At 40.6% G+C, this 138,166-nt stretch overlaps 5 protein-coding genes across 5 annotated transcripts; 2 read left to right on the forward strand and 3 right to left on the reverse strand.

The window, feature by feature from the left end:
• Nucleotides 1-10,239: 10,239 nt before the first annotated feature.
• On the reverse strand, nt 10,240-28,017 carry ANAPC4 (anaphase promoting complex subunit 4). The gene is given in 29 exon segments (XM_032187384.1): nt 10,240-10,625; nt 11,014-11,137; nt 12,350-12,520; nt 13,347-13,424; nt 14,535-14,636; nt 14,731-14,769; nt 14,853-14,914; nt 15,455-15,552; nt 16,703-16,796; nt 17,121-17,177; nt 17,344-17,400; nt 18,351-18,397; nt 19,611-19,666; nt 19,880-19,931; nt 20,011-20,111; nt 20,542-20,618; nt 20,730-20,772; nt 20,868-20,932; nt 21,664-21,750; nt 22,009-22,092; nt 22,660-22,770; nt 23,174-23,258; nt 23,917-23,939; nt 23,941-23,962; nt 24,059-24,085; nt 24,224-24,298; nt 25,735-25,867; nt 26,452-26,557; nt 27,845-28,017. Coding segments are annotated over 29 exon segments (2,400 nt in total). The 5' UTR covers nt 27,953-28,017; the 3' UTR covers nt 10,240-10,409.
• A 470-nt stretch (nt 28,018-28,487) lies between these two features.
• ZCCHC4 (zinc finger CCHC-type containing 4) lies at nt 28,488-39,210 on the reverse strand. The gene is made up of 13 exons (XM_032186358.1): nt 39,087-39,210; nt 38,838-38,956; nt 37,449-37,531; nt 36,535-36,810; nt 35,931-36,011; nt 35,558-35,630; nt 34,433-34,583; nt 33,842-33,942; nt 32,461-32,582; nt 31,765-31,840; nt 31,211-31,262; nt 30,346-30,490; nt 28,488-28,649 (listed from the first exon to the last, which is right to left on the reverse strand). The coding sequence occupies exons 1-13, from the start codon at nt 39,208-39,210 to the stop codon at nt 28,526-28,528; spliced, it is 1,527 nt and encodes a 508-aa protein (XP_032042249.1). The 3' UTR covers nt 28,488-28,525.
• Nucleotides 39,211-41,438: 2,228 nt separating this feature from the next.
• Nucleotides 41,439-57,750, reverse strand: PI4K2B (phosphatidylinositol 4-kinase type 2 beta). Its single transcript, XM_032186359.1, has 10 exons — nt 57,519-57,750; nt 54,916-55,073; nt 50,405-50,605; nt 49,695-49,826; nt 48,213-48,366; nt 47,177-47,244; nt 46,735-46,834; nt 45,388-45,521; nt 44,224-44,283; nt 41,439-42,008 (listed from the first exon to the last, which is right to left on the reverse strand). The coding sequence occupies exons 1-10, from the start codon at nt 57,748-57,750 to the stop codon at nt 41,835-41,837; spliced, it is 1,413 nt and encodes a 470-aa protein (XP_032042250.1). The 3' UTR covers nt 41,439-41,834.
• A 2,980-nt stretch (nt 57,751-60,730) lies between these two features.
• SEPSECS (Sep (O-phosphoserine) tRNA:Sec (selenocysteine) tRNA synthase) lies at nt 60,731-85,883 on the forward strand. The gene is made up of 11 exons (XM_032186749.1): nt 60,731-60,894; nt 62,001-62,155; nt 64,373-64,491; nt 64,576-64,734; nt 65,650-65,803; nt 69,867-69,969; nt 71,485-71,614; nt 71,743-71,834; nt 80,424-80,517; nt 81,177-81,267; nt 82,957-85,883. Exons 1-11 carry the CDS (start codon nt 60,781-60,783, stop codon nt 83,204-83,206), a joined length of 1,461 nt encoding a protein of 486 aa, XP_032042640.1. The 5' UTR covers nt 60,731-60,780; the 3' UTR covers nt 83,207-85,883.
• A 19,059-nt stretch (nt 85,884-104,942) lies between these two features.
• Nucleotides 104,943-124,052, forward strand: LGI2 (leucine rich repeat LGI family member 2). The gene is made up of 8 exons (XM_032186361.1): nt 104,943-105,148; nt 105,347-105,418; nt 108,732-108,803; nt 112,164-112,235; nt 112,797-112,868; nt 113,991-114,160; nt 118,028-118,192; nt 120,015-124,052. Exons 1-8 carry the CDS (start codon nt 104,943-104,945, stop codon nt 120,830-120,832), a joined length of 1,647 nt encoding a protein of 548 aa, XP_032042252.1. The 3' UTR covers nt 120,833-124,052.
• The last annotated feature ends 14,114 nt before the right edge of the window (nt 124,053-138,166 follow it).

Below are 138,166 nucleotides of genomic sequence, written 5' to 3' on the forward strand. Positions count from 1 at the left end.
AATAAATTACTATAGAGTTGCAAGTGCTTAAAATTGAGCATTAAATTAAGAGCTTTGTCAAAGATATGGTTATAACAAGTTACATGTTATGATATGGTTATAACAAGATATGGTTACTACTATACAGGTTAAAACTGGAGAGCAGAAGCATGTGGACAAAGTTGGAGTTTTACCAGTAATCTAAACTTTAATTTAACTGTGGAAAATACTAGATTACAAAAATACTATTTACTTGTGTTTTTTTTTTTTTGCTGTATGATATTTTCTCTGAACTAGTGAACAAAGGTGAAACCAGAGTATCATCTAACCAGTTTATGCAGTCATCTGCAACACAGTGAACATTTTTTTCTAAGCCAGTGCCTGAAATTTTTGCTGGCTACCCATGGCTAATACATTCCCTCACCTCTCCAAACAAACCTTTACTATTATGGAGCTACAGCACCTTGCATCTGCCCCACATTTTCAAAGGGCTTCTAGATATGTAGGAGGAGGGCTGAGATTTTTAAATTTCAGTTTTCAAAGAACGCAATGTCTTTCTCTCCTAAAACAAAACAAAAGAATCAGAGGCTAAGAACCTAAAGTGTTAACAATAATTATGTATGTTATTAAGGAACATTCCTGAAAATTACTACAAAGCTTGCCTTGGGGTCAAATAGTTATGATAGAAGAAGTGTAAAGTCTCCAAAAACTAGACCAACAAACAGGAACCCAATGCTCTGATTGCAGGACCCAGCAGAAATTTCCACTAGAGCTGTTTCTCTGTAGGCTGCTCACCTCTAGCAAATCACCTCTTATGAAGAGCTGGCTTGAGGAGCAGACTTTCACTGCGGAAGTCTGCTATACCAAACCAGCAGCTGGAAGAATAGAAGACAAGGAAAGTTGTGGCATGGCAGGATCCATGTCCAACCACAGTTGCTTCTCAACCTGAAAAACAAATAATAACAATACTTTCTAACCTCAAGGTGTCGCAAAGTGATGGCATTTTCAGATACTGCCAAAGCACTGAAACACAGCACTGGTAAGTCAAACTGTGCTTGGCAAGGACACTGACTTTAAAACAAATCTCTGTCCTGGGAGAGGGAGCTTTAGGAAAGTCTCAACTGGCATCACTTGGCAGCGCTGATACCTTAGTAACATAATATTTTACTGCCAAGTCTGGCATCCTCTTGTGAACCTAAACAGAGCAAAGAGGTCATCATCCCTGCCTGTTTACTACCACTATACAAGCACAGGCAGCAGCAAAGTTCCTATAAGCAAAGTCATCTGGGTCAGCCTGTGATGCACAGAAAGTGATATAAGCACTATTTGCAACAGATTGGGTAAGGAAAAATAGATCAAAGTCCATTCCGTAAGCGATGATAATGAAGAAGGCAGCAATAACGAAGAGCTTGGACAGATGATATAGATGCCAAAACAATCATGTCAATCATAAGACACTCAGGAAAAATTCCTATACCCCCGTAAAACACCAGTGCAATTCCACACAGCACCTAAGTTTCTCTTGTTCAGCTCCTGCCTCCATCCACTCATACTTTATTTGTGAGATATGAGATAGTCACAGCAGTTTGCTATAAATTAGCAAAATTATATTTGAAAATGAAGCCATGAAATTATGTGATAAAATATGTGCTAAATCCTTAGAATTAGATCACAAACGAAATTATAATGGGTAACAAACTGATTTGAGAAAAATAAAACCCCAAAAAGACAATATTCACAGAACAGCTCCATAAGGTTGCTCTCATTCTGTTCTCTGAGCATCCTAAGATGTTCCAAATCACAAGACATCCAAAGGCAAAATAAAATATCGTCATAATATTTTATGACTCTCCATCTCCATCGCCAGGGGAGTTTTAGGTTAGATGTTAGGAAGAACTTCTTTACTGAAAGGGTTGTGAGGCATTGGAACAGGCTGCCCAGGGAAGTGGTGGAGTCACCATCCCTGGAAGTCTTCAAAAGACGTTTAGATGTAGAGCTTAGGGATATGGTTTAGTGGGGACTGTTAGCGTTAGGTCAGAGGTTGGACTCGATGATCTTGAGGTCTTTTCCAACCTAGAAATTCTGTGATTCTGTGATCTGTGATTCTGTGATAACTGGAAACACTCAAATGAGGGTGTGAGGTGCTGATTTTGGAAAGTCAACCTGATTCTGTCTGAATTGCTTGTTCTCCTTGAAGCCTTGTGGAAGAAGGCAGGTTTTATACTGGAAATTATACTTTTCTCTGAACTCAACTCAACAACTTGTTTTAAAATATCATCACTTGAATATAAACTTGAGCTATCTCCCCAAGGCTCAAAGGGTGCAGAAACAGAAGCGTGTGTGTGGTGTCAAGCCATGGGAGAAGACTTACTCTGCCACTTCTAGGAGTGATGTTCAGGACTCCCTCCTGAGAGAAATACGAGTAGTGAAGACAGGCTTCTGTTAAAAGCATTTGCAGAAGCGTGCAGCAGGTTACTTCATTCACTAGCAGTAACCTGCAGCTTCTCAGATGATCAAAGTCCAACATTCAGGAATAGTCTGAAGTTCCCTTGTGAGCACGGGCTGTCCGCTATCACAGATTCGAAGCTATGGGGCTGAGGGCAGCAACTTAGCCATAGCTACAAAGTGCCATCCAAGACCCAGAGTTTAGGACCATCCTGTGTGCTGTGAACAAAAGCTGAATTTCACCATATTTTCTGCCCCTGTCCTTCTGAGAAAGGGGGGCTGAGACCAGCATGGTGGAGCTTAGCTGCCCATCAGTTGTTAATCCACCATGGGAACAGAAAATCTCTTCACTCTCCTCCAGCTGCAATGTGTTTAAAATTGCTTACTCTTTGGTCATCACGGTCTCTCTTTTCCCTGAAAACCAGCTCAAACCAACTCTCTTAAGAATATCATTCTTCCCAAGTGAGCCACCAGATCCCTCGACTTAAATTAGATCCTACTTTCTCTCAACCATCAGTAACTTCTCCAAAATACAGACTGCATCTTTGTAAGACAGTTATCTCATCCATTATCAGACAAGTGATCATTTTGATACCTCTGCCATCTACAATGATCCTTTATGTGGAAAAATACTCATTCTATTTTTAAAGTTATGTAAGAACTCAATAGATAGGAGAAGGGGTAAAATCAAAATGTGGTATCATTAGCCTTGTTCTTGTGGAACACTGGCAAAAGTCCCTGAATATAAATCCTGAGAAATTAATGATTTCTCAGCATCAGGCAACTGATTTTTTTTCAGTTCCTAGGTTTCGGGATGAGACAGCCAGTCTCTCATTCCACATGCAGTGGAACATGCTCCCGGCAATAGAAGCAATGCATCAGATGAACCAGGAGTGATTCACAGTTCATTAGCAAGACAACCATTTTCTCTACATATCAGAACAGTTTTCTGCTCCAAGCTGTTTCACAAGAGGGTTATCCACAGCTGTTGCAGGTGCCAAAGCAACCAAATGCATCAGGTGCCAGTACGTAACAATAACTAATCAATTCTGAATGTCTAGGAAAAATACTACAGAAAAGATACTGCTGGTTTAGGCAAGCATTTTTAAGACATAGGTGTATACAGTATCTGGGCTCTGGCCTGGGTGTATTTTGCAGAGGGACACAGACCTTTCCCTGCTCTTCCCTTCTGCAGCTCCCCAAAGGTAGAAGGCTGTTCTTTCGGTGCAGGGTTGTGCCCGTGAAGTAGCTTTTAGCAAATTCATACTGTCACTAGATTTTTAGAGAATCCCTCAAGGGCTTGTACCTAATTAGAAATTAACGAGGCAGTATACAAAAGGAATGCAGTTAAAAGGTAAGCGCAGTAAATGTAGACCTTACACATCAGGTGAGGTAAAAATGTTTTAAGAACTCCTCAAGGGATAAGCCTCCACATCCAGATAAGAGTAAGTCTTAGACATTTTTAAGATCAGATAGGGGATCAAAGGCAAACCAAAGGATAAATAAATAAATAAATAAAAATTGAAAAATCATAAAGGAAGGGGTAGAAAAATAGAATTATTTCCCCCACTTTGGGGAGGCTGACGACTATATCCATGGTACATTCCAATTAGATTTGTTGCTTTGGTCTCACATTTGCTAGCCTATCACCTCTAAAATGTGGTTTCCTCTAATTAGACTCTTAATAGAACGATGTCCTGTGAGAACAAATGAAGCTGAACAGGGTTATTTTGAATCAGAGCAAGAAAATGGCCTAGAAATTCTATATTGTGCACTGATCACCCTTGATTGCCGTCAGTTCAATCCTAGAAACCTCCGCACAATACACCAATCTCACAAACACGATCTGCATCCATTGACTAAAATGCAAGCAAATTCTCCAGTGAATTTACTTACCTGCTCTGGTGAGAACACAATGGGAGCCTTGCCTGTGTTCTGTATTCTTTATCTCTTGCTAGACTGATATCTCCCAGGTACAAACTGTCTTGGGAGCACAGCACACCTAGTATGTTGTAGATTTGCCTGCAGTTCAAATAATACTCAATTATTTATTTTTTCTTTTTTTAAGGAAGAAAATTACCTGGCTGTGAAGTAACTGACAAATAAGAGCCCAGTGATAAAGTCACTTCTGATTTCATATTAGCAGCTGCTGTTAGAAGGCAGAGACCAACCCTGAACTTCATCTACTAAGCAGAGATTCACCTCAGAAGATAGGTAGAAGTGAAAAAGCAGATAGGAATCTGAACATCTTGGTCACTTGTTACTTGGAGGCACCATTTTAGGAGCATCAGTATTTTTTTAATTTCAAGTGAAGCAGTTAGAGCTGCCTTTTTTTTTTTTTTTTCCGTTTGTTTTGTTTTGTTTGTTTGGCTTTGTTTTACTGTAGTCCGGATATTGATTCCAAGTGTGAGGAACTCTCTTTATCTGCTTATTTTAAGTCTTGATATCATTGACTCTGCGTGACCACAGTTTCCAGAATCTGTGATAAACTCTGGTGAGACACCAGACCAAGAAGTAGGTCAGATCTAGAAAACAAAACAATTTGCTAACCCTTGTGATAAAGATAGTAGGAATTTAAGGACAACACCCGCTTTCAGTTCTATCCATGAACCTCCAGTCACCTTTTACAGGGATAATCAAATGTGGAACTTGGCCCAGAGCTACCTGCTTTTAAATTACATTCAGACATCAAGGTGATGAACAGATACCACAGAAAAATCTAAATATCCCTGAACTGGTATACTGACTGGTATGTTGATTTATTCTTCCAAAAAGATCTCAACAGATGCATTGCTAAAAAAGCTTTACACCCAGTTCTTGCTCTCCACTTTCATTCGCCTTAGACTGGGTCCATCCTTTCAGTCTTTGAAAACCACCTGGCTACATCCATCCTCCTTGCCATTATTTAAGTAATCAGCACCGTAGCAGCCACACAGCAAACCTTAAAGTCATGCAGTGTAAGAAGGGAAGCTGGTTTCATTTTAAAACAGAGCTGATTTCGTTCATCCACACTCACACCCTCATATTCACGTGCTCACAAGTACCTGGCTGGATTCATGTATCCACGAAGTCTGTTCGACATTCAGGCACCAAGACTCCTGAATCCAGGTCTGTCTAGGACTCCTTGTGACCACACAGGGGGCAGGGAACACCGGCTATTCAGTTCTTTTGACTTGGGGCTCTTCTCAGACTGGCAGCTCGGTGCTGACTTTGGATAGGCCTTTTTATATCCTTCAGGAGTTCCCAATAATCACTCTGTAATCACTGTCCATTCTGTCCTGCCTCTGAGAGTCATCAGGATTGGCTCATCTGCTCAGGTCCTTTGCCTCCTGACCACCTGCAGGTAGATGCATGCAAGGACTTTGAAGACAGCTAATCTGAGCGACATCAGCACATACCATTCTTATAGCCCTGCTGTTTGTTCTTTCTGGCACCTCCACGCCCAGGCATTCCCATTCATACCTACCCTAGCACTACAATTCTCCAAAATTTCAGTGTCCGCCAACCATGGAAGAGAAGGGCAGAAATGGTAATCCTTTGTGGAACGAAGCACAGAAACTGGCTTACTGCACAGCAGAACTACACAGTATTTTAAGGTAAGGACTGAACTACCCATGATTTGACCATAGGTTATGAACAGGTGGCCATCTCCTGTTAGTTTCTTTATTAGCCTTTAAACAAGATCACATGCATGCTGTGTTCTCTCTCAAAACATTACTCTACATTGAAAAATGATCTAGAAAATAAACTAATTCAGAAGATATTTATTTCTAGGCATGACAAGGGAAGCATTAAAAAGATCTACCATTCTTATCTGCTTTACTGACCAGTACTCTCCTGGCCTAATACTTTTTTAAAAAATAAAGTGACTAGAAATTAGGGCAAACAGTATGTTGATTTTCATGCTACTGACCAAAATAACATCATCTCAAAATTAATCTACACTGTCAGGAAATCACAGTGCCTGCTGATACCTTCCATCTTCCTCTTGCATTTCAGTATCCTGAAGACAAGCTAAGTAGTTGCAGCACCGAGCACAATACAGACCAGGTGCAGGAGAGGGAACATAACAAATACAACTCATTTCTAAAAGACAAAGCATAGGGTATTGTCCATTTGCTTCTAGCCTACTAGGATTCCACCATAAAGGGAATATTGTTAATTCAACAAACAGAAAGACAAACTTTATTTTCTTCAGATGATCACGTTTGAAAGCACCTGCCTTTTGCTATCCTCAGGAAACCGTAGGTTACTTCAACAGTCTAAAATAAATATGTGACCAGATGAACAAATTCCTTACCTTTGCCCTGCGATTCTTATCTGCAGTGGTTGTTTAAGAGAATGATTTTCAGTGCACCTTAGGGTAAGCCTTCATCTTCATTACAGAATTTATATATGAATTTTCTTGAGAATGATAAGGAGCAAAATCAGTCTCTATTTGAGTAACTCGTTTAATAAAGAAGGGCACAGAGAAAATGGATATGCCTCTAACATGAATAAGAATCACTCGAGTGAGAAAGATGTTGTGGAGATGTTTGTTTGCTTTGTTTTGTTTTGTCTTTTTTTTTCTTTCTTTTCCCAGTTCCTTTGTACTGGCCAGTTTGGAAGGTCTTCCAAACCAACCTCACTTTCTCAAGTGGCTAGCAAGTGCCTCGATATCCAGGTTGCAGAACATCAAAGATTTTTCAGCCAAGCAAATTACCGAGAGAACTCCAACACCAGATCCAACATGCACGAGCTCTGCTGGGGTGGGACTGAATTCCCTTTACATGACAGTAATCCATATAACAGTATGGATTTAAAAACTGAGTCTTTTACTTCCTATACTAGGTCCTAAGTAGTTTTTTCATTTCTTTTTTTTTTTTTTTTTTTTTTTTTCCAATGTTAGACTCACTCTAGGAGGTAGGGCTCCTGGGGAGATCTGTAAGAACAAAACCTGATAGGATTCTTTACTTTATCTATGAGGTTAAGGTGTGGGAATTGGAGGGGAAAAAAAAACACCACCCAAGGTCTTCTGATTCACAGTAGTAGGCATGATTACATCATTTGCACTGAGCTGTAAAACAGCCAGACAGGAGCAGCAGCCGTACAATACCCCCTGGGGGAAGAATGCCAGAACACCGACACAACGTTTATATCCCATTATAACCTACTTCAGCACTGGGCTTTGCTGGCACCAGTCGCCTCCTGATTTGCTAGCAGCTCTATTACTCAACCAAAAGGTACAGCTAAATGCATTTTATTCACCTACAAGTGGCATTTCTTCTATTCTACTTCCAGAGTTTTGTTTTCTTTTTTTCTTAGAATTCTTCCACAGTGGTATTCTCCACAGAGATCCTTATGCCATTTTGCATCTCTTCTCATGAAACTCGCCCTATGACAACCCCTTTCATCCTCTCTCCTCATTCCTATGCACCTCCTTATGAAGGAATTCATGCTGAAGTCTTCATTTCCCTCTCCAGAATGTCCTTCTTAGGCTGCTACCATTGCTCCATGGCGCGAGCTAAGCTGGCACTGCTGCCACAGCAGCTTGTGAAGCAAAAAATTGGATTAAACTGCAAAAGCAAGAGATCTCAGATATCACTGCAGTTTCTGATGACACATGGGCCAACTCTGGCTACAGGTATTAACTCAGGCCACAGAAACTTCCTAAAGAACTTAAGTACTCACCTAGATGGCTTTCCCTTTTTGTTGAGGCTTACATAGGGGCTTAAACAAATGCAAAACAGCTTGCAGTGAGTTTTTCAAAGCAAGAAGCATCAGGACCAACTGCAGGTTTGTTAGAGAAATACACATCTCTTTTCCACTCTGCAAAAAGGAACAGTTAACTAGAGCAAGCCTACATTCACTATTTCTCGCTATTTACTTCCTGTCTTTGAGAGCAGCTCAGGTGCCTATTTATAAAGACAGATGTGAGTGGGCAATCAAATCCTCAGAAGCGGGAGGCAACGGTACCACAGACAGATCACGGCATGCCCAGACCATGAAGCAAAGTAGCACTAACTGCGGAGAGACTGAAGCAGAAACTTGGCAATGTGCTAAATTTGCGTGTCATGGAGACCAGGCAGAAAAGCCATGGACAAGAAGTCTGAAAAAGGGACTACACGAGATGATTGGCTGAAAAATAAAAGCTAACAAAGATTTAAAAAAAAAAAAAAAAAAAGAAATACCACATGCAAACCAGGCAGACTTTAGAAAAAAGGCAGTAGTTGACTGTTAGAAACCTAAAGATTAGTATTATAAAGAGCAAAATGGGGCCATACTTGCTGAAAAATATACATATTTTTTTACTATACTACCAAGAATGAGAAATCATTAACAGCAAAAAAAGGCTGAATGAGCCTTCGGTTAGCATTAAAAAAGGAGGATGAAGAAGAGATCTATGTGGAAAGTAAATTCACCAGGTTCAGACACCACCAAAATCCTCAAAAACTTCAAGATCAATTGCTTCCCTTTGAAAAAAAAGATGCATAAGCACATTACCAACACACATTACCAATATTTACTGTCACAGAAATCAGGTAGAAAAATTAAGACAAAGTTTGACAGAAGGAACTGGCAATATATTCAGTAGCACTGACTGCTGCTTTTGTACTGTGTCACTGGGAAATGCAGCAAGTACATATGTACTTATTCAAGCCAGAAACAAAACTCCCATTGACTCAAGTACATCCAAGACCGGACTAGAAAGGTGCACAGAATAACCCCAGGGAGATTGCTAAAGAGCATGCCCCTGTGAAATGGGACACGGCTATTATTAACACAAATTTAGAAACAATTACGGGCAGGGCAGATCACATTTTCATATGTGGGCAGACTAAAGATACTCAGCAGAAAATATAGCAAAATAATTGTTTCCAAGCACTCCAGCGTGCCAATTCTTAAAGAAAGAACAGAGGCAAAAGTTTCCTGGAAGAACAAAAGGGCAAGCTTGAGCTGGGTTGGTTCTGTAGTTGCATTTCTCACAGAACACCTGAATGGACATTCCTGCTCCTGCTGGCCTACAGCTTCCTTGTGCCTTCAACCATTGTTAGATGAGAACACTGAACAACCAGCAGCTTTCAAGGAGGCTGCTGAGGAAAATTAAAAATAAGAAGTTGCTTTCTAAGTTAAACAGCTTATTTAGAAAGGCGTCCCCAAACAATCAGTCCAAAACATCAGAAAGTTCACTTAAAAAAAAAAAAAAACACAACAGTGACCCACAGCACCACATCAGAATAATAAAAACAAACAAAAACAACCTCTGTTGTAACTTTTCATTACAAAAATACCGGGTGGAGGAGAAAGACTGGAGCAATCTCATACAAACCAGGGGACTGAGACATCTGACAAAACATAAACACACACACGTACACAGAAAACGTTGTACTGAAAACCAAGGAACTGCAAACTGAACAAATACTGTGTTACTGAGGAGAGATTTTTATCAGAATAATTTTTAAAAGTATTTAAGTAAGAGTTGCTAACTTTTGGTAGCCCACTATTTTTATACTGATCTGGAAGCCTGTTGCTGGCCATACACACACTTAAATTTTATCTTTACAAGTAGCCTCTGTACCCATTAGTAGAACATGAAGTCTGACAGGGAAATATTTTGGTCCTTAAAACTTGGGGTTTTGTTGTTTTCACACACATGTTCATTTTATCTTCAGTATTCAGGACTGATCAGGTTAACTATAAAAACTTTAGTTGGCATTTCTCTTTCTCCCCACCTATAAAAAGCTTCACATGGAAGACTCAAAGAAATGTAGTTCCTACCAAGCCAATGTGTCAGGTAAAAAAAAAAAAAAAAAAAACACACAAAACAACAACAAAAAAAAGTAAGTATACTCTTGAACTCAAATGGTCTTAGCTGAGAAGTGAGAGAACTGATACAGAATTGACACCCAGCAACATGTTAATGCTGCAGAGCGTGTAGGAGACATCATCTCAGCAGCCTAAAGGCAGATTTCAGTCTTGTCCCTTTATCAGTATCAGAGTCTCTATCAAGGCTCCAGGTTTGTTTCATGTTCTTCTGTTTCATCAGGTAGTTCTTCAGCAGATGCACCACAGACACTTTCTTGGTTATCTGCAGACTGATTCAGCTCTTCAGGTTCCCCAGCTGCAGTCTGAGTTATTTCTTCTTCCTCCTCTTCCTCAACTTCCCCATCATCCTCTACATCCATCTCAAACACCCTCACGTGACGGAGATTTGAACTTAGCTATGGAAACATGAAGAAGTTTCAATTAAAAAATGAAAGCACCAATACCAATTTAAGTGTTGCCCAACGGGCCTGAAAATAGCCTTTATCTCTGAAATGGAGGTATCAAGGAAATTGGCAACTGTTTTATTGCTCTGCAGGCTGAAAAGTAAAACTAGTTCATCTATTAACTTCCGTTAAAGGTTTTTCCTGGTTGTTTTATGAGACAGGTACGATTGTATCCTGACATATTCATAACAGACTAACAGAATAATCAATATGTAAATAGTGATAAAAATCAGCATCTTGATAAGCCTCAATAAACTACCAAAAACAGGTTATCACCCTCTCTAGCCACAGTATGTTTCCTTTAATTTTTTACAGACTTGTTCACAGATACTGTACTTACCACACAGGAAACTTTTCTAATGCCATTTACAGCAACATACTGAGCTTTCATATTCTCCAGCACTCTCCACTGGTTCTCCAAGAAGACGGTGCGTGTGGGTATCTCACCACTCTGCTCCTCCAGTCTGCAAGAAGAGAAGCACAAAACTAGTACAAAGAAAATTCCAGTAAAAAAAAAAAAAAAAAAAGTAATAATAAAAAAAATTCTCTGTGAATCCCTTTTTTTTTTTTTTTGGCTTTGGTCTAATTTTTATTATACCATATGCAGCAAACAGATAAACCCATGACTCTAGATACTCCAGATACTCTGCAGAAGAGGATCCAACAGAAGAGACACTGCATGTTTCAACTGAGGCAAAAGATTACAACACAACAAGAGGGAGTTGTAGAGTCCCATCTTGCCACAGATAACAGCTATAGCAAGAAACTGAGCTTGGGCTTCCTTCAAACCCCTCCTCAGCAAGAAGAGTTTCCAAACGAAGTCCTGGAGGCAATATTCCACTTATACAGAAGTTTGGCCTCCATGACCTTAGCCAAACTATCTGTTCACTCCCACTCATAAGGACTGTATGAAGGAACTCCCTATTACAGTGGCCACGATTAGTTCATACTGGTTTTTAATACTGTCTGTTTGTTCTTTTATATAAATTTCTTTGTGGCATAAAAAAAGAATCTACAGAGCAGTAGAGCTCTTTGTTTTGAGCCATTAATATATCTTAATCCATCCACCAGAAAGGCACGTGGAACAACAAGAAAAAGCAAATGAGGCACAACAATTAAAAGCTTGGATTCACCACTCAAACTACGATGGCTTTTTTTCTGTGTGCAGTTCCCCCAGATGCTCTCTCCCTCCTGTACCAACACAGGGAGAAGAACCATCAACTCATGTTTCAATGATAAGCTGACAACAGCTCTAAGTGTGACTACCAGGGGAAAGACGAAAAAAAATAAAATGTGTCTGTTACAAGGCAGAGGCAGATAACCAAATACACTGAAAACATCCTCAACTCAATATTCTGACCAGCAAAGTTAGCATCCACTTCAGAAAACAAGTAAGGTTTCTGCTTCTACGAGATGCCTTGAATCGTTCCTCTGATTTTGTCAAAGTAGAACCAAGTGCACAGGTAGTATTCTGTCCAAAAAAAACAAACAAAACTAAAACAAAACAAAGCCCATGAAACAAACTGTTTATGAAACTTCAGTCCTTCACCACACTTTCTCTAGCACATAAAGAGTTTTTCCCTTTAAAATATTTACATACATAGAGTACACAATTAGAATATTTGCTTTATCTGCTTTTCAGTTCTGCATTTTTAGGCTTCAAAGTTTTTCAGTACCTTTTAGTAGAATCCCAGATGAATTCCCCTTCTTGGTCCTCATCTGTGTATACTGAAGATAAAGGCAGCTGAGCCAAGATTCTCTCCTTCCCCTCTTGTTCCACACTCTCCTTCAGAACTACAGTTACAGTTTCATCATCATAGAAATGTGCATCTAAACAACTGTAGCATCTGTAGAAATAAAACAGTGCTTATATTTTAGAAAGCATCAAGGAATAAAAGCGAGTGCAAAGCACTCACATCAACTATTCAGTAGTTAACAGTTACTGTAAATAAAAAAGTCAGACTTACAGCTAAGACACTGAAAGACTGCTAAAAACTCCTGTAAGATACAGGACAAATGCCACTGAAGGACATTACTAGCAATCTTATTTCTTCCCATTTCAGTTGAAACGTAAGAAACAGTTAACACAAACACCAAGGATAACTCCAAAACACAGCTGAAGGTACTGAGAGCCACCACATTTGGCCGTTCTACATTAAAAGCATTAACTTAGCCTGCCATGCCGTCTGAGGTGCCTCCCATTCTATCTTACTTTAAGAAGATTGCAGATATAAGCAAGAGCTGTTTCCAATTAGCTTTGTTTTCAGCACGTGCTAAAGCTCTAGTTTTCAACCAGAAAACTAAAAAGCTTCTTGACCTTGAGATTAAGTACAAAATAACTCAATGATCTCAAGATGCACCGGGGGGGGTTAAACTGGACATTAGGAAGACTTTCTTCACAGAGAAGGTGGTTAAGCATTGGGACAGGCTGCCGAGGGAAGTGGTGGAGACCCCATCTCTAGAGGTATTAAGAGACATGTGGGCATGGCACCTGTCTTATGGCCTGACTCACTCAGGAACTACAAGCTAGTCTGGCATCCCAAATGCTAATCTGCAGGATAAAAGCCAAATTATAACTTGTAAGGTAACCTCATGTAAATTAAACACCGGAACACATGAGCTTTAATTCAGCAGTGTGCAACTTGGGAAGAAAAATCAACCAAATATACTGACCTGGAGTCCGAGTTCTCATTTATACTGTTGTTCAGGAAGTTTCCAAACTCTACTGCTAGAATTCCGTTACTGACAGACCTAAAAGGACAGAGATCATTATCTTGGTGACACTCCTTTTCCACTTGTAGAAAATACAAAATCTCTAATGGCAGCTGTAGTAAGAGAGGGTGTAAGCCTGTCTAAGCCTAGCACAACACATGGCTAAATCCCAAAATGATATAACTGTGGACGCGAACCTTTTGATTTCTTCTGCCCCTCAGCAAAATGTGACTAATGGAGTCAAATGGGAAACTGCAGTTGGCCTGTGGGATACAGTTTGTGTCTGAAGTCTTGGCTCAACTGTTTCAGTCCCAGGTCCATTAAGTTACTTGTTTCTCAAATCTATAGAAAATGAGTTCAGGCTGTCCAAGATACCAATGAGGGAGGAAATAGGATGGAAACTACTCCACAAGGCTATAATTTTGTCATCAGAAGCTCTCAACTGGAAACACTGAGGATAGCTTCATCATGTGTTTTCTTCAGCTGTAGAAATGTTTTTAGAAATTCTCACCCTGTCATCTCCTCAAATTAAATGACATGGATTATAAAAGTCAGTATTTTATGGAGAGAAAGTTTTTGTTGTTTTCTAAACCCTGGTCATTTCAGTGGTTCCACTGACAGAATGCACCTTAAACAACTACACCAGCACCACTAGGCAGTGACAAACTATATCTTGGGTACAGAAACTCCTGAAGGTGCCCAAAACTACACCCCAAAGAGATGTATTCTATAAGTTGAAGCTATGAATCCAATGCCCCTATTTTTCCCTAGTGTATTAAATCGCATGCTATAAAGAGTTAACTAAAGAATAATATTTATGGTAAGACAGAACAAAACAGAAAGCCTCATCATTCCTTGTAAGCTTTCTTAGTTAACAAGCAAGTAATTTTGTGAAGAGCAAAACAAATGGAGTCATAGTTCATACAATCACAGAATGGTTTGGGTTGGAAGGGACCTTAAAGATCTCCCAGTTCCAACACCCCTGCCATGGGCAGGGACACTTCGCACTACACCAGGTTGCTCAAAGCTCCATCCAGCCTGTTTCTGAGCACTTCCAGGAATGGGGCAACTTCCAGTGTTGGGGCAAGTTGTAACTGTCTCTATACACATGCTAAATCTCACAAAACATTTTTCCTCTATTTTTCTTACCTGGAAGTATCTGTATGTCTCCTCAAAATGTATATTTTAGAAATAGAACTTTCTAATATGGTGAAGAGCACATAATGTATATTGGATGCTTTGTCATTCCACCTATAACAGTGGGGGAGAAAATGGGAAACAAAAAGTCAGATCACATTTTAATAACTGTTAAATGACATATAACAAGAAATAGCAGCATACTTACAAAAACGGTAGTTTAAATAATTGAGGTGCGGAATCTTCACTGAAAAGGAAAAACAAAACTAGCATGTAAAATACTATTATAATTTTGTGCAACTGAACTTTACAAAAAATGTAGAAAAATACCTTTGAGAAGTTTTGTAAAGAGACATGCAGAATGCCTGATGCACTGACTTTCCAATCACATCCTAACAAATATAATGAAAACAGACCAAAAAATACAGACAATTATTCACAATCATATTCCTTCTTAAGACCATTAAATAAATAAATACATAAATAAGAATAAAACCCTAGTATATTTGAAAGAAAAATCCACCGATACTTATATTGGAATACAGATTAATGTATTGCCAACTAATCAGCTATCTAATCTACAGTGCATACATTGAGTTAATTAATATTAAAACAGCTTAATTAATAGTTAAATAAATAAATAATAATTAAAGTTAAATAATTACATAATAATTTAATTAATATTAAAACAGTTAATTAATGCACATGGCACACAGAATGCACAGAAAACACAAAACAAGAAATCCCCCATTATGCTCTTCCCAGCCAAAGGTTTAAGACACCCAGCAGTGAAACTGGAATGCATGCTGCCACCTAGGTTATAGCCACTTAAAGGCAAAGATTAAAACTTCAGGCCTTGCTAAGGCTGGCTACTATCTTCAGTTGGCTGCTACCCCTAAGAGAAAGTTACCATTTATGTAAATCGAACTTACAGCTGGCTTTTGTAAACACTGATCAATGACTCCTTCCATTTGCTTTTTGACAAAATGCAGTGATTTCTCAGGATAGTAGGGAAACAAAAGTGGACTTTCTGCAAACAGAGAATCAAGGTTCATTTAAAAAAATGCTTCTCTTTCTATCAAAATATATTACATTGCTACTAAAGTGACAAATTGGAGTGAGTCCAGTGGTGGGCAAATGAGATATTCCTAGAGCTACAGCACAAATTGAAGGGGCTGGGTTTGTTCAGCCTAGAAACAAGAGGGCAAGTGAGAAGGAACCTATTGCTCGCTTCAGCTACCTAAAGGAGCAGTTACAGAAGGCAGAGCATCATCATTCACAAAGTTGCACACAGCGAGAAGAGACAGAGCAATCAAGCTCTAGCAAGGAAAATTCTAGTCAGATACAGAGAAGTTTTCACAAGGACTGGGGCTGGGCACCTAGAGAGGCTATGTGGTTTCTATCCTTGCAGATATTCGTAACTCATACAAAGTCTTGAGCTGTCCAACTTTGAAGTCAGCTCTCCTTTGAACGGAAGGCTGGATTAAGTGATCTCCTAAATTATTCCCTCATTATAAATTCTAACTCCAGTTAGACAGCTTTTTAGATAGCTTAGATAGCATTTTCTAGATTCTGCTTTGCCAAACAGAAAATGCTATCACGTCCCCTCTTTTTATCGAATTAGTTGGTGATGACAGGAAAAGGCAGCTGTAGCAAATTATGTTACAAGACAGTTTACGCTGTAAAAGTTTTTACAGTTTACAAGTTCTGTGGTTAAACAAGAATCATTCTCAGCCTCAGTTTGCTATAGTCTCTTACTTCCTTTTCACTACTAATTAACAAAATACTCTAGGAACATTGCAGAGGTTTATAAAATTCAGTAAAAGAGAATAAGCAAGAACACTTTCCCAGGATATGAACAAATGGTACTTATTACTTCTTTACACTGGAATTAACATCTCTTAAAACAGACACTTTCCTGCAATTCCTTCCAAACCAACACTTCTGAGACTGGTACATAAAATGTAGAAAACTCCAAATAACCAGAAAATTGTAGACAACTAAGTAAGCAGCTGCATAAAAACTCTGTGAAATAGCAAGGCCCATTTATTTTATTCTGCTCAGATGTCATAACTAACACTACAGAAATAACTCATAGGCATGAAAAAACTGATTATTCTTCTACATTTGTTAAGTTCTCTGTATACTTTTCATTCAATGTGTTGTGAACCATATATTACCTTTAAGATGAGTGCTGTTTTTAAGAAAATTAAACCACTGATTTCCCTCTGTATTAGGTGGTGATACAAGGTCATCATCTTCATCTTTCAAGTACTAGAAAATAAAGAGACATTTGTAAGACTGCAAATTAAGAGTAAGTGTCATTAGAATTCACTTTAACACAGCCTCTCATGAATCCATGAAACATCCCTTCTAAATACAACACCTCTGCTTTTAAAATTAAATATTCTACCACTTCGAGGAATGAATAAGAAAATGAACTATCATCTAAGATCATATGCTGCCACTTCCATATGGAACTGATTTTTAAATGATGTTTAGGGACAGAGAAGAAGAGTGGGCATAGCTTTTAGAATTTTCTCCATCGAAGGATTATCTTTTTTATTCTCTTTTTCCATTTATTCCCTCGTTCTTTACCTGGCCAACTCTCTCCACATTAAAGTATTTTCCTTTACGATTGTAAAGTTCTGGTGCCTGAAAAAGAAATAACGCAAAGAAAACAAAAATTTAAATACAAAGGTAATAAGTAGGGTACAAAAAGATGACTGAAGTATTTATTTTTTTTTCAGATTCAATTACCAGCAGCAAAAATACAGTTGTTAACTACAACTGCTGTATTCAGCACACCAATATAACTTACCTCATTGAAGTGTTCAGTAAGAAAATCAGCAACAAACGTGATATCTTTCTGAGTCATCTAAAACAAAACCAAAAAAAAGGGCGGGGGGGTCAAGAAGGGAGCAAAGGTTGAGAAATACAACTCGGTGAACACAGAATACCTGTTCTGTAGGCTGAATAAGACCAGCTCCCTCAGCTGTGAGGACAGGGTAAGTACTCCAGTGTCTCACCAGCCTGTGGGCCCTCTGCTGAACTCACTCCAGTTTATTCATGCCTGTCTTGTACGGGAGGGCCCCAAACTGGAGAAAGCATTCTAAATGTGATCCGACTAGCCCTAAATAGCGACCATAATCACCTCCCTTCAGCTTCTGACCATGCTTCTGTTAGTATAGCCCTTGTTACTCCACGCTGTCTTTGCTGCGAGGGCCCACTGCTGGCTCGTGACCAGCTTGCATCCACCAACATCTCCAGGTCCATCTCAACAGAGCTGCTCCCCAGCTAGCTAAGGCTGTGCCATTGCAAATTCTTCCCCAGGAAGAATTTTGCATCCACTCTTGTTGAACCTCAGGAGGTCCCTACGGGTCCATTCCTGCAGCATATTTCCTCCTGGATGTCTCCCTCTGCCCTCAAGTGTACCAATTAGTTCATCCAGTGTGGCAGTGTCTGCAAATCTGATGCAGGTGTAGTCTAGTCTATTTCCTCTTTCAGGGCATTGATAAAGATGTTAAAATCCCACTCCTGCTAGCTTTGTCTTTTAGGGCATCTAAAGAGCTGCTATATACATATTTCACAGAGGTCTTGTGTCATATACAGTGTACTAAAAAGAATAGTATTAAAGAAAATAGGAAAATTAGTATATGCAAGACAGCACCTTAGTGTATAAGTGTGGATGTGCAGACATCAGCTTTCTCAAAGAAATTGTACAGACACCATTTTGGTTTTAGAACAAAAAATAAACCTTTAATTCTGCCCTCTAAGTCAAGCAGAATACAAAATACACCTCCATTTATTAGAAAATGTTATTACTACCTTATTCAACTCTGGAAGCACATGATCTTCTGACATTCTCAACATGGCTAAGGGGGAAAAAAAAAAGCTATTCTTAATGCATTAGTATTAATATTTTTCCTAATATTCTTAATTTTCCATTGCTGTATAATAAGACAAGTCTGAAAATAGAAGAAAGATTGATTTTTAAAAGTGAGCAATTATGAATTGGGTCTGAAATTAAACTTCACTTGTCCCACTAACTTGCAACAGAAATCTTGGATAATTTTTATCTTTTATCCTTTCCAACTGCATTATATCCTCCAAAAGACTGAGATAAAATTTTTATAAACAGTTCATACAAATTTATTCATGTCCATAGTAAGAGTAGTAAAATGTGCATATAAGTGTGTGTATATATAATACACTTATTTGGGCCATGACAGTACTCATGTGTTAAGAGAATTGCAAAGAATTGATTTCAAATCAGAAAGGATTATAAGAAGTTCTCTGTTTAGTTCCAAAAAACCAACCAAACAAAAAAACACCACAGAGAATATTTAATTATTTAAAGTGCTAATAATGTTATGACAGAACTCTAATAGTTCTACTTTCTGCAATTTTTAAAATTCATGTAATTATATTCCTGTTTGTAACTTCACAAACACTGCATTTCTGGTGCTTTTACAGTACCAAGTTAGACTGTTTAGGTTTTTATAAAAAAAAAAAGTTCTGAAACAATAGAAAATATAAACCTACTCATAACCACTTTATGAAAACAAGCTGTCTAAAACAAAGAGTTCTGATCTTTCTTCTAGTGTTTCACCTGCAGCTACCCTATGTTCTGTTCCCTGCATCAGAACATGCAGAGACTGCTAACAGGAAAGTTACACATCAATGTAAGCTAGGTCTCCATAGGAGAAAACAGTGAGTGACAGAGTTAAAGAGTTACACTGTACTTCAAATTTGGTGTAAACTGAAAACAATCCTTTCATTTCTCCAAGTCAAGACCAGCAAACTGCTCAATGAAGCACACAACAGTCTGGGGTAATACTACAGGTTACAAATACAGAATACCCACTCTAAACACACACAAATTGAATTGAGATCTATCAATATAAAACAGGTAATAAATTTATAATTATTCTTGCCTCATCAACTGTAAACTTACAGATGTCCAGAAAATTTCTATGATAATAATAAATAGATAGTTATAACTAAAATTGTTTTAATTACTTATTAACATTTCAGTGCTTACCATACAAAACAGATACTGAATGTTTACTAAGTCATCAAGCTTACCAACATACAGCCATCGAAAAAACGCTTTGAAGTTTTTCATACTACTGTCAATAACCCTGCACAAGAAACAAACAACAAAAAATTACCAGACCTAAATGTCATAAGCTGTTCTGGGTTTAAGTTTCCATCTTTACTACAGAAAGGTCTGTAAATGTATTGATTTATTAAAAAATGCTGACAGCATCCCTCCCAGTAAGTGTCTTCTTGGCATATAGATCTATGAGATGCAGTAAGACAAGATTTAAAAATTCTCCAGACTTTATACTTACTGAAGCAGCTCATTTGCTTTCAGGATGAAAGAACCAACAGCAGTAATAGCCTCTGCAAAGAGAGCAAGCCATTGTTATTAAGCTTTCAAAAGAAAAATGAGAGTGGGTAAGTACCATACAGACTACTGTACCTTCAATTCCAGATGCATCTAATCCCAGAGACTCATATTTTTGTTTCCACAAAGCCATCCCCTTCAATTCACTCAAGTGGTATAACAGTGCCTCTGAGCCACTAGGAAAGCAGAGCAAAGAAGTATAATCTTTTATACTTCTTTTATACTCTTTGTTTCATTACACACCACATTTTTATCTTTTAATGGGTAAAGCAGAGAGCTTTATAAGGTCATCTGGCATATAACAGTTAACAAACTATCACTTCACAGAAAAGCAAATATTGTCCTAATGATTTTAACTATCACACAAAGTTGATGTGAATATTTTGCATATAACCTATAAAAACACCAAGCAGTAATACACAGCTGATAGACCATGGAGACTGCTTGAATTATTTCAATAGCTCTCCATCACCCAAGAAGAAAAGAGTGCAATTTTCATTACCATGGTCTCTACACCAGCACACCTATATACAAAGAACGACTGATTTTACCAAACTATATAATATGCCATTTAATCTAAAATACACTGGAAGTTTCTTGACTTACCTCTGCAAATGACTTATGATCAACTTTTGTATACTGGAATAGGAGGACTCTATAGACTGACCGAGTTTTTTTAAACCCTGTAAAAAAAAGAAATACAGACATACAACAACGTTCTATTAATGTAACAGAGTAGTGATTGAAAGATCCCGAAATAGATCACTTTAAAATATTAAATAATATTAACGTACCTTTACTGTGAGTTGGTTCATTAACAATGCCTGAAGTTCCAGACTAAAGGGGGTGAGGGAGAGAAAACCAAATATGTTTTCATTTTGTATTTCAATATCAAATGCAAACACGTACTCAGATAAAACAACAGTAACTACCTTGCTTTGCCCCATAACAACAGCTGCATAAACTCATCCTGAACAGAAGTGGTTGTATTCTTTTCCTGTCAGTCAAAATGATTGAAATAGATTGGTCAAGAGTTTAAATCCAGCCCCAAATAATCTCACAAATGCCTCAGTTAAAGTACATCATAAAACCCATCCATACCCTTGAATGCTGAAATCAGACTACTGATCACTGGAAATTCATTTCAATTCAATGATTCAAGTCCAGTATTTTAAGTTATTTTCAGTTGTGTTACTCAGTAAAAATTCTAAAAATTTCAGTTTCCCACCATCAAGAATCTACGTTAAAAATAAATAAATGAATTATTTGATTCAATTAACTTCCAGCCATGCACACAAAATACAAGCAAATTCATGAGCATCCCAATCCTAGCTGTTACATGTGCTCTGTTGAACCAGGCTGCAAATGCTGGTGGGCTGCCACTCAGCAGTTATAGCAGTCAGTTCATCAGTGACTGAAGTACAAAGAACACAACCTTAAATAAAAAGCAACTGTTCAATAGCTGTGCAAGCTGAAAACTGTAACTTAAAAAAAAAAAAAAAGAATAAATGAAGTAAATGAGGATCACAATACAATGGCACTTGACTGTACTCAGGTATATTCAGTGCTAGAGCGACTGATACAGAATAGCAACGAGGTTGTCTCTGAACTTAGAAATTTTTATCTGGAAGCATTACACAAACATCAAGATACACAGTTTGTTAGCACGAACAGCAGAACTACTGCAAAAGAATGTTCTTTCCAAAAGAACAGTTAATACTACGATACCTGTACAAACTTTGTTAACCGTGAGTCCATCTGCATCAGTATTTCTTCCCATGCTTCACACATGCACGTCAATGACAACTTTATATACTGCAAGAAAGAAACAAACACTAGCATTACTCCCTTTTTTTTTCCCTTCAATACACATTAAAGAACTGGCTGTTACAATGCAAAGGAAAAATATACTGCAGATAACAAATGAAATTTATTATCAATTTTTCAAGTCAGAGCTTTAGGTTTACTTAAAACCAACTTACGTTTCCTACTAGGAAAAAAAATTACTTGATTTAAGAATATTGAAGCGTGTAAGAACTGCAATATTAAAAAGATGTCATAACAAAACTGTACCTGTAACAGAGTTGAAATGTGAGTAAACTTCCGGGCCATGCGAGTTACCTCAGGTAAATAACTTGATAATAGACTGGTGTCCAGCTATAACAAACAAAATGAGCAACATTAGCAGATGATTTGTCTTTGAAACAGCATTAGATAACAAAAATGAAAAGACAGACGGGGAGAACCCAGAAAAAAAAGCTGTCATTTCTCATTTCCAAGTTGATTTTCAGAGGGAAATGAAGTTAATTCATAGAAGTAAGGAATTTTAATACATGCAAAAAATTCTTGAAAAAAGTCCTAATTCTGGACTTCTAACAGTAGCTATTTGAAGGATGACTGGTCTGGATAGACTGGATAATCAACAGCATTGCTACCGTGCCTTTGTGTGCAGACTAAAGAAATTTTGAATAACTAGCTGAATAAATTCACATAATATTTAAAGTAATATTTTAAAAGAATGCCTCAGAGCATCACCATCAGTCTCATCTGTGAAACTGCATGTCAACGTGATAGATCCAAAAGCTAGATCAGGGTGAATTTCAAAGAGACTAAAAATAATAGTTGCGTTTTTCTGCAAATAATGGGAAAGCAATAATGTTACCTGAAAGTAATTAAAGCAAGCAGTTTTACCTTTAAAGAACAGTTTAAAATTACTTTACTTGCCTGAAAATATGTTATCTCTGCTTCATTGTCCGAAGAGTCTTGTATTTCTGTAATAACTGACAGCGATTTCAAATCACTAGACAAACATAGTCCACGACAAGAACCTGCCACCTGAAGGATTGCAGTTTAAATGTTAATGAAATATTGCAATTTCTTATGATGCATTTACTGCTCTACCACATTCACATACAAAGAAGACTGCATTCAATTACATCTAAAAACAACATGGAATTTTCAGCTACAGTTCAAGAACAAAAGCACCCTTTTTAATGTGGATTAGTGTTGAGCTTAGTTTCATTTAAAAATGAAAATACATTAAAATAATCAGTTAGAGCTGAAATGTCTTTCCAGCAAAAACCACACAACCCAACCCAGAGAAACAAGTACTCCTTTCTTTGAAATCTGAACAATCCAATTTCACTTATGTTTAAGCACACATGTTATTATTTCATTCAATGCAGTTATAGTTTGGTATGTTCTGAAGAAAAAATACATGGAAGGGAAAGAAACATACCCCAGTTACTGTAGCAATCTTGAACATTCCATAGGCATAAATTTCAATAAACCCTGAGCTGCCTCCAAGGACGAGAGCATTAAGCCTATCAAAACAGAAGAGTATGTGTTGATGAGCATATCAAAAGAAATAAACAGTTTTTTTCCTAGACTATCACAAGTCATATCTGTCAGCTTCTAATGCATACAAATACAATCTTTGCTAAATTCGAACCTTCTAGAAGAAAAAAGTAGCAGCTTACAACAACAGCCCGCCTACCAATACAGGCTGCAATGGATTCTGATAAGGCTATGCTTCCATTCCCCTGCATTTATCCTAACCACACACACATAGTAAGTCTGTTGCAGTTGCTCACTGTTTTTCCTCAGGAAAATCTCAGCAGCAATAAATGTGTAACACAGACCCAGCTGCAAAGACAGGGTCTTTGCAGGACAGCCTTCAATTGTGCTCCAAGAAATCTTCTAATGAAAAGAAGATGTGGCACCAACAGCAGTTGTTCATAAGGTGTCTGACAAACCCTCTAAATTGAGGAGGAAAAATGTAAACTGATGGAGATTTAAAAAAAGTATATTCCTTGAACTTCATCTTTGTACGTGAAAAAGGAAACATTCCATACCCTTTCTCCAGGACCCTTAAAGACAGATTATGAATACCGTAAAAGTAAGCCCCTCCGTTATTTTAAAGCCCACAAATAAATGAATAAATAAATGTTAGAGGAAGAACAACACACAAACAGAATTTACCTTACGTCACCCAGAAGCTTCATAAATCTCATCTGACTTTTCTTCACTGAAAATACAAAATACATGATTGGTTTTTTTGTAGCTTGTCTCAATACCAGAAAAACAAACGAACACAAAAACTAAAACAGATATCACAGTTTACCTGAAAATTTTTGCCGTTGTACTATAACTGAAAAAGAAAACAGTATTTTCAATTATAATCAGCTGACATCTAATCCAAAGCATCTGTAGAGCAGTATAGTTAATAAACAAAACAATGACAACAAACACAAATGTCATGTTCCTGGATTGCTAGTATAACACTTACTTTTTTGGTAGTGCTGGTAATTTAGGCAAAAGGAGATTTGACTCATCTTCAGCATTATAAAAGGAAGTAAGAACACTGAAAAACAAATAAGATTATCTTTACTAACCAAACTGTAAAAATGGAAGGGGAAAGAGAATTTCTAATGTTGAAGTTACAGCACATACTCAACATGTCACTTATATTAAAAAGATACAAATATCAGAGAGTAATCCCTTATGGGGCCTTTAATAACTAAATTTATCTAATAACCAGATTAATAAATCAGGCCTGATTTATTTATTTTTAATTCCTTCAAAGGAGAACATTTGGAGAGTTTGTAATTGCTGGCTCAGTACCTTACCACTGAATCCCCCATCATCTGTAATGCAGTTACTGAGTGGGGCTTCCTGTTTAAAACCCGTACAGTCCTGCAGCTAACCTACTAGCAGCTCAACAAAGCTTCACTCTAAAAGACACATACTGTGGTATGAAGACTAAAACACAGTCCTTATACCACACTTTAGATGTGTCTGAATGATTAGGTTCTCTACAAGTCTATCCCTATCTATCCTTCACTCAGTGGTGAGGCACAGGCACAGGGATGCCAGAGAAGCTGTGGATGCCCCATGCCACCTCTGGAGGTGTTCAAGGGCCAGGCTGGATGGGCCCTGGACAACCTGATCTAGTGGTGGCATCTGAGCCCATGGCAGCGGGGTTGGAACTGGGTGATCCTTCAAGTCCCTTCCAACCCATTCCATTATTCTATAATTCTACAATCAGAAGAACACTAGAACGACTTGTGATATATCTGTTTTCTTGCTATCTTAAGGTTTCCATTCTCAGGAGGCAGGGTGGGAAATCAGTCAGACTTACCGTACCTCTCTTTTTCAAATAAATGTTTTATTAATTGTTATCCTAGCATACAATAAAGTGAACGTTAGAGGTTTTTGTAAGACCACAGAAATGGGGACAATGATATCTCCCAGCTCACAGGTGCTACTGAGAATTATTTAATGCCACAGAGTTCACAGTCACTACAAGCAACATTCTGACTTCCTGAGCAAGCACACCCATGGCAGAACCGCCAGCAGGTTTGGATGTCATATCAAAGATGCACTGCTAAAAGATGTAAACACCAAACTAAAGGTCTTGAAAGCACAAGTGAAGAAAGATTTAAATATAATAGCTTTTCTAGCGAAACAAAATAACCTTATAACATTATTATAATTATTTTAATAAATTAATTGGTATCGAAATAAACTGGATCAGGAGACGTGCTGTGAAAGTTAACAGTTTTATGCTGAAATATTTGCATATAACCTAAAGAATCACAAGACTAAGGTGTCAGCACTGAAAATAAGCATATGAAAGCTACCTGTTAAAATTTTCCCTCTGGTTAGAATAAAGCAGTAAGAAGATGACATCTGCGATGACATATTTTCTGATTTGACTGTTTGTAACATACACAGTATAAATTATTAGTAAGGTAGTGCTACATAGCCCATAATGTACTTGTAGGTTCTCAGACCCACCTGCTTTCCTCAGTTACTTCCATCCAGTGCATGTAGGTAATAGATGAGTCCACTGAGAAGGAGTGCAAGCTTTCAGGTTTCTCTACATCGCACAGAATAATCCGCTTGGTATCAGTAAGGCCAAAAGCCAAAACTAGAAAAGGACAAGTAAAATGTATAAATAACCAACATGCAAAACTTTGTACTTTACACTGAAACAACACATCTTCAAAGTCCAACTCTGAGCATAATTTTCTCTCTGTCCACTTACAGTGCTTCCAAATTCTCACTTGAAACCTAATTAGAATGAGGGTTTGAACTCCCATCATATTTTAAGTTATGTATTTGTCAAAAGCCTGATCCCACAATTATTTATTTACATGTTGAACATGTTTACATGCTTCTAACACAGTCCTGATCAGATAGCTTTTCACTATTTTCCCAATAAATTTAGTAGTTCACATAAAAAAACATCTGCTGTGTTAGGAAATGGATGCTTTGCTACACCTTGAAAAGCAGTATTTTGGACATAAATTCATCTTGGAAATCTTTTTTTGTGATTGCTTTCAACTTTTGCTATCACTTTCAATAAACCTACATAAAATTAAGCTACCCTTTTCTTCAAATACAGTTTACTTCAAAGTTTCTTTTGCAGATAAAATGTATCAACACCACAACCTTCAGCGATTCCCAGTGGGATTTTTATTGCAGCATGTCACCTCATATACATTACATTACTTTTGCCATCGGGCCTCCAAGCAAGAGCAGTCACTTCTTTTCCTGTATTTTCATTTGGTGGCAAACTCCAAACTCGCTGAAAGTTTGCGAGCCGATGAAGCAAAACCTACAAAGCAAACACATTTAAGACAGAAAAATAAAATACTAATTTAAATAAAACATTAATTTAAATAAAACCATTAATATAATTTGTAAATCAATTGAAGATGCATTTTTTTTTACTATTCTTTAATAACTTCCACATCCTCAATAACACCTTTTCCTGGAGTAGATGCTTCGTTCCTGTGTGATTTAGAGACCAGCATGCTGCTTACTGTACAGCAATACATAGGAATAGACGGTGCCTTGTAGAATTTAGCAGCCTGTACCCTTTCAGGGTTACTCATGCTTCTCTGCCGACGACAGTCCAAAAGCATAATCAGTCTGCATGCATGACCACACAGCAGTTTCAGGAAGAAGAAAAGCTTGAAAACAGATTTAATTTAAATAGGAAATGCTTTAAAATCCCACAGTATAGGCACCCAGAGTTTCATCAGCACATTCTACAAGACCAAGCGCAAGGTCCCACACCTGGATCAGAGCAATCCCAAACATGAATAGGGTGGGTGAGGAGTGGATGGAGAGCAACCCTGTGGAGAGAAAGGCCTGGGGTACTGGTGGATGAAAAACTCCACATGAGCTGGCAATGCACGCTTGCAGCCCAGAAAGCCAGCTGCATCCCAGGCAGCATCAAAAGAAGCGTGGCAGCAGGGCAAGGGAGGGGATTCTCCCTCTCTGCTTTACTTGTGAGACCCCACCTGGAGCGCTGCGTTCAGCTCTGGGGCCCACACCACAAGGATGTGGACATATTAGAGTGAGTCCAGAGGAGGGCCACAAGGATGATCAAGAGGCTGTGAGGAGCTGGGGGCGTTCAGCCTGGGGAAAGGCAGCACTGGGGAGACCTTATAGTGGTCTCTTTATCAGCGACTGTAGTGACAGGACAAGGGTTAACGGCTTCAAATTGAGAGCGGGTAGATTTAGATTAGATATGAGGAAGAAATTATTTGCTATAAGTGGTGAGGCTGCGGATGTGGCAGAGCAGCTGTGGATGCCCCATCCCTGGGGGTGCTCGAGGCCAGGCTGGATGGGGCTTTGGGCAGCCTGGGCTGGTGGGAGGTGCCCCTGCCATAGCAGGGGGTGGGACTGGGCGATCCTTCAGACCCCTCCCGCCCCAACCCTATGATTTCTTCTGCAAATTAAGACCGGAAAGCGTAACGAGTTCTGCGAAGCCTGATAAAGCATGGCTTCCCTTCCCTTCCCTTCCCTCACACGGCGCAGGGCGGCCGCGAGATGGCGGCCGCCGCCCTCCCCCGCCTCCCTCAGCCCCCCAGCCCGCAGTGCCGGCGGCGCTCACCTCCCCGGCCCTGTTGGCCAGGGCGATGAGGTCCCGTTTGGGCGACCAGGCCATGAAGACGACCTCCTGGGGCAGCTGCTTCTCGCCGACCTGCCTGAAGGCGGGCATGGCGGCGGCGCTCCTCCAGGCGGCCGCCTGGCACCCTCCGGCCCTGCTGCGGGGAGCCCCCGGCCCCTCACGGCCCCTCACGGCCGCCCGCCCGCCGCCGCTGCCGCCTTCCGGAGGCGGCGCCTCCCCCGCCCCGCCGCCTGAGGGGAGCGCGTCCCGCTCTGAGGCGAGTCCTCGGTTTTCTTCTCACAAAACCCTACTGTGAGAAAAACGGAGCTAACGCAGCCTGGATTCCTAGGAGTTTGTGCCTTTCCATCGCTCAGCCTCGCCCCATGTTCACCGGTGTGTACCCCGAGCCGCAGTACCCACTCCCACCCCAGTACACCTGGCCTCTCAGCAGTACTCCTGTACTAAAACAGAGACCTAAACACACAAAATTGTGACATTATACAAACACACGGTAAAGAGCGTGGTTTATTTCGCACCTCTGCTCCAGTAATGATGTGCAACAACAGAACTGTCACTTTAAATCAGGTTTTATTTTGAACGTTGATATTAACATTAAAAAAAAAAAAAAAAAAAAGAATCAAAGCCTTTCCATAGAAGTCTCTTAAATAATTATATATCAAGAGGTCATGTCTTTTTTTTCTTATTCTTGATTTTTCTTCTGGAGAATATGGCGTGTTTCATAGCCAATCTTTTATGGATCCCTATCTTTACCCTCTTCAGAGTTTTCTGTCTTTGCTTTTTGTCAGCTCTGTAAAGCAAGAAAAATAAACAGATTAGAATAAAACAGGGAACAGACTTTTCTACATTTGCTGATATTTTATATAATCTGTCCATATAAGTATATGAACTTCAAAGTACTGTCACAACAAGTTCACAGTACGTTCCATCTTATAGCATTACGACATTTAATGTTCCTAAAACTGTTTGTCCACTTTACTGCAATTTATTGATTTTCATTTATGTATTCATTCAGCATTTACCTTTAACTGCCTATAGGAAACTTAAAAAATGCCACTGACCAAGTATAAAACAGCACATACGGACTTTTGAGCTGAGAAGGTTATGTAAGAATATATAATAGAAAGGTGTAGAAGAAAACAGATAAAGTTTAATAACATTATGAAGTGCAAATATGTTACCCAAATAAAATTAGTAAGTTATTTGTTTTCTGTGCCCTACAAAGGATGCATTTCATAGCACAAAACATTGAGTAATTTTAATAAGTAAAATATTTACAGGTGTTTCTATTAGACAAATGAAACACACATTATTTTCAGTAAGAAATCAGCTAAATAAAATACTGATAGCCTGAAAGGACTAAACCATCCCAGTACAAGATATACCTGACTGAAGAAACAGATGAGGTTTCATGAATTTCTTTTAGTATCATTTTTACTTTTTTAAGCAAACAAAGAACTGTTAAGGGAAGGAGTAACATAAAACAAAATATTGCTGCATTTTAACTCTAATACTCCATAACAAAATCTTGGATTAATGTCATAGCAGGACATGAAGCAATACACCTGTAGTCCACTACAATCTAGCAGGCAGCTGGTGAACATCTTGATGCTGACCCAAGAGGTTAACTGCCTGAATCTCACTACCCAAGAGAGGTACATCATTGGGGAAGGAAGATCTGCATCTCCACTGTTAGTTCCATTTAAGTCAAGAATCACAAACAAAACCATACAACCTGCAGGGTAAGTTACAAAAGCGTGGGCCAACTATCCCAAACTGGAATAACTGAGCCAACTGCTGGACCATCTCTTAGCAAACCCCCTTCCCTCTTTTCAGTTAGTTCTTTCTGAAGACTATCAAATAGACTTCTTGTCTATTGACATATATATAAGTATGCACTTGTGTATGTTACAGAAGCACGGTCATGGCAGAATAAATGTAATTCATGTCCCCCTTATTAATTAAAATATTACATGGTCCAGATTTAGACCTTACTGCAGCAAACACTTGAAATACCAGATTGAAAAAAAAACCAACAACAACATTCTACAACAAAGCAAAAGAGACTAGAAACAACAAAAACTGTGTAGCGCCCTTCTGTGAGAAATCTGAAGGGGATAAAAGTTTTACATTACTTTAGATTAATTTTGAATGTTCTTGGCAAAGCTATGCCATGCACCATTCACCAAGTTTGGGATCTGTATAAATCCCTTTTGAAGAAGTCATAGTTAAGGAACTGGAAACTATAGGAAGTTACCTGTCTAAATGAAGCTGGTTTTTATCATATCCTCCTTTAGCATATACTCCCCAGCAACACAGCAAGTGTTGAAAAGCTGTCTGAATATACTGGAAGTGTTGAAAATACTGAAAAGACGGCACCAGCATGCAAAGCCTAAAATTCTGTCTTCCTAAATTATTTCTATGAAATAGGGTCAACTCTCATCTGAAAGCTATTTTTCATTATATTAATACAGTATCACACTTACTGGCATGATGTTCTAGTGCGGGAGAGACTGGGACAGGTACTGCGCTTGTGACCTGCCTTGCCACAAACAAAACAGCCAGCATCAGTCTTCTCACAAGTGTGGTTTTGAAGAGCACAGCAGTTGCAGTTGTTACAGTGAAACCAAGCTGCAAAACAAGTAACATGACTTACGATCTTGAGAAGGTTCAGTATTATCATTCTGAAGCTGAGTTTTAAATATAGGCTGTTTTATGAGGTTTGATATTTTGTTTTACTTTTTCAGGGATATAGATACTCATTTTCTGGTCCCTTACCATACTTGATAAATATTCATTAGAGATACCGTGTAACTATTTCAATATAACTGAATTATTTTGTCATTAGAGCTGTTATCCTGTACATGACCTTAACATGAAAAAACGGCTCACATGTTAAAATGGTTTTTCAAAGATACAATTTCAATACTGGCAACCATTTCAAATGGTTGCTTCAGCTAATAAAACATCACTCTAAATACAACTTCATTTGTGTATGAAGCATAACTTGATCATGCCCTCACAAACATTTTAGCAATTGCTTGTGTCTTTATAAAATTCTAATGAAAAAGTTTACAAAATTAGGAAACACATGACAGCTTGAAATATTTCAGTCTTCCCATAACAAATATAAGTCTTGAGAAGAACTGAGGTATATTTCCACTGAGTGGAAATAACTACATTATCTTATGGCAACTTGTGTAAAACAGATTTTTCCTTTAAGTTATGTCTTCTGTATGATCCCATTTTACTACTCTTACAGAATATTTTCTCTTCTGATTTGTCATCTCAGTTTCTTTGAAATATACCTTAAGTGTACTTTTATTTAGAGAAATATTTTTCTGTACTTACAGGGTTTTACACATTTTTTGCAAAGACTACAGTGTTTCCATTGTCTACCATCCTGCAAATAAAAGATGAATAAATGCAGTATTTGTTTTAAAAAACATTGATTCTATTTTAAAACTGAATTTCTAGTACATGGTCCCCATTATTTAAAGAAACAGGTCCTGTGAAGAAAGGACCATAATTGAAACACATCAGTGTTGAGAATCTGTGACAACCACAGTAAAATGACTGCATTTTGAAGTTAACAAGTTCTACAACTTCTGAAACATAAGAAGAAAGGTATGTGTAAAACAGACCACTGACAAAAGGTGTGGTCTTAGCGGCAAGCAGCTAACCTTTCCAGTCCTCTTTCCAACAGAAAGGAATCAGGAAACAGAAATTAATTCCCAGCAAGTTATGAATGATGTCCAGTGAAGTCAGCAAGACTACCAACTTGAAATGTCTGGGGTTTCCCAAGGAAATCAGTATCAAAATATTTTTTGTTACCAGACCAATTGCTACAGAAGTTATTAGACTATTGCTAAAATCATCACCCAAAAAGAAGTCAGAATACTTACTTTTGATGTACATGAATTGCATATCTCACAGTGCTGGTTGCCAGAACTAACGTATCGTTTACATATAGCACAGAACCTGGTAAAAAGAAAACTGTAAGTGTTTGGGTCCATTACTTACTAAAGAAGCAATATGAATGAAATTTATACAACAAAAATAAACATAAGGATTACAAAATCACTTTGCTGAATCAAAGATTATGTTTTTGATACATAAGCCACCACTTATGCCTAGAGCTTCAGAATCATTCAAACACTGCACAAAAAAGCAGCAAAAATTCAGGTGCAGGAATTCAAATTAGCAACATATTTTTTGCAGTACATTGAACCAAATCCCATTAATTGATCTCAATCAGTAAAATTCATTCATCCCTGATGCTTCTCTTGGTGTGCATGTTATTAACTAGTGTCTCAACGAAGCTGATTATCTGGGACAGCTGTACATCTCCATCTCCCAGAGGCGTACACATTTCCTATCATTCCACAACGGAAAATGTGAACTCCTTCTGGATGTCCAAGTCTCCTACACATTTTTTACAGAACATGTGACCTTACACTTAGTGAAACATGCTCTTGAACCTGCCATCCAGACGTTTGGTATGACAATACTGAAGAGCACATTCCAAAGTCTTTTGGAGCCTTTATACCCTAATTAAAAATAAACATTCGTTCAGTCTTTTGCCTGTTAACACAACTTACCTGTAGCCCTCTTCTACAGGAAGTACAATCATACTTGGGGAGAGGTTCGTGAAGATACGGACAGGAGACTGCCTGCGACCAGTCTTGCCATGTTTATATAGTGCATGATTATCATAGTCTACCTAGAAAAAAACATCAATTTTTAAAAAGAAGTCTTATATTGAATGCTAAGCACAGACAGAACTACTTGCATATTTATTCTCTTTATGAAATTGTCATTTTTATCTAAAGGACTCTAACCTCAAATTTGATTACAAATTCTACAGCAAGTATTTTGCCTCATTTCTTTTTAAATTTGTGCAACATAATATCAGACTAGACTCAGGAAACCAAGTTCCCACCACTGCAACTATCCTAGTTAACTTCTCCCTTTTTATTCTTTTGCATAGGGCATCTGAAATAACATTTTGGTTGTTTTATACTAAAGAAGGGGTTGTTCTACAAAAGTGCAACCTATTAAAAAAAAAAAAAAAAAAGAACTATATTGTTTGTTCTGTCCGGCAGAACAAGAATTGATGTCCATCTTAACCCATCTCAGAACAATTACGAAGTTGCAAACCCAATTAGCACTGCTTTTTCCAGCACTGCCTCCTAAAACATGCCCCTGAAATTCTCATCTTTGAACGCCCATAGGAACAGAATCTAGACTAGCATTAGTTTCCAGTTTTTTTCTAGGAATTCCATTCTACATAATACAAATATGTTGTCTGGAATACCCATGTCAAATTTTAAGGAGACTTGTTATATAAGAAAATAAAATTAACATCATCAATACACGATATAACTCTCAAAAGTCACTGATGTAAACATTCTTAAACAACTTGTAGAATGAATACGACATTAGAGAAACTGTTGCCAAATTCTCTCTTTATCATTGACAATTTCATTTATTATGTAATTCCAAAAACGTCCATTGTAATTCTACTCTTGTCCCAGTAGTTCTGGATAGTAAAGACCTTAAGCTTTCTTTTTACCAGGGCTGGGCATTACCCATCAAGCTACTGACATTTCAATAACTGGGTAAAATTAAACACTCTTCCTCAAGCTACCTCTTCACTTCTGCAATATGCACATGTTAAAATTAGTGCAAATTTTGTCATGCTGAAAACATTTCAGAAGAAATGAGTTAATGGAGAGGTGACAGACAAGCTAAAGGTATATAATAAGCTGTAGGAGTGTGACAAAGTTATCAAAGGTATGACTAATACAAATACAGAATCTGGGGTTCACAGGATGAGCATCACATGCTTTGCAGTGCCTCCAACAGAACAAAAAGTTGAGGAAGGCCCATCTGTGGCTAATATCATCATATCCCCTTTCATCATATTCCTGTTCACACTGCACAACTGAAATTTAGCAAATTAACTGGGCTTGGTCATACCTGATAATCCATCATACTGAAGCTTGGGAAAAATTCAAGAATACGAGACTCAAAGAAGTATGGAAATATCCAGAATATGGGCATCTCTTGGTTCTCATAACCTTGTGATGAAAAGATTTAGATTTACATTAAAAAAAAAAAACAAATGTATGTGAAGCATGAAAAAAAATACAGTAAATGTTCTGAATACATAAACATACACATGTCACTCTGGGCATAATAATTAGTTCTTTTAGGGGGCAGGAAGTTTTTAGCATGTTTATGTATACTGAGCTTTTAAGTTCCATTTACTTCTAACAATTTGTATCACCTGCCTAGGTTGGTAAGAAGTGTTACTATTTTCATAGCTTATTCTTCTCTATCTTAAAGTCCATTTTAATTGCAAAGGGGATTTGTTAAAAAAAAAAAAAATGTGGCACTTAGAAGAACTTTATTATCACAAAGGTAAATTAAACATACGGAAGTTTATTTTTAGAAATTATGAGTGCGTTGGCATTCACGCAAGTCACAAGAATTACAGACTTTTAAATAGGTACTTTTTCCTACAGTGATGTTACAGCTTAACCCACCTATCTGGTTGTAATACAATACCTTCTTTTTCTGTCTCCTTCCACATTGCCATCAGTTTTTTAAAACTGGAAGCCAGTGCTTCCACTAAACCTCCAAATGGGGGATCAGTCACCATAATAACTCTTTCATCTTTGTCTTGATTCAAGAATTTCCTACAAGTTTCATGTGCAGCCTGTAAGAAAGATTAATTTCTAAAAATGTAGATTAAAGAACTGTAAAAAGACTGTATTGGCAAGATAATTATTATTTTAGAAGTTTCAACTTTAACACTGTTGGTTATTTCTTCTTGTGTATATGAACCCTTCCATTTCATCCTAGAGGATTCTTTTTTATTTTCAAGAACTTGCTAAAGTTAGGCTTTAGAATGAAAAAAAAAACAAAAAAAAAAACTTATGTACACAGTGTGAAATGTACTGCACTGAGCATGTTTATACAAATCCGTGGCAGCTTACTAATAATGGCAGGAGAAAAGCAAACGATAGAGGAAATTACTGGGCTAAGTGCTTTGAAAAGTGTTTGGAATTAAATTACACTATGATCCTCCATAAAAAAAAAAAACAACCTACAGTAAATGTTCTATTGTAGCTGCAAGTTTCCTAACAAACTCAAGTACTTAATGTGCCATTTAAAAAGAAACAACAAATTACAAATTCAGCATTTGTTTTACCTAGGACACTAATTCAACTTCATTTTATGACAAATTTAATCTTTTGACTCGCTTGCCTGGTATAAACCAGGACAACCTCCTCTTCCCTCCCACCAGTACATCAGTGAACAAGTACTGGAGCATCCACTGGGCTTGTGAAGGCTGGGAACAAAACAATTAATTCTGTGGTAGCAACACAGAAACAGGGCTAACCAATACTTATGTAAGGCAACAAGTCACACCAAACTGTCTTTTAGGGAAAGCTGAGCTAAGGTAAGTAAACTTAGCATGAATTTAACATGCAACTTATCGTTGAACCAAGTGGGAAAGAATTCATGAAGAGGCACTGTTATTTTTCGATTTCCAGTATTGTTGACCGCTTTCATCCCATAACAGTTGCTTTCTAACAAACCATCTAGACTTGACCGGATATTCTTACAAAATTCTGCATCAACAACATGTACTTCTTTACAAAGCATTCAAGAAATACTTGCTCTTACCTCTCCACCAAAAAAATAATGATTAAACATGTTGTAGTGGCAGAATTCATCCTCTGTGTAAAATTGTGAATACCTGCAAAATAAGTTTTAACAGTAACAGAAAAATAGAAATATCTTCTTGCCTGCCCTAAGGGGCATTTACAGTGAAAACAAGACCTTAGCAAAGAAGGTTTTGATTACTGACAACACAGTACCAGGAATTATAAAGTACAATTATTTTTTCTCATAAACTAGCTGCCATTTGTGTATGTGTGTAGAAGTGGAGAAGAAAGAGATCGTAAACAGAAAACAAACACCAATTTATCTTTTAAAGTATTAAAATACAAATATTTGCACATATTCTTCAGGCAGATAAACATTTATCAAAACCTACCTGAAATCAATATCTAGCAGAAGGCTTCTAACCCTGAAATCTTCTTCTTGTGATGCTTTTGACTGGATCATTTCATGAAGCCTGAAGTATAATCGGAGCAAAGAGATTTAACATATAATCACTGGCTTCAGAAAATATCTTGCAAGACAAGAATGTCTGGTACTTTACTAAACCTAAAACCAAACAGATAAAGAAAATGGAGTAATCTGAATTTGAATAATTCTACTTAGCTTATTAAAGTTAGAAAACTATGTTAGTCTTAAAAGACTCAGGTATCATCTGGTATCATCACTAGTGGATCACCATGAAAAAAAAACACCAAACCATAAGCTAAGAAACTTGTTATCCGTTTTGTGAGAAACAAAGGACATTTAAAAAATAGGTGGCTGGGTGGGAAGTTAACTGCAGTGCTGCTACACTCTTCTTGTGTATCTTGTGAGCTCTAAGCAAGGTCCCGCTAGATGCCTGGATAATTCCAACCAATTAAAGCATAGTGAACCTCTTATAGGAGAATCTTAGATTATTTAAATTTTAAATATTAGTAAGCTGCACAGTTCTAAGACAGTACTATTATTTGAAAGCATAACAATCCCCACGGACGTACCTAGGTGTTCCAACGCAGAGCACTCGTCTAAATCCTAACGAAATAATAAGGTCCAGTAGAAACTGGCAACTTCTGTTTGCAAATAAATACTGTGCATTTGTTTTTTTATTTTCCAGTGGATACAGAAGTTGACTGGGACTTCTTAACTGGGCAGTGGAGATATCACACAGAATCTGGTGACTGGAATGTCTTCCCCATTCAGCTGGCAATAGCAGTAGCTGACATTCCTGGCAAAACCTCCTCTTTGATAACGGCAACAGAACAAAATTCTCGTACCTTTAAAAAAAATAAAATTTTGAAAAACCCTCTATAAAAGAAATGAAAGAAGTTTCATATTTTGTAATACATTTAAATAGGCATGTTGCTTAAGCTGCTTTTATAAAATTCCACTAACTGCATGTCAACGAAGTACTTTTTATGAAAAAAAATATTCAAAGACATTTTGAAAAAGCCTCCCCTAAAAGCACTTGGCAATAATACACTGGCCAAATACATTGAGAGTTCCCAGAAAATAACTCAGTTACAGAGCAAAGCCTCTGTAACAACTACCAGCAAGCAGTCCTGTATGCTTATACACAAGACTCTCAGATTATTATTAGTGTACTGCATTTGTGTCTTTTCACACTGAAAGTTAGGAATAACTTTTTGAACTCACACCACTACTGACCTCTTGCTAGTACATTGTGAGCATTAGCGTAAGAAGTATATATATTTTCATATATATAAATATCTATGAAAAAGAAGACAGTTCCTGGGTCAAAAACACCATGTTATAATTAGATGTTTCATGCTATTTACTTTTTGCAGTCAATCATTTATTATTTTTCTAAATATCTCTATTATGTCCACATTCAGAGTACCTTAACCTATGTAAGACTGATTTTTCCTAAAGAAAATGCATTTAGAAACAATACCTTTCCACATTCTGTCTGTGAGTAAAAGGCGGCTGATGATTTCTATTATATTCTTCACGTGCTGCGAGCCTAGTTTCTGACACCTGAAAAATTTACGTATATAAGAAGTTACAAAACAAACAGGTATCACTGCGTTGTAGATTCAATTTCAGTATTAAACAAAAAGGATCAATCAAAGGTCTCATGGTTCAGTTATCCTGCTCAGGAAAACTATTACATTCCTTGGATTCCCCACTCAGAAACAAGCATGACTGCGGTGTAGTGGCACGCTGCGAAACAGAAGTCTCTCTGAATTTAATCCATGCAAAAACAATAATAATTTCATTCTTCTACCACATGTAATACTGGGGGAAAAATCTCAAAACATGTTTATTATGCAGACAGAGAGGGATGTACTGTCTATGAATGCATTCCAACAGCTGCATTCCCTCTGCAGAGCTATGACCTTACCCTGCACGACTGACAGTGGAAAAGCATCTCAAGTCTTGTGTGTGCTGTTTTTTTAAAAGCACGTCAGCTCTGCTGATTCTCTTACTTTGCTTCCACACAACATACTTGTTTGTTTTATAGTTAACAGTTTCAAGACATTTATACAAAACTTAGATTTGTTTAAAGGGTGAGACAGGGAAATTCAAAGGAACAAAAGTCCCTGTGACACAAGTGACCTTAATAGTGAAATTTTACTAGGAATACCATTTAAATCAATACAAGTGATTAACCACTTAATGTTCACTTCATAAAACTTTTCAACAGTAGTTAGGATAGGGTTGAAAAGTTTATGAACCCAAATAAATTCCAACCTGTCAACGTGTTGAGGACAATACCCACAAGATACTCATTAATGTAACACAGAAGGGAACAGAATGCGGCGTACAGAAGCCATGGCAAGCTTTCCATCAATACACACCAATCTGAACTTTGTTGCCCCTCAGTTTTCTGACCAAACATCTTTAAGAAAAGTGCTGCAGATCTTCTGAGACTACTGAGCATCCCACTGGCCCCACTATTTCGTGTATTTTACACACCATCTTCCTATCTCCACCACGCTTTCTGTCTTAGCCATGGAAGATGAGAACCACTTGGAATGAGAACTATCGTTTTTTGTTCAACATCTCATGGTATTAGCAAAATTCATAACTTGAATTCCTTAGTGTTTTGGTGATACAGAAACAAACACCAGTTTTGCTCAAAATGTACACAGCCTTCCTTGAAAGCTATATATGAAACACTTCTCCACTGCAAGAATAGTCCACTACCTGAATACAAACTATTAGACGAAATTTACAAAACAATTGCCACGGATTTTCAGAACATATTTTTTTTCAGTTTTCTGTAAAATAGAGCAAAAAATCCCCAATGTTTACTTAGTCTGAAGCAGCCCTCGCTTACCTTCTCATCCTCCCACTGGAAAAAGTTACAATCTTTTCTATCCCTACAAGCCGAGCAAGCATAAAATCTTCTCCCCTCCTCTCTGCCGTGGCTGACCTTTACGAAGAGGAGCGCCGGACCTGCGGGACAGACGCCATTACACCTCGACACACGGGACACATTTTTAACATCTTTAACACCCCCGGACACCGCGGTCACTCAGTCAGGGCCCCCAGAGCCCCTCGTTGGGACTCAGGACCCCATGCTCACCGTGTGGGCAGCTGGGGGCGCCGGGCACCGCGCCGAGCAGGGCCAGGGCCGCTCCCGGTGCCGGTGCCGGTGCCGTCGCCTGCTGCCGACCGCCCCCCGCTCCCGCCCCGCCGCCGGCCGCCATCTTCCCGCCGCCTTCCCGGCAGCCCCGCGGCGGGCTGGGCCTCCTGAACAAATTTTATTACTTATAACAAAAATAAAAAATAAAAACGCAACTCCTCCCCCTGCAAAAGAAACACGCCCCGAACACGCTTTACGTCAAGGTGATGCTTCTGCCAAAACTGCGCTCTTCCTAACGTTACGCCGCTGTTAGTCCGATGAAGTCCTTAAAATTAAACATTACAGTTGAGAAATGCAAATAAAGGATGCTTAGCAGAAATAACGTTATAAATTGTGGAACAATTCTGGAAAAAAAAATCACCATTTTTTACTTCTCTGCCCTTCTCTCAATAAGGATTTCTAAATCTACAAATGGGGTCTAGTGCTACAAGTACTCTGGTTGAAATACCAAAATTAAAAAATAAATAAATAAAACAAAAACCAAGAAAGCAACACCACACAGAACAAGAATAGGCAAGGTTTTGAACTTCAGTTGCTCCTTCCTATTAACCGAGGTACCACAGCTTGGCGTGTTGTGTAAACAGGTTACACACAGCACCTGTTCAACACCTCCCACTAAAGCAGTAAATCAAAACCAGGTGTTAAAGAAGAGATGCTTTTGAGGAAGGACATGTGGAAAGAACAGAGAAGAGTTTTGTGAGTTTTAATTTTTTATTTAAAAACAAAGAACAACACATGCCTAGACGAGGTGATCCTAGGACCCTAAGCATTGACAAAAACCCCAAACCAAAAAGCAGCTTTGCAGCTTCACGTTCAATTTCTCCCCCCATATCATCAATACCGTGATGAAGCCTTTCAAGATCTAGAGAGCATGTACGAGTGTTCTGGTCACCAAGTCATAACAACTCAGTTACTATGAAAAACCAGTAAAATAGTACAGCGTGGCATGAGGAAACACGTTTCTGTATAGCACAGACTGCAGAGCACAGTACACAAGGGCCAGGGCTTTTAAACTTACCTTGCTGTGCCTCTTCAGCTACATCACCTCAGTAGATACAATTTAGCAAACACTTCCACCCTGTGACAGCTACATATTTGTTATCACGAAGTTGTATGGTTGAAACAAAATAAAACTAAGGACTATTTTTTTTTGCAGGACAGAGGCAACATCAGAGGCAAAAACCTGTGCATTTTCAACTATGACATTTATTTTCTTCAGTCGGACGACTGGTACATAAATACCTTCTTTAAATTTTAATAAACTGTTTGGATAAAAACAAATCATGGAAAGTTTATAAAGGTGGTCATTTCAGTCTCATTTTGAACTCCACCGCACAGTAAGTTTTACATTTAAGGCTTAAACAATTCAGTTAATCAAGTGAATTGCTAACATGCTACATTAATATTTACATCCACTCAAAATTATATAAAATACAAGCATTTTATTATTTGAGTTCAACAGTATTGCTTAGAATTACAAAATACAGCAATGTCTGAAATACTGAAGGTTTCATAAAAGCAGCAATTTTTCTCCCATTCCCAGTCTTCACTGTCCAGAAAATTACCAAAATATTTATCATGTAACATAAGCCACGGATCTAGAAGCATGACCATCAAGTCTTAAGACACAACTTAAACACAAATGAAAATTGGCAAATAAGCATGACATTGCTAAGAGTCCAATTATAAGTCTCTGTGCTCTATGTATTACAGTTTTTTTTTCTTCCAGTCAAAAAATAATAGTGTGTTTGGATAGAAACTCAGAAGGCAGACAGGCTTTGAGATGAATAGTGCTTCTGTCATTAACAGTGAAGAACCACTTTGGTGACTGATGAACACATTTATATTCATATTGAAAATCCAACCTGTAACATTGTGCAATTCTTCTTCATAGATCCATCACAACAAAAATCTCACATTTTCTATACGTGTAATTAAATACACGAGTTCTAAAAGCTACAGGTGAAGCTTCACCCTTTGAAATGTACACTCAGTTCAGTTTGTCACAGTAGAAACTGTGTGTACTTACTGGGGATGAATTTTGCTATAATTCAACTGAAAACTATTTAACCATTTTTGGTCCCCATGTGCAAAAAAAAAGTCTACATGAAGCATATTTTCCCTTCTCCCTTTCTTTCACTTGTGTCTCTATAGCAGTTTTTTTTTATTATTATTTTCTTAAGTGCATGACTTTTTTCAAGTAACTAGCCTATGAAAAATCTACAAACAGCTTAAAACATCAGGAAGAAATTCCAAGGAAAAGCATTTTCACAAAGATAACATTCTGCACTTTTTTTTTTTTTTAAAGAGCATATAAAAAGAAATTGATAGGGTTCTCACATTTATACTAAACAAAAAGAATTCCTGTTGTATTCAAAAGCAGTTTCTCAGCATATGTAAACTGTGCATCTTCCCTTTAGTATTATTCAGAATACATTAATTTAACCTATAAAAATACAGTATGGACAAGTTCTTCTCATTCCCTGACATATGAATTCACAATTTTGACACAAAAATTGTAAACTTATTACATTCAAAATACATTTCTTAAGTCTTTTAGAATTTAAGTTCTGAGGTGTCGGCAGTCGGAGCTCTTGGTATACAGCAGAAGTACATTATTGCAGAGCCTTTACACAGAAGTAGCTTACTACAGTTAGAGAAGCTTACTCTTCCCATATATTTCTGTTGCTACCAGGAGGAAAAGAAAGGCTTCCTGCTATGAAAGGTCTGTGTGAATGCGTTACTCAGATGAACAATTCGGCCCTGACTTCCAGTGCTACTTCGCTCCACAATCACACGTGGCATCTGAACAAGCTGAATGGGACTTTTTCCATCCTTTAATGCCTGAGTAAGGTTTAGTATCTAAAAGAGTAAAAGCAGGTGAGGTGAGGGCACACAAGTTCATCTGTGGCTAACAGGCTTATAGGTTTAGCTGTCACTCATTTTATTCAATAACACAGTCTTCTACAGAATTGATTTATCAATTCCAAGTAGAAATACCTTATTTGTTAACATTGTGACACCCAACTGCTATTTGACTATCTTACTCTAATTATGTTAATACTCTTTCAATTTTTATAAAGTATTGTAGACAAATCTACAAGTAAATTACTACTTCTAAAACTTCAGTACTCACAACCCGGATAATTTACTCCATGTTCAATATTATCCTTACTGTAAACTACAGCAAGCATTCAAATTCAATTTTGCTGACATACTTTAGCTGTAATCTCAACCCCTTCTTTTCCCCTCTGGCACAATGTCTGTTTCCTTTTGCAACTCACTGACCTTCTGTTCATTTCACACTTCCATGGCTGAAGAACCCTGACAGAAAATCCTTAGCATGGCTTAATGCAAATCAGCTCTTCTAAAACTCCTCTTTTCACTCACATTTCCTAAGTTTTAAGGCAATCCTCCATAGGATTCCTAGGATCATGGGATCAGTTGCATAATTGCTATATTTTTGAGAATTGTTTTAAGCTGGGTTTGAAACTCTTCCCAGAATTTTTCCCCTGCTTCACAACATGCTTCTAATGACTTCCAGTTCCTCAGATTTAAAGTCACCTGAAGCCTGACATACAAAATACATTGCTCTTTATCATTCTTATGTTTATCTACTAGGTTCTTCTTTTTTAACAACGTATTTTAACAGGTATTTTAGTTAAGACTGCTTTGCAGAATAGCCAATTACTATCTTCTTTCATAATCAATCTAGTTATCTGACTTTTCTATAAGCTTACTTGAAACATACTTTGGTTTTTACACCAAAAGCAAGTCTAGATATCATTGCTAGAAGGCATCCTTTGCAGTGACACATTCTTGCAAAGGTAGAAAAGGTTTTTTTTAATTCTAAATTTTAAATTTTTAAATCCACTTCAAGAAAAACGTTGGAAGAAAGGGTCCACACTCAGCCTTTTTAGGAGATAATAAATTTAGACATCCTTAGCTAGATCTCTCTCAATTAGAGAGATTAGCTTTTTCCCTGTAGCATTTTCTTAAATAACAGATTCCCTGTAGCCAATCGACTCATCACAAAAAAGCCACTTAACCCAGTTTAAGATGAATACTTCAGCATACTTCCACCAACTGCACAAACTTATCCAAATAATTATTTCAGAAATAACTATTAATAATTAAATGGAATAAGGTTTGTTGGGTTTTAGCTAGCACACACAACTAATGTTAACCAAGACTATGTTTAACTAAGAACAGTAGTCTTGTACAAGGCACTTCCTGGTATAGGAAAGAAGGTCAGATTAGGCCACTCCTGGAACTGTGAATGTCTGCCTTTAAAGTACCCATGTTGAATTTCAGAATACAGAAGTCAGTTTCAGTAAATTCAGGGCTAAAAGGAGTATTAATTCATCTAGTCCAATTCCCTTGTTTTCACAAATCACTGGCTTATGCCTAGCTTATTCTACAATGAATTACATTTAAGTTTTATTTAAAGCTTGTTTTCTAGCATATCACACCAATTTTAAAGCAGCAAGGAGATGGAGAAAACCTCTTCTTCCCTTGCTTCAATTGTCACCAAATTTCTAATCTGGAAATACCTGAGTTACTTTGCTAATCACTGGTTCTGACATCTGCTAGGATGAAGAAATTCTATTACCTTATTTCTTCCTTGTAAGACATTAATGAAGTTAATCCTCCAAAATTAAGACATATTTAGTAACATACCTAAATTCCCCACCATTTTTTTCCATGACTATTACGACTATTCTTTGGTGGGTTGTTTTTTAAAATACCTTCTAAGCATATACAGGTATGTACATCTCCATTCCCCGCCTCCAACCGCCTCCCCCAAAAAACCAAACAAACAAACCTCCAATTAACATTTTAGAAAATCTGTTATAGAAGAAAAAAAAAAAAACAAACAACAGTATGTGCTGTTGTCTTGAGTATATGCCAGTAAGAACAACCCCTAGAACAAAATTTAGTCTTAGATGAAAAGACCTTCAAGTGTCTTTCAAATGTATAGGAGTTTGTGTACCTCCCACCCCCAAGATACAAAAATTAACATCTGAGAAGTGACGACATATTAAATATATAGATATTTTTTAAAATGCAGTCTTACCTGCCCCCTCATAACAGACATTTGGTTTTCAAAAGTAGCCTTGTCAAATCCTTTATCAGTCTTTGTTAAAAACAAAAAAGACACACTTACTATAGAAAATGACCCATTTGTTTTCAGCTATGCATTTGGCATGCAAATGAAACATATTCTTCTTATGCATGGTCATATTTGCCAAGACAATAAATTTCAGAAGAGTCCACTTATTGCAGAAAATTTGCATATATGAAAACGAACAATTTACTATATCATAAAAGTAGAATATATCAATAGAATATTGATAAAGAAAATAGAAAAGTAGAATATATCGATAAACACCATTTAAGCCAGCCTACCTATGTATTAAATGCCAGTGTTAAACTACTTGGACCCACACCCTTACTCTGCAAATGGAACACCACTTCCTCCTCCAGTTTTATTAAATCCTTCAAATTCTATTGGGTTTAACAGAAAACCCAGAGTCACTTTGACCGTAGATGAGTCAGATGCAAACATTAGTGCCAGCATTTCAGGATCTAGCTTTCAAATTACTGCTGCATTTTCATTAAGTTTGAAATTACATATTTTTTTCCACCCCGTTCAAGTGGAATAATCCAAATGATCATGAGATACGTTAGTGAATATTACAAGTTCTCTACCAAAACACAAAACTGTTTACGGAATGTTTCAGACAAGAAGATTCCATTACACGTCAATATTGTAGCACAGTTTCAGTATCTTTAAAATAAATTTGACAATATTTTCACTTGAAAACTCATTTAAAATAGCAATGGTCAAGATTTCAGTATCAGCTTTACACAATAAAAGTATGTAAAAGGTATACAGGTACTGTAAGTTATATTAAACGTAAGATTTCTTGGGCTGATACAGTTTAAGTGTATACACACTACAGAGGTATGTTAAATGGAATCGTTACAGACATTTGTGATATAAAAATTAACTAGCCTCAATTATGTGATACTTAAATATATAAAAACATAATTATGTTCTCAGACGGGCTGAATAATCACAATGGTGACAGTTTCCTCTAATTATATAAACCCATGCCAGTATTAAAGCTACTTCATGGCATACACAAGTTAAAATCATAACAAGAAAAAACAGCTAAGACTTGAAATGGAACAGTTCGGTACCTCACTAACGCCAAATTCGGGGTACCCTACTCACCTTAAATAGCTCATGAAGATCTTCACAGAGATCCTGTACGAAGTTCATATCAGAGATGCGAGGAAGAACTAAGTCTCTGGTCTCCTGAGAGAAGGGAACTTGTGCTTGAGGAAGCCAAGCCCAGTGAAAGGGATCTAGACGTAGGTAAAACATATTTTCAGATTAACAACAGGCAAAAATTAAATTTTTCAATGCTTACCACTGCTGTGTTCCCTCCCAAAACTTACAGTAACACACACTTTTTCACAGCATTGCCTGTTACCACACACCTCATCTGGATGCAATTACAAAAGCAGCTACTTAGCTTTTTTCCAAACAGTGAAAACATATTTTAAGTATTTAGTTTAAGCAATAACTAAATACTGTAAACAGAAGTAGAGACTTTCTCCTTGTGCAGTAATGCAGTTTCCTCTGGAATAAAATAACGGCTACAATCAGAAACCTATCAGATGTTCAGTTCATACTGAAGAACAAAGAAGTACCTATTTTTAACAATCTTTTGTTTTTATTAAGATGTCTTTTTCTAAGTACACTGAGAGAAATATTCTGAACTTTTCACGTAGCTGCTATTAATCAGCTTTTTCAAGAGAAGGCAAGCATTGCTGTGTTTCCTCCTACCTTTAAGGGAAGGAGGCATTGCCATGTCTGCAGAATTGACTGTAGCAGAGACATACCTGGGACAGCAGCTATTGAGTATCAAGATGTCTAGGACTACACAGAGCTGTGAGTGGGGTAATTAGCTAGCCTTTTACCCATAAAACTAGCCCACACTTAAGTCATAATTACCTGTTTGGCTAATAGGTCAGACAAATAATTGTAAGCCCTGCCAGGCACTTCCCTCTAAACTCTAAGTAGTCAGAGATGTTTTCAGACGCAATCTAGAATTATTAGAAACGTCAATATCCAATCTGCTTGGCCATAGTATTAACTGGAGATTGCTAAGCTAAAGCTGAAGACAAGCAAAAACAACATGCAGATTGTCTGCTTATTCACTTATAACAGTACCCTTAAAATACTTTTGAAATAGAAAATTTGCTTATCCTTACACTCAAGCCATTTTCTATGACATTAAGAGAAAAATGTGAGAAACACTTATTTTTTCAGTTCCACTACCAGTTTACACACTGTTCTAAGGGTTAAAAAAAACACATTAACAAGGATGGAACTGCATATACCACTGCAGAAATATAATTTGTTGATAACTTTCTGAAGTAAAGTATGCCATTATGTAAAGGTTCAATATATAACTACAGTGATGGGTTATAAAAGTAAGGAACTATGAAACCAGACTGCAAATACTTATTTAGAAGTTACTCTCCCAAAAATATTGAAGAATGCAATACTTACATGCCCTCCACTCATCAGGATGCTTAAAAGGAAATGCTAAGCCATTGTCAATTGCAGCAATTTTAATAGTAGATTCTTCAGTTACAGTCCACTGGATATCCTAGGGAAGGAATATTTTAAAGCGATGCTTGTGTGATTATAAAAATAGTGATATACAATAAAATACAAGATAATCACCACAGAAATAGCTGTAGAAATGTACTTCAGAAACAGCAGACAGTTTTATTACTATAGTTCAAACTAGAAAAAAAGAACAAAAATAACTTCCAGCAGTGCTCTGTTCAGACTAGTCTAATCCAAATAGCGTTTCCATTCACTTTGCCTAGAATAATTTGCAGTATCAGATTTCTTAGGACTATGTACCAGAATTAAAGCCATTTACTTAATCCCAGGCAAAATCAAGATACAGAACAATTCAGAGTGTTTCAGAGTATTTTCTTACCTTATCTGACAGATCAGGCCCATCATCTTGTTTTTCATATCTGACTAACCAGTTATCATTACCTCTGTCTTTAAACAAGAAAATGCATGTCACAACATGTCATTTACAAAGTAATCAGCATCTAAAATTATATAAAAAGACTAATATTGTAAACTGACGATTTACCAAAGGAGTCAGGCAAAACTGTTCACCTCCACCCACTCCCCCTCCCCCAAATCAACAAGTCTTACCTTTAATAAAACCTTTAAGGTAACTGATTTCCTGGAATGACTGAAAATTTACCAAGCATTCTTAACTATATATTACTTCTTTAGGTTCCCTAACTGGGTGAATATACAGTAAAACATCAATAAAGAAATATCCTTGGGTGCTGGCATGCCTGAAGAACACTACAGATGCACAGCTCAGGTGAAGCAACAAAGGAAACACTTCAATAAAACTGCCTTTGCATTTTAGAGGAAAAATAAATCACCCACAAAGTAAAAAGATGAATCTCAGCTGCTGAGTGAAAGAAACATGAACCCAGGAGAACACAGACACATTGCAGCTGTACTTCAGTGCCTGGTCACAACGAATACAAAGCATTTTGCACTGATGTGAAAGTGTGCTGTTAATGGCATCCAACTTAGCATAAATAAAAGGAATGGTAGTTGTGGCTTCTCTTATCCTGAAACCCCACCATCCCTTAACCTAATTTGGGGAAACAGCTAGTTAATAGCCTACTGACATAACTGAAGTATCATGAAAGAAGTATTTGTTTTTCAATTCTTAAATAAAAAATATTGTTTGGATATAGTCATTCTAATATTTAATGTTGATCCAACACAAAGTTGTTTGGATTTCATCATATTCTAATAAGTAATGTTTGCATCTGAAGTTCTGTGGTTTTGAAGAAGTTTTAAATGCAGCATTCTGGCCTTCACTTGCAAGACAAACATTTGAAATGCGTTAAAGCCTTCATTGATAGCTTTCAGTCAGCATTATTTACAATTTCTGTATCAAGAGGATAGGGACATACTGCAGGACACTATGATACCTGTATTTCTGATGACATAATCTAAGATAACCAATCTTTCAAACTGTGACTGGAATTCTTTCCGTGTGTTTTCAGGTAAAGGATCAGTTTCAAACTTCCTGAGCCAGTAGTCAGCTTCCTTATATCCTTCAACAAACAGCTGGAAGGAGCCAACCTGAAACATTAATGAACTGTATTTGGAAAACACTCCCACATAGGCCCATTTAAATAATTTTAACATTAACAGAAAAATTGAAAGGATATCCTTTTAAAGTATATAACACTGGAAATATTACACAGAACCACCTAGCAGGAGTGATATACATATAAAAAAAAAAAAAAAAAAAAGATTAAGTGTTCTCTTTTTCACTCCTAAATTCTAAAAAAGACTTCTGTCCTTAGTATTTTTTTTTTGTTTGGTTTGTTTGTTAATGTGTTTTTAAGTACTCACTGAGTTTACCATGAACAAAATGTAGCCAGAAAGATCAACATAAATGAACCTCTGGTATTATGAGCAATATTTCAAGAAAAGAGGAAGAAATACAGTCTATTCTCTTTCATTGGGAATACTTGGTTTATTAGTTCACGGGAAACTCACCAAAATTTACAGCAGAAAATTCTTCCTCTCTGAAAAGCGTTTATGTTCATTGATGAGACCAGCAGCTTTAGTTATTTTTTTCCAAGACAGATACTTTTTGCATGAAAATTGGTGAAATACATTTCCCAAGAGTCCAGGGAAGAAAACTACAGGTGGAATAGACTCCATATATGTGGGCAACAGCAAAGATGCTCAAGATTAAAATTCAAAAGAGGGATTATATTTGAGACATAAAACACAGAGAGATGCACACATGCTGAGATGTGGATGAATATACAGTGTGTCAAGTAACCATGCTGATACCAGCTTGTATAACGTGTCACATGAATCAAAATTGCTGGAAATGACAAGTACCAAAGCTGTGCATAATCTGTGTTTTAAAAGATTAGGAGTAGACACTGTGGTGAGATTCTGGGGATACAAGAAAGATGTGAGGTTTTTGTCATGAAGTAATGGACACAAGAAGGAAGGTAGGATGAACGTAACAATAGGATACCTAAAAGAAGAAAACAAATAGAAGGGGGAGAAAGATTTAGGAAATATGAAAGAAATAGATAACTATCAATGGGAGAAACAATTACACAATATAAAAAAAAAGACACTGAAGGGAATATCACTATGCACTCAAGAAAAGCAGAAAGTACAGTATTTTAATGTGCTTTTCTCCTCCAACAGAAAAACTAGACTGCAAACTGATATAAAAATTGGCTGGATCATAAATATAGTCTAAGAAAAGAAACAATGTAATACTGGTCAGGTTTTGCCTAGTAACAGTTATATCAACCATCAATCTTTCAGAAATAGTTTTTTAAATAGGCAACAAGGTTTTTCTTCTACTCTTTAAGGGTTTTTTATTATTCAAGGTTTTGTATGATTAAGCACAGATCACTTATCTATAATCTTACCTTAGGAGGTAGTCCAATTCGATTAAATTTTTTACCAACTTTTGGCACTTTCTCTAAAGCATATTTTTTTCCTCTTGACTTTGCACGATCTATTGCACTGTAATTAAAGGTCTCACTGACAAGCCAGACAACCTTAAAATATGAAAACATCCATTACAAATGATAAAAACACAGCACAGTTCTTTATCATTTTCTTTATAGATTAACAGAAAATTTTATGCTCAGTTGCCAAGAAAACAAGAAGGAAGCATCAGGCATTTCTAACAGGCAAGTTTAATAGGAAAAGGTGAATATTTGCTATTTTACATATCCCAAACAGAAATGTGATGAAACACATTTAAATTGGAATCTTTATATGCTGCTATTTGCAATCCTGATGTTTCACACCAAATCACTAAGCACAAAAATACAAGAAAATACTAAAAGCTAAATTATATAAAAAAAAAAAAAAAAAAAAAAAAAAAAAGAATTAAGCTCTCAGACTTACCCTATAAAACAAAAAACATACAGCCACTGTCTGTTTTCATACACTGACTGTATCATACAGTCACTTCTATGCTAAACCACTGTACACTAGGACTTAAAATAGTTTGTAACTGACTCAGGGCTAAAGCATGATACACAAAGATGTCTTCACAACCACAGTCCAGAGACCGACACAACTGTGACCATATATTTGCATTCAATAATTTATGTATTTGAACTTTTACCTTAGTTTTGGGTACAACTCCTAGCCCCAGCTTGTCATCTACAAGATAGGCACCAGCTTCAGAGAGATATCCCTGATTTGGAACGAGGCAGCCTCTGCCAAAGCAGCAAGGACAACAAATCTTGTGAAAATATTTGGTCCATTTTGGATTTAGATGTCCATAAGGCTCTTCAGATTTTGGTTTGAATACTCCAATAGTTTTCTAGGATAAATAATATAAAACTAAACTAAGAATGCTTTAAGTTGCAAAATATTAACCAATACTTTCAGTTAAATAGCTTTCAAAATAATTTTAAACACTAAACATTGCATTTTACAATTACTATTTTTAGATAACATCATAAAATTATATCTAACAAAATATATATAAAAAACAATATAAATCTAATAAATAAAAAGATGATAATAATAGATCTAATAAAAGATGTATCAAATAGATGCGTCACCAAAGGCTTTTCTAGAAGTAGCACAAACTCAAATTAAACTCTTTATAACAGAAAATCAAAAATAGCTAACATTTACTAGTTTTACAAAATTAAAAAGCCTTTAGGCCTTTTAGAATAAAAAAGAGCTTTTAAGAGTAGCTTCAAAAAGCAGTTTCAGCCTGATTGATTGATTAGACATTCCAGATTGATTAGATATTCCAGACAGAGACAAAATGGTTCCAGGAAAGCAACAAATATACAGAATGCAAATAATCAATTTTTTATTTTGTATTCATTTTATTTATTGCTTTTAGTTAGAATAGATTAAAATAAAAAACTGCACTTTGCAATTCCAAAGAGTGGTGTAATTTACTACTGCTGTAGATTCCTTGACTCGATGCTGACAATTCATACCATCAGCCACTATTTTCATTGGAGACACTGAGAAAAAAAGCTTAAAATTACTCAAAGTTGTGTGTCCAATTTTGGACATTATGCTTCAAAAAATCTGTGGACTAACTAGAGAAAATTGAAAAAAACAATGAGCATAAGCAGAAAAATGTGAATAATGAAAGATTGTATGAACTGAGATTGTTTAGTCTAAAAAACAGAGAATGGGACACAAAATGAACCATGCAACAGCTTGCTATAGAGAAACGAACAACAACACATCTACTGTTAATGAAACAAGAAATCATACATGTATGCTTAAAACCCAGCAGATAAAATACAAATAAAAACTCTTTTGAACCAGACTGGAACAAAATTCTGGGTTGTGCTGTCTCCGAAACAGGATGCCGCTAAGAACAGGTTAGCTATGCATTCATCAGGAATCCTGTTAATGCCTGTGCTGTAAAGCAGGATTGTCTTAAAGAGGTGATTTCTCAAGGTGCCTCCTACACGATTTTATATTTGTTAACCTCAAACTGCAAGATTATTATTACACTGAAATGTATATAACCTTCCAATTATGTGTGATAAACTCTAGCCTGATGGTCCTACATGTATCTAATAAATATTGAAAACAACCATTTAAAATATTTTCACATATTAATTTTTCTGAATCTTCACAAAAAAAGTGACTCTCCCAATAAGTCAAACATTGATGGTAGCCGTACCACAGTTTTCATAGCTGTTTTACGCTACAAGACATAAATAAGTTTGCTGGCTGTCAGAAACTAGCATCCTTCTGCATGAACTGCCTGTTCTGCTAGATTACAGAGATGAACCAGCTAGTTGTTCTGGACCTGCCTTTAATCCTTCTTTGGACAAGATTAGCTACAGGGAATTTGCTTCATTGCATTTGTAAACAGAGTACACCAGCCACCAGACACGAGTACAGCACCTGTCCTGTCCATCCGGTTGGATTCATCCCATCAACTACCAGAATAAAGAAGTTATAAAATATCACTATTTGCATTCATCCTATAAAATAAGCTTCCTATCAAGAGGAAACAAAGTGACAAAAGTTCCCTTACGCTTACAACATGCTGCTATCTGTGATTCGAAGAATACCTTCAGAATCACAAGCAAATTCTATGCAAGGAACCACTTACTATTCAATTTAGGCCTCCACAAAAGGCTTTTATGTTTACAATAAGCATTCTCTGTAACGCGACAGTGTGAGATGCAAACCTATGTTCTCTGCACAGAATACATCAGTAATTGGCCTTTTAAAAAAGTCACAATGCTTTGGAAACTGAATGTACTTGGTATACTACTTTAGTCAAAACCCCAGCGTTAGGTTTAGAAATGTTAAGAAGCTATTTAACTATTCCCGGTGAATCACAGGTACCTGCCTGCTCAAAACAAAGCTGGCAGCTTTTTGTTTCCCACAGACACAGCGGTGTACATGGTAGTATATGCCAAGCCATTCATATCTCCTTTCTGAGTCACTCTCTGGGTAACACTTCCCGCAAATTGAAGGCTCCAAGAAGGAGCTTAGCTTGTTCCAGTGCTCGCCTGGACCACACTGTGCTGTAGCATCAAATCTAGGCATGTTTTTGAAGTTTTCCCTGAAGTAAGAGCCACTGCTGTTGAGAACCAAAGTAAAACCAGACAGCTCAGTAAGTAGATAGCCCAGCAGGCCAGCCTTCATTGTGCAAGCCAAAACCAATTTCTAGACAGGCTCCATTGACATTCCCAGTTAGCTAAGAGGTGAACGGTCAGAAACACCTTGCAGAAGAGTTTGTGTTTGCAGCAGACAATCTATTTTTCTTTCCTGGTTACACAGTAAGCAACAAATGCAGAAATATTCATCATTTCAGCAGGAGTGCTGCTGAAGTACTGAACTGCTGCTTATCAGCATACAACTATGCCAATAAAATACACAAAGGTGATCATTTTAATTAGACAACTTTAGTTTTATATTTCTGGAAGAATCAAATCAGTAAGATGACCTAGTGGCAACGTCTTAGCTCTAACCTGGTATTAGCATGGGTAAACACTGCAGAAGCTGACCAGTAAGAAGGCTGAGTGTGTCTTTTAATAAGCTCTTTCCCACATAACGAGAAGATTACTCAAGAAGAGTAGGAGAAAGCAAGTCACAAAACTGGTCTGAAGTAGGATGATGCAACACTCTGTCAAACAGGATATGAAATCCATTCTACAAACGGGATCCATTCTAGTCACAGTAGTGGCAAAATGATTTTTTTTAATCAGACCTTTAATATGGAGAACAAATTTAGATAAGGTTTAAGCGCAAAAAGAACAAAAGCAAAATTCAAAGCAAGGTAGGAATTCAGTATTATTCTCAGTCATGCTAGTAAATACTTTCATATTTTGCAATGAAAGCTTTCTGGCCTCCCTAAAAAAAAATCACTGATTTTTTAGTTTATGTTTTCACTTCTCTTAGACGCATTCAAATCAATGACCTGCATGAAGTGGGGAGAGGCAAGCACGTCACTGCTGGGAACAAAACCAACACTTCACTGCAAAACAGAAATGAAACCAATAGAATCACCATGGAAGAAACAAAGAAAAAAGGTGCTCCATCCTAAACACTATGGTTACAAAAACAATGCTTACTTTCTCATTAGCCCCTGGACACTGTGAGCCTCAAGCATCTGCTGGTCAAAGAGCCTGATCTAGAACATGCAGTTCTTGGATTTTCTAGAGGTAGTTCTATCACTTTACATTAGAAATTAATTTAGAATGAGAACACAACATAAGTTATTCACATATTTATTTGAATTAAGCCAGGTAATCACTGCCTCAAAAGTGTAAATGCCATCATCAGAGATCTGGCATTAAAACAAGCTGGACATCTACGAAAAGTAGGTGGCAGAACAGGAATATATTCTGTACTGACCAATAATGTGAATAAAGGTTAAAAAAGAAATTAAGCTAAACCCTAGACAAATGGGAAATGACCTTTTTGGAGATGCAGGAAATGATCTTGAAGGTGTTCTGAAAACCTTGAAACTTGAAGTGTTACAGCTTCCATGCCCACCTCACATAGGATCTTCAGAATTAACAAACATCTGCGTCTATCTAAGACCAAAGATTGTTCATGGAACTTAAAATTGGATACAACAAATCATCAAAGGTGTATGGAACGGTCTTTTTGGTATTTGCTGAAAATGTTTTGGAGTCCTCCACTTTTTGGAACAGGTCCATAAGCAAAGTATTTCTGATTTAAAGAAAACAGTGTCAAAGTATGTCTGAAGTGTGAAGAAATATGTCATCTTATTAAAGAATTCTACCCAAAAGTTACTTTTCAAGCAATCTATTCAGGTAACTAACGTCTTCGTCTCACAGTAACCTTAGGATACCTCTTCGATGTTATCGTATCTATTTAAGGTACCATCTAGTACTAAGGGAAAGAAAAGGAAACAAAAACTACCAAGTTAAGATTTAGCAGACAAATACAAGTAAAAAGGCAGTTTTGGTTGTATCACTCATCTTGACTGTCTACCAATCACATAGGAGCAAAGAGAAAAAAACATCCTAAATAAAAGACAATTAATTTTGATATACCATAAAGTATTAAGTATTTTAGGTAAAAGGCTTTCAATTCAAAAGGAATTTATAAGTTTCATTTTAAAATTAGTTGTTAGAGTCTCTGAATTTGAAGTATTTTGCTCACCCCTTTTGGGTCCTTAGCAAAGTAGCTCCCACTGGACCCTTGAGAGATTCTTTCTGGGAAAACTCCACACTCTATAGCTTGCTCTGCTCTCAGAATGATTTCTGCAAATTCTGGATCATCCAAAAACGTATTCATATCAACAGCGTGTCCTGTGTGCCCTGAAAAAATAAGGAAATAAGCAATTTTAAGTGCAATTTACACTAAGAATGAATAACAACAGAAGTAAACACATAGAAGAACTAGTAACTTTCCCTGCTAATGCCTTGTCAATAGCAGGCTGAAAAATCCAGCCCACTAAATCAGTGCAAGCTTGCCCACTGATTTACCCACATACAATAAACTTCAGCCAGATCTACAACACTTTTACAACGTTTGAGACTACCCTTGCAAAGTGTTTATACTTTCCAATGATTTTTTAAAGATTTATTTACAGAATTAAGCCTAAAAAAAAAGGAGACAAAAATCAAAAACACCCATAAAAATGGGTGTTTGAATGAATGAATGAATGCACTAAAGATTTATGTATTGCTTTTATTAAGATTTGTAGAAACAGCTAACAGAGTGAACTTGTCCATTATCCACTGTTAGAATGGTATCACATTATTCAGCTCACAGCTTGGCTAGCATGTTCGCTAACTGCTCCTAAGACACAATGCTATTCACAAAGCAGTACGCTACACCTAGAGCTGACAAGTGGTATCCACATCCCAGTCATGCACAGCATGCCATCACCATTCCAGCATTAAAGCACCACTGCCTACTTGTACGACTTCTTCACACACTGACAAAAAGATCAGCTCTACAAGTATACAAGACATTTAGAAAGTTAACTGGAAAAGCAGTTGGCAGGTGTTAGTACTTGCGTTACTCTTCAAACTTTTTCCATTTTTTCTGCATGCAAGTTTTTAAACTGAAGATTTCTGCAACATATCTTTAGGCTAGCTTTCTCAGAAGTCAGTTTTTAATTCCTTGACATTAACTCCAGAACCTATAACCATAAAAATCCTTACTGTCTCGGGGAATATATTCTTCAGTCACGTGTTTTCTTAAATTAAATATAACTGCAGGAAGAATGTATTAAATGAAAATTTTTTAAAAAAATGTTATGCTGTATGCTCAAGATAAAAATATTTGAAACAGGATTTGTTCGTGTTGCTACTGTGCTACTAGAAAGCCATCACTACGGCGACGGGGGCGTACAAAAACATATGGCTGAAAGCAAGGACATCGGCAGTTTTAAGAAGTTTCCTTTCAGTTTACCAATAATCCCCAAATGAAAATAAGCAGCTTGACTCGGAACCGGTGTCTATTGAAAGTGGGAGGGTCTTCCAAGTTGGTTTCCTTCTTCAAAGATTAAAATAATCAAATTTTCCACTGTGAAAACAAGTAACAGTCACTTTTTGTTTCTAGTACAGTCTCTGAACTGAAGAGTTGTTGAGTGTTCAAGGTTCTTCTTGCAACAGCTGTGAAAATGACTCTTTCCAGTAACCCCCAACTGGGAGACCAGGGCTCACCCCCACAGGCTAACTGTCCATCTAACTTGCCTCAAGTTAGTTCACATGAGGTCTGAGGCTGTGAAGCTGCTGTATTTGAACAAAGACATCCCAATGACACTTGGGTGACAACCCTTGTGTATACTTCAACCTGCTCCTCCATCAAGTTAGCAATGACATAAGCTAAACCAATATATTTTGTCAGTGTAGCATGACAGTTCCTGTAATACTAAACTTGCTTTATACTCTTAACATTAGTAAGGTAGTCCCTTCAACCAATCTTTTCCTATGCATGTTCTGACCATAACTGTATTATGAGAACAGTCTCGGTGTTGTAATAATAACCACGAATAACATCTGGTGCATTTGTTCCACGTGACCCAGGGAACAGCAGGAAAGACCCCTGTACCTTCAGGTGTCTGACAGGCAGAAAAGGCGAGGACAGGGAAACGAGACTGAGAGAAACGATGCTGCTGTAAGATTTTCTTACATGGTCTCGGGTGGATCTCAAGAGCTCTGCATTCACCATCCTTACTGCCCCAGCAGGGCAAGGCACATGCCTCTCGTCTCCACTGCGAAATGTTAAGTACTGTTTTTTTCTTGTTTTCCTTATGGTTAAACACAGGATGCTAGCAAAAACTCCCTATGGCTACCCAAAGGAAAGTTACTAGCATAGCTTTTTTTGCTCAAATTGGTGGGGAAGGGTTAGTTGGTTGCTTTTAAAACGAACTGTTCTTCCAAAACAAACTTTCTTTTTACCCCTGTCTCAGGCAAGAAATCCTATAGTATGATTAGGACAACACATCCTGGTCAGGGCCACAAACCCCTCTCCGAAGAGCTAACCCCGAGGTGTCCATCTGCTTGCAGAGCCGTCGGGAAGCTGAGAGCTCGGAAGCCGGGGGAGAGGCAGCAGGCAGCGGCTGTGCAGGTTATCCCCAGCACCTCACCCCGCACAGCAGCCGTGCTCGTTGAGCTTCTCGGTTTCATAACCGAGCCCGCCCGTTTCGGGGCTTTCACCCCCGTCCCTCTCCCTCTGCGAGGTGGGATCCGGAGACAGGGCAAGACAAACGCCGGGCAGGTCCCGCAGCCCCGCCGGGTGCCGGCACCTACCTGCGGCGCGGCGCGGCTCCCTGCCCCAGGAGGGCCGCAGCAGGGGCTCCTCCTCGCCATCCCCCTCGGCGCCTTCCTCCTCCTCCTCCTCCTCCTCGTCGTCGTCGTCAACCTCCCGCGGCTCCCCGCTCAGCCTGACGGCCCCGCCGGGCGCTGCTCTGCCTAGGGCCGGCGGCCCGGCGGGAGGCGGCGGCTCGGCGAGGCGCAGCAGCGGCTCCTCGGGCTCCGCCATGAGGGGACGGGGACGGGGGAGGCGCCGCCGGGCTCAGGCCCCTCCGCCGCGCCCCATGGCGGCCTCGCCGCCACCGCCGGGCCCGCCGCCGCGCCGCGCATGCGCGCTGCCCGCCCCCGCCGCCTCAGGGGGCTGAGGGCGGCGGGGGGAGCCCCGCGGGTTCCCCTCACGGCCCGGGGCTCGAGGGTCCTGGGGGGAAACGGAGCCGGGGAAGCCGCGTGGGGACGGGGAGGGGCCCGCTGGGGGTGTTCGTGAAGGGGGGAAGCAGCAGGTGCTAGGGAAGCGGCGCTGTGAGGCAGCGCTGCGCGGTGCTCCTCGGGGAAGTAGCACCTATGGGCGTCAAAACGCAACAAACAGCCCTGAAACGGCTCCTTCAGCTCCACAGCCGAAGCTGGATGGGCTCCTGGACGCCTCTTCCCACCTTACAAGATGTTCTGCACAGGCCGCAGAGTGCAACTTCCCAATGAGGGAAAACAACACCAGCATATCATAATTATTTGCACCTTCCCACAGCCGTCCTGGCATGCTCTAACTGGAAGAACTCAGTAAAGTATTCACTTTATATCACCCATCATACCCCACCACGCTGTGACCTGGACTCAGCCTCATGCATGTCCCTATACAAGGGCATTCTTCCTTAGCACAGCACTCAGAGACGTTAGTGAAATACGGCACAAAAATACATACGTGGAGTTCCTTTACAGAACTGAGGCTCTGGACTGTACCAAGAGTGAGGCAGCTCTCAGCTAAAACAATAGCATGTGTTTATTATTCATTATTCTCATAATTATTCATGCCATAATGATTCATTCTGTACATTACCTGGATCATAGAAAGAAAATTACTTTGCTCAGTTACTAACAAAATAAAGCCTTGCTGAAATACTTCACTGGTGTTTGTTTTGTCTCAGATTACCTGTCAGCAAGTGGACTTTGGAACAAAGTTGGGTTGTTACGTAATTACTAGTATCTGTAACATTTGTTAAAATCTGTTCACATTTGCATTTCTGTTTCCATTCCTCTCTATTAAAAACGAACGTATTCAGTCAATTATGATTCCAAATGAATAGGCATTTTATGCCCAGTAAACAAGTATATGAAGTATACAACAACTGGATGCAACATGCAGTGCAGAAAATTGTCCTGCTTATTTCCTGCGTGAAGCAAGCAAAAAGGGCAGACTAAAATGAGAGACCTCTTAACATTTTGCTCAGCAGATCATTCAGGAAGAGTGCCTCTCCCGTTAGCTACAGTAGTTACGGGTGAGTTGTTAGTATTCTGTTGAACAGCTCACCCATGTGTTTCTAAAAGATTTGAGAGTTATTTCTCTTGAATAAGGTAAACAAGAAATAACTCATCAATTATTTCTTCTGCTTTAGGGATCCATCTGCACATGCTAGTGTACGTGTACACACACTTAACGCTTACTTTTGAGCTATTGTAATGAGAATTCCGTAACTTGCCCGTGTTTTGGTCTCAAAGCCTTTACATTGCCTCAGTCTTCAATGGTTCAGAGTTCAAGTGTTGCAACAGCTCATCATTAAACAAAATACACGCCACCATAATAGTTATTAACAAACAATTAATTTTAAATCTGAGCAGCTAACACTCTCAATTAGCTACCTGGACTAAAATTACTAACAATTAAAGCATGCGAATAAGTTTGATCATTTTCCTCATGCTGACACTTGTGCCTCTATCATTCTAGCCCACTGGCTGCATTCTCATTTGTTTATAATACCAATCTGAGCACCACGTCAAAACACTGGAACGGGACAAACAGAAAAAAAAACAACAGCGACTACATGCACAAAGTGCACTTTTTGCTTTAGGTGAGCGCCCTCTTGTGATCCTTTCAAGTAAAGAACAAGCCGAATAGTTCTGTTTCTAAAATAATATTAATACAATGCCTCATAACAGTCCAGATGCAGAATGACTACGGAGACTACGAAGCAGGACAATTCAATTTGCAAAGCTCTTTTGTGCTGAAAGGGGTAAGAAACTGTGTTAATCACAGTCGCAGCTGACAATTCAAACAGGTGTGTAAAATTACTCAGCCAAAACACCTGACAGATCCTAATCAGGGTAATTAAACATACAGAATCAAGACGGTCACCGTGTACTTTTCTCATGTTATTTAGCCACCTCAGCTTAAAAGTGTAAAACAGAAGAATCTGATAAAACTTCATCAACAAATTCAGTTGACCAGGCATGGGCTGGTTAAGACTAAGCCCTGGAACAAACACACTGTGTGTTTAATGTGCCTCTTCGATTTTTTGCATGCCAGCCACTGGGTACTTCAGCAAAGCAAAGGGCAAGCTGCCAGCCCCCCGGTACAAGGGTGGGTAGGTTTCTGCCTGCTCAGGCTTTGCTGGCAATTCCTAGCGAGGGTGCAAAGCCTGTCCCAGATTTCCAACTGGCTTAACTGTCTATTTTCCCAAATAACACAAAAAGGAAGAAAAGGGGATCATTCCCAGCAGCATGTTTCCCTACCTGTCATGGAACTTTTGCCTTTTTTTGCTGAAGTACCTTGCTCAGCTAGGCCCGGCCTGGCCTGAGTTTGGCCGCGTGAGCACACCACCTTTATTTACCACAGACAGCTCGCAGAAACCTCCTGAGGAGCAGAAGGGTCTCCTTACCCTGCGAGGCACCCGAGGGGCGTTACGTGGCTGTTCTCTACCGCTACGCTTTTTGGGGGAAGCAAGCACAGCCCGGCCAGCTCTCCGCGGCCGACAAGTCTACCTCCCGCGGGGCTCGCTCCCCGAGGGCCGGGCAGCCGCCGGCCGCCCCCCCGGTCGAGGAGGGGAGATGGAGGCTGGCGGCGGCGCGGAGCAGCCCGCAGCAGCCCGACACCTCTCGGCAGCACCCGGAACGGGCCCGGCCTCCACCAGGGGAGGGCCGGGGGAGCAGCCGGGCGGCGCATGCGGCTCCGCGGGGCGGGCAGCGGCCGGCGGTGCTGCGGGAGGCGGCGGGGACTCCGCTCCGCTCCGCTGCGCTGCGCTGAGGGGGAGCCGGGCGTCGCCCCCCGGCCATGAACGCGGAGAACTTCGGCTCCAGCGAGCGCCTGGTGGCGGCGGCCTACGTGCGCCAGGGGGCGCAGGGCCGCCGCGGCCATGAGCTGCTCCTGCGGGCCCTGCTGGAGCAGGTAACCGCAGGGCCGCCTCCCCCGGCACGGCCCCGGCTCCCTCTGAGCCCGGGAGGCTCCGAAATGGGGCCGGGGTCGCGGGCAGGGAGCCCCGGGAGCGCCACGGGCCGGCCCGGGCCGCGCGGCGTGGGGGGCGGGAAGGCTGCCTCAGGGCTGCCTCAGGGCGCCCTCAGGGCGCGCGGTGCTGAGGGGAGGTGGCAGGCAGCCAAATGGTTTCGAAATGCGTCGATAACAAAATTAAATCCCTCTCGTGAGGTGCCGGAGGGATGTGTTTCTTTGTCTCCGGAGCCACTACCGGAGTTTCTTTTAGCTCTCGAACGTTTGCATTAGTCGCATCATCCACCATGACGGACTTCGCTTTCATACAACACCTTTAACTTAAAAACGTGCTCGAGTTAGCTCTGTTATCAAAAACAAAACAACGACAACAAAAACACCAACCTTTGATTTGCAATAGTAATGCTTTACGAGTTTGCAGTGCCTTTCCTGTGAGGGTCTTCTCTGTACTTCACTGAGGTGACTGCGTTTCTAACACCAAAAGGAGCTCACACAACTCTATCTGGTTGTAGTCCTATACAAATTACTTTCAGAAAGTAGTTAAGTCTTGAATTAGGGTAATAACTAGAAAGGAAACTATGTGGATAGGAAGATGAGTTACAACTGAAACTATGTTCCACTTCTAATTAATAATTTTGGTGCTATTATCCCAATTATCTCATTTTCACCCAGTTTGCTCTGCTGAATTTCTGCAGAAGTTATTAGGTTTTGTGTGGAGAATATATCAAATAATCCATAGGCTTCTAGGGAGCAATCAGCATGTATGGGCTGCAGTGGTGGTGTGTGTACCTTAAAGAGTACTTGATAGTGAAAAATACTCTGACTATTTTAATATCAGGATATGGTAATAGTAATCGTGTTGAATACATGGAAAAATCATTATTAACGTTTCTTTGAATCCAAGTTTGTAACACTAGGTAACAGCAGAATCAAAATACAAACTACAGTTCAGCGCAGAAAAGAAGGGTAACATCAATCAACCAGATTATATAAAGATGTGCTTGCTCTTAATTTACAAGTTTAGGAGTTATCTTTATATTGTTATTAAGGGAAAGTGTCCTGAAGATGGATGGGATGAAAGCACCATTGAACTGTTTCTTCATGAGCTTGCCATAATGGATAGCAATAACTTCCTGGGCAACTGCGGTGTGGGTGAGAGGGAAGGAAGAGTGGCGTCAGGACTTGTAGCCCGAAGGCATTACAGGTACACCTTATTGGCAGTTTGAATTATTCTGTTTTATTATTAATGTTTCCAAGGTGCTTATTTTACTGCGAATTGTTATCTGAGAGCTAGATAGCATTTGAGAAAAACAGTATAATGCGATATTGACTTGATGCAACTTTCTGTATTAAATTTTCATTAATAACTCATTGGAAAGACTTGAATATAACAAAAATCTTTTGTCAGGGTTGTGTCCTGTATGCTGAACTGGTAGAAGCCTGAGTTGTTGAATTGATTGAATGCAAGGAGAGATCTTCCTGCTTTAAAATAATTCATGCATTACTTGCCTTTTTAACGCTGTGCAGCTCTTCTGTGTATTATTCAAAAGTACTGAATGTTGGAGTTCTAAAGTACTGAACGTTCCTAGTGAACAGCTATTTGTATTTTTAATGTTCATTAATATATTTATAATGTGATAAGTTGATATGCGCATAAAAACTCAGTCTATTTAAAATTTATATATGAAGTAAGCAGATTTATAAAGACTAGAAAAGCTGTTAATAGCTTGAAGCCCTTCTTACACTTGACAGGTGCTTTGGATGCTATAATTCTAGTGGCTCTGCATTAATATCTGAAGATAAACTTTTTTTGCATGGTGTCCTGTGCTGAGTGTATGCTGATTTCGTCCAGCGTGAATGAAACTCAGTGAAACTTCTTGGAATGTTTATCCTCGAAATATTAGCACAAAAGCATATTAAAGGCCAGAATTTTTGTGAGCTTTACCATATGGAATTTGAATTACTGAACCTTAATGGCTTTCTGAAGCCCCACCATACCATGAAAAACTGATGGAGAAATCCACTAATACATCAGTTTGGGGTTTTTGTTTTCTGTACTGCTGTCTGGTCTAAGACATGTCATGAGGGAGGTAGAGAGTCACACCAGTGGAGTATCTATATAGCTGCTTTCTGAAGATGCTGGAGAAGGCAGGCCCAGCTTCTGGCCATGGAGAGCCTAGGCTGTCCTTAGCCATGGCATTGCGTCTTCACCTGTGAGTGTAAGCAATAGCAAAGAAAGGTTTAGTGGCTTTCCTCCATGCTCCGTATTTCTGCAGTATGTTTTACCAGCTAACTTTGGTAGTAGTTAGAGGTGGCAGGAGATGGTTGTGAAGCTGTCTGTCCTTTCTGCTTAATGCATTCTAAGGGCAAGATGTAGAGGGCTCCTTAGAAAGAAGTAAATATGTGCAGAAAAGAAAACAAAGTGTGATAAAACCATTAAGAACATAGCAGCAGAAACTAAGGGAAGAAAATATTTTGATGAAGTGAGGATTGGGTGCAAGTTTCAACTGATTATCAAGCCACTGTTCGTTTCAAACTATAGCCTGAAGTGGGGAAAAAATACTAAGCTGTAAAACTGTGCTCCAAGAAGTTCTGAGTTTCATCCACTCATGAGACTGCATTTTACTTCATTCCCAAGACAAAAACAGAATTAAAGCCATAAATAAGTGTGTACTGTTAGTAGCTTGCTTGAAGGGCTGCATTTTAGCCATAGGTAAAGTTATTTCTGTCAGTTTAGGTTTTATAAATGATTTGAGGATACTTCAATCCTGAAAGGTGCTAAATAATATCTAAGGTTTATAAGCACAGTTTATAAACATTATTTATAAATGTAGAATGCAGAGAGAGACAGTATTGTACAATAGATAAATTGAATAGTACAATGAGGTAGATGAATTGCAGGTATAGAAGAAGATGGGCAAAGAGATACACTAACTTAGATGTCTTTGAGGGCGTTTTGTCATGGTACGTATTATTTCTTTGCCCTGTGAGGGTAAAGCATTTGTCAGGGGAGTATCCGTATAGTACAACCATGCCTATACTATGTTACACTATAGGCAACTGATTTTTTTTGCTTTGGATTTTTGTGTCTGGACGTATCAGTATTTATCATGCTAGCTCAACATGCGTCAAGAAGTTGCTGGCGTGTATTTAAACCAGATGCTAAAGGTTTTGCAATTTTGGGCCTTCTCCAAGTTTTTATTTGCATTCTGGAACATGGTTAATCTACAGATCAAAACAAAAAAAAAAGGACACTTTCATACTAGTATATGTATTTTGTTATAATGGAACTCAAAATAGCAGGTATTACATTGGATACATTTTCTGCAGTTGTTTATCAAACAGTTCTTTTCAGTCAGCAAGAGTTGCTGCTTTGCAACATGAAAAATCTTGATTTGTGTTTTCCACCTTCTTTGTTTAGGTTGATCCATGGAATCGGAAGGTCAGGTGATATCTCTGCAGTCCAGCCTAAGGCTGCAGGATCCAGCCTTTTGAACAAACTTACTAATTCAGTAGTTCTGGATATTATAAAGCTGGCTGGTAGGTGTAAATCTAAAAATATCTATGTGTATACATATCCTGTGTTCTTCGTGTTAATTTCTGACTTCTGTTTTTTATGTGCAGGTGTCCAGACAGTGACCAACTGCTTTGTGGTTCCTATGGCAACTGGCATGAGTCTAACTCTGTGTTTTTTAACATTGCGGCACAAGAGACCAAAGGCAAAATACATTATTTGGCCACGTATAGACCAGAAGTCTTGCTTTAAATCAATGATAACTGCAGGTAATAGAGGGACAACTGATTACACAGTTGTGTTCTTCTAACACATGTAAAACTTCATCTTTCAGAGTGATAGTGAATTCACTTGTTCGGAGTAAGATCCAGAAAAGGTCTAATGCATAGCAGTGCTAAGTGCTTTATTTCTACACACCTGATTTCTAACAGGCAATCACATGAGTTTTCCTAATGTCTTATAAAATGTTGGAGTATGCTGAGGTAGGAAGATGCATATAGAGAGCACAATACCAAGGAAATGACATTCATTCCTTAGTTAGATGCCTAATTTGCTTTCCTGAGAACACTGTAAGACTGAGGCTCATGGTTCACAGCCCTCTCAGGTTTATGCAAAAAACAAATGTCCCCTAGGAACTGGGATCAGAAGGTGACAAGCTAGACGTCTGACTTGCACGTTCTATTATTTTGGAACATGGCAAGTGTTAGATGTCCCATTCATTTGTAATCTTGCAGTGTCAGTGCTCGCTCAGAAAATGAGTTTGATGCCTTTCTTAGTTCAAACCTTATCTTTTCCAAAATGCAATTCCTTGTTTAGCAGAGTATAAGCAAGCTAAGGGTAGAAGTCTGTCCCTGTTCTGATTCTGTCTTCTCCTGCAGACAGATTTGTGGGATCAAGGAAAGGGCAAGTAAGGGATACCATAATTTTCCAGCTCAGTGAGCCAGTGGTGGCATAGATTTTGGTTTTAGTTCCTAGGAAATGCTTATTTTCTGCATAAAAGATTCATTAGATAAAAATGACCAAAAAATTAGAAACGGATGGATTCTGTACTAATGCATCTTAATCCAAAGCTAAAAGAATCTGTTAACAGGAGAAAGATTTTTTTGGATTTATTCTAGAACCAAAACTCCAGAATCAGTTGGAGAGTCCATGATACACATTCAGGTCTTGTTCCATTTGGTTAGGTTTTGAGCCTGTGGTGATAGAGAATGTACTAGAAGGCGATGAGCTACGGACAGACATTGAGGCAGTGGAGGCTAAAATCAAGGCTCTCGGTGCTGAAAATATTCTTTGTGTGCATTCAACGACGTCTTGCTTTGCTCCGAGGGTACCTGATAGGTAAGTAGTCTTCGTAAGAAGTGCTTTATTTGTTGTCATTGTGAAAAAACTGTGTTTTGGATCCCTGTATTTCTTACCTTGCCTAATTACTGCCAACAACTAGGGCAGATACTTTAATCCCCTTGGGTAAGGGTAACAGCAAGTTGTCAAACAATGTTCCACTTTCAGAAAAGTGTGTGATGGAAGTAAGGGTAATACAGGTCTTCCTTCTCTCACATGACTGAGGTCACTTTTAGTATAAGGAATGTTGCTTTGGCAGTGATTTGCTAATAATTTAATAATGTTGCTTTGGCAGTGATTTGCTAGTAATTTCACAGAAGTAGTAGGAGTAGACTTGCATAGAAACATAGTCCAGAAAATATAGTTCCACACCTAATGCCAAATTTTAATATTACTCTTGCCTGTTCTACTCTTCTGTAGCCAATGATGAATTTTCCTAGGCTATTAATTAAAAACTACAAAAAAACCCTACAGCCAACATTTAAACCCTTTGAGCCACTCTTTTCTGTATTCTGCTGGTGTCCATAGCACTAATAAAGATACACTGGTACAAGAAAACTCTTGAAAATCTGTAGTGCAGATGTGCTTTAGGAGTGTAACATACGATTTGCCCTATTGTAACATATCTTGGTTTGAACATTTGCTGCCTGCTTGCTTGCTCGTGCTTCTTATGATTTCCAGCTGTTAAATCACCATTAAAAGAATCGCCACTTACAATACATTGCACTCCCTCCTAATGTTATATGTCCATGTGCGTAACTTCTGTAGTTGCTATAAAAATGTGTAATTGAAGCACTAGCTGAAGCAGAGATGGACACTACAGTTATGGAATAGGAAAGTGAATATTTGAGTCGTTATTTTTATGTGTAGATTAGTTCTGAAATATTTGAAAAACCTCTCAATCTGAAAATGACTTGCTGGAGTAGGGTGTGGATAAAGTATTTGGTATATTGAATCATTTGACCAAATTAAGCAGCACTGTTACTTGCAAAACCCACTTTCTCTTTTTGCTTATGAAAATAAGTATCAAGAAACAAATTAGCAAGGTTTTAAAATTGAACAGGTATATTTTTGTGGTCCTGCATGTACTACATGCAAGTACAAGATACTAACGGTTTACTTTCTACATGTTTTTAAATGTAGTGTCTCAGTTGCCTCACTTTAATTATTTTGTGTTTGTCACAAAGTTGAGAAGACGTATGTTTAGTTTTCATCTGCAGTGCATTTGTTGTTGTTGTTAGTTACTGTGTTACCTGAAAAATTAGTTGAATTTTTGCAAATTTAGAAGAGAAATGTTACTGAGTTTGAAACATGGGGAGTAAAGGCATGTTTCCTTCTGATTTCCTACCTTTAAAAAAACACCACAGTATTTATCAGAGGTTTAACCTAGTTGCTATAAGGAAGTTAAAAACAAATAATTCTGTCAGAATACCATGAGCATTGTTTGAAGTTGAGTTGCAAATTTATTGGCTAGCTTAAATCAGAGCTATCAAAATTGAATGGTCTATTTTATAGCTTGGGTAAATGAATCTTCTCCTTATCTGCCTTCTCTTTTTGACACGCGATTGTTTTGTTCTCTACAACTAAGAGATGAAATATGAGGTAGTGGCACTGTGTTATGATATACCACAGATACAGGAGGAAATGCACGCACTTTCTATTTAAAGGATACTGTCAGCTATTGAAGGCCATAACATCCATCTTCCTACAGGAAGGAAAATGCAGCATTTCTGGAGGGTAACATTTTATAAGTCTCTTTTTAAATAGTTTACATTTTTAAGGTTTTGTTTAGTTGTAGTGGTGTTTTATAATTATTAGTGATTTAGGATTGTTAGGTCAGGGAAGATGTTTGTGCCTATGTACCCATAGCTTTCCTTTGAAGTATTATTTAACTTTATTGGAATAATGCACTCCTGTATAAATCCCTTTCTTGGAGAGACATCAGTTCTCTGTCTACCTGCTGTTACAATGAGTTGTTTCTAAAACTACTGTATTTGAAAGAGAACACAAGGAAAAAAGTGTCTTCTTGGTTAATTTTTGTACTTAGCAGAGCCCTCTCTGTATCTTGTTACTTTCATTAGTATTAGAAGAAGGAGCAAAAGGAGCAAAGCTTTTTTTTTTTTTTTTTTTTTTTTTAAATGAACTTTCACAAGCAGGAGAGGAAGAAGGAATAAATTGGAAAATATTTCTGTAAGTCCTGTTTGTGGCTTTTAGGAGCTTGAGTAGTAGCCTAACTTAGATTAATGCTTTATTTTTCTGATATGACTAGCTGCTCTTAATGGTTCAGTTTAATCCTTGGAAGCAGACAAGTGGTGTGGTTAATTGTGTGCTTCCCATACATAATCACATATTCTTTTCAAGCTACAGTCCTCTCATCCTGTATTGTAGCATGGATCTAATCATTCAGTAGAATAGTTGTAGGAAAAGTAAAGAGCCTTTTCTGTTTTCAGGATTTGTAGAATATAGCTTACTGCTTCTCTAAGGCTCAGCAAGTAGAGAAAGGTGAGCACACATAACAGTAAACCCTCATGTTTCCAGGTAGGTGAAATCCTCTACCTGCACTTGAAAAGAAGCCTGTCAGAGGGGGAAGTACTTTCCTCTGAGTCTCTTTGGAAGGCGAGGGATGAATCTGATCCAGATCGGAAGGCAAAATCTTTGCCCTGTGTAGTGTTACGTTTCCTGAAGTATCCTGTTAATGTTATGCAGTTCAGGATTCAGGGTGTTGATAAATGTGAAAAATTACTGGACATGCAGCTCTTGCTGAATATCTTGACTGTAGAAAATGAATACGTACATGATACTACTGGTGTTACCTCGTCGTACTTGTGATTTACATACTGGTGATTTCTTTAGAAATAAGACTGTAATGATGCTGTTTTCCTAAGGATTGAAGTTCAGAAAATGGAGCCGGAGGTTTGTGGCCGAGTTTGCATTACAAAACAATGCTGGGCAATGTAATAAAAATAGAATACAAAGGAATGTCACCTCTTGGAAAATGTTTTCCTACTCTGTCACGTTTTATATGGGTGTCAGTAAATCACAGAGGGAGGCTATACAAAAGGAGATCTAGTCAAAAATACATTGAAGGCTTGGATTTTTCTGTTGTTTTTTAATATTACCTTTTATCATCACTTCAGATTATTGTATATTACCTTATTTTTTACATATAGTTTTTCTTTCTAGAAGATATTCATAAGCTTGTAAAAAATCAAGGGATTAAAAAAAATGAAGCATGATGGGAGTGCCCTGAAAAGGTTATTAAGCATATGTGTGTTTACAAAGCTGAAGTCCCTTAATGGAAATGACCTCTGCATCCACATAAATCCTAGTTTCACTGAGAAATCGATCCAAGCTGAACTCAGTGTAATTTGGGGAATTTCTAAAGGCAAATGAAAATTTTCTCTTTATTTCTGAGTAGACAATTGAACAAAATTTTAATGTGTTGATGTCCACATTCAGACATTTTAAGGCTATCCATTTAAAGCTATCATTTTAAGGCTGTTCATTCCTTTGAAGAATGTCCTTTCTGTTAATCAGCTTAGCTGATTTAGTTTAGAATACTAGCTCTTTGAAGGAAAAAAAAAAAACAAAACAAAACGCAACAACAAAACTGGAAACATGTCACAACTTCCTCTTTTATGATGTTCTCAGTTCTCAATTCCCAAGACACATCCTGAATCTTCCATCAGGCCATTTTCAGGTTGAATATTAAAAGAAAAGGAAAAATGCGTAAATGGCTAAAGTTCTGTTACTTATCATTAAAGTAACATGAAAAAGATGTTAATATCTGAAAGGAAGTGATTTGGGATCTGTTTACTGTGTGCTAAACAAAACTTTCAGTGAAGCATGAAAAATCTCAGCCTGGGTCAACAATTTGTAGTACATGTAAAAGCTAACAGGTTCTTCTTAACCTTTGCTGCTTAAGGTGACAACTACTACCATGAGGCACTAATCAAAAAGGTTCTTCTCATCTCTTGTAGACCTTTCAGTCTTTTAAAGGTCTGATTGATAGCATGAATTATAGTTATCGGTATTTCTCTGAATTACAATTTTATACTCACAGGCTGGAGGAGCTGGCTGTCATTTGTGCTAACTATGACATTCCCCATATTGTCAACAATGCCTATGGAGTTCAGTCTTCAAAATGTATGCATCTCATCCAGCAGGTAGGAACTGTGTATTTCAAATATATATATATTTTTTTTTAACAAAAAAGAGAAATCTCTAATTAGAGACAATGCTAGCAAATTTTGTCATGTTTCACAGCTCTAAGACTAATCCTGTGCATGCCTGGTAGTTGAACAGTTTTCTGAGAACAAGGAGCAGAGGGACATAGCACTTAAAACAATACTTGTTATTTCTATTATGTGCTTCTAATTTAATAAAGGTGTCTGTTATGGTGGAATTATGTCCTTATTAATCTTTCCTAAAATACTTCATAAATTTACTGACATAACTAACTGTAAAATAATGGGTCATACTTGAATGTGGATTAAACCTTCAATAGAATGTGTTACAGATTTTCAATTTCTTTCAACTTTTCAATTTAAAAAAAATAAAATAATAATATGTAGTACTTTAATATTTATCTACTTTCATAGTATTTAATATGCATATATGTTCCTGAATATGCTTTTCAGGTTCTGTTATGGTGCATAATTCTTAATTGTACAGTTCAATTTTACTGAATTAATCAAACTGAAGTCACACAGCAGAATCTACCTTTTTTAATTTCTATTTTTATTTTTTCCCTTTAAGAGTGTGTGTTTGGCTAGGCATAAGGACATTTTGTTTTCCAGGAAGAGGGGGAATCTACTGTGTGGAAGTTATTTGCAAGCAGCGTTATATAGAATCAATAGAATATCCCAAGTTAGAAGGGACCTACAAAGATAATGGAGTCCAACTCCTGGCCTCCACACAGGACCACCCAAAAATCAGACCATGTGTCTGAGAGTGTTGTCCAAACACTTCTTGAACTCTTTGTAGCCCTCCTTTGGACACTCTCCAATGGTTTTATGACCTTCTTATACTGTGGTGCCCCACGGCTAGCAATGCCGTGCCTGATGCACCCCAGGGTATGGTTGGCCCTTTTGGCTGCCAAGCACACTGCTGGCTCATATGCAACTTTCCATCAGCCAGAACCCCCAGATGCATTTCCATGGGAGAGCATCGCAGTTCTCTTGTTTTGATGTAGATAGATTTATATATATATATATATATATATATATATATCTTGATACTTTGATATATTTATATATCTCAAAAAAATGTTTATTTTCTCATGAAGCATTAACGTGTAGCCCTTTACTATCAGAATCTGTGAGACTTTTTGATTTGTACATTTTTAACTGCATAATTTCCATTAAATTGCAAGGATTTTTTTGGTAGTTACTGAATGAGCTACATTTTATAGACTTGCAGGAACTAAACCAATATTTCAAATTGCAGCAAAATGAGAATTTTTAAGACACTATGTAAGCAGACAATGAATAATGATAAGCAACACTAAGAAAAAGTAATATTGCAATTTTTAACTGTTCATTACAAATACAGTATCAGAGAGTTTTAGGAATTGCATTTGTTTCAGTTACATTGCTGAATTATGTTTAATAATGATGCTATCACAAGTCTCTTCTAATGTATGCTGTGCATTTTTGTTGTTGTTGTTCCTTTTGACAAAGGGTGCTCGAGTAGGCAGAATAGATGCTTTTGTTCAGAGCTTGGACAAAAATTTTATGGTTCCAGTAGGTGGTGCTATCATTGCTGGCTTCGATGCGTCCTTCATTCAGGAGATCAGCAAAATGTATCCAGGTAAGTAGTTCACAGACTGATTTCATCCATACAAAGTAACTGTAGAAAACTTGATTATCAGCTGTCTTTCACTACATTTTTTTTCTTTTGTAAATTTAATCTGTATATTGGGTTTTTGTTTTTCCCAGGAAGAGCTTCTGCATCTCCTTCTTTAGATGTCCTCATTACACTTCTGTCTCTAGGTGCCAGTGGCTACAAACAGTTACTGAAAGAGAGAAAGGTAAGCTTTCTGGAAATCAGCATTTTCTTGAAGTCAGCTGTTAAAAGTCTTGTTGCGAAACTGCTTTGCGTAGTAAATCCTGTTTCTTTATAGAAAGCTGTTGAATTTCTTTGGAGCTCACAGTTCTTAATCTGGAAAGGCAATACAATATAATTACTTCATGGCCAAATGGTGTTCATGAATAAGCTTGATTTCCTTGTTGTATTCCAAGCCAGAGAGTTAAACTGAGGTCCTGTACTATCTATCTCGTGCAGTATTCATATTTGTTGTTTCAGAGTATGACTAATACAGTAGGATTTTGCCCAGTAGAACCTGAGAAATGCTACAGTGTTATAATCACAGTGCTTCCAGGACCAAACCAAGAGACTGGACACGCAGACCAGGGGTTTCTGCTCATCTTCATGGCCATATCATGGTTTTGTGCTATGGTAGTGTTTAATTAAATTATTTTGTACAGCATTCTCTAGTGAATCACAACTTCTAATAAGTTATAAATCCTGTGGATGGCCACAAAACAATTAAAAGACTGTAATTTAAGGCATTTATCTAGATACAGAGCTAGGTTTCTTCTGTGCCTCTCCCAGACTGTGTGTTTTAAGTTGGATATAACTGCATTGCACAGATATTCCTGTGGTCTAAAGTTGGAACCTCTACATATCGAGTTGTCCTTAATTCTGGACGTATTAAAGGCCTGATGTTGCTACCTGTATGCATTAACGTAGAGAAATATTTTTGTAGAGGGTTTTAGACAAGGAAATGCTGTGTATTACATACTGTAAGTTAATAGTTTTAAATCATGCATGATGTGCTCCGTTGTTTTATTTATGAAATAAGTTCCAATTATTTCCTGCTGACAGCTTGCTCTTGCCTCTGATATCAGAGCAGAGCAGTAGTGCTAGATGCTATGACTTTTTTCTAGCTCCTTGTACAGGCATGCAAATACTCTGTACTGGAATTGAGATCCCTAGGAATAGCTAGAATATAGAGGAAAAAAAAAAAAAAAAAAGAACAGCTTAGTTGACTTAAGCTATGGAGTACCACCAAACTGAAAACGTGGCTTGTGAAACACTGAAAGCAGTCACATTTTTGCCACTGCTGGAATACAGTTTCTAAGGTTGTTTTATTCTGGACTGCTGTGCCTATTGCAATGTATGATTTGTGTCTTCATTAAAAGCAAATTTTATATTTCACTCCTTTTACTCCCACCTCCAAAAGAGTTTCAAGTGAATTTATCTTGTCTTCTGCAATACTGATTTTGATGTTTAGGTTTACACAGTCAGCAGATAACATAATGGGCAATATAAATATTGTTCAAGTCATAAATAATAATTCTTTCATAAGTAAATTGTCCTAATGAATAGGTGTATATTTTAAATTATATCGTTTCCTTGGAAGTAGGATTCTAAAGTGAATAAAGCATTACATTTTTACAACTTCAGGTCTTTTTTATATCAACTGTGAGTATACTCTATAAACATAGCCTTATATATGGCATAAATATGTTTCTTTTATTGGATTTGCTGTAGGAATAGAAACCTTTTTTGCTTAAATGTGTTTGTTCCTGAATTGTAAAAATGTAATAGTGATAGTTTATTGCCTGTGCTCTGTGAAGGCAGAGGCAGAGCTATTAGGCTCTCAGCAGGAACTATTTATAGCTTGACATTGAGTACTCCTTTCTATATCGGTGCAGTTACACCTACTCACACAAAGTCAGCTATAAAAAACTTCCAATATTTCTTTTTCTTTCTCTTTTTATACTTATTCATGAGTGTTATTTCAAGTTATTTGAGCTCAAGCCAGAGAGACCAGAATATTACTGAGAAGAGATTAATTTCATACAACCAAGGGAAAAGAACAATCATAGAATCTCCTGAGTTAGAAGGGACCCACAAAGATCATGGGGTCCAACTCCTGGCTCAACACAGGACCACCCAAAAATCAGACCATGTGTCTGAGAGCTTCTTGAACTCTGGCAGCTCGGTGCTGTGACCACTTTCCTGGGCAGCCTGTCCCAGTGCCTGACCACCCTCTGGGTGCAGACCCTTTCCCTAACCCCCAGCCTGACCCTCCCCTGTCCCAGCTCCATGCCGTTCCCTCGGGTCCTGTCGCTGTCCCCAGAGAGCAGAGCTCAGCGCCTGCCCCTCCGCTCCCCTCCTGAGGGAGCTGCAGGCTGCCATCAGGCCTCCCCTCAGCCTGCTCTGCTTGGGGCTGAGCAAACAAAGGGACATCAGTCACTCCTCATACGTCTTCCCCTCTAGGCCCTTCACCATCTTTGTAGCCCTACTTTGGACACACTTCAATGGTTTTATGTCCTTATACTGTGGTGCCCCAAATTGCACACAGTGCTTGAGGTGAGGCTGCAGCAGTGCAGAGCAGAGCAGGACAATCCCTTCCCTCAACCCTACCAGTGCTGTGCCTGATGGACCCCAGAGTATTTCTGGCCCTTCTGGCTGCCAGGGCACACTGCTGGTTCACATTATGTCCACCTAATTTAGTATAATCTGCAAACTTTGTTAGTATGCATTCAAGTCCTGCATCCAGATTATTTACAAAAGCACTGAACCAAACTGGCCCTAAAATTGAGCTATGGGGGACCCCACTAGGGACTGGCCTCCAGCCTGTTTAATATAATCCTTGGAGCCCGACCCATCATCCAGCTGTTCACACACTGTATTTTGTGCTTCTCTAGCTGTGTGCTGGGCATTTTGTCCAGAAGGACACTGTGACAAGAAGTGCTGAAAGTTTTGCTGAAATCCCAAAAGATCAGATCTACTGGCTTCCCTTGGACAACTAGATGGATAACCTTGTCATAGGAGGCAATGAAGTTAGTTAAACAGGGCTTTCCTCTTGGGAATCTTTGTTGGCTATGACCAATGACTGTGGTGTCTTTCAAGTGTTTTTCAGTAACTCTCATGATAATTTTCTCCATAATTTTACCAGGCACTGAAGTGAGACTGACAGGCCTGTAATTGCAAGGGTCTTCTTTCTTGCCCTTCCTGAAAATTGGAACAACATTTGCCAGCTTCCAGTCTCTCCAGATTCCTAAGACCACTGAAAAATAATTGAGAGAGGTCTTGTGATAACAGCAGGCAGCTCTCTCAGTACCCTGGGATGACTCCTCTCAGGCCCTACAGACTTGGTGCATTCAGCTCGAGCAGCAAATCCTGAACAAGTTCAGAGTCAGATGGCAATTTATTGTTCCCCCAGTTACGGTACCCCAACTCAGGGCTTGGGGGGGCCCAAGGTCCATCATTGGTGTTAGAGGCAAAGGCCTTACACATCTCTGCTTTATCCATGTCGCTGTTTGTGGCCATCCCCATCACGCAATGGGCCGATGTTACCTCTGGTCCTCCTTTTGCTGTTAACATACTTTAAAAAGCTCTTTTTGTTGTCCCCGCAGTACTGGCCAGCTTCAACTCTAGTTGAGCTTTGGCCACACAGATTTTCTTTCACAGTGGTGAATGACATCTCTGTAGTCCTCTCATGTTCCTTGACCTTGTTTCCAGTGGTCATACACTTTTCTTTTCTGCCAAAGCTCTAGAAGAAGATTCCTGCTCTGCCAACCTGGCCTTCTGCTCTGCTTGCTTGACTCCTGACGCCTTGAACTGCCTGTTCCTGCGCTCTTAAGAGAGGGCTCTTCAAAAGTGGTCAGCACTGATGGACCCCAATACCTTAAAAAGCATATTCCCAGGAGTCCTTCATAACTAGTTCCTGCAGCAGCCTGAAGTTTGCTCTTCCCATATCAAGGGTCAGAATTTTGCAGGCAGTTTTTCTCGTATTCTCAAAGATTTTAAACTTGACTGCTTCGTTGCCACTATGGCCAAGAGAGCCACCAATTGCCACTTCAGCCATGAAACCCTCTCTGTTTACAAACAGCAAATTTAGGAGGGCAGCTTTCCTGGAGCCCCAGCATATCCAGCTCATCTTGGAGCAGACTGAAGGGCCTTGCAGGCACCCAGCCCCTCAAACTTTGGCACGCCATCCCATGCCAGCCTGATTTTACTCCTTTCCTCCTTCAAAGATTTGAAGTTTAAAGCTCCTTCAATCAGCCCTGCAAACTCTTGAGACTAAATCCATTTCCTACTTTGAGAAAGGTGCATCCTGACAGGCCTGGTGTTATGTAGATCATCCCATGACCAAAAACATCCAAAATTCTGCCAGTGACACCAGCCTCGGGGCCAGATATGTACCTAGCATGGTATTTTCTGACAGGCTAGCATTCATGGAGTCTGAGATTCTCCAAGAGTATGAAATTGTATGTTTGGATACGAGGGAATAAAATGGTGCAGTGAATCAGAGGACAGGAGAGCAAGGGAGTAACACATACGTGCTGTCCAGCTATCTGGGTAAATGTGTCAATTTATGACAATGTAACAAGGAATGTGCTCCGTGGTCATATTTAGCCTTGATGTTGCTTGAGAAAGGATGGAAAAAATTTAACCAGCAGTCATTTTTTCTTGCTTGTATGAGATTCTCAGTATGGTTTTTGATATGTCTATGTAGTGTATAGAGGAGTGGTTTTCTAATTCCAGTCAGGGATTCTAGGTCCTTTTGTAGTGCAGACAATAACAACAGATCCATACTCAAATCTGTTAATATTGTTGCTTAACTCATGCTATTAGGTAAAGGTTATCCTGATGAATTGACTGCTTTGATTTGCTCAGTGCCAGTCACGTTGTGCCCCGTATTCTGTATTGCCAGGTCTCTTAAAACTCTGTCTGCATGTGTGTGTTTGTGTGAGCCAGGCTGCATGTAGCAGGTAGAGGGTGATACCACGAGCAGTGGGCTTCCATCGTCATGTCAGACCCGGTGGAGAGCAAGGGACCTACATTCTGTAACAGGCTTAGTACCTTTTAACTGTTCTCCATTGTGTAGGTAACCGATGCATTTAATCCAATTAACTAGTCAGTGTACCACTCTTACTTAATTCTGATCGTCTTAAAAATATTTCTGTGTTACTTGGGGTGTGATGGAGCTTTTTATATCTGTGTTCATCTGTCTGTATGCTTTCTAGAGTGATTATCTGGAGCCGTTCTTATGTCCTTATGGAGTGTGCATCTAAAATATTTAAAACCACACCGAGTGGGAGGAATTTGTTTGATTTTTACAATTCAGTAAAATACTGGTTTTACATTTTGTGTTTTATCATTGATGTGAGAAAACATGGTTTGTTCTGATAGGAATAAATTATTTGTACTGTTCAGTAGGAGTTTATATTGCTGCTCTACTTAAGATTGAATTTAAGAGAAAAGATTTAATGCTGCATATTAAAAATGTAAAACTTCAAATATTCTTGCAAGAAGAAAGATATTCATTACATTGTTTTTTTTTTTTTTTTTTTTTTTTTTTTGGCCTAGTCAGTTTGCTACACAGTAGTTTGTCAAATCTGTCGGAGAATTGTTGGGTTTTCATCGTGAAATATATAGAACCTTATTCAGGTTGTGGTCTAGATGTCCAGCCACTTGTCTCCTAGTCTGTGCTTATGACCAGTGTTATTCTGTCCCAGGTGCAGAGCCCACCATTTACCTTTGATGAATTTCAAGCTGTTAATGGTCATCTGTTGCTTTTGTGATACAAAGATTTCAAAGTTCTGTAATTGGTTTTGTAATTCTTAAAGTTTCCACTGATTTATGAATTCAGAACAAAATTCTTTTTTTTCTCTTGAAATGCAAGAGAATCTATAAATGAGACTGTAGTATGTGTAGGTGTTGCACAATTACATGTACAGTTTCTGTTATGTTTTTGGTTGCATTTCAAGAAAAGAAGCCTTCGAAAGGGGCTTCTTGGTGCTGTTATTAACAGGCTGCTGTGCTCAGCATTGCAGCCTCTTTTTGTGTGCATGAAATGGTGTGGCACAAGGGGGAATGGTTTTAAAGGGGGCTGGAACCAGGTAGTCTTAAAGGTCCTGGCCCAAACCATTCTGTGGTTCCATATGTGAGAGTCAGTCTGTATGTAGTGCAAAGAGGTGGTAAAGTTTTAATTTTTTAAGGGGAAAGAGAATTAAATAACGAAACATAATTGATATTTAGTGCTTGGGTTGCTCAGTGCAACTTCAGCATAATAGTTAGCTTCACTGGAGAAAACTTGAATGTCTACCGCAGAAATTCAATTATGTAAGAGCTCATTTGGGTATAATTGCTTAGGGTGCTTATAAATTTTCCACATAATAGAAATATTTTGTAATAGGGGTTGGTTATAGATTTGACCTCACAAAATATTTCATTTTTCTTTTTTTTGGAGAGGCCATTAATCTATTTTACAACAAACTGTTTAACTTCTGAAACTATAAAATATCAAGAGGATGTAAAAATAAGAAGTTCTGATTTTTTTTTCAGATAGCTTCAGTCAAACTGATAAAAATGCACATTTGGATGTTTTTTTTTTCCCATCTTTGCATTTTTACTGGTTCTGCTAAATTCCTGTGTATGTGAAGGCTGATCTAGTAACACAGGTACTCAATGTAATTTAGTACAGTGGGTAACTGTTTATAACAACTTGAAGTCCTTTTATTAATAAATACTATAATAGATGCTATGGAGAATTCCCTAGGTTTGGGAAAGACAAATGAATTGCTTGGGGATTTCTTTCTTTTCCAGAATAGGCTTTTCTCTGTGCAGTTTTCATCGATAATATCTCCATAGTAGGCACAATTAATGTATAGTTCTGTAAAACTCTGCTTTGGTTGTAGAAATAAATAGCCAGCAGAGGGAGCACAAATTAGTTTATGAGTTGGATTCCAAAAAAATCCTGATATAATGGCTAAACATATTAATGATGCTCATTGTGGAAAGCAAATAACATGTGAGCAATGTGTTTATATTCGGTGAGGGACTAAGAGGAATGGAAAAGTGTTGGAATGTTTGAGTAAATGTTTTTCAACTTCTGCGAGTGAACTGTAAATAAGCTCTGAATTAAAGCCACAAAATCATTTGATTTCAAAATACCTCTAAAAATGTCAGTGGAATGATTCTTCACAGATTTCAAGCTCTGGAATGCCATAGATGTCTCCCATAGTTTTCTGTTGTTGTTCAAAGTATTGCATAAGCTTTATGGTCTGGTTGATAGCGAATCTGCAGCCTAATTTATTTAGACAGTAACACAGTACTCTTTTTCCCCGGCAGAATTCATTCCATGGTATTAGGAAGTGCAAGTCAGGAGTGGCGTTCATTTGATCACTCATGAAGTGAGACTGGTTTCACTGCAGTGGCTTAAGAAAAACATCTGTAATCTTCTAACTTAGCTACTGCAAAACTCACGAGGTTTCGTAAGACCTGTGGGAGGTTCTGTTCAAGAGCATAATTTTGATCACAAGCTATAATTCGTACCTGTCAGAGTGTGCAGGTCAGAACAGGACACTGGTCTGCAAACAGAAGAGACAACTCTATTTAAAGAATGAAAAATCACTTGTCAGGTCCAGATATTGATGTGGATGCTGAAACAGGCAGTCACATTGAAGCAGATGAGAGGCAGAGTCCTTTTGGCCAGAAAGGGAAGAAATCTAATGTGTAGTATCTTTTAAAGACTACCCAGTATCTGCATGTTTCTGATATTATTTATGAGAAACAAAGCATTAAAAAGAACAGAAGAGAAGCCAAATAATATAAGAATGGTGTTAATTCTTACTGTGTTGTGTTTTGAGCTGATATGTGAGGGGGAAGACAATAAACTGAGGAAGACCATGAGCAGTTATTGTAGATTATTATAGAAATAAAACAGGGATGAAGGAAGAGAAGCATACTTTAATGTGCAATGTGACTTGTATCTTAGCCAAAACATTTATGAATCTCACTTTTATGATACTTTCACAATAAGGGTGGAATCCAAGTAAGTGATATCAGGAATTCAGATATTTCCATTTTTTTTAGTAGGCTTGAATAGGAGGGGTTGATGCCAGGAAAAGGACTGGCTACACGATACAGCTGAGTATTCAGGAGAATTTTATGTTGTATGAAACAAAACCATGTAGTCACAGCCTTCTCCTTGAGAGACTGTATTGCTTTTCTCATGCAGAAAGTCTATGAACCTTTGGGAGTCGTGATTGCATAATAAGTAGTAACACAATGTGCTGGTTTTAGTCTGGAATGCGTTAATAGAAGGAACAGAAGGAATAGAATAGGAAGGAATAGAAGGAATGTAAGGAACAGTTTCTCACAATGTGGCTGTCTGTGATGGTAACAGATCATTCTTTGGCTTGTGGGGCCAGGGTGAGGGGAAGCTCCTGCAGGAGTGGGGAAAGATCAACTCCTTCAACAGGATACTAGTGTGGGGGAGGACCTGCTGTATAGCAGTCATCTCTTCAAGATTTTACTTCCCTAGGCTTCAGTTCCACAGCGAGAATGGCTGACATCCCAAACACGTATATTAGTCCAGATAGAGGGCTTTCCATCATCTTGAGGGGAAGAGCAGGGTTAAGAAAATGGAGCTTTTCATTTATAAAAGGATTTCAGAGATACGTCTGGACAACTTCTTCGGTGCACATAAAAAGGATGTAATGAAGATTTACTAGTTTTGTGAAATAGGTACTGTTTTCTGTTTGATAGCTAATAACAGAAGTAGTGCATCTTTTCTTTTTTTTTTTTTTTTCCCCAGGAGATGTTTTCCTATCTTTCAAGTGGGCTGAAGAAGTTGGCAAATACCTACAGTGAGAGACTGTTAGACACACCACATAATCCCATATCCTTAGGTAACTCTTGTTTTTTATATTTCAAAAGAAATTCTAATATTCTGTGCATTCGTAATGCCGTTTCATATACATTTCCTATACATTAGTCATTGTTCACTACACTCCATTAAATTGTTCTTAAGCCAGGATGAAACCATTGAACCCAATAAGGTAACCATCTATAAAAGCAGAGTAGTAAAGCAGTGACTCAGGCCCTTTACTTTTTACAAAACTGCTCCTGTCCAACGTACTCATTTATTGTAATCAAGGCAGGCAGAAGATGTTAGCGTGTTGTAAGACTTCATAAACAAGTAGATTTTAAAATAAATTAGGGTGTAATTACTTCTCACTTCATTTTACAGTGCTGTGAAACAAATTATGGAATTCCTACTCAAGATATTTGTTCTAACCAAAAATTCTGCTGAACATCAAAGTAATGTTCCCCCTGTGCAGAATCTCTGCCTTACGTATAGTCCAACCAAAGAAGTAATCCATGACAGCTTGTGGGAAAACAAAATGACAAAACATAATCGTATTTATTCTTTCTTGGTATCTAAACACAAATACTTGGCCAGACTTTTATTGTTGGAAGACACCTTATCCACCTTATCCCCTACGGTTCTCTTTTTGGGAAAAGATTACCTTTGTAGTAGTATTAATCTGATCTTTTGTTACTTCAGCCATGTCACTGAAGAATCTAGATGAAAATAACGATGTAGCCGTTACCCAGCTTGGATCTATGCTTTTCACAAGACAGGTTTCTGGAGCAAGGTGAGGATGCTATGAGCTTGAAAATTTGGGGTTGTGTTAGGATTTCATAAAATATATAGTATAATACTTGTTTTGTGCCAGTTGCCTCATGATTACAGATTTTGGTGTGGCAATTACTGTTCCAAGAGTAATATACCCTTTTTCCTCAGTGTTATCTACTAATAATGTGTGTACCTGCCTGAGTTAGCAATGAGGCCTTCTTTGTTAGCTTTGGTAGACTAAATAGATAATCTATCCCCATTTAATTCAGTGTCATTATTCCCTAGAACCCCTTGGTTTCATTTAGTTTCCAGCTGTTGTCTGATCTTACAGTTAAGTTGTAAGCTGCTTAAGGAAGATCTTTGTTTTGTTTATTGCAGCACAAATACGGTTGTGCTGGACGTCAGGGGAATAAGCTTTTAATACCCTGCATAGCTTTTTGTCATATGGAAGAAAATCCCGCTTTCCAGAACTAACTGTGTTAAAAAAACAACTTCAACTCGAGCCGGTGTGAGCTGAATTTATTCTTATTGACACTGGTATGTGGAAATGTGAGCCAAATCATTTTTAATGATTTTGGTTTAAACATGTTAAAAGAAGAGAATGATTTAGAATTTGTTTTGGCAGAATTCTTTAATCTGAATACTACTGCTGCCATGCTAGCTTCTGCTGTAGACTTAATGTCATTTTCTGTAGCAGAGTTGATTGTTTCCACATCAGAAGGTATGCTTCATTAGCTTGGATTATTCCACTTCCCGCACAGATGAATGACAGTAAATCTATATGTACTGTAGTTAGAGGCTCTTTTTAATTTGCCTGTCCTAACCTTGGCTTGTCCTGAAATTTCAGTCATCTTTGGCTGGAATGATTCAAGAAGTTCCGTGTTGGAAAAGTTAAAGCTCTCCAGTCCTTTGTGTGATACAAAGGCTCCCGTTTTCTCCTTTTCTTGTATAAGCAAGTGATTCTTTTGCAGTAAATACACAGTTAGACCTGGCATTTTGACAGACTTTAAATGTTAGGCTCGTGGTGCATGGCAGTGGTAATAATAGCAACTTCCTGCTTTGTTAGCACACAGGCTTTTGCATAAGCTGTGGTTTCAGTACTTCAGTACAGTAAGGATCTGCTAATCCTGGTGGAGTTTGTCTGAACGCAGTTTCCTAAATGGATTGCAGGGAATTTATTAAATTCTGACCGATTGATTGGTGTTAACTGTTTGGGTAGGCTTAACTAGAGCCATAAGGTGAGTTTGACATGGAAGGGTGTGGATTAAGGTCTTGGTTTGTCAGGGAATGGGTGTGTGCTGAGAAATAGAGTTTAGTAGGTAGGGGTTCTTCATATGAGGAAGAGGTAAAAGCAGTGGTGAAAAGTATCCACTGTGAGGGAGAAATGTGATTCTGAGATGTCTTTCACCCCATGCTGGGGAACTCAAAATACCAGAAGTGAAGATCTTAGTGATTAAATTGGAGAGGGGAAGGGACATCCCCCTATGCCCACAGATTTGACCTAATGTAGGATCTGCTACCACTGTCACTCATAGCAATGCTTGAGCACTAACTTGGAGAATGCCTGTTCAAAGCCTGCTTACAGGCATTTGTTTAGAGTTAGGAGGTACTGCTCTGTATATGAACTTGTATGAATATGTTCATCGTAGAGTATCACATCAAAATATTCAAGGCATCTTTAACTGAATCACAGTTTTGTTTGTTTCAGGGTTGTTCCTTGTGGGACTGTACAGACAGTGAATAACTACACTTTTAAAGGCTTTATGTCACATTCAAACAACTATCCCTGTGCTTACCTCAATGCTGCATCAGCAATTGGAATTAAAAAGCGAGACGTAGACGTATTCCTAAAAAGACTGGACAAGTGTTTGAAGACTTGTAGAAAAGAAGGAAACAAAGAAAAAAGTGTGAATGAAATATGTGATTCTAATACAGGCACAGAACAACTTGCAAACTAGAAGATACAGATGCAGTAACACAGGAAGATACATTTTTGTTTGAAGTATGAGGTTTGTATTGCATTGTGAAGCTGCAGTGCAGAAAATTTATTCTTAAAAAAACAAATAACAACAACAAAACTTGGGTGAAATTCAGGCTCAGAGGAAACAGATGATATTCTCCTATTCTCCCTTCCTAGAAGGTCAGACATAAGCTCTTTGCACCACACAAGTATACTTAATATCTGCCAAAGTAAAGCTCTGCATTCATAAAAGTCTTGACCTGGCCTGTCAGCCTGTGGGTGACTGTTGGGACTGGTCGCAGAATGCTTACTCATGTGTTCTTCGTTAACGAGATTTTCTGTAGCAATGACTAAATTCCTGTCTAGGTACACAACCAAGAAATGCTCAAAACTCTCAACGGGTCTTGCTTTTCCTCAGCTTACTTGCCACTTTTCTTTTGCTTTCAAAGATTTATATAAAAGCATTGGGATAGCCCTTACTAAATACAGTGTTGAAACTCAGTGAAGAAATTACAGAGTTGGACTAGTAGTCTTTTTAGATGTTCTCACGTCTCATGAACTGCCTAGAACAAAGCAGCCATCTGTGGCAAAGGAGAACCTAGAATACCTCATATCCTGCCAATACCCCCAGCTCTTGAGAACATTTTCATAGTTCAGCAACCCAATGGAATGCTGAGGAAGAGCAGCTGTGAAAGCACGGGTCTGTGGAGCAGAGTGGGAAAAACATTTTTATTCATTTCATCACTTCTTTGATGGTTACTCTTGAATAGGGGCACTCAGGTCAGAGATCCATTGAAAAGGAGGAAAGCTTTGTGGGATGAATGCAGCAGTTTCAAGAGGCAGCGAGACCTGAGGGTGTTTTGGCATTTTTAGTCCATTGTTTTTAAATTTATAGACATCCACTTCGGAACTGTCTCCTGCTATTGGCACTCGCGCTTCTGTGGCTGTGTGCAGTTACTGATTTGAATTCATAAAAGAAACAATAGATCCAGGGTCTGTTCCTGGAACAAAGGTTCCATATCGCTGGAGTGACAGTGCTGTAGGTTGCAAAATTTTTAGCTAATTATTCTTAAATACAATTACTACATTGTATGTAGGTTTTTATGTCATTTGCTGTTCAGAGTGAGCTGAACATTCAAAGACATTTTTCTTTGTCCGTAACGTAGTAATACTTGGGACACCACGATTAATGAGTTCTAAATGTCAGGAAATTTTCTAGTTACTTTGTTTGGTGGGATCTGAGCCGTATCCTTCAGAGCCCTCTGGAAATTGCCTTATCAAAACAGTGCTTTTGAAAGGACCGTCCCTCCAGCGTGCTCAAATGGATTGGTACCAGAGGTGAAGTTCATATGTGGAAGTTAATAGACTGCTAATCATCCTGAAGGTGCTTTCACTTGCGAAGCTCATTGTATCTTTAGTTTAAATTGAACCTGCTCCCACATTGTTATTGCTACAGTTACACTTCAGATTGATTAAAGCTTGTGGAAGGGATGGCTCCCTGGACTACAGGCACAGTTGTTATTTGCTGTACAAGCACATCTTAGGAGAAAGGTAATATAACTTGGCCACTCGGTCCTTGTGGCCGTAAGGAGATGTACATTTTTTTTCTCTTTTTTGGTTTTGTTTTGAGATGATGCTATACCTCGGTTTTTCCAGTCAGTAAAACTCTCCCACAGGCTTGAGGGACAAAACTCTGTAGCTCACTCTGCCCTCTGTATTCAGAGCATTGGAGCAGAGAGTGAAAACCGCGGGGCCTTGGTGATACCTTTCTTCCTGGTTTTGGGTATTGCCGTTTCCTGCCTGAATGAGCGTAAGTTACTGATTCAGATGACTAGTCACAAAATGTGAATATTGGAACTACTGTTAGGAGAGTTTAGGGGGGCTGCATGGTAGCAGCTACAATGAGGATTTGACGAGTAATATCCTGAAACTGGAAAAAAAAAACACCCAACAGCAGTTGCCTTTTCTGAGAGGAAAAGACCTCTACTCTACCTTGTATGTTCTTGTAATAAATTGTCTGCTGCAAATAATTTACTCGCTTCTACTCTGAATTAAACTGCTTTCTCAGGTAGTGTTTATCCTGTCTTCAAATTGCTTCCCACTTGAAAACAAAGATAAAAAATTAAACAAAACTGTCTGAACAGATATCCAGGGAAAAAATTATCTGCTTTGTTCTGATTTTGTGCTTTTAAACCTGTTTTTAATTGAAAAACATTTTAACGTGACACGTTTAGTTACAAATTGTGTGTCTGTGTGTCATTTAAAGCTCTTCACAAATCTTAATCATTCCTCCAATTAAAGTCAGGGAGTTTAAAATATTTTGAGAAACACGCCCACCATGAGGTATAAACTCTTGAACTAAATATTTGTATTCTGTTACTTTGGTAAGTTGTACCAGTTCACGGTTGTGTTTACCTGCTTTGTCCCCTGAGATGTGGTAAGTTGTAATTAATGCTAAATTTATATAGACAGAAGCATTATATAATGCCATGATAATTATATTGAAACATTAAGGAATTCAAGTGGCGATATACCTTAAAAGAAATGGAGAAGAAATGGTTATTTACAGCATACTTGAAACAGATAGATAGTATTTTTCAAGGAGAATATAGACCACTTATTCTCTATTCACCAATGTCTATAATAAAGTAATAAAATAATACTGGAACATGCAACTATTAGCAGAGTTTTCATTTTCTTTGTGTAATAGATAGGGGGAGATTCCATGGCTATGGCAGGTCTCACCCACTAGAAGTAGTACTGCTGAAAGATTATAATAACATGGACATAACTTTGCCAAAAAACAAATATACTGGCAATATTTGCCATCCGTGAAGTTCTTTCTAAGGTTGTACAATGAAGTTAGAAGGTTCTTAACTCAAAAAATGAATGGTGCGACCCTTTTCCTGCCCTCTATATAGGCACATGACACTAAAGACTTTCACGGACCTCAAAAATCTGCTAGAGCCAACCTGTAATCTGCAGCATCCGTGTTACTAATGAGACATTTAGGAAAGCGTCGTGGGCTTCAGATACCACTTGGGGTTCATTTAGCAGGAATCCTTAGTAGGAACACCACAAACATGCTATTTCTGTAGCTACCTGTCCCTGTCTTGTTATGGGTCACGTGGTTACCAGCGGTGAAACAGGAAAGGGCAAGCACTTGAAATATTCAGGAAGAACTTAGGGTTCAGAAGTTGAGGAGGTTACTGCTCTTGCTACCTAGTTGGTTGCTCTGCCAAAAGTTACTGCCTCGTAGCAGGGCTAGCAAAGCAATCCGCCCGCTTGGCATCTGCCACAAGTCATATGCTGTATTAACAACTGCCGAAACAGGAGTGTTGGAGTGAGCATTGCAGGTAGAAGAAACGGTGCCTGTGGAGCAAGCATGGTTCCTGTTCTGCAGAAAACACGGTCTGCACATACCTGCCCCTGAAGATCATAACCTTTGGCAGCGTGGCAGGGTGCGTGGGTAGGCAACAACCCCTCAGGTTGCCGCAGTCTGAACCACTGAAGCGCCTTATGCCCCCTCAGACGCCTGTAGTTGTTTCGTGAGATGCTTTTCTTTCCCTCTGATGCTACCTCTTATGCTGTCTGAATCTATATAGGTGAAAGAAATGAAGGAGCAGATGGACTAGCCTTATAAAAATAGCGCTGGGATAATATAGTGCAAGCAAACTGACACTGAATGATCCATCCCACAGACGCACTCCGAGTTTACTTTTGTAGTAACTGAGCTAATGAACAAAACTAAGGATTATTTGAGCAATAATATCGCCTATTCGCGCTTTGTTCCTAACGATTGCCGAAGATACAAAGCAAATAAAAGCTACCAGATGCAGCAAATTCTCCTGAGCCTAAGAAAGCAAAATTGTAATGTTGCAAATGTAAATGCTGGCATTGCAGCTTAATACACATATAAACCGAGTGATCTATATTGTGCAATCATCATTTTTTAAGAAAGGCTGGAGCCCAGAGACTACCAAATGTTCTCATCTGCAGTGTATCAGCAGTTCTCAGTCATCAGTTGCTGTACAGATAATAATTCTAATTGAAGAATCATTACACGAATCCATATGTGAATGATAGATGAGCTATAGCCCTTTGTTCACGATGCTTTAAAAACTGAGTTGCTGTTTTCACCGTTTATAAGGGGTGATTAGATTGCCTCTTATTTTAAGATGCAGCATTTTAATCAACCTGGCTTGGCAGGGTTTGGGATCTGAAGGAAAAACAGTGTATGTAGCTGGCTGGTTTTTAAACAATAGCTATTTAAAGGCTTGAATTAGTTACAAAGTGACTCCTCAGAGAGAACCTTTGTTCAAATGGTTTTAATTTTGAAACCAGAGCTTGAAAAATTGTGCTGTATCTGCTCTGTAATAATTGTTTTTCACACATTACACTTTTTTTATCCCTCAAAGATAACAACATAAATTTTAGTGCAGTTTAATAATGCCGTTTAAAAATTAGTTACAGAAGCATTTGCTTTGTCATAGTCACTCATCAAGCACCTGTCATATCAAAGCACCAGTGATGTACTTGTCCTGCTGGATCAGCCTCAGTGTTCTGGACCAGTTTCACTGTAACTGGACCAAGCATTGAACACTCTTTTTGGGATCCTAAAGTCAAGTTCTTGATCAAATTAAGATGGGTTTGACAATTTCATATGCTGCTGAACAGGAGTCTTCACTATACCACAATTCAGCTAAGTTCATCAGCATGTCATCAGAGCTGATCTGGTTCAGAAGCTGAATTTCTTTCTTAACCTTGATTGTGAAACTTTATTTGCCTTTAGAGTCTGGTTTCAAATCCATTCTGAGTTGGCTATAACAAAATATTTTTTTTTTTTTTTTAATTAAGCCTAATGGGAATAGAATAACTACAGTGACTTCACTGTATTCATTGGCTTCACTGGCTGCTACATCTCCTGTTGCTCTTTCTCAAAGAGCTTCAAAGATCAGGCTCCCTTCCTACACTGACCATTGGTTGAGGTGGGAAGTTGGTCTTGCACAAATAACGTTATGGCAACAGAGGTGTGTGCATTCTTAATTATTCTGTCTCTAGGCATCCCAAGTAGGAACACACTAAATGGTCGGGAATTCAAACAAGCATGGAGTGTTTCTACTGACTGATTCTTTCCAAAAGCTGCTTCACAGGCACATTTCTTGTCTTTGGAAGGTGCCAGAAGAGCAAACAGCTAAAAGAGAAGGAAAAAGAGCAAGGTCTCCGATATTTTGGAAGGTTTCTATATTGGTTATATGTGCTTGGCTTTTGCTATGTGTGAAGTTCTTGCTGTAAACTCTTCAAAAATATTTGCAGTTGTTTTTATCCTGTACCTAAACTGTTTTGCTCTGGGGTCTGAATGCAGTGAAGTGACACCTCCGCAGGCGGGGAGTGCTGCCCTGGCACCGAGGCTGGTGGATCCCACTCAAATCCAGAGGTGAGGTCTGGCTGCAGGAGGAGAGAGCAGTGCCCACGCGGAGGAAGGCATCCCGCATAAGTACTGATATCAGACTGCCAAGCACAAACTGCAAGTGGCTGGGGGGGTGAGGGGCCTGGGATGCAGTTAAAGATGCATAAATAGAGGATTAGGAAAGTGTATGGGAAGGTTATAAAAATAGAAATAGCCTGAAATGCTTGCTGTGCAGCTGAGGAGGTGAGCGAATCTTCAGCGGGATCTGAAGATGCATTGTAAAGTCCTGACCTGCTGCACTGTGCTAAACATCAACCATGTGCAGTGCCAGACAACAGTGCCAAAACAGCTCACATTTTACACCCTGTCTCCTAATATTATTAATTTCTATCACTCGTGTATCTTCCTTTGAAACTTTTCTCCCCCTTTTCACCCTATTTTTGTGTGTGTGGTGTACTACTGCATAAGAAGAAGGCCGGGGGAAGGCTGCCGACCAGCACATTGCCCCCCTGTTGTTTCAGAGCTACGCGGGCATGAAATGGAGCGGAGCACAGGACAGCAGCAGGTGCGAGCGCACATGCCGCGAGCTTTTTTTGTCAGAGGCTTTATAACCAGTAAACGGGTCTGAATACAGAAACGTTTGTTAATAATGATATAACTGATGCCATTAAAGCTCAAGCTCGCGTTCCAGGCAGATGGCACAAACTGTCACGCTCCATTTTTCTGTTCATTTTTACTTTAAAAAATTGCAGCCGAGCGTTAACTCTGTGAGCTGTATCGAGGTGTGTCAGCACCTTGGGCTGCAGAAGAAGCTGCACAGCATGGCCACCACCTAGCAGTGGATGGTCCGGCCGGGCCCCAGGCAGTTCCTCTCGCCTCTCTGGAGGGGTCCCTAGAAATTTCAGCCTCATTTGCTCCAAGACCTCTAAAAGCGACACATTCCTCGGTGATGCCTGGCCTCAGAAGGAGCTGGTTGTGGCTACTGCCGACCGTTGTAGGCCACACGCACCCTTCAGAGTGCCTTGTGGTGACTTTCTGGATCAACGTGCTCCTCACAGGTAAATAGTTTCTGTTTTCACACTGAGATTGGCAGGACAAGTGCCGCTTTATTGCTGGAACACCCTTTATCAGCATTAAAACCTTGCGGTGAGCAAAACATTACCGCTGCCTCAGCAAGACGGCAAGGCCCTGGGGGTCTCCTCACAGAGAGGAGCGGGCTCGAGGGTGTTTGAGCTTCCATGTCAGCAGTGCTGGTGGGCTTCTTGCTCCATGTCAGCAGTGTTGGTGGGCTTCAAGCTCCAAATACGGACGTGTCCTTGCTGCTGCCAGGCAGGGCAGGGGCTGTGGTGGCCCTTCGAAGGGACAGGTTGGGCAGGAGGGTACAGCGCTGCTGGCCTTCAAGGGTTTGGTCTGCTGATCCAGGGGAGAGGTCTGGTTTCTCTTCTCTCGGGAAGGAGAGACAATAAAAAGGTATTTTTGTTGTGGAAGCAAGCAGCCGTGACTCAGAGTGCTCCCGGGGCTCTGCTCAGCAGAGTTACAAGATGCTGCTTTAATTTAGTCCCTAAAACTGCATTTCTGAGGCTCCCTGCACCTTGTTCTTGTGTGAGCCCCTTTTCCTGCACACACAGGCCCTGCTTTTCCCCTACCTTGCACTTTCTGCAGGTTTTTGCATCTGTGCAAATGTTGCTTGGGCTCACCCTTTTTGATGTGATACCACTTAGCATATATGCTGCATTTACTTGGCACTGTAGTGGGGGCAAGGCAGCGGGGAATCGAGCCAGTTGTTTGCATCTGCCTCCAAAGGACCGCTAGGTCAAACCTCCTCCCCGTGTCCAGGATCCTCTGCCATTAGCAGCTGTTAGTGAGTGTTAGCGCATCGTATTTTTTCCCCTTGAGGCCGAGCACATTATCTCTACAACACTCCAGCACCTTGCTGGGAACATGCCACAGTTCTGTTCGGGAGTGTTTTGTTAATGCCGGTGACCTTGATGGTGTGACCACAACACCTGCTTTACCTGATAAGATCATTAATTTTTCTCCGCAGCCTTTGTGTTGGGTGTAAGCAAATCTTCATTTGTACCTGGAAAACATTGCCCAAGCGTCAGCTTACGGGAGCGCTGACCTGTATCTCCCCGTATTTTTTAAGGCATTAAATAGCCAATTAGAAGAAATCGCTTCAATAAAAGCGGGGCGAGCGTGAGTTCCTCGCCAGCTGAAGTGGAGCGCGGCAGCACGGGGATCAATGGCGTGGCCTTTCAGCTGTCACTCTGCCCCCGCGGCAGCTGCCTGTCAGCCGGGGTGACAGCGGAGAGCGGATCTATCCTCCTCCCTGGCCTGCGGAGATAAGCTGCCCCTGCACAATAAACGCGCTCCCAAAATAGCCACGCCAGGAAGAGCAGGGTGTTTTTTAATGACAAGCGTCCCTGCTGCCAGCCCCTCGCTTGTTTACCAGGTTGCTGTCACCTGGCAGCTTCAACTTCTTCCTCCAGTTCTGCCCCACCACAGCAGTGCAGGTGTTGACTGCACGCATGGGGCAGTCCTTGAGCTCTTCTCGCTCTCCCTCACCCTTACACTGGATGTGGAAAATGGATTTCTGTGGCAGAAGTCCCATGCTTTGGGGCTTTCTTCCCCTGGTTGGATGTCCCACGAGATGCTTTTGCAGGCTTCTTGGCTCTCCAGTCACACTGGGGCTGAGGTTGCTGCTGTTCTTCTGCCTTACAGTACAGTATTTGTGTTTGGGAGTCTGTGAGTCTTCAGTGACCTCATTTCCTCAGTAAAAATAGAGCAGCGTAAGCGTTGTGACATGAAAGTGCAGAGGACGCCGGTGTCTCAGAAGATTGATTGTATCACCGGTCCGGGCCTAGAGCACGTACATCATAAAGGACTTGCTTTGAGGTCGTCCCCAAAAAAAAGCAGTAGAGACTAGCAGCTGGCATAAGGAGGGGGAAAGCTGATCTCAGAGAGCTTTACACACACACACACACACACACACACACACACACACACACACACACACACAGTTATATCATTTAATTTAAAAATTCAATATCATGATTTTATTTTATGATCTTGGTTGTGAAACACTTGCAATTATTTTTTAGTTTTGCTTGACATCTACAAAGCCTGTAACAAAAAGTGTAGTTTCCTCCATCCTTCCGTGAGATCAAGCTACACAAAGTATCCTTCTTACTTTATAGACAAGAAAGCAAAGGCAGAAGGAGCACTGAGGGGTATCAACAGGCATCTGACTCCATGCTGGCCCTCGGCCCTGCCCCAGGGAGCTCCCAGCAGCAGATAGAAGGAGATGGGCTGGGCACAGGACAGGTAGCCCCCTACCCACACAGTCCCTGTGCCAGCACTTCTCTCTAATCTGCAGGTCACTTCCACTCTTCTTTTTTCATCTGTTTGCTGTTGAAATGAGGATAAACATGCTTTTGCCTGAGTAAGGTTTGCCATAGGATTCGAAAGACCAAATGCCATGTTACGGCAGATATGGGGATGAAATCAGCAGCTCCCTTTTTCCAGGCTGATGTTTGTGACTCGCTAGCCTCTTTGATTGTTTCAAAGGGTCCAAGATAAAAGGTGCTTTGGAAACATGAAGACCTCTGATTTCCTTCCAGAGGTACGGTGCAGGAGCAGGGAAGTAACACTTCGCCATCAGCATTTCTATCGTGCTCAGGTTACGGCCAGAAAATGCCAGTTTTCCGGCCTGTCAGCAGATATTTTTCTGAAGTATTTGAAGAACCTCAGCAATGTTACTTACATAGTCTCTTGTGCACTGGCAATCCTGCCTTTGAAGTTGATGGTTTTAGGAAAGTTAAATACATCTTGCTTGAAGTCAAGCAAATAACTTTTCCACATGCAATCAAAGTCCGGTGATATTATAAAACATAGTTAAGCAGTTACTTGTAGCTTTCCAGAAAGCAATGTAAAATAAAATTTTGACAGTGAAAATTTCAGCACTATCAGTTAATCAGAAACCATTTGTGTTCTTTGTGGTCCTGTCTCCGAGCAGATCTTTCTGTCTGATGCTTAACAGGGGGAGAGCAGAGCAGCAACGTGCCCTGCAGCTCCACAGGGATTTGCTCTGTTTTACAATGAGGTTATAATTTTCATCCAAAGTTTGGGCATTACTGAGCTCCATTGCAAGGTCTCAACAACAAAATAGAGGGCATAGAAAAATATCTGAAATTAGTAGAGCACATATACAAATATATGAAATAAAAGGCAAAAAACAAGTAATTTCTGAGATATATTTAAGATAAAATCCTAATTATTTATTAGATTTGAACTATTCTCTTAGTTAAGTAGGTGCCATAAATCCTGATCACCTACCTAAGGCACACTTAATCCATCTTGACACAAAATTTTCCTTATGATTTCACGTTTCACTTGGATGCTTTCAGTAGTACCCACATATCCTCACAAGACTTTTGTGAAATCCTGATGTTTTAAATAGTCAATAGCAATAACAGCTGCATTTAGAAATGGCAGACATTCAAAAACAGAGGCGCTTTTTCTTCTAAGTGATAAACACTTGCTGCAGGCAGCCACAAGCCATGCGCTCAGCCTTTCGGGCAAGCTGGTGTTTGCAAACAGCCTGAACACAGGCGGCGATTGATCGCAGCCACTCGGCTGGCCAAGCACAGGCAGCTCCCAGCTGAATTGTTCCCTCTCGCCGCTGCCCTTTATTTAACCGCTTGTTAAATGGAAGAAAGATAGCACAGGCCTGAGATAAAACACTGCTGTTTGGGAAAGCCTTTGCACATATCCAATTATACATTAATACAGCTTGCAGGAGCGTGGTCTGATCCCGCTGGCTGTGGAGAACCTGCAGAAAGTACTTGGCACCATCCTGGGCAAAGACCGTGGCTCCTCGTGGATCTTCCAGTCTCCACACCAGCTTTTCCCAAAGATATTTAGCCCCTCTAAGCTGTAAGCCTGTCTGGTTCCCCTGAGTGAAGTTTTCTAGTTAACGGTAAAAGCAGTAGTAATAATAATTTAAAAGGGCAAAGATGGGCACAGGGAGTAGACAAATTAATGCATTTAGATCGTAGGTTTACTAAGACAGCAACTGTGTTGCTCCATGCTGGTCAGTGACCATGCCTTTAACGACCAAAATTGGTTACGAAAAGCCCCCAGAATGCTTGGTCCAACAAGTCCCAGCATATTTCCACCCTAGTGTATTTCCAAACTGCTCTTAGGAGCACTGATGCTATGATGGATGGCGCCTTGCTTGAAAGCTCCCTTCCCGAAAAGCACAAGACTGCCAATATTTGTGAGCTTTACTTACACAGGTCAGCAAATATAATAGGCAAATATGCAGAGCAAAATGCATTTTGATTGATTAGATCAGCTTTGGAGAGAAGGCACGAGTTCTTCTTTACAGATATTTTTCTTTTTATCTTTCCAACTTTGCTGCTTGTTAGTGCATGTGGAGTTTTTTGCACGTATTTTTAAATGCTGGTGAGTGTGAAAGACATAGGAAAAGCTTTTCAGTGGATTTTCTCTCATTTTAATTGAAGTGAGGTCAGACCTAATGCTGACCTAGTGATGTCGTGTTAAACTCCAACGTGCATATTTCCCAAGTCCTTAGGGTATTGTTGAGAATCAACCTAAACCACGGCACGAGAAGCGCAACTAAGAATCTCATCTTTATAAGTATTTCGAGTGATGGTTATCACTTGTTGTTTTTTTTTTTGTCTTTAATCTGCATAAAGATACTTGGGAACAGGCCAGCTTTTTCCATGTAAAATTGTCACCAATAGGTGGTGCTAAGTATTTCCAAATTCAGTCCGGGTTGCTCCCCTTTGTTCCTCAAGCAAATTCTGCCTGCCTCATCTTCCTGGCAGATCTTCCTCAAAGCCTGTTCTTGACGATATGCGGTTCCCAACAGATTAATCTAATCTCTCCGTACTCCTCCTTTGCTGCTCTGACCTTTCATCGCTCTTGCAGGCTGGTCTTTGGGCTCTCCCTGCGCTCTCGCAGCCAGCTGTCAGGCAGCGCTCCTGGGAATGCGGCTTCCACGCGCGGGGTTTTGGCTGTGCTCCCGAAGAACTTACCTTGGTCTTTGTTCGAAGTTCTCTCATCTTGGCTGTACTTTTCCACTCTTTCTGGAAACGGGGCTCGATGCTGCTCCAAGACAAATACATCATTTTCACTCAAACGCATCTTTGATGCACCTTTTAAAAATCCTGCTTTTGAAAGCGAAAGGGGAAATGTAAAGAAAGAGAAAGGTCATATAAATATAAAGCAGAGTCATTCAAATGGTACAGAATAACCGGTGACTTCAGTCTTTTATCTAAGCGAGGACGTTCTTTAAGCTCATTGATTCAGAATTCAGACCGATAGGTATTTTCTGTCTCCAGTGACTGTCAGAGCATCACTCCAGCTAGCAGGTATGGCAGTGCTGATTCTCCTGGTGTAAGCCACGTCATTGGATTTGTGTGGATGGATGAAGCAGGCTGCTCACTGCTCTGCTGTCAGCACGGCAGGTTACACTGCCCAGGGCTCTGTGCTGGAGCCAAGAAGTCACACAGTCATGGAAAGGCTCAGGTTGGAAGAGACCTGAAGGATCATTTGGTTCCAGCTCCCCTGCCATGCATGGACAGGGATGCTGCCCACTAGGTCACATTGGCCAAGGCCCCATCCAGCCTGCAGAATGCCAGTGGCTGCTGGACCAGTGCAGGACCACACGAGCCAAGCCTCCACGCTGGGGATCAGGGTACTGAGCTTTGTGGCTGTGATCCTCAGGGTGCCTACTTGCATTTGGAGCAGCACAGTGTGCTAGGAAAACTTGGTATAGCAAGGCTTTCACTGGGACAGAGGCAAGAAATGTTCAGTTTCTGGATCTCCTTTGAATTTAAGTATGCCTGACCTGGAGCCCCACACCTTGGGTGGTTTTGGACACAGGCACCTTTTGAGCTTGGGACCCACCAGAATAAGGCAGCAGCCAAGCACTCTGAGGGGTGGCCACCTCACAGAGTCACACCTGCAGGTGATGCTTGAATTCCCAAGCTGTGCAAAGCAGCCTGCTCCACTTCAGGCTGCTTCTCTGAAAGGTCAAGACGCAAGAAGGGATGCCTCAATCATTCAGTCTAGCACCTCTGCATCAGCAACTCTCCCTCCAGCCTACCCTGAGCTAGCTGTTACCGATCCTTCCTCCTGCCGGTGGGAGGGAAGAGTCTCGTGCCCTCTCACGTGGCCTTCAAGGTCCATCTGATACTTTGCTGAGGTTTCAGTGTCCTGCACCTAGACCCCATGCAGAGAGCTATTAGCTTACTTTCCAAGCCTGATTTTTTTTTTCTTTCCTTCAAAGCAATGCCTAAACTGCAGCTTCTGATGTCTGCATTGCTCTAGATAAAATCTTGCTGACCCCGTGAGAGATTTCACAACAAAAGAAATTATTTTGTTGCATCGGTATGATTTATGAGTATTGAAATGTAGACAAGAATCCTAGCAAGGGAAACAGACATCTGATATGACAAAAAAAAAAAAAAAAAAAAAAAAAAAAAAAAAAAAAGATACTGTTTAGGTGCACAAATCGGAAACATTGGCTTCCCTGTTACAGCTCTGAATAAACCAGATCAAGTTAACCATATGACCCAAAACATAATGGAGTGTTTGCATTAATCTTAAAGACTACAGAAAATCAGTAAATCAGTGTCTGGAAGGTTAAAACAGATTTCCTGAGCTTGAATACTCATCTTTTGTCTCCTGTAGGTGTTGTGCTAACCTAGCTGTGTTGCAGAGGTTGGTGTAGCAACCTTCTTTCACTTCATATCACTGCAAGTCCCAGTGTAAGACATGTAAATGCACTGAAGTAAGTAAAATCATCTAGGAAGAGGATCTTTCCCGATGCATGACTGAATATACAAGGGAAGAGAAAGACACAGAAATGAGTGGAAAGTCAGATCTACCCTAAATAAGCATTATCCTGAGAAAAAGCCTGGAGAGGCAGTTTTTGAATTATACTGTCTGGAAGAGACTTGGCAGAAGCAAAGAAACTGTCCTTGTTTACTTAGTCCCTCCAATGCCCAAAGGAATGGGGTTAAACATTTTGTAAAGAGCATCATTGCATCAGTTTCTCCTAAGCAGAGTAACTTGCAAGGCCTCCACATATTTTGGTCAGAAAAAAAAATATCTTGTGTTTGCTGATTTGCAGCCTCTTTAGGGTCAGTTTTTAAAAGATTTTCTAACCTTGTCCTTTTTTTTTTCCAGAGTGGTCTGTCTTATCAGGCTTGTCTTGGGTGGGTACATATTGTCACTCCTCTGCCAGGTAGGAGCAGATTAGAAACTTTGCAGGTTGCTCTCCTGTTGATCAAGAAACTGGTGTGGTAGGAATTCGTCTTTTGAATTTGTTTCCTTTACCTGCACACAGAGTGTGTGTGTAGATACAGACAGAAAACAGATTCAACAAAATCCCATGTCAAGCTGTGTGTCAAGCCAGTGCTGTCCGAGCCTCCTCTGTGCTGTTGGTACATCACTGATGTGCACGTTTATTTGCTTATTTAACCTTGATAGAGATCGAAGAGAATTAAGCTTAAATAGAGATGTGCAAAGATTGCTTGGTACCATTAAATGTAATGTCTTTTCCACTAATAGTTAAAATGATTTTGGTCTAAAGCATTCTTGACTCAGCTTAAGGTTATGACAGCCAAAAAAAGACGTTTTATGTCTTTCTGCTGTTTCCCAGTTTAGAAGCTTTCTTTATTCATTGTTGTGTTTCTTTGCTCTGTATTAGAAGGTTCCAACTTGTTTTTCCTGTTTCCCAGCGTTCCTAATAAAAACTCCAGCAATAAAAAAGCAATAAAAGATAAATTCACTTTTCAGAAGGGATTTTATCATTCACTCTCCAGGCATGCCTAAATCCACCCCCACCCCAAATCCACAAATACCAAATCATGATTTATGTTCAGGGATCACAGCAGAAGGTACAGCTGGTGGTGTCTCCCAACCTTTATTCACATCATTAACCACGAGGGAATAAAACTTGGAATTAGCTGAATAGGTGCATATTTTGTAAGCTTCATGCAAAGATTTTTGTATATTATAATACTTTATCATGGAATGACTAAGCAACTACTTTTTTTTTCTCCAATCTATAAGTGTTATTGCATAGAACTAATGCTACTCACAAGATGAGCCATGCACGCAAGGAAAGGCAAGTGCACATAACAAAATCACGTTGTAAAAATAGTTCTGCATTCCAACCCATCATTTAAAGAAATGAGGGAGGATGATTCGTCAGCTGGGTGACTGAAGCAGTTGTGTGGGTGCTGCACTCGGTGACTGTGTTGTGCATGGGGACAGGACGGGATGGGATGGGATGGGACGGGACGGGACGGGACGGGATGGGATGGGATGGGATGGGATGGGTGGGCAAGCACCACCAGCAGAACCAGGCACTGGTGGGCAGCAGGGTCTTGGCCTGACCCACGTCTCCCTCGACCAATACAGCTGGCCTGACGTGAGTGGGATGCAGAGTTTCACTTCTTTAAGAGGCTGCCACAGTCCTTTTCATCCTTCCCTTGAGCAAAGCTGAAGCTTTTTGGCCAAACTGCCCAGAGCAGTTAGCTGGAGCAGATCTGCAGGGACTATCCTCAGGGATGCATGCGGGCAGGCATCACACCCAAACTCAGCAAGGTTTTGCCAGCCTGAACAGAGCCCATGGTGGATATGTGCACATGAAGGAAGATGTGGTGGGCTGGTTTTCTGACCACCAGGCCTCAGCCTTGCACTTACTTCAGCTAACCAGCCCCGAGGTCCCAAGGAGTTAAGCGCAGACATCATTTTTTTCTCTGATAGCAGGCTGGGGATCTGTGGGCAGAGTTCAGCCACGATGCTAAAACCCCATTCAAGCAGAAATGTCACGTTATTTACTTTCTAAAACAACGCTCTTATTACAAAGACATGTTAGGAGTGAAAATACGACAGCATCTATTTTGGGTTGTCATTGATCTTTAATTTGCTGTGACCTGAAGGTTTTCTATGTAGTCAGTGCTTTTTGGCCAAAATATATGACTGCAGGGAAATGAGTAAATGAGTGCCAGAGATGTTCTTTTTTTCCTATGAAAAGACTGAAATTGCTTTGTGTAAATGTGTGGAAAATGCTGATATTTTGTTTCTATAAATACTTTGCCTCCTGCGTGCTGTATTTCATTTGTGCTGTTTCCTAGGAGTATTTGGCTTCTTATCACTTTTACGCAGGGTGCTGAATACAAATGAGCTACAGTTTACCCAGCAACCAATCTGAGGAGCATTTGCGGCCGTTGTGCATTTCCTGAGCAAGAGTAACTACTGAATGAAGCAGATTACCCTGTAGCCTTGCAAAACATTGAGGATTATAAAACATGCATTTAGTGGATAAATACACAGAGGAAAATGCACAGACACTCTCTGTTTCTATATGCGGATGTGTGCATATATGAATATATCTGGGTGATGTTAAAAAAAAAAGTCCATCATTTTTAATGAGAGTTTAAATATAGGCAAGGAAAAAAACCTCACAGTTGCACGGTTGCATTTCTTACTCTCAGTGACACCACCTACAAGCAGGCTCCTTGTTTACGGAGCCTATAAACAGAGCTCTGCTATCACGGACTCAAATGATCCCAGGATAATCCAGACTGAAGAAACCTCAGGAGGTCTCCAGCCCAACCTCGTCTCAGAGCAGTGCCAGCTCTGAGGTCAGACCAGGTTGCTCGGGGTCATTACTGCCGTTTCTCGAAGCCCCCAGGGATGGAGATTGCACAGCCCCTCCAGGCTGTCCCACCGCCCGACTGCCCTCCTGGGGAAAGCCTCTCCCGTGCATCCAGTCTGCACCCCTCTCGTTTCATCACACGCTGTCTCTCGTCCTCCTTCCATGAGGTAAGAGCGAAGAGCCTGGTCATCTCCTCGATGACCTCCTCGTGGGTGCTGGAGGACTCCTGGAAGGTGCCCCCGAACCACCTCTCCTCTAGGCTGAAGGATCCCGGCTTGGCCTCTCCTCACAGGGAGGTGCTACAGCCCCCATGGAGCTCACCCCTGCTGCTCGTCCTCTGGCTTTTATTTGAGGCTCAAGGCGTCTGGGATTAAACCTGCCTTCCTTGTATCGGGATATACATCGGGATATACATCAGGATAAGCTTCTTAGTGCACTGGATGAGGGTGTATGTCATGGTAAACGTAGGTAAGTGAAGCCGCTAAGCACAAAACATGCTTTAACATGGTGTAATGTCAGTAGCTACAGAACCCATTTAGTGAAAATACGACTTACATCCTTCAATTTTAAGCCTGTAGCACAGTAGTTACCACACTTGATTTTCATAGGATTGGGATAAGAGGAAAAGAACTGAGGGCTTCTTGCATGAAAATGAGCATAGCAAGCCATGGAGGAGCTGCTTTCCAGCCTGATGTTCTCCAGGTGGGAAGGATGAGCAGCTGGGCTCTCAGCCACTCATCTTCACGTAGCTGCTTCATAAAGAAAGAGCTGGTGAGGGGACAGAAACATCTACAAGTACTCCAGTGTACAAATGCTGTGGTGGAAACAGAGCTCTTAAGATATAAAACCAAGCAAGATAGACTTACAAGGGAGAGAGAGGAGCACACAGGAAACGACAAGGCCCCTTCCCCTTCAGGCAGCACCACTGCCTTCACACTTCCAGCAGCATTTAGCACATCTAGGCTCTGGAACAGACCAAAATCACGTAGAAATTAGGATGAAGATGAGAAAATCTATCAAGGATGACACCAAATGCCATGCTGCCGATATAGCCAAGCTGCTTCAGTCTTGGGCTGTTCTTTCTGTCCTCCTTTGCTGTGAAAATGGGGTCTAACTTACCTGAAATTCAGAAAATATTCATAGCACTTTCTAGCATATATAAAGCTATGTCAGATTAAGTCCGACTCCTTTGACTAAAACTGGTGTTTGCAACCTACAAGCTGGGTAATGTCTGTTGTGTGACAGACATCATCTCTATCTTTGACTCAGATGTGCAGAAGCCAAGATATTTCGGTGTCCCTTTCAGCAGGACTGGGAATGCAGAGAATCGGTGCTTTTCTGAAGTGGTTCAGTGCACGTGGAATCAAACAAAATTGGGGTGAAGTGGTCAGGGGGCTGCAGCTGATCAAATAGCATTAAAACTTGTTAGCTGATTGCAGAACTTCTCAGTAAACAGGTACATACAAGGCAAAATCTGACCTTCTTTATCTGAACAGTCCCCTGCCATAATTCCCACAAAGGCTGTTTTCCTTCTCCCACAGCCTCCCTGTCTCTGCATCTGTTTTTTATGTGAGTTATCTGAATTATGGGTTATCTAAGGATTTCTTTTCAAATGCCTATGGTTTTGAGGGACTGCAGGTTATCTGAGCCTTGGCCATGCACAGACACAAACACCAAATACAGTATTTCAGTTTCATTGATTTCAAAGGACATAATCCATATACATTTGCTACACTTTTTTGTAGCCAGTGCTATAGATATTCTGCCCTTGAAAATATAAACGATGAATTTTACTTTCATTTACAAGTCTAATTTAGGTATTTTTTACTTTGTTTAAGGTGGAAAGAGAAAAATTAAAACTCCTAGTTGACTTTTTGCGGGTCAACTAGTGCACCAATTCTCATACAGAGTCAACCTTCACATACAAAAATCCCTTTGTTTTGTAAATTGCTGTCCTCTCTCTTGGCTTTTTTTTTTTTTTTTTTTTTTTTGCCTAGTGCTGTAAAGAAATGCAGCTTCTGTTATTGCACTGTCTGCTTACATTTGGGTCTATTTCCCAGAAACCTTGGATAAATTTTGAGCTCAATTGGTCTGAACCAGTTTTGAGAGGACAGAAGAGATCCCATCAGACCTCATTTGAGGGGTGGACAGGGAGCGTTCCAGCGAGACCTTTTGCCAGGTAGGACTGTAGGTGAAGCTAGGTGTGAACACCTCTGGGGAGCCCCAACTTATTCTGTTTAATCGTCTTTCCCACAGCATGCCTTCCCCAGATCCAGTGTTGGAGCCACAATGAGCCCATGTTTAGGGAGCTTTTGGAAAACCTGTACGCAAGGACAATTTGCGTGACCAAATGCTCTTCTTCCAGCAGTGTGTAACATGAGCAACAATATCTGCCAAACAGAGCATGCAGCTTATGTCTGGTGTAAGAGAGGGGGGTGGAGAGCAGGGTGTCACTGCAGCAGACTGCTCTCCTGAAGTAGGATTTGGAAAGCTGTAGTTTGATTAATTCCTGAGATTTTTTTAATAGTTTTTGAAAGCATACCTTGTAGTGCTGCATTTCAGCAAGGAAAACTGCTTTCACACTTCCTTAAAAGAAAACTGCAGTAACATACCAGGTGCATGATCTGGTCCAGAAACCTTCAGAAGGCAAAAGCGAAGGACATTTAATCCTGACCAAGCAAACTAAACATTTGGTACAAAAGCTGGATAAAATTCAAGAGAATAATAATGTACTCTGCATGTTGCAGTCCATCTCCTCTAGCAGTTGGAGTCCAAAAAGGTCACATCAACCACGAGTGAAGAAAGAAAGGAAAACACTCAGCAAAATGAATATTGCTCAGAGCATTAATTTTCCCATACTTTCTTCCACAGCAGGGTCACAAGGAATTAAGTGTCCTCGTATCAGGAACACTTCTACTGACATACTTTCATCTCACCCAATTTTTTTCCCAAATTTCTTTGGACAGGTGGTCAGTTGTGATCCAATAAAACTCAGTTTTATCTGCAAATTAACCTAGAAATTGCATTTTCTCAAACAGAAGGTTGAAATCTTTCTTCCCTTCTACACTTCTCATGTCATGTGGAGTGGGCCGATCCGTGGTTTTCTGTCCACTGTCAAAGCCACCATGAAAATACAGTGAACGGGTTTACATTAATATTATACTGAATAAAGCAGGGGGGTACAAAAAAGAGGATGAGAAGCAGATATGATACTGTGTGAGAAACACCTTCCTGATCTTGAAGGATCAGGGTTTACAACTTTCACGTCAGGATATGTCTTTTAATATTTATGTGCTCCTAAATGTCTGTGTGATTACACTTCCCTTCAATAACCAAGGTTTTGGAAAAGAGTCATTGTTAGCAGGAGTGACAATGATAATATCGTAATCCTTCAAAGTGCCAAGATGCCTGAGCCATTCTCAACTGAGAATCAGCATATTTTCCATCCAATGTCCACTTTGAGGACCATGCCCTTACACATGTGCACTTGTCCATGTTTTTGTGCACATTTGACCGTGAGGAGCACTTAAATCTATGGCATATCCTTTGTGCCTCGTGTATCTGGTCAGATTTTTATGTCATGCTCATTGACATGCTGTCTGAGTGCTTCTTTCATTGTGTTACTCATTCTAAATGCCATTTTATCTATGGGTATCTGATAGCACAATCATTCATATGCAGTTGACTGCATTTATTTGTGTCATGACTTAAATGGATGCACCTGCAAGCCTACATAAAAAATCACATAAACCTATGAACTGAAATTTGAAGGAAAGCAACAGAATGCATTCTTCCTTGTTCTTTGGAGCTCTGTTTTGACACCTTTTTTCTTCTCAAGTGAAAGCATTTCATTTTTATGCAGGGCTACCGTATGGATACAGTAGACAACCCTTCTTAAACAAACAATTTCCAAATGTTGTTTTAAGGAAATGTATATATGTGCGTGGGTGCGTGTGTATGCATATTTATATTTCTACACCCCCACGCACCTGCTTTCTGTCATTCCAATGTTTGGAAACCATCGCTCATTTTTAATTTCAGCAAGACGGGGCCACCCGCTGCATCCTGCTGCTGCTCCAGGCTCTTTCCTCAGCCTCTCTCCTGCATGTGTCTCCCTTCCTTGTCCTCCTCCAGCAGCCTGGAAAGGTCGCTCCTAGGGCCCTGAGACCCCACACAGCCACCATATGGAGTGGGTCGGGTGCAGGTGAAGCTGTGTGAAGCCCAGCAAGAAGGGAGAGCAGAAAAGCCTCCTTCCTCTTCCCTGCAGATGTGGAGGTGACCAGCAAAGAAGGTGCAGCTAAATTAGAAAGCGGCTTGTCTGCAAAATTAATTGTGGCAGGGACAGCAGGTTAAAAAGCATTCCCTTCTGAAAAGAGCCTGTGTGAGACAGCTCAGCTCAAGTAGAAGTTGCGGATTTGAGTTGGGATCATAAAGTCTTGGGGATGAAATAGGTGTATATCTTTTAGAGAAGGTGCTTTATATGCCAGTAGGAATCTACAGGCATTTAAAACTTTGTAGCTATCCCACCACCTGAGACCATTCATGCCACTTGGCAAGAGTGAATACTTCGGTTTCTGCCCAGTGCCAAGACAAGAGGCAAGAGGCACAAGCTGGCACACAGGAGGCTCCATCTGAGCACCAGGCAGCACTTCTGTGTCATGCGGGTGACGGAGCCCTGGCACAGGCTGCCCAGAGGCCATGGGGTCTCCTCCCTGGAGATCTCCAGAAGCCACCTGGATGTGGTGCTGGGCAAATTACTGTTCTACCCGTTTTACTTCTCACGGCTTTTTTTGCCCATTTCTTCTGCTTTACAACGAGAGTGTAAAGTGCCTGTGACCCAGCTGTAGGAAGAAAATCGAGCAGGGCTCGTAGTTTGCAACAATTGCTGCGTGCCTGCCAGTGAAGTATCCTGAGATTACTGTGGTTGTTAAGACACAGATGTCCTGCAGAACAGCTCCTGTGAAGAGGCGTGTTATGTGAATCATTAAAATCACGGTGTATACATATATATTTATTAAAAAATACATATGTATTTATACAAGTGTGTGTATATATATATAAAAAAAACTGGGAATATATTTTATATATATATATATATATATATATATATATATATATATTTATGTATATATATATAAACTGGGAATGTCACCGACCTCAAATCATTTCTCTGGCATGCCTCAACCTAACCAGATGGCAGAGGCATTAACCTACTGACTCAACTCTTGCTTGTATATTCCCAATTTTTGCCCCCTGGAGGGGATGACACACGGGAGCAGCCACATGGATTTTGGGGGTACTGCACAGGGGAGCGGCCACATGGATTTTTGGGGGGATGCCACACGGGAGCAGACACCTCACTGCTGGGCAGCTCCCTCACGGGGGGCCAAAAACCAAGGCGAGGCAGCACCCCCACGCTGCTCCACGACACACCCCGGCTCCAGGAGGGCAAAATAACCCCGTGGGCACCCACCCACGGCCTCAGCCCCGCCGGGGGGCACCCGGGGCAGGCGCTGAGGGGAGCCGGGGCCAGGCCCCTGGGCGGGCCGCGCAGCCGCGGGGCGGCGCCGCGCTGATGTCAGCCCGGGGGAGGCGGCGGCGCGGGGGGGAGCGGGCGGCGGCATGGCGGGGCGGCGGCGGCTGCTGGCGCTCCGGGCTACCGCGGCCGGGCTGCTGGTGGCCCTGGTGGCCCTGGTGGCCGTGCCCTGCGGCAGCCGGAGGCCGCCGGCGCCTCGCTGCGGGCCGCCCTGCAGCTGCTGGCGGGAGTCGGCGCTGTGCGTGGGGGCGGCCGGGGCGCCGCGGAGCCTCCCCGCCGGGCTCGGCTCCCTGTGAGTGCCCGGGGACGGGGGGCGGCCGGGGGGTCGCGGTCATGTTTGTTGTTGTTTTTTGTTATTTATTTGTTTGTTTGTTTTTAGCACGGTTTCCTTAAGCCCTGCCCGCCTCCCCCTCTCGTCCTTCCCTGCGGGCAGCGGCAAAACCCGAGGCTCCGGGAAGCCTCACCCGCGGCTCTTCTTTCCCTTCGGCAGGAGCCTGGTAAACGGGACCTTCTCGGAGGTGAAGGACAGGATGTTTTCCCATTTGCCCTCCCTGCAGCTGCTGTAAGTACCCCGAGCACGGGGCGCCCGTCCCCGCACGCTGCCCGGCGCCCCGGCTGCGCTTTTGGCAGGAGCCGGGCTGAGGGCACGGCGTGCGCTTGGGAGCCCGGGGGCAGCTGTGCGCCGTCCTGCAGCTGTGAGCCATCGTGCAGTGTGTTTGCACTGCCCAAAGGAGGGCAGAAAGCGCTTTCTGGCGCCCTGAGTGCTTTTTTTGAGTTTCAGCGTTAAGTTCAGGGCAGAGTTCCCCTCCCCATCCGTTTGCACTGAGCGCCAGGTTCACGGCGTGGTGTTCCGGGACGCTACGGGGAGATGTGGCATGGCACAGGAGGTGGCGGGGGGAAAGCAGGAGGACACCCGCACCCCTCCGGGAAGGGCTCTGTGCCCAAAATGTGTGTGTTGTCTGCAGCGTGACCCTTCTTGGTTTGGTGGCTGCCCCAACTCCTGGTCTGGCCAGGGCTGAAGGGGTCCCACGGGCGGGATGCGCCCCGTCGCAGGAGGTGACCCTGCCACATGTCCCAGCTCCTGGCACCCTACAGCGAGGTGCTGTGCCTCCCTGTGCTAGGCCAGCCCTCCTTGCCTCGCCCTGTTGGGGCCCTGAAAAGATACAAGGCTAAAAGATACGTGGCCCAACAGAAATGCGGGCTGAGCGCTGGCTACAGAGCCATCAGCTTAAATTGGTCTGGGGGAAGGGGTGGTGTGATGCATCTGGGAGTGCCATGGCCAGCTGCCTCTCCTGCGGCCTGCCCGGTCCTTCTCCCACTCACTGCCTGGGGACAGGGACAGCACCCCATGGAAAACACTGGGGAGAAGTGGGCAAGGTGAGGGCTGGAGGCCAGCAGGAGCAGGGAAGGATTGTTCCCTTGTGTGTGGCACTGGTGAGACCGCTCCTCTAATACTGCGTTCAGTTTTGGGCCCTTCACTACAAGGACAGTGAGTTGCTCGAGCATGTGCAGAGAAGAGCAATGAACCGGTGAAGGACCTAGAAAACACAAGTTATGGGGAGTGACTGAGGGAATGGGGTTGTTTGGTCTGGAGAAGAGGAGGCTGCAGTGAGGATGGTGTTGGTCTCTTGTCTCAGGTGACGAGCGATAAGATGTGAGGAGAAGGTCTCAAGTTGCACCAGGGGAGCTTTAGAGTGGAAGTTAAAAGGAATTTCTTCACAGAATCAAAATCTGCTCCTGGAAAGGTAGTGGAGTGTCCTCTGTGGAGGACATTCAAGAGATGTGTGGATGTGGCACTAAGGGACGCCGTTAAGTGATGGGACTTGGTAGGTTGGGTTGGTGGTTGGACTTGATCATCTTGAAGGTCTTTCCACCCTAAATGATTCCATGATTCTAAGGCCTGTGGGGCTGAGTCTTCGCAGGTTCTGACTCACCTTTGGTCAGGAGGTCTACGGAGGCATTCACCTTTGTTAACACCAGGCAACACAGCCTGGGATGAGAAGGTTGATCAACTTTGGTTTTTAGGGTGAGAGGATACAGTAGGCAAGATAAGCAAATAATTAATCACCTCATTTCTAAATACAGCTGTCACAATGTATGCTAATGAAAAATTGCATTTACTGTTGTGCTAAGTTTTTGTTTGTTTGTTTTTCTAATATACAAAGTATTTTCTAATATTTCTTACATGAAAGGCTTACCTAAGCAAGGAAAAGCTGATGTCCTCAAGCCCCCTTTTGTTGAAAGCATAGATCAGGACTAAAAGCAGAGCATGTTCCTACAATGCCTTCTCTGATCTCTTTGGGGAAATAGAGGATTTACCCTGCAGTGTTTAAGCATAAGCTAAGTCCCAAATCAAAGCTTTTGTGGGACTTCAGGACCAGCACAGAGTCCTGTGCTTTGCCCATCTGTGAATGGGTGGAAACAGCAGACCTGTGCCATTTGTGAAGGAAAGAGATGAATCTGTAGGTGCAAAATAGAACAGGGGAATCTGAGCAGATGAAGGTTATTCCCTCTCAATAGGTGTAACAGACTTCCAGGAAGAAGTGTTGGGCTGGCAGGAAGGTCAGCTGTTGAGAAAGTCAGAAGTTTCATTTTATGTGGCAGATCAGATGTTGGAGTGAGAGGGGTTTGTAACCACCACCATCATCACCTTGGACCCTGACACGTTTCATTGGTCCTTGTAATTGGGGAGTTTGCCCTTCAAACAGCCAAAAAGCGAGGATGAAATGACGACAAGTACTGAACAGAGCACTGGTGTACATCAGGACTGTATCTTTGGTCACAGTCACCATGATGAAGCAGTAATGCAATGATCACAGGGAAAGTTTGCATTTCATGTTCATTAGTCTTATAAATTAATTTTAGCAAAATGCCTAAAACCATACAAAAAGAAGATTAAGTTACTGTAGTAAACTGATCAGTGCAAAGATGTTCACTTATAGCTGAAAATTCTGAAATTTTACAAAAATGATTTGAGTAGCATTTGCTTTTTAGACTGAAGAAGTTTTGCTCTTCAAAGGAGATGGCTGAGTTTGCCTTTGAACATAAACATTGGAGACTTGTCTACCTGTGTGCTCTGATACAGCAAAGGAGGAACGTAGCTGGCCAAGCCTTTCCACGGCTTCCTTCTCCTAACTGCATTCTCCTGGCTCAGATGAAAACCACTTGGGGCAGCTCCAACACATTTTGGCCCTGAAGTTCACAAGGCAGGGCAAGGCAGCACCTGGAGCTGCTTCTCCTTGGTTCATTTGGATGTGGAGTTTTGCTCTCCAGGGGCAGGAGGGCTTTCTGTCTCTGGCAGTTTGGGCACGTCTGCATTTGCAGCTGACAAACAGGTCGTGCAAACTGTGTGCTCTCCTCCCATATTGACAGGTTGGGCTTGGAGCATCCACCTGTGAGCTAAAAACAAGCGAGCCCTGATCCACCAAGATGGCATAAATGGAAGCTGGTGCCTGTGCAAAAGGGCTCCCTACGTCTCCAAGCTTAGGAGAGGCACTGAGATGCTCTCTTGAAAACTTTCAGCGTGGCTTCAGGGTTGTGGGCACCTGGGGTCCACACTCAGCAGACTCACCCCGAAAGGACAACTTGTCCTACTTAGGGGACAAAGCAATCTAGGACCAGGCTGTATTTAACCAAGGTGAATGGTACAGCAAACGTATTTCTTGGGGAGTAGTGGACATGAACTAGCATCACGTTATGCCTCTTTTTAAATTTTTTTATAGACCATTCCACAGTGTTTTATGTGTGCTGCATTGGTGGGGCAATGTGGGCTGGAGTCGGTAAGATGGGTTTGGTCACGGTCAATAAACACAACTGGCGTAACACAGTGTGTTGGGTTTTAATGTGCTTTCCTAATGCCTGCTCTCTGTTTGCAGCTTGCTGAACTCTAACTCCTTTACTGTTATACGGGACGATGCCTTCGCCGGTCTCTTCCATCTAGAATACTTGTAAGTCTGGTATTTTATGTATATCCCCGTCCTTTATAAATCAAGATGTTTTGATAAGTTGCCAAGACTCCTGCCATGAAGTCTTAGTCTTTGCTATGATTACCAGGAGCAGGAGAGATGAAGGATTTATGTTCCGTTTCTGTGCAAATGTCCTTTATGGTTGCTCACCATTTTCCAGAGGTTGCAGTGGATTTTTAAAATATGCCGTGGGTGCAAGGTGGCTCTGTGTAATTACCGTACACTGAAAAAATGTTGTTGAACAAGAGCTTGTCCTGGCTTTACAGAACAGTGCCATCACTTTGAAGGAATTCTGGATCTCAGGAAAGAGGCGGTGAAGCCTCTCGTGGCCTGCTGACAGCCTGAAGAGGAGCTGCAGGGTGTCAGGGTACTGCCCAGAACAGCCCTGATTACCGGACTGGCCCTCTTTCCCCAACTTTTCTCTCCAACTTTGTCTTTGTTCTGATATTTCATTTAATGCCCATGGCATTTATTTTCATATTATAAATAATTATGAATATATGGATATATATAAACATATATTTCATATAATTATTGTAATTATTTATAGTATTATTTACATTTATTTGACTTTCCTTTTTCTTAACTGAGTTCACGTCTCCATTGGTTTTTACATCATTTTCATTTCCCGATCTTTTTTTTTTTCTTTTTTTAGGTCACCCTTTTTTCTTTTAAAAATGTATTAGCCCTGGTACCAGGTTGTCCTCACTTCTACTGCAAAGGACTGCCATTTCTCTGTGTTACCGGACATGAGCTGGTATGTTTTAAACTCTGAATATAATCTGAAAAAAAAAAAAATTGTCTTTCCACCCACCTTTCTGCGCTGAAAGGTAGCTGTGGAAAACATTTCTGTCATTGCCTAAAGGAAGACCAGTACTCATAAAACTGATTCTTGCTAAGGACTTGCAGGTAAGTAGGTATTAAGTTGGTGTATGTTCAGGACTAATGGTCTAATACATGAGAAGCAGTCAACAGTAGAATTAGCAGACCAAGAGATAGAGGATAATCGTAAATGGCGTATGCTGAAATCCACCAATTCAGCTATGTTTAGGTTTTTGAGTGACAGTAAGTTAGCTGATTATTCTCTTTTCCAAGTGTCTGCAGGAAAAAAAAAAAGTAAATTGTAGAAAGCTGGTAAAAAGGAGAAAAACAAAACACAAACCCAACCCTGCAAATATTTTTGTTGTTTCCATGATGACTTGCTTAGGCTTTGAAGAGATGATGAGTCTAAAATGGAGCTTGGCACAGTAGCATACGCTACAGTAACTGTTGCATTGGTAACTGCAACCAGACCCCTGTTAGGAAGAAGAAAATCCTGCCCCTCCTCAGCTCATCAAAGGGACAATTTCTGTCTCTGGCTGCTGATTGCAAACCAGGGAACACAATTAAGACTGGTAAAGCCTTGCAGTCTGAATTTCCTTCAGTGACAGCCGACCAAATGGTCTCAGTTAATGGTTGTGGTCATTCTCCTTGCCTTGCCAAGTCCTGAGGGCGCTTCCTCTTCCCAGCAAATCTCACCAGTACCTTTTGGGAACTGAATGTGACTGGGCTTTTTGTTTTTTTGGGTCTTTGCAGACAGTAACACCGTCACAGTTGTAATAGCTGGTGTCTCACAATTGCCAGTGATCAGACCTTACAGAGCATAAGGAAACCTTACTGAAGAACAAGAGCAAGCTTCTTTGTGTACCATGCAGTCTCCAAAGGAAGAGCAGCTGGGGAGCACCCACAGCAGCTACCTCTATCCCCTAGCAGGAGCACTGTGTCACACCGCACTCGCAAAACTGATAGCAGGATTCCACGCACCCGCACCCCTAAAACTGCCAGCCTATGTTTGCACAGCGTGGATGAGAAAGGTCTGATAAAGATGGGAGCTTTGCTGCTGTTCCCAGGGTAGCAGGCCTTCGAGGCTGGGTTTGGTAACACAGGAATCCAGCAAATTACTGAGTCCCAGCCTAAATTTCCATCGTCCCTCCATGCTGTGTTCAGCAAAGCCGTGTTAATTTGCACTGAGGGCGAGCTGGTGGTGTGCGTGGGTACTGTGTCAGGGAGCAGTTTGGCTCTCTGCTCTGTGGATTGAATTCATGTCCCCAGGCTGCCTTGTAACAGAGTATGGTTGACCCTTTACTAACATCCTCCGTGCAGACACGATACTTTAGTCTGCACCTTTTGCATGCAGTGAGGTTCCCAGTCACTTCATGAAGGATTTTGGCTATGTCTCAGCTCAGGAACCCAGAGCTCTTGTCATCTCACCTCCCACTCGGGGCTGCAGCCCTGTCTTGACTCTTTGAAGCAGTAACCTTGATGCATAATAATCTTTCCTATATTTCCCTGTAAGACAAACAAGGATGCACAGGGGAAAGGGAGACCATTTTGTTTCATAAAACTATTTTTGACGTTGATGTTCAGTTTTCTTCCTACAGATACAGCTGTACCATGCAATATCTTGATGGCCACCTGGCCGCAGCGACGTTGCAGTGCTGATGGTATATTTATGGATGTGTCCTCAAGTGCTCTGGGGTCAGGATGCTCGAATATCAGCTCTTTGTTTAAATGCTGATGTGCATTCGGGATGAGCAGCATGCTCCAGCAATCGATGCATCACTACCATTGTTCTCCAGTACGCAGGGCCATGACTCGGGTGCAGCTGGGTGCCCTGCAGAGGTGATGTCCCAGCTGGAGAGCACTGGAATGCGGCAGCAAGAAGACAAACAAAGCCTCTGGCAGTGGTCTTTCCGTTTAGGCAGACTTTGGGCTTGGGATACCAGTATGTAGGTGCAGTTCACGTTGTTGCAGAGACAGTGGGCTGGGAGCCCTCCAGCTCTGCGGGTGCAGAGGTGATACTGTGCGTACAGCCACCTGGCTGTGGGCACTCTTCCTTCGGATGTGGGCTCCTTGAGCAGTGTCCATCTGCAGCCTGTGAAGTCCTGGCTGTTTGCTGCCCAGTGATTCCACAATTCAGGCAGCCATTGAGAGGAAAGCAGGACTTTAGCTTCTAAAGTCCATCTCAGAAGTCTGTCTTACCCAGGTCTCTTTCCTCACACAACACGCTCCATGAGAATTAAACTACAAAGGAATAATGTTGTTTGTTTGTTTTTTTTTGCTTTGTCCATTTTGTTCCTCTGCTGCCAGATATTTGTGGCCTGGTGCCTGCATCACTACTTGTGGTACACCAGGGGCGAGGTGATGAGGCAATATGACCAACTCCACCAAGACTTCCCCACCTCTAAGTCTGAAGGGGCTACCCAGGAACCTGCTGAGTTTGGAGGACATAGGCTAAAGCACTGGTGTGGTGCTCATAACGTTAATTAAAGTCTTTGAAAATACTTTTTTTTTTTTGCCTAGATTCATTGAAGGAAACAAAATTGAAACCATTTCAAGAAATGCATTTCGTGGCCTCCGAGACCTAACCCACCTGTAAGTTATTTAACATCCAGTAATTTGTACTCGAGCAAAACTCTCCTTGTGGATAGCTGGCTTTCAAGCCGCATTTAATACCTCTATTTACCTCTGTGCTTTCAGCAACCTTCAACAGTCAGTAACGTGCCTCCCACAAATTAAAAAACGGCCTTAAAAAAATTCACAGGCACATTCAGCCGCCTGTGTATGCTCACAGGTCGTGTTGGGGTGCAGCCGTTGCCTGTGGGTGCTGCCAGTGGTGCCACCGTGGTGCTGTGTACGTGTGGTTAACATTCCTCTTTCTTTTCAGCATGTTCAGTCATTGCTCTCTGTGTCACATTTCACCCAGGCAATAAAAAAGCTTTATATGTTTTACTTTTGCGTCAGCTTCATTTTCTTTCTTTGAGCAATCACCATTCTTGAATGAGTGTAATTAATGCCTGCGTGTTCCTGGTAGTTAACAATGCCAGTGGCTGGACAGTATCCGATAATTAACATTCTGTGAGCGAGTTCAGACTTTGTAAGAGTCAACAAGATGAGAGATAACAATTATATTAAGCTATAACTTTTTTTTTCTAGTTCTTTGGCCAATAACCATCTTAAATTTCTGCCAAGGGATGTCTTCAGTGACTTAGATTCTCTAATTGAACTGTAAGTAATGAAAATCTTCCTACTGCCTGCCTGCTTCTGTGTTTCTATTGCTCTGTGTTTGAAGTTCTGCTTTCGTGTGTGTCTGATATCTGTGCAGAAAATAAACATGCATTTTGCTCTTCTGTCTTTTCTCTAAGATTGTTTACTTGGTAGACCCCTCTGGAGTAACTGCTATTTCTCAAATCACTGTTGCTTCTCATGGTGCTGTACATAGCTTGCATTATTGTACTTCTCTCTAATGTTTTATTTATATTTTATTTTATATTCATATTTCTTTAGCAAAAGGGAGACAACAAATTTTAAAACTATAATTTCTCTGCATAGCTTTTCCTGTTGCTGTTGCAAGTATTACTTGAGATTATTTTAGTGAAATGTATTAATTAAAATATGTTTTTTTTCCCCCTGATTTTGTGCAGTTGTAGCACATTGCTGACTTATAGTCCATGTTTGTTGTCTGTGTGTGTGTAACTAAGCTGCTAGTCAGCATCCCTGACTCTCTTAACTAAAGAAGTACAATTGTAAGCCCCAAAATTGCCAAAGCATTGGAGAACAGGCATAGTATGTAAAATTGTACGTAAGTTAATAGGGGGGAGGTTAAACTGACAGGACTCCCCATCAGCAGGGAATCTGAAAATACCAATCTTAGGTCTGTTTTTTAACATAGCACAAAAGTGATAGCAGCAAGCCCACCCTGTCAAGCACTGGTGCTGCGTAGTTTGGTGAAGGAATGGGGTTTGTCTGTGTCAGCAATAGATGATGGGAAGCAGACTTGCAGCAGACAGCCGCCCTGTGAGGATTTATTATGCTGTAGTCCTAATCCTATGAAAACGTGTAAATACAAGTGACTTTGCACATGAATCACAGTGCTCTTATTAGTAGTGTTATGCATGGTCTTATTTCTTAGACTGAAACTGTTTTTCCGAGGACAATACTTCCGTGAAGGAGTGTACATATAAAGAGCATCAGAATAAAACTTATCGAGTCTTTCCTCTTCTCAGTTCAAAAACAATTCAAAGGTACTCACATATTTTTAAGTTCAGTATGTCAAGGTGCTAACAGTTCTGTAGTGTTTATGTTGCTATCAACCTTTTCAAATATGTTTATTTCTGTGTGTTTTTTTAGAGATTTAAGGGGAAATAAATTTGAGTGTGACTGCAAAGCCAAGTGGTTGTTTTTGTGGTTAAAGATGACAAATTCCACTGTTTCTGATGTCCTGTGTATTGGTCCAGCAGAATATCAGGATAAGAAGTTAAATGATGTGACAAGTTTTGATTATGAATGCACCACTACAGGTATTCAGAATGCGTATTTCTAAGCACACTGCAAATGGTTAAATATCAGAGCTGTAGACTAAACCATTTCATTTCTGTGAGCATGACCTGGGGGGATGAAGGGAGGAAAGGGTTACGTACCTACAAAGTACTAGAACGAGCATAAAATGAGAAAATCTCATTTTGAAGCTGAAATACAAAGTTTTTATTTGGATTAAGTGATAATGGGAGAAGAGCTGGGACCATTCATATTCCAAAGGGCTTGATTATGACTCACTTGTGACTTAATTTCCATCACAGAATGCTTTCTGTTTTCTGGAATAAGGCCATATAGTGATGTCGGATGAGCTTCCCAAAATCTCTGTATTTCACAGAAAGCAATGAAGAGAAGTTTAAACGATTTGGCTATATCTGCTACTTTTATTCAATAGGCCACGATATAATGTCATCAAATGTGGCAGCAATACTGCCAGCAGTTCTTTATAGAACTCCATTAAATTGGAGAGAAATGTCCAATAATATTTCAAGTACTGTCTTGTTCAGGATCTTGACTTTTATTTTAGGTAATGTAAAGCATGTAGAAGGAAGTGAAGAGAATCCTGCATGTGGGTATGCTTATATTTTATGACTAAATAGCAGACGTTGCCTATATTTAAATGCAGTCACATCATACAACTGAGAACATCAGCTCCGAGTATTGCTTTCATGTTTCGCGTACATAATGTCAGTATTTTGCCTTTTCTTCTATACAGTAATGTCAGAGGCATTCAAGTTCTCATCTGCCATTGAGTCAGTCGTTGTTAGGAGACAGTAGAGAAGTTGATTACTGGTAACATAAGATAAAGTCTCAGGACAGGGTAAGAAAAGTAATCCAAGGGCAATATGTTAAGTGAAAGAGAACGAACTCATAATTCAAAAATATGTTAGAAGAGCAGCAGAGGTAAGGAGTGATAATGTGCCACGTGAAAGGATGTCAAAAACAGGCGAGCGATGTTGCTTAGAACTGCTCCCAGGTTATGTTACTGTGTCTGTAAACAGAAGAGCAGAAGTACGATGTTAAAAGTAGGCTTCATTTCATTTCAGTCTGGTTTAAGAAATTTAACAGCACCGACAGTGTGCAAAAACAAGCCTTGTCTTCCTGGTCCTCAGACCTGAACTGACTTACCTATGCTCTGTCATGTCTTTGCATCTAGATACTGAGCTATAAAGTGGCTACAGACAAAATTCATGTGTTAATGTTAGTCCCTTTGCCTGCTGGAAGTGAAATTACACCGAGGATAAATGTAGCATCACGTGCTGCAGCGCTCCAGTGGGTCTGCTGGCCTGTGGCTTAAGCCCACAGCTGTCTTTTCCTTCTTTGCCCTTGCTTCACCCAGATCTAAAGGGAGGCTAAATATGCCCATATTGATTCCCCGAGGGCTGATTAATTACAGGCTCAGACCTGTGCTATATTTTGAAATAAAGTAACATATCCCCTAGGTATACTCTCCTTTCCTGCTCACTGCTGGTCAGTGCTCTTAGCACACGCTCCCCTGAGGAAAGCCTACAAATCTTTCATTCACATTAGCCTTTAGCACCATCTTCCCTCCTTTGCCAGCCTTGATTAGACTTTCATTGTTTCTGCTCTCTGATGCTCTGTGAGCGTGACTGGGTGTAGCATGTGGTAACAAAGGAGTTTGCTTGGTAAAATGTGCATCTCAGAGGCTCCATTGCATTTGCTGAACTGACACAGTGATGGCAGAAGGGGAGATGTAAAAGAGGTGCTGCCAGATTAAAGGAACAGCCAATGGATGAAACTCTTGATCACTTATTCACAGTGAGAGTGATTGGCAGTGCCAGTGACCTGCACTTTTAACTCTTTCTATGGTAGTATATTGTCTTTCCCACTTCTCATGGCTTGCATCATGCAAATAGGTAAACTCATTTCACTTTTGTGTGTGTGTGTTTCTCCTGCAACCATGTGCAAGGGCGCTGTGTTTTGGTTATAAGCCCAGCTTGGCTTTCAGGAGGCTTGAAGACAGGCCTTCCCCTTCCATCGCCCCTAAGGCCTAGATTTTTGGCACGCCCGATGCGGCAGCATCTCTTTACTGTGTAACTCTGTCCCACATTAGTCTGGTATTTCCAGCTGGTTTGTCGCATTTTACTGATTATGGCTGACATAGTTACCCATTTTTAGTTGTCCAGTGCCATAAAGAGCCCAAGGACAGGTACAAGTAAAAATAGCTGTGTTAACACTGAATCATTTCTGAATGAGCAGTGGATTTTAACACATCGACTGGTATGTTTTAACCCACAGATTTCCTTGAAGTGTTTCAAAACTGTTAAGATGTTTTTTTTCAGAGTTAGATCTGTTCTGTTTTTTGTCCCCCTCTCAAGATTTTAAAAATATTTCAACTTTCTGTGACTATATCTGTTCCTGTTCCATACTTTACTTCTTATGATTTATCACTTACTTCTACTTTCTGCAACCTACATTGTCAGTTTTCTCCAGTCCTTTTATTTTCGCAGTGGGAATGAAGGTAACTTTGTTTTCCTACCTGCACTGATGAATCAAGCCCATGCTCTATCTGTAACAGTCTCTCAAAGGATGGAGACTGTCACTTCTGTTGCAGCTGTTCTGTTTGTGTAATGGTAGTCATCTGCCTTTATTCACCAGAAGTGTAACTTCTCAATAGCAAAGGCTTTCAAGCATGCAGAGATGAATTTTCCATTGGAAGACATGCTTTTCATAACACACTGAAGTGAGGGACCAGGGTGAGTGAGGGCTTAATCAGCATTTCACCCCAATCCCTGGATGTTCAGGGCTTTCCAAAGTAGGAGTGAATGGTGGAAGCACAGAGCAGAACAGAGTTTAAAAGAGTGCTGTCTGCTTCTGCAGAGAAACTCTTTGTGGGATAATCATTTCTTTTTCTGTATATTTATGTCTACGTATAACTCCTGGGCAGGCCTTCTGCCACCTTCTAGACAGAAGCACCTTAGAAGTGTCAGCTTCTCTTTGTCAGCTCTGCTATACTGATGTCCTTTTCTGATAACAATGACCTTGACAAGCTGTCAGGCCAAATATCAAACTCAGACCCAGTTTGCTCTTTTTCCCCAAATTGGTTCTGTGCTGGCTACTGACTTTAGCCCAATGTGACTTTTAAAGCTCAATGTACAGGCACTTGAAGTTTGAGTAGAAATCTTGAATTTTGGAGTTACGCTCCTGGCCTTTACAGGTTGTTCCAACTCCTCAGTCTTAGCATCTAGAATAAGTTTTCCACTGGATAGTAATTTGCAGGTTGGTTGTATTTTATGCTTAAACTACTTTACAATGCCCTGTAAAACGGTACGTTAACTGAGTTTTTGATTACACCATTTTGTCTATGGTCTAGCTAAAATGGGGTTATCCCCAGGCAAACTTCGGATATAATTTCACTTTCTGCCTGGTTTAGCGTAACACAAATTGCTAGTGATTAAATTTGCATGTCTTAAGAAGTTATTGGACTTCAGCTGGAAGTTGCTGTCTCTCAGCTTGAAAGTGATTCTAGCAAGGCCATTTTACTTGACAGGAAAGCAACTTCCAGCTGTGGGGAAAGAGACTTCTCTTTGACAGCATGTGAACATGATCCTGATTTCATGGATGCCAGCCAGCCTAGCTGCAAAATCTGAATTCTGCCACTGTTTACCTATTTGATCTCCTTGGCAGCTGTATTGCCAGAGGACAGTTCATGATGCTTAAAGCAAGGAGACACTTTCCCCTGTTGCTGCATGCCTCACATGAGCACTGACACCTTCATCTTAGGCTAATACAAAATTCAGAATATATCACTCATTTTCTAGTGTTTATAGTCGGCAACTTTGTGTTTTCAGCAAGGACCTGTCCTAACTGTTGTAAATGTATATTCCTAGATTTTGTTGTTCACCAGATTTTGCCCTACCAGTCAGTGTCAGTGGATACATTCAACTCTAAGAACGATGTGTTTGTAGCCATTGCACAGCCCAGCATGGAGAACTGCATGGTGCTGGAGTGGGATCACATTGAAATGAATTTCAGGAGTTACGACAACATCACAGGTACACGAACACTGGGATCCCAGTTGTTGATGAACTATTGGCATTTCACAAGGAAAAATTGTGAGGGCGAGACACATAGATGGGACCAGATGATGTTTTTTGTCCTGCATCTATATTTAAACTGGCAGATTAAAGTTCATGATATTTGTACAAGAATAATTTCATGGAGTAGTGCATTTTGTTCATACATGCACATTTAACCTTGCTATAGCACACAAACTAGGCTTTTTCAGCCTGAACTTGTGAGTTGTTCTCAAGGTACAAACACTAACGTGAATGTCACAGCTGAGCCACTCCCTGCCTGAATCGCACTAAGATAAAGGATAGATTAAAGCAGCCCTCGCTGTTAGTGAAGTGCCTGCAAAATAGAAGGCAGAAATATTCTGCTGCATGTAGAAAGAAATAGGCTTGAAGGATACATGTGGGTGGGCAGTCTACAAGCCTACAAGTCCACTGGACTTGTACCCTAGCTGCACACCCAGCACATGTGCAGAGACCCATTTCTCAAATGACTATCCTACGTTCTCAGAAAGCCCAGCTTAAGCACTGGACTCTGAAATGTGTGAGAGTTACAGACTACAATCATGTAAAGAGCTTTTTGTGGAGCCTAAAGTGTGTTTTGTAGGGCTTAGGAACAGGTTGTTCACTTCGTTGGGGGGGGGGGGGTTCATTATTAGCTGTATGTTTGGCATTCAGATGTCTGAATTTAGCCCTTTACAATATGGGCTCATGGACCTGAGCTAGTTGTCAAGATTGCCTTAATACTCAACATGCAAAGAAAGAAGTGAACCATTTTCTAGAGTGCTCTTTGACTTAGACCAGAAAGAGCCTGAATGATCAGCTCAAGTAGTCATGTCTACACTGCAAATACTTTATGGTACTGGAGACGAATCCCTACGTTACTGGCACTGGATGGGTGATGGTTCATCACAGGCTAGCTGTGAAACAGCAGTGGGTGAGGGCCAGCTGGGGACAGAGCAAGCACAGGGGTCTGTGCAGGTTCAGTTCTACATAAACTGTTTCAGAGACAACTTCTTTTCTTGCAACAAATCATTTCATAAATAGTTCAGTTGTTACCTTTTGATGTGGGTCTTGTATAGTGACTTGAGATTGTTAAAATGGACCATAACTTGATATGATTTAATCTGGCAACTGCAGTAGTCCTAAATATTTTGAGTTTAACGTAATCCAAAAATTCAGAAACAACAGAGATTTATCTTTTTCATCTTGCTGTGGTACTGATATCCACAAGACGCATCAGTAGCAAAAAGCTGACTCTGGCCCTCTTGGACCAAGAAAAACAGAATATATTTCATTCTTCTAGTTAAACTGGAAATACAGACATCCCATGAATAAAAGAATTTCAAGTTCTTGCTGAGTCAAGAGATAAGAACTGTTGTAACTGAGTAACAAAATCTGGTTCAAATAATTGTTTTGGGTAGTATTTGGACAAAGGATTCTGGATATGAATCCTTTTGGACAAAGGATTCTGGATATGGTTTAGTGGAGGGCTGTTAGCGTTAGGTTGGAGGTTGGACTCGATGACCTTGAGGTCTCTTCCAACCTAGAAATTCTGTGATTCTGTGATTCTGTGATAAAGAGTAGTGAGCAGTTTAGGGTTCACCTTTAAGGGGTGCAATTTGAAGTCAGTTTTCCAGTTACCAGGGAGAAGAAAGCAAGAAAAGAAGCTCTGATGGTGTGTAGTAAAAGACAATTATGAGATGACAAAGATTTACAAGAAGGGATGGGTGATTTGGTAATATTTTTGTGGTTTGAAGAGTGCATTGTACTGTGCTAATATGTGCTTTTCTTTGGGCAATAGGTCAGTCCATAGTGGGATGTAAAGCCATTCTTGTTGGTGACCAAGTCTTTGTGGTGGTGGCACAGCTCTTCGGTGGCTCGCACATTTACAAGTACGATGAAAGCTGGACAAAGTTTGTCAAATTCCAGGATATCGAAGTGTCTCGCATTTCTAAGCCGAATGATATAGAGCTTTTTGAGATAGACAGTGAGATGTTTTTTGTCATCGCAGATAGTTCCAAAGCAGGTTTGTCCACAGTGTACAAGTGGAATAACAAAGGGTTTTACTCCTACCAGTCCCTTCACGAGTGGTTCAGGGACACCGACGCCGAGTTTGTTGATATAGATGGGAAATCCCATTTAATCCTCTCTAGCCGCTCACAGGTCCCCATTATACTCCAGTGGAACAAAGCTTCCAAGAAGTTTGTCCCACACAGTGAGATCCCCAACATGGAAGATGTCCTGGCTGTGAAGAGTTTCAGGATGCAGAACAACCTGTACATCACGCTCACCAGGTTCATCGGTGACTCCAGAGTAATGAAATGGAACAGCAAACAGTTCGTGGAGATACAGGCTCTTCCCTCCCGAGGAGCCATGACGCTGCAGCCTTTCTCCTTTAAGAATAATTACTACCTAGCCTTGGGAAGTGACTATACGTTCTCCCAGATATACCAGTGGGATGGTGAAAAGAAGACCTTCAGGTTATTTAAAGAAATCTATGTGCAAGCGCCGCGTTCTTTCACAGCTGTGTCAACAGATCGAAGAGATTTTTTCTTTGCCTCCAGTTTTAAAGGAAACACACAAATATTTGAACATATCATCATTGACTTGAGTTTATGAAAAGCTGCTGGATTGAAATTCATGTAGAATGACATTTATACACGAGCAAAACAGTGACCTTTCCGAGAACAGGGAGCACCTATGGAGTATGATGACATTTTCTGAACTTTTAAAACTTGCATATTAATCAGGGATTGCATTTACTCGGTTGCTGCATGACATGTCCGTTCTATCCTTTTTCAAAGACACTTTGCAACCTGCAGCCGTTCAGATGAGTGTGCAGTGCATTAGGATTAATTTTGACATCTAAGAATATAAATTTTACCCAGAAAACTACCTTAAATTGGACATCTCATAATGAAAGCAACAAGGAAGCCATACCATTTCTGTGCTTTGGCAGAGAAATGCTTTTGACTCTTTAGCTAAGATCTCAGCAAAGATTTTAAGATTAGAAGCAGGTCATCATGCTTGCTGATGAATTGTAAAAGCAAACGAACATTCCGGAATACACTTCATTTTGGTTTCTTGAGCTCTATCTTCAAAATCTGTCTTTGTGGTTTGCAGTAAGACCAAGGTGTCATTTTAACTCATTGTAGATTAAAAGGAAAGTCAAAATCTATTGCCATTTTTCTTATATTAATCACTATTTCAGCAACAAATTGTACGTAACCAAGAGCCCAGCCCAGAGTACCTGGGTGGCCAGGAAAATAAAGGTATTTTGCTTCTAGACTGTGAGATCTTAACGAGTTAATACAGGCAGAAAATAACAGAGGGCTGCTTGGTGCCTTGAGTGCACTGACTATAGATTCAGTCTACTTTGTGGATTAATAGGTATTCCAGAAATACATCTCATTGTGCCCTAATTCACACTCTTCCTGATGATCCCGGTAGATTCTGGGGTGTTTTACCAAGGTCTTATTCTTCCACAAGGCACAGCTTAAATTTAGTTTGTAACATGCATCTACATCCATGTTCTTCATGCTGCATCTTGTCTGTACACAATGAGATGATTTATTCTTCTGAGTTCTCCCTCCAGCACAGCTCACAAGCAATAAATTGAGGTTTTGGTCATCGCAAGCTGTACTCAGGGAATCTGAGAACCAAACAGGACTTTGTTGTCACCAGGTCTTTTGAAACTGAGGCAGCTAGAGCTGTTGAAGCTAGAGCTTACCCTGGCTCCAAGAAGAAGAGTTTCCTCTTGGTGGCCCCAGACTTTTGCTGGGTTGCCAAGCTTTCAAAAGTCTTGCAGGTTATGCAGCAGGATGTGAACAGTCCACGTCTCGTTGGTGTTTTGGGTGGCTACAAAATAAGGCGTTCATTTATCTTAAATCTGGCAGCAGTCCTGGTGTGCACAGAGCCTCTGGCAGGGTAACAGCTGGGGACCATTCTCCTGGAAAGGCTCCAACATATTTACCCAACAAAGTTGTATAGCAGAAGCCTTGTTTGTTTTGTTTGTTTTTTTTGTGTATACAATATTTTCTTTGTTTTCATACTGCATCGCCTGTTAGGTTGTTTTATCATGAGTCTTGCTGCTGCACTTCCACACTGGCTAATAGCAAGGCTTTGTGTAAAGCAAGTGGAGCAAATAAAAATGCCCTTTTTTTTCATGCTGGAGTATCTCACTGCCTCTGTGCTGAGTGAGCTTCGTGTTTTTGCCCTGGACACACACATGAAACATGACCTAATACCAAAAATAGGGATGTTTTCACAGGCTTTCCAACATCCAGATGCGAACAGCGATGCAGATGAGGATTCTGCACAAGGACTCCTGTGAGGAGTCGCAATCTACCAGCGACCTGGAATATCACAGCCTTCTCCAAGGTTTGCCTTGCTGCTGTGAAATAAAAGTTGTTACTGACCCGTCAGAGACATAACTCATTTTATTCTGTTTTTAAGTTATGTGTTAATTTCTTTTTTTTTTTTTTTCCCTGTATAGGTGCTCATTCTGGTTTTATTTTTAATTAAATGGGCAGCTTAGCCCATCCAGCTGCCCGAAGCATTGATGTTCTGCCCTCTGAATCCTAGCGTGGTGTCAGTCCTGTGGGTTCAATCAGACCAGCAGATAGATGCTCTCTCCCTTCACCCTGCAAACCAACAACAGTAGGTTTTAGCAATACATGTCCTTGGACTAAACTAACAAACCCACAAAACTGAGAGATGATTCACGTATGTGCCAGTGAATGAAATTTCTTACCATTTTCTTAGTTAACTTTTTAACTTTGGCAGATATGGCTGACAAACAATGTTTCTTTAAATTGTGTTGTGGGAAGGCATTTTTTTAATCCTTTCCTGTCTAGCATGCACGTTTGAACACAGTCACATATTCTGACAAGGAGGGGCAATTCTCAGCACTTTCTTTAGGGCTCACTGCTAGTACCATATGCTTAGCAAGGGCACAAGTCCAAGAGCTAAGAGCTGATTTAGAGAAATTGGATCTTGATATTTTTGATTTGAAGGGAAGCAAGAGGATGGCGCAGAAGTGCTTTTGTATCCAATAGTCGGAAATGGTACTGTTGTGAGAGAGTCCTGGGGATTTGAGACTTGGCTATCAGGTTGAATTAAATTAAAATGGTCTCTGCAGGGATGGGCTTAATAAAGAGGATAAAGCGATCAGCGGGAGCCTCGCTCATTCACACGGGACCAGAAGAAGAAAGCGAGGGGAATGAGTTCTGGGGGCAGGCTGCATCGCTGCCGAGTAGCTCTGGAGGTTGGTCGGAAAGCCGGGCTCAGCGTCCCGGCCCGGCTGCGGCCAAGTTAGTCAAGAGGCAGGGCAAAAGATGACCTGTTAATGTAAAAAAAAAGGGATCACGGAACACTTCTCAGGATTTAATGAAGGCAGGGTCTCAAAAAAAGCCTCGCTGTGCTCTCCCTGCTCCCAAGGAAGAGCTCCAGAAGCAACCAAGCAACTAAAACTCTGCCTTCCCAAACGCAACAAGGGTTTTTCCTCCATGGCCTATATTCTGTACTAAAAATTGTTATACGCAGCACATAATCTATGCATATCCAGACTTTACTGCAGCTGTGAGAACATCAGGACGGTGAGAAAGGATAACAGCACATGCCACCTGGTAATTTTTATTGTATTCTAAAATACGTACAATAATGTAAAGAACTGTAGTTTATATAAACATAGGTTTAATACGGTATGCTAGCTACAGCGGGAACATTTTAAGGCTGTATATACATTTAGCTTTTTTTTTTAGTAAAGAGATGATGTAATCTATGCCACTGACAAATGTATGTACTCCTTCAGTCGCTAAATAAAAGGTAGTTAATGAGACTAACTGGTGCATTGCCTGTGTTAAAATAGCCGTGCTGTGAAGCGTGTCCCAGCTGGAGTTCGGAGAAACACAGGGGGGTTGGGGCTTCCTTGGAAATGGGGCCTGTGAACCCGCCTGACGTGGGCCATGGAGCCACAAGAGGTCCCCTCGTGGTCCATGAAGCCCCAAGAGGTTTCCAGCCCCGGTGATACCCGACAAACCCCAGGAGATGAGCGTCCGCAGGGCTCTGCTGCGCATCTGACCACCAGGAGGGTGGAGGTCGAGCCAGAAGACCCCACCAGACCCAGCTCCTTGTCCACTTCTGATCGATTTGGGTTTTCAGAGCCTGGACCTGAAGGGAGCCGTGCTCTTCCACGTTGGACGAAGTTTCTGTGTCGGGGGTAACGCGGACCTCCAAGGCCTTGCAGCTCCCTGGTTTCCCCGTTCACTCTTTCCTTACACCCCCTCTAGTGTTACCAGGTATGCAATGCAGCTACGAGTTTTTTCTGTTCAGATTAAAGGCATTTTCTGAAATCTTTCCCTTCTTTCTTTCTTTCTTTCTTTCTCTTTTTTTCCTCTCTCACCACAAACCAAAGCCATCTTCATTTCAAAAAATATAAGATACTCAAGCAGGTTTCGTAAATGCAGAGTGGATAAGAACCAAACCATAAAATTAACCCACAGATTCTGATCTTCACTGGGGAGTCTCTTCATTAAATTTTACTGAATCACTGGCATTTACTTCGAAATTGCAAAAATAAATATAAATCTATCAACGCTGAATGCATTTCATTTGAAGCAAGCCTTGAGCATTATCCACTGATCAGGTGAGTCGTTAATGCAGGGAATAATTCGTTGTGTTTCCTCCTCTTTCTTCAGAAATAACACAATTCTCCGTAACTAATTATAGGCTTGTGCAATCAAAGGCAGGGCTGACACACCGTAATGGGATGCAATTGCTCCAGGATCACTGCTTTCCTTTTGGGTATTCCAGCTCCTGAGGAGTTAGCAGCCTTTGTGGTGTGGTTCACTGAAACTCCATCGTGGTTTGAACATCGAAGCACCACACCAGCTGCCCCCCGGTTTCTTTGTCCTTGCCAGGTTAACAATTTTTCCCACTCTTTACCGTGTTCTTCAAACCATTTTCTGAAAGTTTCTATTCATCCTTGAAAGTCACAGCAAGATAACAGGAGAAAACTATTCCCAGAAAGCAAAGCATGGATGGTTGCTCCTCCCCAGATTTAACGGGGAAGACAGAGTAAGGCCTTTTTGAAAGACTTTTTCACAACAGAATGCAGAAGAAATGGATCTGCAGCTGCTAATGCATTTTTTTTTTGTTCTTTGTTTGTTTGTTTTTCTAGTATCTAGAGAACAAGTCTCATGAGGAGCAGCTGAGGGAGCTGGGGTTGTTTAGCATGGAGAAGAGAAGTGTGAGGGGAGACCTTTTTGTACTTTAAAGGAGATCGTAGTGAGGTGGGGCTCAGGCTCTTCTCCCAAACGTCCCAAGCACCAAGTGATAAGACGAGGGGAGATGATAGCCTCAAGTTGCACCAGAGAAGGTTTAGGTTGAGTATCAGGAGAAACTTCTTTACTGAAAGGCTTGTGCAGCATTGGAGCAGGCTGCCCAGGGAAGTGGCTGAGTCACCATCCATAGAGGCCTTCAAGAAACGTGTAGATGTAGAACTTAGTAGCATGGTTTAGTGGTGGACTTGTCAGTACTAGGTTAAAGGTTGGACCAGATGATCTTAGAGGTCTTTTCCAACCTGAATGATCCTATGATTCTAACATGGATTAGGTGAAGAAAATGTTGAAGGGAAGAAGCATCTGGAGCTGCACGTTGCCACACTGGAAAGAGTCACAGAGGGGTGCGATGAAATTTGACAGGCAAGGAAGAGATTTTTTACAGTCTGGGAGATGGGTTGAGAGAGATAATATGGGTCTTGGGAAGATTAGATGAAAATTTTCTGAAGGCATCTCCTTATTCCAGTTTTGCTCCATCAGCAAAGTAGCCTAGTCACAGTTTGGTGGAAAGCAACAAAAGCAGGTGGCAGAAGTTTAATGCAAGAAATATTGAAGTAGAGACAAGAAAACTAGAGATGGTGAGCCTGTAGACAAATGCTTAGTTATCTGGAGGAAAACAAATCACATTTTCCAGGCAGAGGGATATATCAGTATGATATCAGGGAATCAGGGAGAGCAAAAAATATGTTTCTAAATAAAGGAAAGGGATAGGAATGACAGAATGTGAAGTGTGAATTTACTTAATTGCTGTGTAGAGAAAATATCTAAGTGCATTTCCAAGGTCACTCAGAGAATGCAATCCACATCATTTTCCCTTTCAGAGTCACCCTAGTTTATGCTTAATTAAACTATGCAAGCTCTGCACACTCTAGAAAATGCCCTTTTTATTACATTGTAGGCAATTTGCATTTCTGAAGGGCATTTGGGAACCATGACATCACCAGAATGAAGGGCTTCTGGTAGCGTGGCTTCCATTTTCGTCCAGCTGCAATTTGACTTTTATTCCAAAGTCCATTTCTATTTCCTGCCTGGACATTAGGGCAGGATTGTACAAGAGCGCTCATTTTCCAGCTTCAGTGGCTGTTTCGGTTCTTCTGACTCAGCAGTCCCCTTGGAGATGATTCATCCTCCAGCTGCAGGTGTGCCCTGACAATTATTCCTCCATTTCAGTCCAGCAAATGAAAGGTCAGTGGGTCAAGAAAGCACTCATCACCCAGGGCTTGTGGAGTCAGAGCAGAGCTGGAGCTGGCATGTGGGAGGAGGGAGCAGCACTGCTCTCTGCATGTTGATTATGCCCTCTGCCATTCCTTTCTCTTCTGCTCTTGCCAGTATGGTAAATGTTTTTGCCAGAGGTTTATAGAAAGCAAAGTGCCAATGAGGTCCTGACGGTGGAGGTTTGCTTGGGGTGCTTTGGAGAGCGAGCCAGAAATAGCATGGGGAAATAGAAATTAAGTCAGCAGATCTGGTTAATGGCATCTGCCCAGAATTTTTTTCTAAACTCCGTGGCCCGGGGGTCTCCTTGGATCCCCAGCTTCTCTTGGTTCCTGCTGGCAGCATTTTCTGACTCTGTTTTGTACCATTAGTCTCTGGGGAGAACACTGTGGGACTTTCATTCTGGAGGAAGGCTCATTACAATTATCTGAGCCTCTGTCACCTCAGGATCTGATTACGGTGCTGGGGTTGCACCTTGAAATCATTACAATTAAGACTTAATGAAGTGAGTAACTACAGAGTCCTGCAGTTACTCCCCACCAACTTGCTGCATCTGCCTCTAATGCAGGAATAGTTACCACCTGATTTTTATAATTTTTAAGAGGTGAAACCTGGTGTTTCAAGTTTGTCCTGCAAAATCTCACAATGCTGGGTCTTTGTGAGCCTAGGCAGCTCCCCTTCCACATCCCAACATAGACTGGGTGAGCTTAGAGCATGCTGCTGGCTGACAATGGGTGTATGTATTGGGGTGAAGCTCTGGTTTTTGGTCTGGAAAGTGACCTTGATGACAAGGAAATCCTGGGTGATGACTGTGGAGAAGGTTCTGTTCATGTCCACTGAACTCTGGTCTAACTTCCATGCAGTGCAGTAGGCTGATGTGCCTGAGTGAGTTCCTGGGCATTGGAAGCCTATATCCCTGGGCAGGAGCCTCCTTCTCTCCTAGGTTTGCAGTTCATGAGCAATACTGGGCTTGATCCTCCAGACTCTTTTGCTAGTAGAGCAGTGAAAAGAAATGATGGCACAGGAAAATGTGAAGTTTGTAGGGATAATGGTGAGGTTTGGTGAGGTTACCATTCACGAAGGCAGCCCACAGTGGGCGTGAGACCAGAGCTCCTGCTGCCAGCACCTCCTTGGCTCCTCCTGATGTGCCTTGAGGATGTACCTGACCTGAGTCAGGAGAGCAGAGTGAAACATGGAGCTAACCAGCACTTGGACACCTTCTGGCCACCCTGGGGTGAAATGGAGCATACCTGTATGCAGGTACGCTTCCCGATCTTGTGCTGCCATGCTAGTAAAAAATAGCAATTGGTTCCCTTACTTGTCTAAGGTATGAATCAACGCAGATTTTGGGGTAGAATGGAAAGTAAATGGAGAGTTTATCTCTTTTCAATTCTCTTTCTTTCCTCTTTGCCTCCAATTTATTTGCCTCTGTCTTTCTAGTAGCTGGGAGATTATTATGTCTGAATTGTTAGACTTTAAGAACCATAAGCAGTTTTCACTTAAACGACCACTGAGATATTTACCTTTACTGTTGTAGGGAGACTCCTACCAGCAACTGCAGGTTGGATGAGGATCATTTGCCTTTCCACACTTCCAATGAATTATCAGTGAGGGTCAACTGGTGCAAATCCTGGCCTTTTGGCATAGTGGGCAGAGAACAAGGAGGTTCTCATAGCTTGGCATCAGGCAGCTCCGGGCCCCTCTCTTCTCATTGAAAAGAGGAGGTTCCACCAGGGGGTGGAGAGAAATGCTAAGCTACCAATCCATGAAAGAAAGGGAGAAATAAATCTCTTTTAAAAAGTCATTGACTTCAGCGTCCTGCTCTACGCAGAAACATTTTAGCAAATGTGACTGAGGGTTTGAACATGGTACTGGTAGTATCTGTGATGTGGCTGCAGGAAGAGTTTCTAAAATGTCTGGAGCTTTAGTATGGTCAGATTTAGTTCCAAGGAGCAGGGGTGCAGATGGAAACAGGTTACTTGGTGGTGTGTTAACAGCTGTAGGGAAAGAGAGTCACCCTTCTGGTGAGATCCTCTTTAGCGAGCACAGGGAGGGAAGAATACATTTGAATTATGCAGACCATAAAGAGAGCGATGCAAAGCAAGATCTCTGCAGTGGGAAATGCTGCACCTTTGCTGCAGTCATCAGTAGAGGCATGCTAGGCTGCTCAGGAAATGTTGCAGGAATGTTCACTTTTTCATCTGTTACTCCATTTCTTATTGTTTTTAACGTCTGCTTTTCTGAGACTTCTCCAACTTCTGCTTGGTGAGCTGAATATTACTCGTGTGTCCTAGCCTCTTTTCGATTCTGCCTATGTTAGCCAGGCCTGTGATAGGAAGGATCAGAAGATGCAGTATTCAGGTGACAGAAAGGCTGTCAAACATGACCTGAGCCAAAATGGAAAAAGTCACAGTCATGGGGTGGACCCCATGGGTCCCACCTGCCCCAACCCCTGCTCACGCAGGGCCACCCAGCGCAGGCTGCCCAGGCCCATGTCCAGGCGGCCTCTAAAGGTCTCCAGGGAGGAGGCCCCACAGCCTCTGGGCAGCCTGTGCCAGGGCTCCGTCACCCGCACAGCACAGGAGTGCGGCCTTGTGTTTGTTTGTTTTTTCCTTATGTTCAAGCCCTTCCTATGGGAAGAGAGTGAAGAAGAAACACTCTGCTTATAACCCCTTGCACAAAAAATCCAGCCATTCTAAGGCTATTTAATTCTCCACTCCTCTTATCCTCCTCAAGATGTGTACAGATGAAATCACTTCCATGTCATTTGCAGTGACAAAGTGTTCCTAAGAATAGACTTAGCTTGGTGACCTTGTAGTCAGCAGTCAGTTAAGGCACCACTTAGCGCTGACACCGAAGCTATTTAGGAAGTAATGAGTTGGCACAGCATACTAACTTCGGGAATAACTGGGAGCTAATGTCTGCTGCGTGCCCCACGCAGTGGTATATGTTAAGGAGGAGGGTGAGTCATTCCAACTGCAGCCCAAGGCACTGAGTTGGTCTTTGCTAAAACAACTCAGGCCCATCCATAGGTTTCTTCCCTGTTGTACTTCACCTGCGTTTGTCTACACTAACTAGCATGGGATCTTCCCTTTCAGCCCAAGTGGACCAGCTCTCTGTAGTTATCCACAAGTACTGTGACATTAGGTAATTTTACATAATTTACCTCAGAGTTATATCAGTGACTAAAGGGTCTTCTGCAACCCCTCTCATCTGAAGTAAGTCATAAATTCTCCCCAGGGGCAGGTGAAGGAGAATGCTTATTGAGCCCTCTCTTATTTGTAAGAGCTTGGGAGGTAAGAAAGCCTCTCCTATCCTCAGAAGAGACAAGCTCTGATATCTCAGTCCTGGGGCTCCCCAGAACGTACTCATTTCCAAGAGAGTAGGCCTCGGAAATGATGCGTGGTTGTCAGGCACGAGCAGCATCCAAGGGTGTGTAGATCTTTTGGCAAAATGTGGAGTGTTACAAGCAGAGTCTTTGAATTGCTCTGAGTGACAAAAAATGGGGATGGAAGCAGCTCTTCCTGCATGGAGAAGCCACAATGGGGGACAACAGCTCCTGCAGCTTCTTTCTATAAAGCTATTTTGTCAGAAGTACCTGTATTACACAGACAATTCAACAAGAGACTGGGAAGAGTTTTGCTTCAATCCATAGGGATGTATTTGGGGGCTTTTCTTCCCTTATTTGGTAAAAACTCATAACTGTTGTCACCAAGATACCAAAGCACAGCATAGAGTTACAAACCATTCTGTGTAGGAGGCCAGGAAGGACCCTGAATACTATAACTATCCTCCTCGTGAGGAGCATACAGCTTCAGTGTGAGGCAGTTTCTGAGCAAGACAAACTACTTCTCTCCCTGAGTTTGTTCTCTAGTGTCAACAAATCAAATCTGAATTCTCTCAGTTTAAATATATTTTCATAAAAAAATCTGCTGTTGGACACATCCTATTACACAAGTGTTTGGAAATCGAAATGAATACAAAAGGTTTCTTTTTTGTGTGTGTGTTTCTTCTGTCTGAAATCTTTCACATGCAGACATTGATGGTTTGTCAAGCACAGAAGAAACATCTCAGTTTCAGCAGACGCGAGGAAATAAAATATCTAAGGAAATGGCAAAAAGTAGGAGCAAATGAAAGATCTTTTCAATAATGTGCAAGGTTACGGAAAACAAGGATATTCATGAACCTTCTAAAACTGAATACCAAACAATGAGATTGTATTTACTTTAACAAAAGAGCTTTCTTTTGTCTCTTTGTATTTAACCCCAAATTATTTGCATTGTCTCCCATGGCAACAAATTCAATCCTTTGAAAATATGTTTGCCTTTTGCTGGTAATATCTATTACAATAAAACATGATGCTTATTGTCAAGAGCTGTGCAGGAGGCATAGAAGGAAATTCAAGAAAAGCACAAAGATCTCTTATACCATGTGTTCAGCATGCCAAGCTACTTAACTTCTTGTCTTTGGTCTTGTTCTTCAGGTCAGAAGACTTTTGAAGTGTTGCCAAGATAACATACTCCTTCTGCATGGACTAGAGATTGCTCAGAGGTGGCCTCTCTGCCCATGTAAAGGTGGAACTGGAAGCAGACCTCGCACCTCTGGGGAGCTTTGCCTCGTCTTGCTTGGCTGCCTACCGAGAAAGACCAGGCAGGTAGAGACCAGCAGGTCCTTCAGTGCCTTTCAAGAAACAGTAAGAAAGGACGACTTCAGCTGATGCAAACTCGGTTGGGTTTACTTCTTAGCAGGTAGCTAGGTAAGATAAGAGAAACTCTAAGAGCACTATACTCAGTTGGTGTGGTTATGGCACTGCCGGGCACTAGGAGGAATGGATGGGCAGGAAGGGTCGGTGTTCTGACAGGGTTAGGTGGGGGAGGCAAAGTACTGCACAAACAGCCCTCCTGGGAGGGTGGATGCTTGGGGTCACTTCTCTGTGCAGGGGTTTATTGGGCTGGGGATCACTGCACCGTGCTTCACTGGAGATGTGCTTCTGTGCTTCACAGGCTACAAATCTGTTGTACTTGCCAGAAGCTTTAGTGGTGTATGGGGTTTATGTGGGAAGGTTTTGGTAGCAGGGGGCTTCTGGGGTGCCCTGTGAGCAGAGCTCAGCACCTGCCCCAGAGCCGGCTCCAGGTGCTCCAAAAAGGGACTTGATGCTGGTGTTTTTAGTTTGCTTTTAGTTCTCATTGGTCTAGTCTGTTATTAATAGGCAGTAAATTATATTACTTTCCTTACACTGAGCCTGTTTCACCTGTGACGGTGATTGGTGAGCCCTTTTCCATTTTATATTCTCCTCCTCTTCCTTTGAGGAGGGGGAGTGAGAAAGCGGTATGGTGGAGGTTTCACCCTCACAAAGCAGTGAAGGAGAAGTCCTCCCTTTTGCTTCTGACTCTCTTCAGTATGAAAAGGTTATTTCAAAGATCTCTCATTGCCCAGTCCACCTAGCCTCAATTCCTGAGACTTATGGTAAGTGACATAGGATCATGAGTAGCCCGGGTGGGGGGGGGGAAAGAGCCTTGTCCTGGCTCAGAGAGGTGGTTTCCAGGCAGGAAGGCCAGAGGCTGCACTGAGCCTTCTCTGTTCCTCTCCATGATGCAATCTATGGCCAGAGATGGGTTGAGCAGTGACAGGCCTGTACCTGTACCTCTGCAGGGATAGGTGCTGCTGGCTGGGGAGGGAGTGGAGCAGTGTGGGCATCACTGAGTGTTCGTCTGCTTAAGCTCTTGACAAACTGCATCATTACAGGAGGCTGAGCAGTGACTTGCCTCCCCTGGGTACATTCACTTTTCTGGAGTCTCAGGATGCAGCCTTAGCCCATCCTATTACTCCTTAGGTAACTTGAAGATCCCTGAACCTCAGCCATCTGATAGCGAGGCAATGCATTTGAATATCCCCAGGAGAGTAGTGCAATACACAGTGGGTTCAGTGGAAATGCCTGTGGAGCTCAGCCATCTAGCATTTCCAGCTGAAAGTTGCATCTTATGCCATTGTATGGTTGAGGATAATGGAAGCTTGAGACAGTGTTTCCAGGTAGCTTCTGTTCACATACTCTTAGGCAGACCTCAGAGGGCTTTTTACCCTGAAGCCAGCACACTCTACACCCTCAGAACTGCCAGAAAAATATGCTTAAAAATCCCATAAAATTTAGTAAATGTTAGAGTTTTTTTTCCCATGTGATTTTCTTGACTACCAGTCTAGTTTATGCTTCCAAAGAGCACCTATTTATCTCCGCCTATCAGAGCTCCCCTGTTTCTCTCTTTTCCCCTATTCCTGCTACTCTTTCACCCTCCAGCTGGTGTGAGCAGCTAAGCTGAAAGAACAACAACAAAAAAAAATGGATGGAAATTGTTCCTGGGACTAAAACCCTCAAACCACCATGAGGTGGTGGCACTGAGATGGGACTGACATTGCCCCGGTCTCCGCCAGCCCCAGGTCTGGTCCCGTTCCCAAACTCTCTCTGAGCCATGCTGGCATTTTTCAGCAAAACCAACCCCACGGGCGCTCCCTGCCCCTGCTCTGCTAATTTGATTAATAGGCTGGACTGAGCATCCTCCTCCTTGCAGAGCAGCCTCGTGTCACGATGGCTGGTTTCCAGCCCACGCAGCGTGGAGCACGGGGGCTTCAGAGACCGCTTACAGAATTATCCCGATAAGCAGTGACGAAGGCAGCAGGGCCATTAGTCACAAGGAGACCAGGGCCCTGACAGTGACAGCCGATGATGTACAGCAGCTGCATTTGGTTTGCAATCAGTTCAGGCTACACTTCAGACATTGAAGTATCTTTTTTGTTTTTTTTTTTTTTTTTTTTTTTTTTTTTTTTTTTTTTTTTTTAGCGTATCCAGAGAATTATGTACATTGCTCCAGTTGTTGTGTATGCACCAGGCTGAGAAAGTGTTCTCTTTCAAATCCCCAGTGGCCTGCTAAAGCCCCAAAACAAGCAGCGAGGATTAATTCCTCCCCAGATAAGATTCTCCTAAATCCTAACAGATAATTTGTTTGAAGTTTAATTTTAGTCTGTTATTACACACACGGGCCTTATCTCCATTCAGCGTCGTTAGCAAAATTAAACAAGCCTCTTCAAACAGAAAAGGGAAGCATAGCAAGAGCCCAGGCAAATGAGTGAAATCCAGAGCTAATGGCACTAAAGGTAGGCTTCTGCGCTGCTGGCAAGCCCAAGCCCTCAAGGAAGCTCCAATTTATTTTGTTCTCCCGTTTTTGTTCCTTGTGGTAGATGTACAGGCTGCCTGCTGTGGGGATGACCCCATAGGACTCAAGCCTCCTCTGCTGTGATCCATATTTGACCACGTATATCCTGCACCTCCTCCTAGTTAATGGGATTAATGTGTTCACTGTACCAGTGGTACAATGAAGCTGAAGTCTGTCCTAATGGCTTGTGTGGTGATTCTGGATCTCCACCAGAGGGCTCAGCTCTTCCCCTATAGCCAGCGTGAGGTGGAGGTCATCTCCGCATTACCTCTGTAAATGGGACTTGGGCCCTCAGTCCTGGTCAGAGAAGAGCATCTGAGCACGTTAACACTGCAGTGTCTTTCTGGTCAGGGCAATGTTTAAGTGAAAACCTAGACAGTGTTTATGCTATTTGACCTTGGTCAGCACTGTTCTGACCAGAGCACAGCAGACCATGTTCGTACCTGATGTACAGCCTTTTTATTTATAAATGCAAGAACCTCTGAAGATAATACTTCAGAAGTCTCCCTCCCTAACTGCGGTTATAAAATCCCTGGATCCAGAAAAGTAAAAGAGGGACTAAGATTACCTGTGGTGATCTTGAACCAAGTCGGGAGAAGAGCAAAGCTCTTGCTATCTGTCTTTGGAGCGGCTTTTTTCTTGCTGCCAAAACCAGCATTACTAGGACCACATGGGCTCCCTCTAGCGAGTACAGGACAAATTCTTCTGCACTAAAGCTGTGGAAGCTGCCTGGAGCTCATCCACTTCAGCATGTGAAACTGGGTGGTAAAGTAGGTGAAATGTGGTATCTGTAGGATTAAGCCTCAGGTCAGCGTGCTGGGTTTCAATACCAATGTCATGCACCACTAGAAAACGTTTAATTTGGTCATTTCCTTCTTATAACGGAGAACTGACTCTATAATTTAATTTAGGATAACATGTAAAAAGGAACTGTAATAAGTAGGAGATATCTTCGTTCTCTCTGCCTCATAACGTGGGTAGGTCTGTGTAGAGTTAGATGGGACAGAGAACAATTTTTCTTCCAAGTTCAAGTGTTGCACAGCAGAAGGGCAGGAAGCAAGAGGCACAGGTTGCTGTAATGTACATTCTGGTTAGATAACAAAAAGGGAATTCTTATCAGTCTCTGGTCAAACACTGCATGATGTCACTCAGGGAGGTTGTGGGATCTCTGTCCTTGGAGATATTCAGAACTTGACTGCACCAAGGCTCAGTGACCGGAGCTAGCTTTGATGTTTGCCCTGCTTTGAGAAAGGTGTTGGAACAAATGACCTCCAGAGGTCCCTTCAGCCTCAGATTTTCCTGTGATTTTATGATGGATACAAAAGTCCTTTTTGATACATTAACTATCAAGTTTTTCATATTTCAAAGAGGAACGATATGTTTTAATTCACACATATATTCACAAATGATGAAGTGGGCAGAGTGAGCTCTAGGCACAGGACAAAAAGCACTGTGTAGGCTTTACAAATTTACATGTAATTTCAAAGAGCAACCTCCTGCTCTGAGTCTCAGTGATGAATCTTGAGGTCTGCAAGTCTGGCTGTTCCTTAGAGGTTGGACCACTTCTTTGTCAGTTGGCTCACAGATGGAGCTGCATCAGTACAAGTGAGGTTGAAAATAACTTGTCCAGAATGCCATTTTCAGTCTTTCTGCTTGCACTAATCTGTAGCTTTTTAATGGATTTTTTTTTTTTTGGTACAAATGTACTACCAGTATTATGTTCCTTGAAGAGGTCACTAACATTAGGCCAATTCTTAAGAAGTTTTTAACAGCAGGTCCTATTCTGAAGTTATGTTTTTAATGATATTTTCCACAAATTTGTTTTGAGCTCGTATTATTTTCCTTTACAAAACGATGCATTTTGATACCACAACTATTTAAAAATTGCACATATTTAAGTTGCTGTGGAAATATCACAGCAGATAAAGCAGCACATCTATTGCTCCTCCTTAGCTTGCATAGTCATGCTAGTCTATTTGCTGTAAACAGTAACAGCATGTTGTACTCTCCCACTGGGAAGAGGAAAAAAGCATTTTCAACAGCAGCCTGAGTAGGATCGTAAACAACATAACAGTCAGCAGAAAGACTAAAGTGACACTTCCTTGCTGAACAAAGACCTCTAAAGACAGATAAGCAAGGTAAGGTACCTGGGTACCAATGTGGCTGATGCAGATATGGGCTGAACCTGAATTCCTCTCCTATGAAGTATGCATCCCCTGTGAGATGCAGAGCATGCCTGTTGTAGACTGAAAGCTGTTCTGTTTCAGACAAAACATCATAATTCACTCTCATTATGCTGGTAATTTAGATGTCCAAATCCAAGGTTCAAGTGACCAGGCAAAAACCTTTCTTTTCATCATCTTACTTTAACGTTGTCCCTAAACAGCTTGAAAGTGTAAAACTGTTCAGAGACAGGGACACAAAAACCCAGTGCCATGATTCTGATGAGCAGATGACAAGGTAGCAGGTAAGTTCCAGGTATTTGGATTTCTGATAGTGTTTCTATCAAGAGTAGTTTCTCTTTATCATGATTAAGTTTTATTGTTATTGTACATTTTAAACATTATACATTTTAGTCACAAAAACTTTTTTTAACTTCTCTACTGAACTAGGGATTTTGGGGATTTTTTCAGTATTTGGATACTGACATATTCAGGAATAGAATTATTGTAAGTGTACAGTTTCACATGTTGTTTAAGGTCATAGGAAAGGTCATAGGTCATAAGGTCAGTGGAAAATGTTGTTAGTTTTGTGGTGAATTTTGCTAACCATTATGGTGGTAGCATTGAACAGTCAACTGTTTTCCTGGAAAGCACACGTTGGTAAGCCTCTATAACAGAAGAGCTCTAGGATCAAAGTTCTTCACACTCACCAAATAATATAGATTTGCAGACCTTTCAGTTTTATACAGTGACAAGTGCAGCCAAATGAAAAACTTTGCTCCAACCACCTCAGATGTTTTGGGAGATGAGTTTCAAAGTTGCACCCTAATATGAGGTCACCTTTAACAACTTTATTTATGGAAGGAAAATTCTCTCTGATCAAGACCATGGTCCTGAAATCTCTACTGGGATCTGATTTGTGTGGCTTGATTTTATGTGGGGTTTTAAGACTGCTGGTTCTCGTTTCTTCACATGCTATCAATGTGTGTACCCTGTACCAAAAAGGCAGGAGCAAGAAGAAACTAAAATACAAATAGAAGGGAGGAGAGAAAAACAAACAAACCACTATGAGAATAGGGAAAGTTAAAATAGATTTATCATAAAGAAAGGGAAAAAAGGAAAGGGAGGGTGTAAGCTAGAAGATGACCCAGTGGGTTAAGAAAGGGCAGGTAGATGCATATTCTCAGGCTATAACTGTCTGCAGTTAAATTTTCATGCTTTTATTTAGAGTTAAGGGAAGGAAGATGGGCTTGTCAGCATGTAAGGGGTTATTATTTCAGTCATGGTGAGTATATTAGGTCTCACAGCCCTGGTAAAATAGTATTATTTGCATTACTTGTGGGTTATCTCTACAGCTCTCAATTCTGATGTAACTGTGTCACAGTATGTGAAAACTTTTATAATTTCTATCTTAAAATGAAGGATTGAAACTGAGGCCTTTCTAATGTCAATGAAAGACATTCTGTTTCACTTCAGCATGAATTCAGGATTTCATCTCAAATGTGGAGCTTATTCAGTGCTGAGGGCTCTGTGAACTTATGGTGATGAGCCAAAGCCAAATCCTGGGAGCTCAGGAGGGTTCTGTTTTCCAAAAACTAATGTAAGTTGGCAGGAGATTTTCCCATCCCTCCTTCGTGGCAAGGCTGTCCAGGGTTAGTATAAAACAAGCTGCAATGACTGCTACTTCTCTTAAAGAAGAATTGCTCTGTGTGTGCAGCAGGGGCAGTTTCACAAAGGTTATTACAAAACAAGCATTTGCACACAGGACTTTCGGTGAGGATGTTATCTTTTCTAATCCAAGAACTTTCTCTTTTTTTCCTGGCTTGGGGTGTGCAGCGCTTTACAGGCAAACACAAAGGCAAAACAGCCATGTGTTCTGAATAACTTGCATTCAAATTAGATTGACAACATAATGAGAGCTGAATAATGTTATATTTGGAAGTCGTTGATAGAAATCATCCCAGCTCGTATCTTGAGAGGATAGTAGGATGAGTGGTTATCTATGGCTCTGCTGCTCTGCTGCTTCTTTCACAG

Source organism: Aythya fuligula, chromosome 4 (assembly GCF_009819795.1).
Source record: "Aythya fuligula isolate bAytFul2 chromosome 4, bAytFul2.pri, whole genome shotgun sequence".
NCBI classification, from domain to species: Eukaryota; Metazoa; Chordata; class Aves; order Anseriformes; family Anatidae; genus Aythya; species Aythya fuligula.

What these genes read in the sequence shown, in the direction of transcription:
- PI4K2B (XM_032186359.1), bottom strand. Translation starts at nt 57,750, where the DNA reads ATGGCGGAGCCCGAGGAGCCGCTGCTGCGCCTCGCCGAGCCGCCGCCT. An exon ending in GAGTTGTACCCAAAACTAAG is followed by an intron (nt 49,827 to 50,404) that starts GTAAAAGTTCAA and finishes TCATATTTTAAG; the next exon opens with GTTGTCTGGCTTGTCAGTGA. An exon ending in TCCTGATGAGTGGAGGGCAT is followed by an intron (nt 45,522 to 46,734) that starts GTAAGTATTGCA and finishes ACCTACGTCTAG; the next exon opens with ATCCCTTTCACTGGGCTTGG.
- LGI2 (XM_032186361.1), top strand. Translation starts at nt 104,943, where the DNA reads ATGGCGGGGCGGCGGCGGCTGCTGGCGCTCCGGGCTACCGCGGCCGGG. An exon ending in TTGCCCTCCCTGCAGCTGCT is followed by an intron (nt 105,419 to 108,731) that starts GTAAGTACCCCG and finishes CTCTGTTTGCAG; the next exon opens with CTTGCTGAACTCTAACTCCT. An exon ending in CTCTTCCATCTAGAATACTT is followed by an intron (nt 108,804 to 112,163) that starts GTAAGTCTGGTA and finishes TTTTTTGCCTAG; the next exon opens with ATTCATTGAAGGAAACAAAA.
- ZCCHC4 (XM_032186358.1), bottom strand. Translation starts at nt 39,210, where the DNA reads ATGGCGGCCGGCGGCGGGGCGGGAGCGGGGGGCGGTCGGCAGCAGGCG. An exon ending in GAAGGAGACAGAAAAAGAAG is followed by an intron (nt 33,943 to 34,432) that starts GTATTGTATTAC and finishes TTTCATCACAAG; the next exon opens with GTTATGAGAACCAAGAGATG. An exon ending in GCAATTCATGTACATCAAAA is followed by an intron (nt 31,263 to 31,764) that starts GTAAGTATTCTG and finishes TTTTATTTGCAG; the next exon opens with GATGGTAGACAATGGAAACA.
- SEPSECS (XM_032186749.1), top strand. Translation starts at nt 60,781, where the DNA reads ATGAACGCGGAGAACTTCGGCTCCAGCGAGCGCCTGGTGGCGGCGGCC. An exon ending in AGTTACTGAAAGAGAGAAAG is followed by an intron (nt 71,835 to 80,423) that starts GTAAGCTTTCTG and finishes TTTTTTCCCCAG; the next exon opens with GAGATGTTTTCCTATCTTTC. An exon ending in ACATAATCCCATATCCTTAG is followed by an intron (nt 80,518 to 81,176) that starts GTAACTCTTGTT and finishes TTGTTACTTCAG; the next exon opens with CCATGTCACTGAAGAATCTA.